Source organism: Carcharodon carcharias, chromosome 1 (assembly GCF_017639515.1).
Source record: "Carcharodon carcharias isolate sCarCar2 chromosome 1, sCarCar2.pri, whole genome shotgun sequence".
NCBI classification, from domain to species: domain Eukaryota; kingdom Metazoa; phylum Chordata; class Chondrichthyes; order Lamniformes; family Lamnidae; genus Carcharodon; species Carcharodon carcharias.
In genome coordinates, this window is record NC_054467.1 from 212924714 (window position 1) to 213055738 (window position 131025).

Genomic DNA, 131025 nt, shown 5'->3' on the forward strand with positions numbered 1-131025 from the left:
ACAATGTGGTAATACATGAGCGATTGACTTGAGTTGGGAACATTCCAGAGAATGGCACTGGTATTAATGTGCACTGTTGTGCTCTGTGCTACTGGGGCATATATTCTTTTAAATAAAATAGTTCTTGGAAACAGATTGCTTATCCAGCTTTGACGGTCATCTGAATACAGCTAGTATCATCCTGAGATCATCCTAGAGAGGATACAGAGGAGATTTATAAGGATGTTGCTAGGTCTACAGAATTTTAACCATGAGGAAAGATTCAGTAGGCTGGGGTTCTTTCTTTGGAACAGAGGAAGCTCAGGAGGGATTTAATTCAGATGTATAAAATCATGAGGGGGCTAGAAAGGGTGGCTGGTTAGCAGAAAAATCAATAACCGGGGGCATAGATTTAAAGTAATTAGTAGAGGAATTAGAGCATAGTTGAAGAGCAAGTTGGGGGCTTGGAACTCACTTTTTGAAAGGGCGGTAGAGGCATAAATTCTCATCACATTTAAAAAGTGCTTGGATATGCAACTGATGTGCCATAACCTACAAGGCTATAGATCAAATGTTGGAAAGTGGGCTTAGGCTGGATAGCTGTTTTTCGGCCAGCACAGACGTGATAGTCTGAATGACCTCCTTCTGGGCCACAAATTTCTATGATTCTAAGGTGCCATGTATATTTTTTTTACATAAATCTCTCTTTAAAGCTCTGTGGCTTTTCAACAGCAGCTGTGTGGCCACCCGATTAAAATAAGCCACTTAATTATGCTTATCAAATCAAATCTATCAATTGTACTACATTTTTACTTATTTTTCTTTAATTATTTTTACCAGCAAGCAAATAAGAGTCTGCAGAAATGACCCTGTTGAAAAAATTAGCTGAAAATATTATTGAAAGTAGACGGTGGAGTATAATGATGTACAGCGTGATCTGAACCATCTGCCTCTGGAAAATTGAAGCGTTCAATGGTTTAATCCAGATTACTGAAAGCAAACCATTTTCTCAAAAGCACTTGACTAGCTCCCTGCGTTTAAAGTAAAAGCCAGCAGGCTGACTGGTCCCCTGTTCATTTTTTCCATATATATATATAAATCTTCTATCTGTAGCTTTATATCTGATTAATTGTTATATTGATAAAAGTATGTCTTTTCTACTAAAATCGATGGTGAGTGGGCAGGTGAAGAATTTAGGACTTGGAGGTGGAGATGAAGAAAAGAAAGAAGAAGGAAGTGCTTCAGACCCTGCAGCTGCGGCAGGCATGACTAGAGAAGAATATGAAGAATACCAAAAGCAGGTGGTGGAAGAAAAGTAAGTTTAACAAAGACTATAAATCTGACTCAAATCATTATCATTTTGGTCACATCCAAGAAACACCAGCATAAATCCACACAAAATATTGACATGATCTTTGTAGCATAATATACAACTTAAAAGGCAATTTTACACCTAAAATTTAACACTCCCCTTTCTTAGATTGTGAATTCTAGATTATTACTTATTTAATAAGCATTATTTATGTCTGTATGTGGATGATAGAAAAAAAATAATAAAAATCTTTTCACATGCAGCTTCATGGATTTGTGCTAGCTGTTAGTTTTTTTAGACTATTTTGGAATAACCGCGTATTAATTGACTTTATTTAACTTCAGATAAAATTTCCAACAAAAGTATCCTAAATGGTTGAAAATGTACTCCAGTGCTCAAGGTTTTGTTTCTATGCTCATGATTACCTGCCCACCAGAAGCCTTTCTGTGTTTGACGTGCTTTTTTGTGTCACAAAATGACAATTGAACAGCACATTTTTTTGTAAAGGCATTGAATGTTTAGCATATAGAAATTCAAACATATTCGGTAAGAATAGTAATTAGGCACATTTATTTTCTTTATTTTATAGCTTTGAAAGTTTGGTGAAATACCTTTGTTATGCTGGTGGGGGAAAAGAAAAATAGCACCACAGCATTACACTCTGACAGCTTTGCAAAGCCTCTTTCTTAAGCAGTAAAAAAAACTGAAGTTATATTTGGTGGGATTGGACAAAGAAGGGCTATGAGGAATGCAAAGACAGCGTTAAAATGCCTGTGCATCAATGGAGAAAGTGTGGTGAATAGCGGTGTGAGAATATGATGTAGTGGCAATAACAGAAATGTGGCTTAGAAATGGTGAGGACTGGGTGCTTAATATCCTCTCCTTCAGTTCTCCACCTGAAAGCAGGTCCAATCCATAGCATCACAAGCTTCTCCATGGCTAGGGCAAGAAGTCAGCCCCCGAATCCACCCCAGCCAGAACTAAGATTGAACCCCCCTGTGCTTTTGGCACCATTCTGCTCCACACACACCAGCTGTCCAGCCAACTGATCCATCCACCCACAAGTACTCTGAGTTGTTGTGGCAACATGTACATTTACATGCATATTGTAGCCAGAAGCTATGGACAGGTCCCAATTCTTTTCCATCACGTGGCTGATCAGGAATCTCTCCCGCTCTTAATGCCTGCCATTGGCATATGTAGGAAGGGTTTATAAGTTGATATTCAACCTCTTTGGTCACATTATGAATATACCTTCCTTGACCATCAAGCCCTGAGGCAGAATTTAGCCCTTGTTGGGTGGGCTCGGCAGGGGCGGGCAGGGGTGGTTGAGAAGCTGACCGCCGCCCGCGATCGAGGCCGGAAGGCGATTTCATACTGACGGGCCAATTAAGACCCGCCCAGCACGAAACGCATGCGGCAGCGCTCAGCATTGCCTGTGCAGGCGGGGGTGGGGGGAGGGCGAGTGGGGCGAATGAGAACTTCATGCAAGCTCATTAGTGCGCACGTCAGAATCTCCCTGAGACACGGAGCTGCCTCAGGGAGATGAACACTTTTCAAAAGAAAAAATAAAGAATCAAAAAATATAATAAAACATATCCCCTCATGTGACTCTGTCACATGAGCAGGGACATGTTAATTAAATTTTAAAACTTTTATTTTATTTTTATTTGCTTTTGGAAACCTCATCTCGCTTGTGCATGAGGTTTCCAAAAAAATGCAAAGGCCGCTTGGCCTTTTCACCTGCCCGCCAGCCGTAAAGTCGGACAGTCAGTGAAAACTTTAACTTTATTGATTCTTTAATAGCCTTAACAGGCCTTTTAATTGTCGACGGGTGCACTGCCAACTCCGGCGCGCACCCGCCGGCCGAACTATCACGCGACTGCGCAATGACGGGACACTCGCTCAACATCAACATACGTCATTTCACCCTCGAGCAGGTCAGGCACGCCCCCGCCGAGCTAAACATTTTGTCTCTGGAGTGGGACTTGAATCCAGAGTGTCTGCTTCAGAGGGAGGGATGCTACCCACTGTGCCACATGAACACTCCACACATAAAATACAAGAATATAAAATGTTCAGAAAAGAAAGAGAAGGAAAAAAGTAGGTGAGCTGGCAACATTGATTAGGGAAAATATTGCAATGTTAGAAAGAAGGAATGTCCTTGAGGGGGCAAGGACTGAATCATTTGGTTAGAGTTAAGAAGCGAAAAAGGTAAGATCACGCTACTTGGAGAATTCCGTAGGCCTCTAAATAATGAGAAAGAGGTAGAGGAACAAATCGGCAGGAAAATCATAAAGCTGTGCAAGAACTATAGAGTGGTAATAATGGGGGACTTTAATTATCCATATATCGATTGGGATAATGTAAATGGTAGGAAGGGGAAGAAATTTCTCAAATGGATTCAAAAGAAATTCCTTGTTCAGTATTTTCTCAGTCCAACTAGAAAGAAGGCATTGCTGGATCTGGTGCTGGAAAATGAGGTGAACCAAGTGAACCAAATATCTGTGCATGAACACTTGGGAGTGATCATTGGATTATAAAGTTTAGATTAGTAATGGAGAAGAGCAAGGAATAATCTAACATGGAACTTCTAAATGGGATGAGGGCTAATTTCAATGTGATGAGAAGGGTTCTAGCTAGGGTAAAACAGGAAAAACTGTAATGGAATAATGGGTGATCTTTAAGGAAGAGATGCTTTAGCTACAAACTAGGTACATTCCAACTAGGGTGAAAGGCAAATGAGTGAGAAACAGGGCTCCTTGGATGATGGTGGAAATAGAGAGAGATTAAGGTGGAATAAAAAAGGAGGGCAAGTGATGCACGTTAGGTGAATTCTTCAAGTGAGAACCAGCTCAAATACAATTGGTTGAGGGGGGAGGTGAAGAGAAAAATAACACTGGCAAAGAAAGAGTGTGGGGATAGAATGGCAGTCAACATAAAGGGGTACCCAAAAACCTTCCACCTGCATGTAAATAGTAACCAGGTAGTAAGTGGTGGAGCAAGTCCTATTAGGGGAAAAGAGGGTGATATATGCTTATGCACAGGGCAAAATTAGAATACTTAATGAGTTCTTTGTATTGGTGTTTACTAAGGAAGAGGAATCTGACAAACTAACGGTAGATCAAGCAGAGATAGTGGAGGCAATGGATGGTATGAAAATTGAAAAGGAACTAGTACTGGAAAGCTTGGCTATACTTAGCATAGGTAAGTCATCTGGTCTGGATGGCTACCATTCAATGCTAAAGGAATTGGGGATGGAGAAATTGGAAAGGCTTGCCTTAATCTTCCAATCTTCCCTTGTTATGGGGGAATCTCATAGCATCTGGTCATACCACCATCCCTCAGCTGATGAATCAATGCTCTTCCATGTCGAACACCACATGGAGGATGCACTGAAGGTGGCAAGGGTGCAGAATGTACTCTGGGTGGGGAACTTCAATATCCATCACCAAGAGTGATAGCACAACTACTAACTGAGCTGGCCGAGTCCTAAATGACAGAGCTGCTAGACTGCGTTTACGGCAGGTGGTGAGAGAACCAACAAGAGGGAAAAGCATACTTGGCCTCATCCTCACCAACCTGCCTGCCGCAGATGCATCTGCCCTTGACAGAATCGGTAGTAGTGACCACCGCACAGTTGTTGTAGAGACAAAGTCCCGCCTTCACAGAGAGGATACTCTCCACTCTGTTGTGTGGCACTACCACTCTGCTAAATGGGATAGATTTCAAATAGATCTAGCAACTCAAGACTGGTCATTCATGAGGCACTGTGGGCCATCAGCCCAATTGTACTCGAACACAATCTGTAACCTCATGGCCCAGCATATCCCCCACTTTACCATTACCATCAAGACAGAGATCAACCCTGGTTCAATGAAGAGTGCAGGAGGGCATGCCAGGAGCAGCATCAGGTACACCTAAAAATGAGGTGTCAACCTGGTGAAGCTATAACACAGGACTACTTGAATGCCAAACAGCATAAGCAGCTAGTGAAAGACAGGGCTAAGTGATACCACAACCAATGGATCAGATCTAAGTTCTGCAGTCCTGCTACATCCAGTTGTGAATAGTGGTGGACAATTTAGCAACTCACTGGAGGAAGAGACTTCGCAAATATCCCAATCCTCAATGATGGGGGAGCCCGGCACATCAGTGCAAAAGATAAGGCTGAAGCATTTGCTACTATCTTCAGTCAGAACTGCCGAGCGAATGATTCATCTTGGCTTCTTCTGGAGGTCCCCAGCATCACAGATGCCAGTCTTCAGACATTTCACCAAGGCTTCTTATGCAGCACCTTCCAAGCCCACGACCACTACCATCTAGAAGAACAAGGACAACAGCTAGATGGGAACACCACCACCGGGAAGTTCCCCTCCAAGGCACTCACCATGCTGACTTGTTCCTTCACTGTCGCTGGGTTAATATCCTGGAACTCCTTTCCTAACAGCACTGTAGTTGTGCCTATACCTCATGGACTGCAGCGGTTCAAGAAGGCAGCTCACCACCACCTTCTTAAGGGCAACTAGGCATGGGCAATAAATGCTGGCCTAGCCAGCGAAGCCCACATACCTTGGATGAATAAAAAAACAGTTGAGTGGTGGGTAAGGTTTTGGAACATATGACCAGGGAAAAAATCAATAGGCATTTGAAGAGGTTTGAGATAATTTAAGAGAATTGACATGGATTTGTGAAAGGTAAATTGTGGTTGACTAATCTAACTGAATTTTTTTGGTGAAGTAACAGAGAAGGCTGAGGAGGGAACATGGTGGATGTTGGCTGTACAGATTTTAAGAAACTGTTTGATAAGGTACCACATAAAAAGCTGATTAACAAAATTGACGCTTATGGAATAGGAGGGTTATAGTCCAATTGGATAAAAAAAAAGTTAGCTTAAGGATAGACAACAACAAGTCATGGTAGCTGATTAGTTTTTGGACTGTCGGGTGGTAGACAGACGTGTTCCCCAAGGGTCACTGCTAGGACCACTGCTTGCTCTGCTATATATAAAGGAATAGAAGATTGACTAGCTAACAAGAAACATGCAGTAGGCATAAATGGGTCATTTCTGGTTCATAAGATGTCATGAGTGGTGTGCCACAAGGATCAGTGCTGGAGCCTATCTTTTTACAATTTATATGAATTATTTGGATAAAGGGACCAAAGGTAGGGTTGCTAAATTTGCTGGTAACAAAAAGATAGGTAGGAAAGTGAGTTGTGGAGAGTACATAAGGAGGCTACAAACAGATAAAGATAGGTTAAGTGAGTGGGCAAGATCTGGCAAATGGACTATAATGTGGGAAAGTGTGAAATTGTCCATTGTGGCAGGAAGAATAAAAAAGAAGCATATTATCTAAATGGTGAAGGTTGCAAAGATGCTGAGAGATCTGGGTCTCCCAATGCATGAATCATTCATATGCAGGTATGGCAAGTAATTAGGAAAGCTAATAGAATGTAATCGTTTATTGTGAGGTGAATTGAATACAAAAGTAGGGAGGTTATGCTTCATTTATACAGAGCATTGGTGAGACTACATCTAGAGTACTGTGTACAGTACTGGTCTCCTTATTTAAGGAAGGATGTAAATGCATTGGAAACAGTTCAGAGAAGGTTTACTTAACTAATACCTGGAATGGGCAGGTTGTCTTATGAGGAAGGGTTGTATCTGCTGGAGTTTGGAAGATAAGAGGTGACTTGATTGAACAATATAAGATCCTGAGGGGTCTTGACGGGATAATGTTGAAGGGATGTTTCTTCTTGTGGTAGAATCTAGAATTAGGGGTCGCTATTTAAAAATAAAGGGTCACCCACTTAAGACAAAAACGAGGAGAATTTTTTTCTGTCAGAGGGTCGTGAGTCTTTGGAACTCTCATCCTCAAAGGGTGGTGAAAGCAGAGTCTTTGAATATTTTTAAAGCAGAGATCGATAGATTCTTCATAAGCAAGGGGGTGAAAGGTTATCGGGGGAAGTCAGGAATATGGTGTTGAGGTTACAATCCAATCAGCCATTACCTTATTGAATGGCAGTGCAGGCTCGAGGGACCAAGTGGCCTACTCTTGCTCCTAATTTGCATGTTCGTATGACTTGGAACTTGGAATATGGAGTAAAATTTCAAAATTTGCCAAGGATACCAAACTTGGAAGAATGGCAAACAGTGAGGATGATACGAATTGCCTGCAGCTGGACACTGGTTAGCAGAATGGACAGATAAGTGGCAATAAGCTGGACATCATCCAGGACAAAGCAGTCTGACTGATTGTCACCCCATCCACAAACATTCACTCCCTCCACCACTGACACACAGTGGTAGCAGTGTGTACCACAGTGGCAGCAGTGTCGCCGCATTATAGGAAGGATGTGATTGCACTGGAGGGGGTGCAGAGGAGATTCACCAGGATGTTGCCAGGGATGAAACATTTAAGTTATGAAGAGAGGTTGGATAGACTTGAGCAGAGAAGACTGAGGGGTGACCTGATCGAGGTGTACAAGATTATGAGGGGCATGGACAGGGTGGATAGGGAGCAGCTGTTCCCCTTAGTTGAAGTGTTAGTCACAAAGGGGCAAAAGTTCAAGGTGAGGGGCAGAACTTTTTTACCCACAGGGTGGTAACGGTCAGGAATGCACTGCCTGGCAGGGTGGTGGAGGCGGGTTGCCTCACATCCTTTAAAAAGTACCTGGATGAGCACTTGGCACGTCATAACATTCAAGGCTATGGGTCAAGTGCTGGTAAATGGGATTAGGTAGATAGGTCAGGTGTTTCTTACGTGTCGGTGCAGACTCGATGGGCCAAAGGGTCTCTTCTGCACTGTGATTCTGTGATTCTTTGAATAAGCTGGACGTCATCCAGGACAAAGCAGTCTGACTGATTGTCACCCCATCCACAAACATTCACTCCCTCCATCACTGACAAACAGTAGCAGCAGCGTGTACCACCTACAAGATGTACTGTGGGAATTCACCAAAGCTCCTTAGAGAGCACCTTCGAAACCAATGACTGCTACAATCTAGAAGAACAAGGGCAGCAGATAGATGGGAAAACCACCACCTGGAAGTTCCCCTCCAAACCACTCACCATCCTGTCTTGGAACTATATCGCCGTTCCTTCACTGTCACTGGGTCAAAATCCTGGAACTCCCTCCCTAACAGCACTGTGTGTGTACCTAACCACAGGGACTGCAGCGGTTCAAGAAGACAGCTCATCACTGCCTACTCAAAGGCAATTCGTGTTGGCCAATAAATGCTGGCCTAGCCAGCGAGGGACACATCTCATGAAGGAATTTATAAAAAAGATGGAATTGAATATAGAGCAGTATGAGCTGATGCATTTTGCAGGAGGGATGGGGAGAAGCAATATAGACTTAATGACACATGAAGAATATGCAGGAACAGAGGGGGCCTGGCGGTGCATGTACATCAATCGTTGAAGATGATAGGAAATATTGAGAGTGGTTAGTAAAGCATATGGGAGCTAGGGTTACATTTGAAATAGCGGATAAGTAAGAGGTATGCAGCCTCAAGATAATATAAATATAAATACCACCCACCCCCATCACACATCTGCTAAAAGTTAAAGTGGGTGGGTGGATTAGGGTTAGGATTCATGTTTTTAACCACTTTAACCTTCCACCCCACCAAATCCTGCCTGTCTTTTGGGGCTGCTATTCCACACTTGTGTCCTTTTTCCTACCAAAAAATCAGAACCAGTGAGAAAACAAGGGTCAAAGGAGAGTGAGGAACTTACTGCAAATAATATTGGTACAGAAAAAGTGCTGAAAAAGTAATGAGACTCAAATCTGACAATTCCCCTAGACGTGATGGTTTATGCTCTCGGGTTTTAAATGAGGTGGCCACAAGGATAATGGATGCATTAGTTGTGATCTTCCAACAATTCCTAGATTCACAAATAGTTCCAGTGGATTGGAAGGAAATGTAATATCACTATTTAGGAAAGGAGAGAGAGGGAGGAAACAGGGACTAGAGGTCAGTTAGCCTGACATCAGTCATCAGGAAAATGTTGGAATCGATTAAAAAATTGGTAAAAGAGCACTTGGAAAATCATAATATGATTAGGCCAGATCATTCAGCTCCTGACCTCATTACAGCCTTTGTCCAAACATGGACAAAAGAGCTGAACTCAACAAGAGAGGCGAGAACGACTGCCTTGACATCAAAGCAGCATTTGACCGAGTGTGGCATCAAAGAGCCCTAGCAAAACAGGAGCCAAAGGGAATCCACTGATTGGAGACATATCAGCACAAAGGAAGATGGCTGTGTTCGTTGGAGGTCAATCATCTCAGTCTTACTGCAGGAGTTCCTCAGGTTAATGTCCTAGGCCCAACCATCTTCAGCTGCTTCATCAATTACCTTCCCTCCATCATAAGATCAGAAATAGAGATGTTTGCTGATGTTTGCACAATGTTCAGCACCACCCAGGACAAAGCAGCCTGTTTGATTGGCACCCCATCCACAACCCTCAACATTCACACCCTCCAACACCGTCGCACAGTGGCAGTAGTCGCTGGATCAGAATCCTGGAACAGCCTTCCTAACAGCACAGTGGATGTACCTACACCTCGTGGACTGCAGCAGTTCAAGAAGGCAGCTCACCACCACCTTCTCAAGTGCAATTTGCAACAGGCAATAAATGCTGGCCCAGCCAGCGATGCCCACACCCTATGTCTTTACTACAACCATTACCATTCTCTTTTCCTTTTATTCCATGACATCTTTGACATTTAATCTGTCCCACCGTCTACCCAATCCCAGAATTGTTCTCACCCCCCTACTCCTCTTTCAATAGTTTAAAAACCCATCTTATTTCTATCTTCCTTCAGTTCTGAAGATGTCACATTCAACTCGAAATGTTAACTCTGTTTCTCTCTCCATAGATGCTGCCACATTTGCTGAGTATTTCCAGCACTTTATATTTTAATTACAGAAAATTAACGTGCAGGTCCTTCAAGCTTTTAGGGAGGGAAACAATATGTTGGCCTTTATTGCAGGGAGTTTGGAGTACAACACTAAGGAAATCCTTCCACAATTGAAACCACCTAGAGCAATGTGAATCTGTACCTAAGGAAACTTGCCTTAGAGGAGGTGCAACAAAGGTTCAATAGATTGATTCTTGGCATGAGAGGGTACCCTCTGAGGAGAGATTGATTAGCTGAGGCCTGTATTCTCTGGAAATTAGAAGAATTCTAATCTTAATAAAACCTATAGGCCTGATTTTTCCCATCGGCTATTGGGGGCGGGGCCCGCTCGCTGACGGGAAAATGATGCGGGAAGATGTCGGGAGGAACCCCTGACGTCATCCCGATCCCTTTAAATTTTCAGGAAGGTGGGTGGACAGCGAAATCAGCTATCCGCCCGCCGACCTGTCAATGGCCAATTGAGGCCATTGACAGGGTACTTAAAGTAATTAAAGGACCTGCACGTCCAACCTTAAGGTTGGTGGGCAGGCCAGGAGCTCCAGCGGGCTTCTGATAATACAAGAAATCTCAACCGCTGGTGGGATGAGGTTTCATGTTCCTTCTTAAAAACTTTAATAAATGTAATGTTATATTTATTAACATGTCTCATCTCGTGTGACATTGTCACATGAGGGGGACATGTTAATTTTTTTATTTTTCTATTTTTAAAATTTTTTAGATTGTCACTAATCTCCCGGAGACAGCACTTAGTCTTAGCACTTCCTGTCGGGCAGGCCGCTGGGTGGGCCTTAATTGACCCGCCCACTCAAAATGGCGGTGGGCCCCATTTCAGCGGCCGGGGGCGGCTATCCGCCCACCGCCAAGCCGGTGGGGCCCACATGCCCACCAAGGGTAAAATTCTGCCCATAAGATTCTGAGGGGGTAGATGCTGAGCGGCTGTTGCCCCCCAGCTGGGGAGTCTAAAACTAAGACGCATGGTCACAGGATAAGGGGTTGGCTATTTAGGTCTGAGATGAGGATCATTTTTTTCAGTGGGTCATGAATCTTTGCCACAGGGGCCTGTGGATAGTCATCCATTGCGTATATTCACAACTGAGATTTATAGACTCTTCGAACCTAAAGGAACCAAGGGATATGGGAATTGGGCAGGAAAGTGGAGTTAAGGTTAAAGATCAGCCATGGTCTTCCTGAATATCAGAGGAGGCTTGAAGAGTCATTTGGCCTATTCCTGCTCCAATTCATATGTTGTTTTGTCCTTGTGAACTGTTATTGTTGTAATGTAGGAAAAAACAGCCCATTTGCACACAGCAATATCCCACAAACAACAATGTGATAATGACCAGATAAAGTTTTCTTTAAACTGACTTTAGTTGAGGGATAAATATTAAAGACAAATATTTCTGTTCTTCTTCAAAATAGGTCCATGTGAATTTTTACTTTAGGACAGATAGGGCTTCAGTTTAATTCCCAATCCGAAAGATAGCACTTTTGATGTGTAACACTTTCTCAGGTACCAGAGTGCCAGCCTAAATTTTGTGCTCAAGTTTCTGGATTGGGACTTAAGCCATTACTTTCTGACTCAGAGGCAGAGGTGTTGTCACTGAGCCAGATAAGGGAGATAATCCCTTCCAAGGAGTGGAATGCAACCACGCAAGACGTCACCGCTGATTCCTTAAAGTTCGTGCGGAAGGTTCCTTCATTTCAATACCAAAAGTGGGCACCTGCTCTACTAGGGGTGCACCTGGAGCACCCACCATAGATATCAGGCCTTTGTAAGGGGTCAACAATAAAAATATTTAAAGGAAAAAGAATTCTGCACCTCCTTTAGTATTAAGACAACAATTCCAGTCCGGATTCTCAGGTGGGCCCCACAGCCAAACAGGTCATTCTGGACATTTAAATCTATCGCTGCCTTCTGGCCACATTTACCACTGCTGCAGCAGACCCCAACAAAATTATGCTGCAAATGCGGCAGAACAACCATGGATTTTCTTGATTTATAATTGTTGTATAATTCAGTGATAAATCAACTATATGTGAATTAATTGAAATACTTGCATGTATGTAGCAGGAAAACTGAAAAAAAAATGCCTTAATTAAATATGATTTCCACTAAATGTGATCAGCCAAATGCTCTGGAATCCCTGTTTAATTTATCCCATTAGACTACCTAGAAATATTTTGCATTCTCTCCTCCTCTATCTAATATTATCCCTTAGAGATCAGTAACTGAACTGAGTGGTTTATTGAGTTAACATAACTTCAGTAATTACATTTGAATAATAGGTTAAAAGTTTTAAATGATTGTTAAGTTCATTGAGGTTTCAGCAGCATGAACCAAGTTTGTGATGAGCATGGGTCCACTGTTTAGAACCATAAGTAATTTAAAACAAATGAGTGTTTCACTCAGTAATGCAATAAAAATGAATATTGTAGGAAAAGAAACTGACAAAAAAGATCTTACTGTAATTGTAGTAATTTTGGTTTTATTTAGTGTGTAATGTACCTTTAAGAATAATACGTGTTAGGCAAGCTCACATGATCTGTAGTAACCAATAGGAGAGTAGCATGGGCTACCTCAGCAGTCAGTGTAGAGATAGAGTTGGAGTTGAAAGCACAAGTGTCCTTGCTGCTTGGTATATTCTAAATAAACTTAAGGTTTCCACCCAAGAAGTGTCTATTGATCAACTCTATCATTAATAGCACAACTCAGCCATCCTACAACAGTAATAGTGAGTGAATCTGCCAAGAATAAACCCAAATCAGTAACGTTTATCCAGGTGTCAGGTCTTAGCCTTTTCAGTTCTTGATAAAAGAATTTCTTTCATTGTTTTCTAGGCCACCGTGATTAAGCTTGTTTTTTTCTGTTCCCTATTTTTCCTCACTCAAAAAAGGTGAGGTTTGGATGCTTAATATTCCTGGGTACAAGGAAAAATAGGAAAGTTAAAATAGGAGACTAGCAGTTTTGATTAAAGAAAATATTTCAGTGTTAGAATGAATGATTGTCCTGGAGGAATCAAGCCAGGACCTATTGGTTGGAGACAAGAAAAAAATGAAGGAATGATAACCTACTTGGGTATTTTCCACTCGATATGTGCTCTGCTCAAAGGCAGGTCCTTGGCTTGTTGTTTGCTAATGCTTCATCCTGAGCTGTTTTCAGGGCAGTTTTTGTCAGTGCTGGCTTGCCATTGCCTTCCACTCTCAGGGCCAGAGGAGGCAGGTCTCAAGACTACCTCAGCTGGAATGGGAATCAAACCTGCACTGTTGCCGTTATCCTGAACCACATGCTAGCTAAAAAGAAGAGGGCAAGTTTCATTGGGTTGAATTTTATGACAGGAGGAGTCCTGTGTCCTTGCTGAAAAGTCAAGGGCAAGCCTGCATCCATTTGGCCCGGAAGCCCTAAGCCAATTTTACCGCCATCGGGTCAGTAATTGGCTCAGGGTGAGACTTCTACCCTCATCTGAGAGGAAATCCTGCCTCCTAGAGCTACCAGCCAGTAAGGTCTTCCACTGGGGTCAGCCTGACAGATCCCAGTGAGGGGATTGGAGGACTGGATTTTGGAAAGCGTTGAGGGGAACATGAGGTGGAATGGGGGGAAGTATCATGGGGAGGGCCTCCTGTGCCCAAACAGGAAGGAGTGCCAAGCCAGTGGCAACAAGGCTGCCAGGTTTCACATACTTGGAGACTTGCTGCTGCTGGTAAACTATCAGCAGCAGTGGGAAAAGATCCTTAAGTTGTGAGTAATTTGCCATTTCTGGGTCTCCATTGGCCTGAGGGTGGGTGCGCCATCGATGCCTCCCTTACTGCTGATAAAATAGCAAGTGGGTAGGTGATGGTCACAGTGCCTCTGCTGTGGAAGCTGATTTTATGGGCCCTTCGCCTGCCAGCCTGGTCCCAAGTGGGGGTGAGGTGGGGGTTGGGGGGTGGGGGGGTTGGTGTTGGTGGGGGTGGTGGTTGGCAAAAGTGGGGTGCGTAAAATTCTACCCATTGAATTGAGGAGGCTTCAGGCCCAGGTAAATTGGAGTCAAGAATTGGCAGATAAAAATGTAATGTAGTAATGGACAGCCTTTAAAGAGGAGCTGGTACAGTCTAGGCACATCCCCACAAGAAAGAAAGTTGAACACTGCTGGTGGGCAAGCTGTTAGAAACAATAATCCGAGAGAAAATTAAATAACACTTGGACAAGCATGGACTAACATAGGAGAACCAGCATGGATTTTGTAAAAGCAGAGTGCTTTGATGCATTAACAGAAGGTGCAGGGCAGTGCAGTTGATGATGTATATGTGAACTTTCAAAAGGCGTTTGATAAAGTACCACATAATAGGAAGATGGTTGTGGCTGTTGGAGGCCGATCATCTCAACCCCAGGATGTCATTGCAGGTCTTCCTCAGAACAGGACTTGCTCCAAAAATCATCAGTTGCTTTGTCAATTACCTTCCTTCCATCATAAGGTCAGAAGTGGGGATATTTGCTGATGAATTACAGCGTACAGTTTCATTTGCAACTCCTCAGATACGAAACCATTGTGCCCATTGACATGGACAACATTCCAGCCTGGGCTGATAGCAAGTAACATTCATGTGGCACAATTGCCAGGCAATGGCCATCTTCAAAAAGAGAATGTCCCATGACATTCAACAGCATTACCATCACTGAATTATAGAGGCATTTACAGTACAGAAGAAGTCCATTTGACCCTTCAACCAATACAGTCAGTCCCGCTCCCATGCTTGGTCCCCAGGGGCCCTGCACAATTATTTCCTTCAAGCGCCATGCCAACAAGCACCTATTGCTGTAGGCCTCCACAATGCTTGCTTCGCTGACCTCTTGGCCTTCTCCCACTGTCAGGGCTGCCCTGCTGGCTGGATGTTCAGAGGATACTGGTTGGACTGCAAGAGGCCTTGAAAGGATGCTGGCTGGAATGTAGGATGCTTTCAAATATGTTCCAATGTTGGTAACCCTTTAAAGATGGCACCAAGACATCCCTTGGCATCAGCTGGGCTGCAGCCACCATCTTATTACCCACATTTAACGACTGAATAGTTGGCTTGGTTGGTTGGCAGTTAATTGGCCAGCTGGCATGAGATTTTGATGCGATTGGGGATCAGGTTGGGAGTGTAAGTGTCATATGCCTTCCACTCTTTGACTATTTACATAAAATCCTGGCCAAGACCAGCAAGCACTTGGGAACACTACCACCTCCACATTCCTCTTCAAGTGACATACCCTGCTGACTTTGAAATATATTACCATTTCTTCACCCTTGGTGGGTCAAAATCCTGGAATTCCCTGCCTAAAACATCTTGTGAATGCCTTCATTAAAGGGTAATTAGGGATGAACAATAAATGCTGGTCTTGTCAGCAATGAATGAATTAAAGAAGTAAGATTGCATAAACATCAATATGATAATGACCACATAATCTATTTTTCAGCGATGTTGGTTGAGGGAAATATATTGACCAGGAACCAGGTTGAAATCCTCTAGTCTTCTTTGTGAGCCACAGGATCTTTTACATCTACCTGAGAGAGCAAACAGGGTCTCAGTTTAGACAATAGACACATCTCCAACAGTGCCATGCTGCCTTAGTGCAGCATTGGAGTGTGAGCCTTGATTTTGTGTTCAGGAACTTGAACCTACAGCCTTCTGACTCAGAGGAGAGAATGCCAACCATTGCCATGAGCAGCCGATAATCACATTTTCATATTCATGTGAGACTGGGTCAAGGAAATATTGGTGTCTCCATTATAATGTGATGACACATAAAATCAGGTGACATTTTATTATCCTTAAAATTAGGAAAATTGAAGATGAATTCTTCCATCAGTTCACCTGCTTGATGTCAAATTTGATTCCTGCCTGGTCTGGAAGTAAACTTGTACCTGTCCATTCCTACTGCCTTGATCTGCAAATCACATCTGTTGATGCCATTTGATAAATTAATCTTACCAAAAGGACACATTATTTCAAAAATCAGCCTTTATTTTTAAAGGAATATTGCAGCTTATTTCCAGTGGTCTTTCTCATGAATTTAGATGAATTGGGGCTCGTTCCTTTCCCCATGGCAGGTATCGCGATCAGAAATTCTGTAATTTGATTGGTTAGATGGATTTATAGCATGACATCACCACAGACAAAGGCAACTAACCATAAATAGAGAGACAAGAAATATATTAGCTAAAGAGATGATAAATAATGCATCTAAATTAATTTTTAAAAAAACAATGCATCTAATTAATTTTGAATAATCCAGAAATTCAGATCTTCTGCTTGTTGACTCAATTTTGCCATAAGGTCTCATATTAAACTTTAGCTCATTGGTTCAGATCAGCTTTACTTTGCATGGGTTTTGTCATGAACATTTTAATACTACTACACTGTGAGTCCTTATATAAGCTTATAATCCTGATACCGTATAAATGATAGAAATAAAAGCATGTTTCTGAGGAGAAGCTTACTTTCACTGTCCACTCCAAAAAGGTACAAATTAATCTTGGCAAAGAAAAAGTTGTTTGCAATAGGGATAGGATCCTACACAATCTGATGTGATATTACATGAACTTTTAATTGCAGTGATAAAGAGATAGTTTTGTTCAAAGTTGGAGGTCCTAAGTTCTCTAATAACCCCTATTTTAAAGGAATGAAAATATCCAATAGTAGTTTTCCAAGTGAAACAATGATTTCCTTGTACTTCATTCAATTTGATATGCTGTATTCACTGCTCACGATGTGGTCTTCCCTATATTTGAGACACCAAACGGAGGCTGGGTAACTGCTTTGTGGGACACCTCTGTTCAGTCCACAAGCATGACCCTGAGCTTCCTGCCTCTTCTCATTTTATCATCCACCTTGTTCCCATCCTGACATTTCTGTCCTTGGCTTGCTGCAGTGATCCAATGAAGCTCAGCGCAAGCCTGGGAAACAGCATCTCTGTGACTCAGCATTCTACAGCTGTCTCAACGTTGAGTTCAACAAGTTTAGATCATAGCCTCTGCCTTCATTTTATTTTGTGTTTTTTTTTGTTTGTTTATTTTCTTTCTGGTTTCTTTCTTTATTCTTTTATTTGACATTCGGGCCTTCCAGCTATTACACATCATCTAGACACATCTTTTGTTTCTTTAAGGTACTCATTACCACTCATTTGGCTTTTGTGCCATGAAACCTTTAGTCATTGAATCTCTCCTGCCCTCTACCCCATCCCTTTAGTTCCTTATTTTCTCCGCCCCTTTCCACTTGCTAAAAACCTATTACATTCCCATCTGTCCTCAGTTCTGATGAAGGATCATCAACCTGAAATGTAAACTGTGTTTCATTCCATAATTGCTGCCTGACCTGCTGAGTATTTCTAGTATTTCCTTTTTATTTATTCTGGTAGTAGGATCAATAAGAAATAACTGCTCTTCAGGCCTCATCAGCATAATCGGTGCAAGAAACAGATTTGTGGCCTCTCTGGAAGATAGCTTTGTAACACTTTGGCTCTGAACATGCAGAGAAGGAGGCCATTCTGCCCATCAATCACTGTAGAGCAATCCTATCAGCCTCATTTCTCTGCTCTATTCCCGAAGTCCTGCAATTTTATTTCCTTCAAATGCCCATCCACTTTTCTTTGAAATCATTAATGGTCTCTGCTTCCAACATCTTCACAGGTAGCGAGTTTTAGGTTATTACCACATATTTGAAACTCTGTAACCCCATTTTAGCTTTTGACACTTAACATTAGCAAAGATCCCATAATAATAAAATTCAGGTGCCAGTAAGCAGAACCGGTGTCCATAGGCAGACAGTGACTTGGAAGTTAGCAGTGCGATTTGGGGCTGCGGTGTAGTATAACGATGCTTTACAAGAAGTGATACAAATAATTAAGCAATGTAAGCAGCCAAAAATGTGAAAGGTGTGTGTGTCTGACTGTAACTCTTTCAGAATACTGCAGGTGGTCAGGGGGTACATCCCGATGCTCAAACTCAAGCTCAAGGTTTCTGAGCTTGAGGAGCAGCTAAGTCACTGCAGGGTATATGGGGGCTGAGAGTTTTCTGGAACAGGGGGTGATCATCCCTCAGCAACAGAGACCTCAGGAGGATAGTAAGTGGGCAGCCATCTGGTAAGAAGAGAACGGTGTTGCAGGCATCCTCTGAGAAAGTGGCATTCTTAAACTGGTTCCTTGTGGTGAATACCAGTGAGGTATCAGTCTACAGCAGTGCTTCCCAAACTACGGGTCATGAGCTCGATGATCATTTGGCATCGCAAACTCAGAGGCAGCAATGGTAACTGTTGAGCAGAGACTCTGGCGGTACAGCCCTAGGATCGGCACCAAGGCTCCGTTACACTAGCTCCAAGGCCCCATCAGAGTTTTCAAAATAGTGGCAGACAAAACCATTGGCCCCTTCTCCACAACCCCCCACTGATCTAAAACTCTCCCTCCACGCTGCTCAACAAGTCCCTCCCTGTACTGTCCACTCAACAACTCTCCCCCACCCCACCAACCTGCCCTCTCACCCTAGAGTTGCACCAATTTTTAAGTATTAAAATGGGGTCACAGTGGGAAAAATTTTGAGAAGCACTACTGAACTATTTTACACCAGTATTTTACTGTTGGCGTGATGAAGGATTATCAATTTTACATTGTTAGTGTAAGGATTAGGAGAAAGGCTAGGAAAACCTAACCTAATGTTAGAGTAGTGAAAGCTATGCCACTGGAGTTGAGACCATTGCATATTTTAAAAGATGATAAAAATTTGAAGCAGATAATGTACATAACTATAGGATGATAACATGGCAGTGGAACAAGGATATAATAAGAGCTTAACAAATATGAGCAGTAGACCATTCAGCCCTTCAGGCTTGCTCTGCCATTCAATGGCTGATTTTCCACCTCAACTTTACTTTCCTGCCCACATCTCTTAACCTTTGGTTCCTTGATAGCTCAAAGGTCTATCGATCTAAGTTTTTTTTAGACATTAGTGGGATGTGGGCTTTGCTGGCTGGGCTAGCATTTATTGTCCATCCCTAGTTGCCCTTGAGAAGTTGGTAGTGAGCTGCCTTCCTGAGCCGCTGCGGTCCATATGGTGTAGGTACACCCACAGTGCTGTTAGGAAAGAAGTACCAGGATTTTGACCCAGCGACAGTAAAAGAACGGAGATATATTTCCAAGTCAGGATGATGAGTGACTTGGAGGGGAACTTCCAGGTGATGGTGTTCCCATCTATTTGCTGCCCTTGTCCTTCCAGATGGTAGTGGTCGTGAGTTTGGAAGGTGCTCTCTAAGGAGCCTTGGTGAATTCCTGCAGTGCAGCTTGTAGCTGGTACACACTACTGCTATTGTGTGTCGGTCGTGGAGGGAGTGAATGTTTGTGGATATGATGGCAATCAAGCGGGCTGTTTGTCCTGAATGTTGTCAAGCTTCTTGAATGTAGCGGAAGCTGCACTCATCCAGGCAAGTGGGGAGTATTCCATAACACTACTGACTTATAGATGGTGGACAGGCTTTGGAGGGTCAGGAGGTGAGTTACTCATTGCACGATTCCTAGCATCTGACCTACTCTTGTAGCCACAGTATTTATATGGCTAGTCCAGTTCAGTTTCTGGTAACCCCCAGGATGTTGATAGTGGGGGGTTCAGTGATGGTGATGCTATTGAATGTCAAGGGGCGATGGTTAGATTATCACTTGTTGGAGATGGTCATTGTCTGGCAGTTTGGCATTGTGTGGTGTGAATGTTACTTCCACTTGTCAGTCCAAGCCTGGATATTGTCCAGGTCTTTCTGCATTTGGATTTGGACTGCTTCAGTATCTGAGGAGTTGTGAATGGTGCTGAACATTTTAAAAAATTTATTCATGGGATGTGAGGGTCGCTGGCTAGGCCAGCATTTATTGCCCATCCCTAATTGCCCTTGTTCAAAGAGCATTTTTAAGAGTCAACCATGCTGCATCTGGAGTTACATGTAGGCCAGACCAGGTAAGGACAGCAGATTTCAAAGAATCATAGAATCACACAGTGCATTAGAAGCCCTTCAGCCCATCGAGTCTGCACTGACACGTGAGAAACACCTGACCTATCTACTTAATCCCATTTACCAGCACTTGGCCCATAGCCTTGAATGTTATGACGTGCCAAATGCTCATCCAGGTAATTTTTAAAGGATGTGAGGCAACCTGCCTCCACCACCCTGCCAGGCATTGCATTCCAGACCGTCACCACCCTTTGAGTAAAAAAGTTTTTCCTCACATTCCCCCAAACCACCTGCCCCTCACCTTGAACTTATGTCCCCTTGTGACTGACCCTTCAATTAAGGGGAAGAGCTTATCCCTATCCACCCTGTCCATGCCCCTCATAATCTTGTACACCTCAATCAGGTTGCCCCTAAGTCTTCTCTGCTCCAACGAAAACAACCCAAGCCTATCCAACCTCCCTTCATAACTTAAATGTTTCATCCCAGGCAACATCCTGGTGAATCTCCTTTGCACCCCCTCCAGTGCAATCATATCCTTCCTATAATGTGGTGACCAGAACTGTACACAGTACTCCAGCTGTGGCCTCACCAAGGATATATAAGTTCTATATAGGTTTTATATAAGTTCTATACAACTCCAACATGAACTCCCTACTTTTGTAATCTATGCCTCGATTGATAAAGGCAAATGTCCCATATGCCTTTTTCACCACCCTACTAACATGCCCCTCCGCCTTCAGAAATCTATGGACACACACACGAAGGTTCCTTTGTTCCTCAGAACTTCCTAGTGTCATGCCATTCATTGAATTCTTCCTTGTCAAATTACTCCTTCCAAAGTGTATCACATCACACTTTTCAGAGTTAAATTCCATCTGCCACTTATCTGCCCATTTGACCATCCAGTCTATATCTTCCTGTAGCCCAAGACACTCACCCTCACTGTTAACTACCCAGCCAATCTTTGTGTCATCTGCAAACTTACTAATCCTACCCCCCACATAGTCATCTATGTCATTTATATAAATGACAAATAATAGGGGACCCAGCACAGTTCCCTGTGGTATGCCACTGGACACTGGCTTCCAGTCATTAAAGCATCCTTCTGTCATCACCCTCTGTCTCCTACAGCTAAGCCAATTTTGAATCCACCTTATCAAATTACCCTGTATCCCTTGTGCATTTGCCTTCTTTATAAGTCTCCCATTGGGACCTTGTCAAAGGCTTTGCTGAAATCCGTATAAACTACATCAACTGCACTACCCTCATCTACACACCTGGTCACCTCCTCAAAAAATTCAATCAAATTTGTTAGGCATGACTATCTGCTGACTATCCCTGATCAAACCTTGCCTCTCCAAGTGGAGATAGATACTTTCCTTCAGAATTTTCTCCAATGGTTTCCCTACCACTGACGTGAGACTCATTGGCCTGTAGTTCCCTGAATTATCTTTACAACCCTTCTTAAATAGCAGAACCACATTAGCTGTTCTCCAGTCCTCTGGCACCTCCCCCGTGGCCAGAAAGGAATTAAAGATTTGGGTCAGAGCCCCTGCGATCTCCTCCCTTGCCTCCCTCAGCAGTCTGGGACACAAATCATCCGGACCTGGAGATTTGTCCACTTTTAAGCCTGCCAACACCTCCAATAGCTTATCACTCCCTATATCAATTTGCTTAAGAACCTCACAGTCTCCCTCCCCGAGTTCGATACCTTCATCCTCATTCTCTTGGATGAAGACAGATGAGAAGTATTCATTCAACACTCTAGTGATGTCTTCTGGCTCCACCCATATATTGCCCACTTGGTCCTTTATGGGGCCTACTCTTTCCCTGGTTATCCTCTTCTCATTGATATACTTGCAGAATATCATAGGATTTTCCCTACTTTTACCAGCCAGAGCTTTCTCATATCCCCTCTTTGCTCTCTTGCTTTCTTAAGCTCCACCCTACACTTTCTGTACTCCACTAAAGCCTCTGCTGATTTGCTTCCCTTGTACCTGCTAAAAGCCTCTCATTTCCCTCTCTATAACCTCAATATCTCTGGTCATCCATGGTTCTCTGGGCTTGTTACTCCTTCCTATCACCCTAGAGGGAACACGTTGAGCCTGTGCCCTCCCCATTTGCTTTTTGAATGCTCCTGCTCCTCTGTAGATTTCCCCATAAGTAGCTGTGCCCAGTCTACCTTGGCCAGATCCTGCCTCATTTTCTAAAATCCACTGTCCCCCAATCTAAAACATTTTTTGCAACTTGTCTATTTCTTTGTCTAAAACAAACTTAAATTGTGCCATGTTATGGTTGCTATCACTAAAATGCTCCCCTACCACCACCTCAGCCATTTGTCCAGCTTCATTCCCCAGAATTAGGTCCAGCACTGCGCCATCCCTTGTTGGACCCTCTACATATTGACCTAAAACCTTCTCCTGTGCATATTTCAAGAAATCCACTCCATCCAAGCCCTCAAAACTATGTCTATCCCAATTAATGTTGGGAAACTTGAAATCACCTAATAAAATTACCCTAATTTTATTCCTTCCCTTGAGGGTACTAGTGAACCAGATGGGTTTTTAACAACAATGGTTTCATGATCATCATCTGACTTTTAATTCCAGGCTTTTTTATTGAATTTGAACCCAGGTCCCCAGAGCATTACCCTGAGTCTCAGGAACACCAGTCCAGTGACAATATCACTATGCCACCACCTCCCCTTGCGCAATCATCAGCGAGCATCCACACTTCTGACCTTATATTGGAAGGTCATTGTTGAAGCAGCTGAAGACAATTCACGGAATGGTTGGGCAGAGGACACTACCCTGAGGAACTCCTGCAGTCATGTCCTGGAACTGAGATGACTGACCTCCAATAAACACAACCATCTTCCTTTGTGCTAGGCATGATTCCAACCAGCAGAGAGTTTTCTTCCAAAGGGCAGTCAAGGGCAGTCACTCTCACATCTTGGATTTGCCCATATTCTAGATTCCGCAGCCAGAGGAAACAACCTCTCAGTGTCTACCCTGTCAATACCTACAGAATCTTGTATGTTTCAATTCTTCTAATACTCTAGCCTAGTACCACCACAGGCATGATGGTCTGAATAGCCTCCCTAGGATCTAACTCAGGCCAATACAAAAAAGAAAAGAAAAGCGATGATGCAAAATTGAGGTTGCAAAGTCCAACACAAGAACGAGAGAGATTTGGGTTCTAAATGTTACCTACAGCCTTAAACATTCTATTAAAAAAAAGGACAAGTAAAGTTGTCAGCAATATAGATTGGAAGTAAGGTGCAATGAAAGATTGCAAGAATAGGATGGTGGCTTGAAGCTAACAGGAATAATAAACTACCAACAAGTGATAGAATAAAGATGGATCAAAGGACAGTGGAAATGAGGAGACAGACAATCTTGGTGGGGGTGGGGAGCTGGTTGGAGATATTGTGAGAAGTGATTTCACAGTATCTTTACGGTGCAGAACAAGGCCATTCGGCCCATCGAGTTTGCAGTGGCTCTCTGAAAGAGCATTCCATCTATTCCCACTCCCCTGCCTTATCCCCTAACCTTGCATATTCTCTCTTTTCAGGTAGCAATCCAATTCCCTTTTGAATACCTCGATCAAACCTGCCTCCATCACCCCTTCAGGAAGTTTGTTCCAGACTCCAATCACCCTTTGGGTGAAAACATTTTATTCACAACACATTTATTCCTTTTGCCAATTATTTTTAATTTGTACCCTCTAGTTCTTGATGTTCTCTTGAGTGGGAAAAAATTCTCACTATTTACCCTGTCCATGCCCCTCAGGATCTTGAATACCTCTATCAAGTCTCCTCTCAGCCTTCTTTCCTCAAAGGAAAAGAGTCCCAACCTCTCCAATCTATCCTCATAGCTACAGTTATTCACCCTGTGAATCATTCTTGTGAATCTCCTCTGTACTCTCTCCAATGACTTCACATCCTTCCTCAAGTATGGCAGCCAGAACTGGAAGCAGTACTCCAGATGAAGCCTAACTAGTGTCTTATACAAGTTCAACATGACCTCCTTACTCTCGTACTCAATGCCCATATTAACAAAACCTAAAATACTATATGGTTTATAACTGCTCTCTCAACAGGCCCTGCCATCTTCAATGACCGATGAGGTCCTTCTGTTCTTGCATCTCCTTTAGAGGTTTTCCCTTTATTTTATCTCACCATATTTTTCCTGCCAAAATGAATCACCTCACACTTCTCTGCATTGAACTTCATCTGCCACTTGTCTGCCCAATCCACCAACATGTCTATGTTCTTTATATAAGGAATATAAAGAAAATTAAATGTTCCTTGTCAAAGGATTTTGATACTGAAGAGAACACAAATACTAAAGCTGGAGATGAAATTAATAATTACAGAGGTTAACTGGATTTTACATGTAGCGACAAAATAACAGCACTCACCACTGATCTTGAAGAAAGTTTCCCACAAAGATCTAATAAACTCTGTGGCACAGATTTCCTCTTTCCCAAAATTAGATTGAATCTAACACCAAATCAAGAGATTTCTTAGGCATCTAGCAATGATCAGGATAAGCAGCCAACCATGTTGAAGTATTCTCACAGACAGCAAACCAGCAAGTTAAAAGTGCTGATTACCCTTCACTTTTTAATATAAGTTTACAGAGAATGAAATAAAGATTGGGACATATAGAAGCAGAAATATTATTTTTAAAATCCTTTTAAAAAATATTATTTAAAGATATGTGGAAGACTTTTTAAATATGTAATAATGGAGACATTTGGCATTCCACAAATATAAAATTAGTTTTCCAGAGCCTGTGAACTGTTTGGAACTAATTATGGATTTAGTACACTGTTAAAATCCTAGTTACATCATTTAGAAAAATGTAATATTTTTCAAGGGTTTTTATAGTGAGACTAATAGTGCAAAGCAGCAAGTTCTCATCAATTCAGTGATTTCTAATTGTTTGCACACTGTGGGACTAAAACAGTGCACCCTATGGAGAAGCATAGAATCACTGACTGTAATTTTTGGATTTCTACATTTAACCGCGCATGTGTAAGTTCCAGAAGTTACTTTCACTTTCAGAATTATGGTGGTGAATGCTGATAGTTTTGCTGTCATTATTACAGCAAAATCTGGGCCAAATAATTAGTAAGCTGAAGGCAGTTTATGGATAGGTTCTGACAAACATTTTAAGAAATCAGAGATTGACAAGAACTAGGCTTAGTGGAGAAAAAGCTTTAAGCGGTTTACAAAAAAGGATTATGCGTCAAGGAAAGTAGATATCGGATTTTTAAGCTATATATGCAGCAAGGACTATCAGTTAGGGTAAATAAATATGAAAATGTCAGTCCACCTGACCAAGTCTACCAAAGAGCATAAATGCTAATCAGTTATTCAGAGCTTACTGAGACTAGCTTTCAATTCCAGATATGAACTGAATTCCATCAGCTGTTGTGGTGGGATTTGAATGTCAACCTTATTGTCAGATTACTTATCCAGTGACATTACCACTATGCCACTGTCTCTGTGATTGCACAGTGATCAGTACCATTTATGACTCCTCAGATACCGAAGCAGTCCATGTCCTTATATAGCAAGACATTCGAACAAAAAGTGCTGGAAGAACTCAGCAAGTCTGGAGTTAGGAATGCAAATGGATTATTGGTCTTTATTGCAAGGAGTATGATAGTGTCATATAAAGGGTTAATAGCTATTAACTGATAGTTATTAGCTGAAAGCTAATATACTCCATCAGTGACGTAGAACACGTATCACTGGAACGCAGATAGAGATGGTTTTGGAAGGAACCTTGTGCTTATCCGTTCCTGGACATACGACCATTCGAACATAGGAACATATGAATTAGGAGCAGGAGTGGGCCATTTGATACCTCAAGCCTGCTCCACCATTCAATAACATCATGGCTGATCTGATTATGTTCTCAACTCCAATTTCCCAACTACTCCCTAAACCCTTTGACTCTCTTATCAGTTAAGAATCTATCTAACTTGGCCTTAAAAATATTCAATGACCCTACCTTTACCATTCTCCAAGGAAGAGATTTCCAAAGACTCACGACCTTCTGAGAGAAAAAATTCTCCTCCGCTGTGTTTTAAATGGGGACAACATATTTTTAAGCTGAGTCTTCTAGTTCTAGTCTCTCCACAAGGGGAAACATCCTTTCAGCATCCACCTTGTCAAGTCACCTCAGGACCTTATATGTTTTAATAAGATTACTTCTCATTCTTCTAAACTCAGGCCCAGCCTGTTGAACCTTTCCTCATAAGATAACCCCCCCCACCCCCCCCAATCTCAGGTGTCAGTCATGTGAACCTTCTCTGAACTGCTTCTAATGCATTTATATCCTTTTTTAAATAAGGAGAACAATACTGTACACAGAACTCCAGGTGTGGTCTCAATAATACCCTGTACATCTTTAGCAAAACATCCTTACTTGTATAAAAATAAATATACCTGGAAAAACTCAGCAGGTCTGGCAGCATCTGCAGAGAGGAACACAGTTAACGTTTCGGGTCCATATGATTCTTCAACAGAACAAAGTAAAAATCGAAAAGAGGTGAAATATAAGCTGTTTTAAGGGGGGGTCGGCGGTGGGGTAGAACTGGATAGAGGGCCAGTGCGAGGTGGAGATAGCCAAAAGATGTCATAGACAAAAGGACAAAGAGGTGTTGAAGGTGGTGATATTATCTAAGGAATGTGCTAATTAAGGGTAGAAAGCAGGACAAGCAAGGTACAGATAGCCCTAGTGGAGGTGGGGCGGGGTGAAGGGAAGGGATCGAAATAGGCTAAAAGGTAGAGATAAAACAATGGATGGAAATACATTTAAAAATCATGGAAATAGGTGGGAAAAGAAAAATCTATATAAATTATTGGAAAAAAAATTGGTGGGGGGGGATCGAAAAGGGGGTGGGGGTAGAGGAAAGAGTTCATGATCTAAAATTGTTGAACTCAATATTCAGTCCGGAAGGCTGTAAAGTGCCTAGTCAGAAGATGAGGTGCTGTTCCTCCAGTTTGCGTTGAGCTTCACTGGAACATTGCAGCAGGCCAAGGACAGACATGTGGGCATGAGAACAGGGTGGAGTGTTAAAATGGCAAGCGACAGGGAGGTCTGGGGGGTCATGCTTGTGGACAGACCGAAGGAGTTCTGCAAAGCGGTCACCCAGTTTGCGTTTGGTCTCTCCAATGTAGAGGAGACCGCATTGGGCGCAATGAATGCAGTAAACTAAATTGAGGGAAGTGCAAGTGAAATGCTGCTTCACTTGAAAGGAGTATTTGGGCCCTTGGATGGTGAGAAGAGGGGAAGTAAAGGGGCAGGTGTTGCACCTTCTGCGGTTGCATGGGAAGGTGCTGTGGGAGGGGGTTGAGGAGTAGGGGGTGATGGAGGAGTGGACCAGGGTGTCATGGAGGGAATGATCCCTACGGAATGCCACCAGAGGGGGTGAAGGGAAGATGTGTTTGGTGGTGGCATCATGCTGGAGTTGGTGGAAATGGCGGAGGATGATTCTTCGATTGCGGAGGCTGGTGGGGTGATAAGTGAGGAGTAGGGGGACCCTATCATGTTTCTGGGAGGGAGGAGAAGGTGTGAGGGCAGATGCGCGGGAGATGGGCCGGACACGGTTGAGGCCCCTGTCAACCAACATGGGTGGAAAACCTTGGTTAAGGAAGAAGGAAGACATGTCAGCAGAACTGTTTTTGAAAGTGGCATCATCAGAACAGATGCGACGGAGGCGAAGGAACTGAGAGAATGGGATGGAGTCTTTACAGGAAGCGGGGTGTGAGGAGCTGTAGTCAAGGTAGCTGTGGGAGTCGGTAGGCTTGTAATGAATATTGATGGACAGTCTATCACCAGAAATTGAGACAGAGAGGTCAAGGAAGGGAAGGGAAGTGTCAGAGATGGACCACGTGGAAATGATGGAGGGGTGGAAATTGGAAGCAAAATTAATAAATTTTTCCAGATCCAGACAAGAGCATGAAGCAGCACCGAAGTAATCATCAATGTATCGGAGAAAGAGTTGTGGGAGGGGGGCCGGAGTAGGACTGGAACAACGAATGTTCCCCACATACCCCATAAAGAGGCAGGCCTAGCTGGGGCCCATGAGGGTACGCATTGCCACACCTTTTATTTGGAGGAAGTGAGAGGAGTTAAAGGAGAAATTGTTCAGTGTGAGAACAAGTTCAGCCAGACGGAGGAGAGTAGTGGTGGATGGGGATTGTTCGGGCCTCTGTTCGAGGAAGAAGCGGAGACCCCTCAGGACATCCCGGTGGGGGATGGAGGTGTAGAGGAATTGGACGTCCTTGGTGAAGAGGAGGCGGTTGGGGCCAGGGAACTGGAAATTGTTGATATGATGTAGGGTGTCAGAGGAATCACGGATGTAGGTGGAAAGAGACTGGACAAGGGGAGAGAGAATGGAGTCAAGACAGCAAGAAATGAGTTCCATGTGGCAGGAACAGGCTGACACGATCGGTCTGCTGGGACAGTCCTGTTTGTGGATTTTGGGTAGGAGGTAGAAGCAGGCCGTCCGAGTTTGGGAGACTATCAGGTTGGAAGCTGTGGAAGGAAGATCTCCAGAGGAAATGAGGTCAGTAACAGTCCTGGAAACAATGGCTTGATGTTCAGTGGTGGAGTCATGGTCCAGGGGGAGTTAGGAGGAAGTGTCTGCGAGTTGACGCTCAGCCTCTGTGAGGTAGAGGTCAGTGCGCCAGACAACAACAGCACCACCCTTGTCAGCAGGTTTGATGACAATGTCAGGGTTGGACCTGAGGGAACAGAATGCAGCAAGTTTAGAGAGAGACAGGTTAGAGTGGTGAGAGGAGCAGAGAAATTGAGATGACTAATGTCACGCCGACAGTTCTCAATGAAAAGATCAAGAGAAGGTAAGAATCCAGAGGGAGGGGTCCAGGTGGAGGGAGAATATTGGAGACGGGTAAAAGGATCCGTTGAATGGGGTGAGGACTCTTGCCCAAAGAACTGAGCATGGAGACGAAGTTCCTAGAGGCCTTGTTTCCAGTACTTTTTATTAAACACACCCTGGGACCATTTATGACAATACTTAAGATAGTAGGGAAGTCTTGTTAAAAATGTATAGGGCATTGCTGAGATCATACCTACGGTACTGTGCCGAATTCTGTTCTCTTTATTTAAGGAAGGATGTACTTGCACTGGAGGCAGTTCAGAGAATGTTCACTAGGTTGATTTCTGGGAAGAAGGGGTTGACTTGAAGAGGTTGGACCTATACACAATGGAGTTTAGAAGAATGAGAGGTGATCTTATTGAAACATTTAGGATTCTGAGGGGGCTTGACAGGATAGAAGCTGAGAGGATGTCTCCCCTCATGGAAGAATCTAGAACTTGGGGCAAAGTTTCAGAATAAGAGCTCTCCCATTTAAGACAGAGATGAGGAGAAACTTCTTTTCTCAGAAGCTCATTAATCTTTGGAATTTTCTACCCCAGAGAGCAGTGGATGCCTGGTCATTGAATATATTTAAGGCTGAGTTGGACAATTTTTTTCTGCACAGGATAGTCAAGGGTTATTGAAGGCAAGCACAAAAATGAAGTTGAGGCCAAGATCAAACCAGCCTGTCCGCAAGAAAGACCCAAACCTCCCTGTCGCTTGCCATTTTAACACTCCACCCTACTCTCTTGCCCACATGTCTGTCATTGGCTTGCTGCATTGTTCCAGTGAAGCCCAACGCAAACTGGAGGAACAGCACCTCATCTTCCGACTAGACACTTTACAGCCTTCTGGACTGAATATTGAATTCAACAACTTTAGATCTTGAACTTCCTCCTCCATCCCCACCCCCTTTCCGTTTCTTCCCCCTTCCTTTTGCTTTTTCCAATAATTTATATAGATTTTTCTTTTCCCACCTATTTCCATTATTTTTAAATCTTGTATGCCCTGCTAGTCTTTCCACCCCACCCCTACTAGAGCTGTACCTTGAGTACCCTGCCATCTATTCTTAATTAGCACATTTGTTTGGATAATATCACCACCTTCAACACCTCTTTGTTCCTTTGTCTGTGACACCTTTTGATTATCTGCTCCTATCACTGCTTGCTTGTCCCTACAACCACACCACCCCCCCTCCCACTTCTCTCCCCCCCCCCCACCCCCCACCTTAAATCAGCTTATATTTCACCCCTCTCCTAATACTCACTCAGTTCTGTTGAAGGGTCATGAGGACTCGAAACGTCAACTCTTTTCTTCTCCGCCGATGCTGCCAGACCTGCTGAGTTTTTCCAGGTAATTCTGTTTTTGTTTTGGATTTCCAGCATCCACAGTTTTTTGTTTTTATCAAACCAGCCACAATCTTATTGAATGGCAGCGCAGGCTCGTAGGGCAGAATGGCCAACTACTGCATGTATTTCTTATACTCTTCTGATTTTTACTGATTACTGTACTACAGCATGGCAGCTGCTAAAGGTTTCTGCACATCAGATGCAAGATACGAGTAATTTGAAAGCTATAAAACTATTTCAGGGTTAACACCTTTTATTTTGTTGTTTATTTTCTCCTTGTGTTTCAGTCCTTCCTACATCATGCCCTTGTCAACTCACATGCATTATACTGTAATTCCACACGAACTGAGTTGAACTATATTCATAAAAGACTAAAACAAAAACAGAATTACCTGGAAAAACTCAGCAGGTCTGGCAGCATCGGCGGAGAAGAAAAGAGTTGACGTTTCAAGTCCTCATGACCCTTTGACAGAACTTGAGTTCGAGTCCAAGGAAGAGTTGAAATATAAGCTGGTTTAAGGTGTGTGTGTAGGGGGCGGAGAGATAGAGAGAGAGAGAGAGGTGGTGGGGGGGGTGTGGTTGTAGGGACAAACAAGCAGTAATAGAAGCAGATCATCAAAAGATGTCAACGACATTTGATGCGGTTGTGGCATGAATATATGGTCGGAAACTCGTTTCAGAGTCAAAGTGGCCAAGGTTGGGAACAGACCGGTTTAATCCCAGACAGTTGCCAGAGAGATGTATGGAGTCTGTAATTAGGGAAAGGCATTTGGCCCATGGAGTGAAGACAATGGCTTCAGTCTTCCCAATATTTAATTGGAGGAAATTTCTGCACATCCAGTCGGATAAGTAACCTAACAATTCAGCAATATTGGAGGAATCGAGATAGGTGGTGGTGAGGTAGAGCTGGGTGTTGTCAGTGTACATGAGAAAACTGATGCTGTGCTTTTGGATGATGTTGCTGAGGGGCAGTGTGTAGATGAGAAATAAGGAGGGGACCAAGGATAAACCCCTGGGGGACACAGAGGTAATGGTGCGGGAGCAGGAAGAGAAGCCAATGAAAGTAATTCTTTGTCTACCATTAGATAGATAAGAATGGAACCAGGTGGACACCCAGCTGGACAACAATGGAGAGGTAAAAACAAAAAAACTTCTCCTCAAAAAACAGCCCTTGACTCCACTATCCTTGCAAACTACCATCCCATCTCCAAACTCCCTTTCCTTGCAAAAGCCTTTGAATATGTTGTCTTTTCCCTAATCCATGCCCACCTTTCCAGGAATCCCATGTCTGAGTCCCCCCAATCAAGTTTCTGCCCCTGACAGAGTATGGAATAAAGGTTTTTTTTTATCAAAATCACAAATTACGTCCTATTTGAACATGACGAAGGTAAACTTTTAATCTTCATCCTTCTTGAATTGTGTTTGCAACCTTTGATACAGTTGACCACACCATCTTTGTCCAACACCACAATGGAGAGGTGTTGGACAAAGATGGTGTGGTCAACTGTATCAAAGGTTGCAAACACAAGTCAAGAAGGATGAAGATTAAAAGTTTACCTTCATCGTGTTCAAATAGGACGTAATTTGTGATTTTGATAAAAAAAAACCTTTATTCCATACTCTGTCAGGGGCAGAAACTTGATTGGAGGGACTCAGACATGGAATTCCTGGAAAGATGGGCATGGATTAGGGAAAAGACAACATATTCAAAGGCTTTTGCAAGGAAAGGGAGTTTGGAGATGGGATGGTAGTTTGCAAGGATAGTGGAGTCAAGGGCTGTTTTTTGAGGAGAAGAGTGATAATGGAACATTTAAAGGCGAGAGAGAGACAACGCCTGAAGAGGGAGCACCAATTACAAAATCGGCTACCATCGAAACTAGCAGGGGCAACTGGGTCAAAATCCGAGAGCTCCCTTCCTAACAGCACTGTGGGTATACCTACACCATGTGGACTGCAGTGGTTCAAGAAGGCAGCTCACCACCACCTTCTCAAGCGCAACTAGCGATGGGCAATAAATGCTGGTGTAGCCAACGATGCCCACATCCCATGAATGAATAAAAAAAAAGGTTTTGTGGGAATAGGGTCAAGAGACCATGCAGTGTTTCTCATTGGCAAGATGAGTCCAGAGAGAGCTTGGAAATCAGGAAGAAACTATGATCATTCTCAGTCCAGGTCTAGGGCAGAGGAGATCTTTCATGGAAGTTTATCCCATGGTCTAACTGAAAGGAGGGATGTGGCAGAGGCAGCTGATCATACAATCTTGCTCTCAGTGACAAAGAAGTCCATGAGCTCCCAGTTGTCCACGATATATTTTCAAGTCTGCTTGGAATTAAGAGAATGGTTGAGGGCTGTACCAGGTTAACGACCAAGGTGAGAGAGAATAATTATTTTAGTGGGGACAAGGGCAACAAAGTGGAGGTGAGGGCACAGTTGAGAAAATCTGTAATTGCGGAAATGTTGTAGCAAATGTAGGGCCAAAGGCTAGATAATTGGAATTATGAAAAGGTTGTTAATTAGGAGATAGATTTTTCCAAGGACAGGTATTGAAGGAGGTACAGCTGGGATGTAGAATGGGGGTGAGAATGGAAAGTGATCGGTAGTGAGCAAATTTAGTAGAATCAATCCTGAGAGATAGGATTAACTGTCATGTGGAAAGGCATGGACTAGTCAGGGATGGTCAGCAAGGATTTGTAAAAGGAAGGTCTTGCCTCACAAATTTGATTGAACCCTTTCAGGAAGTGACAAGAAAGGTTGATGATGGTAGTGCAGTGGATGTTGTGTACATGAATTTTAGCAAGGCATTTGACAAGGCAGATTGGTCAGGAAAGTAAAAGCCCATGGGATTCAGGGTAGTGTAACAAACTGGATAAAAGGTTGGCTTTGTTACAGGAAACAAAGGGTAATGGTGAATGGAAAGTTGTCTCAAGTGGTGTTCCACAGGGCTCGGTGTTTGGACCCTTGCTGTTTGTGTTATATATTAACGATTTGGACGTGAATGTGGGAGGCGTGATTGGAAAATTTGCAGATGACACAAAGATTGGCCAAGTAGTGGATAATGTAGAGGATAGCCATAATCTCCAAAATGATATAGATGGGTTCGTGGAGTGGGCGGTGAAGTGACAGATGGATTTTAACATAGAGAATTGTGAGGTCACAAATTTAGGGAGGTCAAATAGTTACAGGAATTACACAATAAATGGGAATATACTAAGATGGGTAGATGAAGTGAGAGATCTTGGCATACAAATACACAGGTCCCTGAAGGCAGCAGTTCAAGTAGACAAGGTTGTAAAGAAGGCATATGGAATGCTCTCCTTCATTGGCAAAGGTATAGAATATAAAAGTAAGGATAAAATGTTGGAATTGTATAAAACACTGGTGAGGCCACAACTGGAGTATTGTGTGCAGTTCTGGTCACCACATTACAGGAAGGATGTAAAAGTTCTGGAGAGAGTACAGAGGAGGTTTACAAGAATGTTGCCAGGGTTAGAAAAGTGTAACTATGAGGAGAGATTGGATAGGTTGGGGTTATTTTCCTTAGAACAAAGAAGACTGAGAGGTGACTTGATTGAGGTGTACACAATTATGAGGGGAATAGATAGAGTGGACAGGATAAAATTGTTTCCCTTGGTGGAGAATTCTAGAACTAGGGGACATAGATTCAAGATAAGTGGCAGAAGGTGTAGGGGGGACATTACGCAGTGGGTGTCTGGAATTCGCTGCCCAAGTAGATGGTAGAGGCAGAAACTCTAAACTCTTTTAAAAAGTACCTGGATCTGCACCTTAAGTGCTGTAAGCTGCAGAGCTATGGGCTGGGTGCAGGAAGGTGGGATTAGAAAGGGCACTTGGGTGTCCTCGGGCTAGCATGGACAAGATGGGCTGAATGGCCTCCTTCTGTGTTATAACTTTTCTATGGTTCTATGATGCATAGAAGTGAGCAGAGATAGCCTTACCTAGTTGATACCAATGAAATAAATCATTGGCAAAATCAATGGGAAGGCTGAAAATGTAAAAAAAATCATGGGGCTATATATGGTTCCAGTGCTTGAGAAATGGATACACCAATGGCAAAAATGTCCTTTTTTCAGGATGATTACATGAATACACTAGAATCATAATGTGGTTATAGTACAGTAATAGACCATTCAGCCCATTGTGTCCATGCTAATTCTCTGCAAGAGAATCTTGTCTGACCCCATTCATGTGCCTTCTACCTGTAGCCCTGCAATTTTTTTCTATTTAGGTAATTTTGAAAGTGTGGATTGAATCTGCCTCCACCACACTCCCTATCCCTTCCTCCCATGAAGATGGTTGTGGTTGTTGGAAGCTAATCACCTCAACTCCAAGACATAGCTGCGGTAGTTCCTTAGGGTGTGCTAGGCCTAAACATCTTCAGTTGCTTCATCAATAACCTTCCCTCTATCATAAGGTCAGACATGGGGGTGTTTGCTGATGATTGCACATGGCCCCTCAAGCCTGCGCCACCATTCAATAAAATCGTGGCTGATCTGATTGTAACCCCAACCCCACATTCCTGCCTACCCTGAATAACCTTTTATGACCTTGTTAATCAAGAATCATATAGCTCTGCCTTAAAAATATTCAAGGACTCTGCTTCCGCCGCCTTTTGAGGAAGAGAGTTCCAAAGACTCACTACCCTCTGAGGGAAAAAAAAATTCTCATCTCTGTCTTAAATGAGAGACCCCTTATTTTTAAACAGTGACCCCTAGTTCTAGATTCTCCCACAAAAGAAAACATCCTCTCCACTTCCGTCCTGTCAAGACCCCTCAGGATCTTAAAGGTTTCAATCAAGTCACCTCTTTCTCTCCTAAATTCCAGTGGGTACAAGCCTAAACTGACCAACTTTTCCTCATAAGGCAACCCACCCATTGCAGGTATTAGTCTAGGAAGCCTTTTCTGAACTGCTTCTAATGTACATAATGCACACTTAAATAAGGAGACCAGTATAGTACACAATACTCCAGATGTAGTCTCACCAGTGCCCTGTACAACTGAAGCATAACCTCTCTACTTTTGTAATCATCTCCCTTCACAATAAGTCATAACATTCTATTAGATTTCCTAATTATTTGCTGTACTTTTTAGACTTTTGTGATTCATGCACTAGGACACCTAAACCCTCTGAATCTTAGAACTCTGAAATATCTCACCATTTAGATAATAAGCTCATTTTTTTATTCCTCCTGCCAAAATGAATAATTTCACATTTGCCCACATTATACTCCATTTGCCAGATCTTTGTCCAATCACTTAACCTATCTGTTCCTTATGTCCTCTTAATAATTTACTTTCCTACCTATCTTTGTGTTGTCAGCAAGTTTAGCAACCATTCCTTCAGTCCCTTCATCCAAGTCATTTACATAAATTGTAAAAAGTGGAGGCCCCAGCACTGATCCCTGTGGCACACTACTCATCACCCTGGCAACCACAAAAATACCCCTTTATGCCAACACTCTGCTCCCTGTTGGCTAGCCAATGTTCAACCCAAACCAGAATGTTACCCCCTACACCATGAGCTTTTTTTTCTGCAAATAACCTCTGATGTGGCATTTTATCAAATGCCTTCTGGAAATCTAAGTACAGTACATCCACTTTCTATATGACCAACACTCACTTTGTTAACTATTTTCTTATTTAAATTTCTATAGAAACTCTTACTATCTGCCTTTACATTACTAGCTAGCTTTCTCTCGTGCTCTAATTTTTCCCTCCTTATTAATCTTCTTCTCACTCTTTGCTGTTCTTTTTATTCCTTCCAATCTTCTGAGCTACCCCAATCTTTGTGCAATTATATGCTTTTTCTTTAAGTTTGATACCGTCTTTAACTTTTTTAGTTAATCACGGATGGTGGGCCCTCCCCTTTGAATTTTTCTTTCTCATTGGAATGTATATATTGTGTATCCTTAAATGTCCCTTTAAATGTTTGCATTGAACCTTTATTGACTTATCCCTTAACCTCATTTGCCAGTTCACTTTAGCTAGCTCTGCTTTCATGCCCTCATAATTGCACTTATTTAAGTTTAAAATGCTAGTCTTGGACACACTCATTTCTCCCTCAAAATGAACGTAAAATTCAATCATATTATGATCGCTACTACCTAGGGGTGACTACGCTAGGTGGTTATCAATTAATCCTATCTCGTTGTTCAATACCAGGTCTAGTATAGCCTGCTCTCTGGTTGACTCCAGAAAATGTTGTTCTAAGAAACTAGCCTGAAAACATTCTATGAACTTTTCATCTATGCTACCTTTGGCCTTCTGGTTTTTCCAGTCTATATTCAGATTAAAATACCCAATGGTTTTTATTGTACTCCGTGACAAGCTCCCAATTTTTTTTTCTCTGCCCTACTGTCTAGTTATAATTAGGGGGCTTATACACCACTCCACAAGTAGCTTCTTGTCTTTATCATTTCCCATCTCAACCCAAGCCACTTCTACATCCTGGTTTCCTGAATTTAGTTTATCCCTCTCTAATGTGCTAATATCATCATTAATTAACAGAACCACCCCTCCAACTTTTTCTGACTTCCTGTCCTTCCTAAATGTCGAGTACCCTTCAATATTCAGGTCCCAATCTCTGTCATCCTGTAACGGCTATCAGATTGTACTTATTTATTTCTAATTGCACTATCAGTTCAACTGTTTTGTTTCAAATGCTGCCTGGGTTTAAATACAGAGTTTTGTCCTTTTATTATTTTTGTAGCAACTAGCCTTGTCTGCTGATTTGCTCTTAGATTTGTGCTCTTTGTCCCTTCTTCAGTTTGCACTGGAGTGCTGCTTTGGGCTGCATTAGTGTTTCACTTGGAGTTTGGTGAGAAAAGGACTTTTAAGGGTTAATTTGTATCTAAAGTCTAACATTTCTTTAATTTAGTAACTAACTAAAAATTGCTCTTTGGGTTGGGGGACAGTAAATTTTAGTCCAGACAGTAAATTTTAGTCCAGCTTTAAAACAGGGTTTATACAGGCTCTGCTTGCAGCTGCAACTAGTTAATTAGTTAACTAGCTTAAACAGGTTTTCAGAAGCTAGATTCAGACAGCATAAAAGCAAGCCTTAGCTTGGCCTAAATGGCCAAGTGGTTATGGTACTGGGTTTGTAACCCCAAGATCAAGAAGTTCAAATCTCACAATGGCAAACTATGAAACAATGTAACTTCATCTGAAACAGATGGAAACGGATTTACTCAAAAGAGTATCAAGAAGTTCAAATCTCACAATGGCAAACTATGAAACAATGTAACTTCATCTGAAACAGATGGAAACAGGTTTACTCAAAAGAGTATCAAGAGTTCAAATCTCACAATGGTAAACTATGAAATAATGTAACTTCATCTGAAACAGATGGAAATGGGTTTGTACTCAAAAGAGTTACAGTGCTGGTTTTGTCTGCCATTGAGTGCTGCTTTGGGCTACATTAGATGCTTCAGTTGGAATTTGGTGAGAGAGGGAGTTCAGTGAAGAAGGAAGCAAGGATCCTTTCATTTTCTACCTTTCCTCAGTAAGAATTACAGAATCACTGAATTGTCTTGGTGCAGAAGGAGGCCATTCAGCCCATCATGTCTGCACCAGCTCTCTAAGCATTTTAACTTAGTGCCAATCTCCTGCCTTTTCCCTTTAACCCTACACAATGTTTCTATTTAGATAATCACCTAAAGCCCTCTTGAATGCCTCAATTGAACCTGCCTCCCCACACTTCTAGGGAGTGCATTCCAAACCCTAACTACTCGCTGTGTGAAAAAGTTTTTTCTCGCCTTGCATTTGCTTCTTTTGCAAATCACTTTAAAACTGTGTCCTTTGGTTCTCGCTCCATTTATGAGCCGGAATAGTTTCTTCTTATCTATGCTGTCCAGACCCCTTATGATTTTGAAAACTTCTATCAAGCCTCTTCTCAGCCTTCTCTCCAAGGAAAATGGTCCCAACTTCTCCAATCTATCCTCATAACTGAAGTGTCTCATCCCTGGAACCATTCTCATAAGCCTTTTTTGTCCTCTCTCCAATGTATTCACAGCCTTCTTATTGTATGGCGGCCAGAACTGTACACAATACTCCAGCTGAGGTCTAACCAGTGTCTTATATAAGTTCATCATAACGTTCCTTTTCTTGCACTCTATGCCCCTATTAGTGAAGCCCAGAATACTGTATGCTTTAGAAACAGCTCTCTCTACCTGTCCTGCCACCTTTAATGAGTTATATACATATGCACCTAGGTCTCTCTGCTCCTGCACACCCCTTAGAATAGTATCCTTTATTTTGTACTTTCTCTCCATTTTCTTTGTACCAAAGTGCATCACCTCACACTCACATTGAACTTCATCTGCCACCTATCTGCCCACTCCACCAATGTGCCAATGTCCTTTTGAAGTTCTACACTGTCCTCCTCACAGTTTACAATTCTCCCAAGTTTTGCATCATCTGCAACTTTGAAATTGTCCCCCACACACCAAGATCTAAATTATTTATATCAGGGAAAGCAAGGGCACCAATACCGACCCCGGGGAGCTCCACTACAAACTTTCTTCCAGCCTGAAAAATACCCATTAATCTCCGTTTCCCATCCCTCAGACAATTTTGTATCCACATTGCTACTGCCTGTTTAATTCCATGACCTATAACATTCCTCACAAGTCTGTTATGTGGCATTGTATCGAATGCCTTTTGGAAGTCCATATATGCTACATCCATGGCTTTGCCCTCATCAACCATCTCTATTACCTCTTCAAAAAACTCCAGCAAGTTAGTTATTCATGATTTTCCTTTAACAAGTCCATGCTGACTCTTCCGAATCAATCCACATTTTTTCTTGTGACTATTAATTCTATCCCAATTAATTGTTTCTAGAAGTTTCCCCACCACCTAAGTTAAACTGACTGGTCTATAATTGCAGGGCAGATCTTCACAGCCTTTTTTGAACAAGGGAATAATGTTTGCAATTCTCCAGTCCTCCGGCACCTCCCCCAAATCCAGGGAATGTTGAAAGATTATTGCCAGTGCCTCTGCAGTTTCCACTCTCACTTCCTTCAATATTCTTGAATGCATCTCATCCAGTCCCAGTGTCTTATCTTTAAATACCGACATCTTATCCAATACCTCCTCTTTATCAGTTTTATGCCCTTCTAGTGACTGAGTCTCTTCCTCTGTCACCATGGCCTGGGCAGCATCTATCTCGTAGGTAAAGACAGATGCAAAGTATTCATTTAACACCTCAGCCATACCTCTTGCCTCAATGTGTAAATCCCCTTTTTGGTTCCTAATCAGCCCTACTCCTCATTTTACCACCCTTCTACTATTGATGTGCTTATAGAATATTTTGGGATTTCCTTTTATATTAGCTGCCTATAATATAATGGATGGAGAAAGGGCAAAAAGATAGAGTTGAGGTGGAGATCAGCCATGATCTAATTAAATGCGAAGCAAGCCAAGGAGCTGAATAACCTTTTCCTGTTTCTAATGTTAGGTTACTAGAATGGCTTGCTCTTATATTTCACAATCCCTCTTTGCTTCCCATATTTGCTTTTTCACATCCCTTCTGAACCTTCTGTATACAGCGGCCTTGATGAGTAGGGACTGGTGAGTATTTTTTCTGTCCTTAATATTCTCTAAACTAGAGGAATTAAAAGCAAAGGGAGTAATTTAAGAACATGTCATGGCAGGGCAGCTTGGCCAAGTGGAATGCTCCTCCTATGTGATGTAGGAAGTCAGGGACACTTTGAATAACAAGGGTGCTACAGTCATCTTTAATGGTGGATTTAATCTACATAGACTGGGCAAAACAAATTAGCAATAACACTGTGGTGGATGAATTCCTGGAGTGTGTACATGATGGCTTTTTAGACCAGTAAGTCGAGAAACTGACTAGGGAACAGGCTATCCTAAATTGGGTATTGTGCAATGAGAAGGGGTTAATTAATAATCTTCTTATGCAAGTTCCTTTAGGGAACAGTGACCATAACATGATGGAATTCTTCATTAGGATGAAAAGTAATATGTTCCAATCTGAAACTAGGGTCAAAAATCTAAACAAAGGAAACTACAAAGGTATGAGGCGTGAGTTGGCTAAGATAAATTGGGGAATTTCATTAAAAGGCACGGTGGTGGATAGGCAATGGCTAATATTTAAGGGATGAATTATGCATTGCAACAGTTGTATATTTCTTTCTGGTGCAAAAACACAACAGGAAAAGCAACTCAGCCATAGTGAACAAAATAAATTAAGGATAGTATTAGATCCAAAAAGGAGTCATATAAAGTTGCTAGAAAAAGTGGTAAGCCTGAGGATTAGGAGCAGATTAGAATTCAGCAAAGGATCAAGAGATTGACTAAGAGGGGAAAAATAGAGTATGAGAGTAAATTTTAAGGAATATTAAAGTGGACTGCCAAAGAATATAAAAAGAAAAATATTAGGGAAGACAAATATAGGTCCATTACAGACTAAAATAGGAGAATTTATAATAGAGAACAAGGAAATGGCAGAGCAATTAAACAACCACTTTAGTTCTGTCTTCACAAAGGAAGAGGCAAATAACTTCCCAGAAATATTAGGCAACCAAGGGTCTAGTGAGAAGGAGGAATTGAAGGAAATTAGTATTGCTAAAACAATAGTGCTAGAAAAATTAATGGGCCTGAAAGCCAATAAATCCCCAAGGCCTGATAATCTATGTCCCTGGGTACTAAAGGTGGTGGCCATGGAAATAATGGATGCGTTAGTTGTCATCTTCCAAAATTCTGTAAATCCTGGAACAGTCTTGGTAGCTTGGAGGGCGGCAGATTTAACCCCACTATTTAAAAAAGGAGGGAGGGATAAAAGAGCGAATTACAGACTGGGTAGCCTAACATAAGTTGTAGGGGAAATGCTAGAATCTATGATAAAGGATGTGATAAAAGGACACTCAGAAAATATTAACGGGATTAGACAAAGTCAACATGGATTTATGAAAGGGAAACTATCAGGGGAGGTGGTGGCATAGTGATATTGTTGCTGGACTAGTAATCCAGAGACCCAGGGTAATGCCTTGGGGACCTGGGTTTGAATCCTGCAGATTGAATTTGAATTCAATAAAAATGGCCACATACCATGAAAAAAAAATCATGTTTGACAAACCTGCAGAATAGATAAGGAAAAACCAACGGATGTGGTGTACTTGGATTTTCAGAAAGCTTTTGATAAAGTTTTTTCTTATTCATTCATGTTATTTATTGCCCATCCCTAATTGCTTTTGTTCAGGGAGTATTTAAGAGTCAACCATATTGCTGTGGGTCTGTAGCCAAACCAGGTAAGGACAACAGTTTTCCTTCCCTAAAAGGCATTAGTGAACCAGATGGGTTTTTATGACAATTGGCAATGGTTTCATGGTCATCATCAGACTTTTAAATCCAGATTTTTATTGAATTCAAATTTCACCACTTGCCTGGATGAGTACAGCTCCAACAACACTCATAAGAACATAGGACTGATCTAGCTGTGCTCTCAACTCCACTTTCCTGCCCCACTACCCCTTGACTCCCTTGTCTATCTAAAATCTATTTAACTTAGTCTTGAATAAATTCAATGACTCATCCTCCACTGCTTTATGGGAAAGAGAATTCCACATACTAACTGCTTTCTGAGAGAAAAAAAACATTCTCCTCATCTCTGCCTTGAAAGGGAGACCTCTTATTCTTATACTGTGTCCTCTAGTTCTATTCCCTCCCATAACAGGAAACATCCTTTCAGCATCCACCTTGTCAAGTCCCCTCAGGATCTTATATGTTTCAAGATGATTCAAGACTCAAGAAGCTCAACACCATTCAGGACAAAGCAGCCTATTTGATCAGCACCCCAACCTTAAACATTCATTCCTTCCACCACCCAGTCACAGTGCTAGCAGTGTGCACCATCTACAAGATGCACTGCAGCAACTGGCCAAGCCTCCTTTAACAGAGCCTTTCAAGCTCATGATCTCTACTACACGGAAGGACAAGGGCCACAAATGCATGGAAATACCAACATGTGCAGGATTTCCCCTCCAAGTTTCAGACCATCATGACTGAGAAATATATCAGTGTTCCTTCACTATCACTGGGTTAAACCTCTGGAACTTCCTTCCCAGCAGCACTGTGGGTGTTCCTACACCATGTGCACTGCAACAGTTCAATAAGCACCACCACCATCACCATCACCCCCTCTTGAGCAATTATGGATGGGCAACAAATGTTGGCCTTGTCAGCAATGTTCATGTCCCATGAAAGAATAAAAAACTCAATGATTTTGAATGCCTTTATCAAATGTCCTCTCAAACATCTCTTGTCCAAGGAGAATAGCCCCAGATTCTCCAATTTATCCACATTCTCATTAATCTTTTCTGTACCCTATCTTATGTCTTCACTTTCTTCTTAAAGTGTGATGCCCAGAACTGGATGCAATATACCAGTAAAGTTGAAAAAGTTCTTTTTAATACAGGTTTATCATAAACCTCTTTGCTTTTATACTCAATGCCACTGTTTATAAAGCCCAGGATGCATATGCTTTATTTACCACTTTCTCAACCTGTCCTGCCATCCTCAATGGTTTGTGCACATATGCCCCCAAGTCTTTCTGCTCTTGGCACCCCCTTTAAAATTGTATCGTTGATTTTATATTGCCTCTTCTCAGTCTTCTGACCAAAATGAATCTCTTCGCCTTCTCTGCATTAAATTTCTTTTGCAATTTTTATGTCCATTCCACCAGTCTGTCTATGTCCTCTTGAAGTCATCATTATCCTCCTCACATTGACAATAGTAAACCTCCTCCAGTCTGTAAAACAACCACTCACTGTCACTCAACCAATTTCATATCCAAGCTGCTGTTGTCCCTTTTATACCATGGGATCTAATTTTGATGACAAGTCTCTTATGTGGCACTTTATCAAATACTGTTTGGAAGCCCATCAACCACATTACCCTCATCAACCCTCTCTATTACCTCATCAAAAAAATTCAAGCAAGTTAATTAAACATGATTCGTTCTTAACAAATCTGTGCTGGTTTCCTTAATTAATCCACATTTATCCAAGTGACTGTTAATTGTGTCTCGAATTGTCATTTCTAAAAGATCTCCCACCACCTATATTAAATTAACTGACCTGTAGTTGCTGGACTTATCCTTACACCCATTTTTGAACAAGAGTGTAACATTTACAATTCTCCAATCCTCTGGCACCACCCCTGTATGCAAGGAGGATTGGAAGATTATTGACAGTGCCTCTTGCTTCTCTCAGTAACCTTGGATGTATCACATCTGGTACTGGTGGCTTATTAACTTTAAGTAGAGCCAGCCTATGTAATACCTCCTTTTTAACAATTTTTAACCGATCCAGTGTCTCAACCTCTTGCACCATGGCTCTGGCATCATCTTCTTCCTCAGTAAAGACAGTTACAAAGCATTCATTTAGCACCTTAGCCATGCCCCCTGCCTCTATGCATAAACGCCCTTTTTTGATCAATAATCTACCCCACCCTTTCTTCTACAACCCTTAAACTATTTATATGCCTATAGAAGACTTTTGGATTCTCTTTTGTGTTAGCTGGCACCACCAATGTCTCTCATATTTTCTCTTTGCTTCTCTTTATTCTTTTCTTCATTTCCCCCTGAACTTTCCATAGTCTGCCTGGTTATCAATTGTTCTATCCGCCTGATATCTGTCATATGTCTTCTTTTTCTGCTTCATCTTACTCTCTATTATTTTCATCATGCAGGGAGCTGTGTTTCTGTTTGTCCTTCATTTTCTCCTCTTAGCAATGTACCTACCTCGACTTTACCCAAGAATTCTCCTCTTTGAAGGCAGTCCATTGATCCATTACTGTCTCATCTTCCAATCTTTGAGTCCAATTTACCTGAGCCAGATCTGTTCTCACGCTTTTGAAGTTGGCCCTCCCGAGTTGGTTATTCTGGATTGCTCCTTGACCTTTTCTATAGCAAACCTATATCCTATGATACTATGAATACTGTCCCCAAAATGTTCCCCTAATACCACTAAATCCAGTTGACCCAACTCCTTCCCAGAACCATTTCCAGCAGTGCCTCCTTCCTCATTGGACTGGATATTAATCTTGAAAATTCTCCTGAACACACAGCCTGCAGTAATCCCATAATGCTGCTATATTACTTGTTAATTGCCCCTGTCCATTTCATGAAGTCAAACCTGCAGAAGATGGCTATTGTAGATTGTTTCTAATATGCGGCTAATGCTTTTTGTTCTACTTAATTGGGTAAAAGTATAAGAAACTCAGTATGCTTAGAAGGTATTGCATTGGCTAACACTTGTAATACCAAGAATGCTGCTTTTTACATATGAAATATTGTAGCCTATCAAAATATTGTTTGTGAAGATGTCCTTTGCTGTCTCTTTAGTGACGAAACATGTTTGTTAACTCAGAGGACAGGCCAGCAGTTTTTCAAAATTGTGAAGATTAAACATGGCTTTAAAGTAATATAAATTCCTTAATGTTTTGGTAATGTGTTCAAGTGGTGCAGTGATTGTGGGTAAAACATTTCCTACTATTTTAGGAATCATGTGATTGTACTGATGAATCAGCCCTAAGTGCAGTTAAGCTTAGGGGCAGAGATTTCTAGTCGTGGACCTGGTTCAAGCATGTAACTTCTTCAAGAGCTTTGTAAATAAAGTTATCTGTTTCAAGTAAGAAACCTGTCCATTCACCAAATTTATTACAATTGGCGATGAGGGTAAATAGCTTCGATGCTGCAGCTCACCTTATGAATGTGAGTACATCAATTCTTAAGGAAAGAAAGAAAAGTATACTCACCAGTCATGCCACCCTTTGGCAGACTCAGCTCTTATGACTCATCCATGGAAGACTGGAGTCAGTACATAGTGCGCCTAGGTTTTTATTTTGCAGCAAATGAAATAACAGTGGAGGATAAGCAGAAAGCAATTCTTTTAAGTGTCTGTGGGAGCAAGACATATAACCTCATCTGTAGCCTAATGGCCCCGAACATGCCCAATTCTAAACCTTTTAACAAGCTGGTAGACCTCATGAAGATGCATTTTCAGCTGAAGCCAATGGTAATTATGCAGAGATTTAAGTTCAGCTCCAGAGTGAGGGCCCCAGGTGAGCCAATCGCAATTTATATCGTGAAGTTGAAACAGTTCACTGAGCACTGTGACTTCGGAGATCCATTCAATGACATATTGTGAAATCATTTGGTTTGTGGCACACACGACGATGCCATTCAGCGCCATTTACTTGCAGAAGCTAATATTGATCTGAAACATGCCATAGGGCTTAAAACCAGAGAGACAGCTGTGAAGAGGGAGACAGTCTCTACTGCTTGAAAACGATAAAGGTATATAGGAAGCATCTCACCAGCGATTCAGAAATTAATTTGTTACTGACGTGGGGTAACCATGTACCAGAAACCTGCGGATTTAAAGAGGCATAATGCCACTACTGTCACAAAAAACGCATGTAATAAAGCAATGCAAGCTGAAATCAAGACAGCCAATCAGACAGCAGACCAAGATGATTGAAATGCACAACATAACTGAACCAGAAGCTGCTGATACTGATATCCATTCCCTAAACAATGTCGAAGCAGTAAAACTTGAATCAATCACCATCATCCTTCAAGTAAATAGGAAGCCTTTAGTCATGGAGGTAGACACAGGAACATTGACCACAGTGGTGGGAGAACACACATTTAAATACCTAAATTAAGGCATCCAGCCACTGAATCTGGGGCAAACCATGGCTCAGCTGATGACATAAAAGGCATCGTCACTATACCTGTGTGCTTCCAGTGATTATTGTAACAGGTGAAGGACCATGATTGGTTACAAAAAATTAAGCTCAATTGGTCAGAAACTTTTCAAGTTAGAAAAGGAAAAGTTCCTGAGCTGTTAAGGACATACAACAGCGTATTTTGTGATGAATTGGGAAAGATAAATGGCCTACAAGCAAAAATATATTTAGACTCGGAGGCAACACCCCAGTTCTTTAAAGCCAGACCTGTGCCTAACGCACTAAAGACGAAAGTGAATGCAGAATTATGCTACTAGGAGAAGCTAGGCATATTCCAGCCAGTCCAATTTTTAGAATGGGCAGTGCCCATATTCTCTGTGATGAAACCAGATCAAACTATTTACATTTGCAGAGGCTACAAATTAACTGTGAGAAAGGCTGCCAAATTAGATAAATATCCTATCCCGAGATCTGTAGGCTAAGCTAGCTGGAGGAAAATCCTACACCAAACTGGACATGAGCCATGCACACCAACAGCTAGAGCTGGATAGCATGTCTAGAGGATATGTAACCATCAACATGCAGAAGGCCTGTACCAACATACATGCCTACCCTTTGGTGTATCATCTGCTTGTGCAATCTTCCAAAGGACCACGGAAAGCAAGGACTTCCCTGAGTAATAGTGCACCTGGATGCTGTCCTGGTCACAGGATCAACAGAAGTTGAACATTTAACCAACTTAGAAGAGGTTTTAAGAAGATTTTTAGAAGCTTATGATTGAAAAAAGAGAAGTACACTTTTCAAGCGACTGAATTCCCTTACTTGGGTCATTGAGTGGATGCTCAGGGAGTGTATCCAGTAGGGGAGAAAGTCAGGGCAATCAAGGAGGCACCCTCTCCTACCAGTGTCACTGAACTCAAGTCTTTTTTGGGCATGATAAGTTATTATGGTTGCTTTTTGCCAAGCTTGTCAACAGTGTTATCCCTTTTACACTTAACATCGAAAAAGGACAATCGATAGTTATGGAAGAGGCAACAAGAAAAAGCGTTCGTAAAAGTCAAGAAGCTATTACACTTATCATGTCAACTTGTACATTATGACCCATCAAAAGAATTAACATTATCCTGTGATGCATCTCCCTACGGTTTGGGAACTGTGTTGTCACACAGAATGGAAGATGGTTCTGAAAGGCCAGTAGGCTATGTCTCCAGAACCCAGTCTTCAGCTGAGAAGTGTTATTTACAACTTGAAAAAGGTTTACCAATAATATTTTGAGTAAAGAAATTCCACCAATATCTGCATGGTCAACATTTCACCATTGTGTCAGATGATAAATCACTCATGGATTTATTTAGTGAAGATGAAACAATTCTGCCCATAGCCTCTACCAGGATTCAACAATGGGCCTTGATTTTGGTGGCCCTTTATACACCAAACGGGGCTCACGTTGCTGCCACTGATAGTACTTACTGCACATGTGGTCATCTAGGCCAGCAGCAGTATCCATGACTTCCCACATATTACAAGACATGCATTCCACACAAACAAGCTGCCCTGCCATGTCTTAACTTCACTTCCATTGTGTTAACTTTAAGGTACTTTGGTTTACTTATATTACTTTATTTCACTTGCCCTGACTTAAATTTACTCCCCTATTCCAAGTGTCTTTACTTAAGTCCAAGCAGTTACTTCTTTAAAGATATGTTTTTCTAATTTATGGCTATTTAAAGACACTCCCTAACAGCAGTTTCTTAGCAACCAATGAACTTACAGTTTTCCTGTGATGTCACTCTTCGTTTTTTTACTTCAAACTCGGCATTCTAGAGGTGAAGCAGAAGCAGCTGTCTCCTGTGCTTTCTTCAAGCAGGTTCACTCTCTGCCTCTCTCTCAGGTAAATGTAGGCCCTGAGCCCTGGGCTCCCTTTATATCCTCGCCGTCTCTTGCGCTTCCTCCAACCAGGTTCGCTCTCAGCCTCTCTCCCTAGGTGTCATCCATGACTTAGTGGTGGCAATCTCTGAGTTATAAGATTGTAGGTTCAAACAATGATAAGAACAAAAGAACATAAGAAATAGGAACAGAAGTAGACCATTCAGCCCCTCACGCCTGCTTTGCCATTCAATAAGATCATGGCATTTTTCAATTTCCACGTTCCCATCTAACCCTGATAACCTTTGATTCCCTTGCCTAACAAGCATCTATCTACCTCTGCCTTAAAATTATGCAATGACCCTGCCTCCACCATCTTTTGAGGCAGAGAACTCCAAAGTTGCACAACCCTCAGTGAAAGAATTTCTCCTCATCTCTGTCCCAAAAAGGCGACCCCTAATTTTAAAACCGTGTCCCATAGTTCTGGACTCAACCCCAAGAGGAAACATCCTTTCAATGTCCACCTTATCAAGGCTGTTCAGGATCTTGTATACTTCAGTCAAATCACCCCTCATTATTCTAAACTCCAGTGGAAACAAGCCCAGTCTATCGAACCTTTCCTCATAAGACAACCCACTCATTCCAGGTATCAATCTAGTAAACCTCCTTTGAACCGCCTTCAATGCATTTATATCCTTCCTTAAGTAAGGAGGCCAAAACTGCACAGAGTATTTGAGGTGCAGTCATCATTCCCCACATCTAAGTCATTGAAGTAAATTGTAAAAACTTGAGGCCCCAGTACAGCCCCTGTGGGACACCACTCATCACATCCTGCCAATCAATAAAAATCCATTTGTGCATACTCGCTGATTTCTGCCAGCCAGCCAATCTTCTATCCATGCTAATATGTTATATACCATGTGCTTTTATTTTCCATAATAATCTTTGATGCAGCACCTTATCAAATACCTTCTGCAAATCCAAGTACAGTATGTCTACAGGTTTCCCTTTATCCATCATACATGTTACTCCTTCAAAAAACTCCAATAAATTGGTTAAACATGATTTTCCTTTCACAAAACCATTCTGACTCTTCCCTATTGCCTTGGATCCTTCTAAGTGCCCAGCTATAACCTCCTTAATGATCGATTCTAATAACTTCCCCACTACAGATGTCCAGCTAGCTGGCCTATAGTTTCCTGTTTTCTGCCTCCCTCCCTTCTTGAATAGAAGGGTTATATTTGCTATTTTCCAATCTGATGGAACCTTTCCAGGATCTAGCGAATGTTGGAAAATTAACACCAGCGCATCTTGGAAAATTAACACCAGCGCATCGACTACCTCATTAGCCAGCACTTTTTAGACTCTAGGATGTAGTGCATCCAGACCCTGAGACTTGCCAGCCTCCAGCTCCTTTAATTTATTCAGTACCATTTATCTACTGATTTCAATTTCACCAAGTTCCTGTCTCCCGTTCATCTCTTGATTTGCAGCTATTACTGGAATATTTTTTGTATCCTCTATAGTGAACACAGAAGCAAAATATTTCTTCATTTCCTCCGCCATTTCCTTATTATTTACTATTAACTCCTCACTGTCATTCTCTAGAGGACCTATGCTCATGTTTTATTACTCTTTACCTTTTTAAATATCTATAGAAATTTTTGCTATCTGCTTTTTACATTTCTAGCTAGCTTCCTCTCATACTCTAATTTATTTTTCCTGATTAACCTTTTAATCATTTTCTGCCATTCTTTATATTCTATCCAATCATCTGTCCTGCCACTCATCTTTGCAGAGGTGTATGCTTTTTCTTTAAGTTTGATGATTTCCTTAATATCTTTAATTAACCATAGATGGTGGGACCTCCCCTTAGAATTTTTCTTTATAGTAGGAATGTACTTATTCTGAATAATCTGAAATATCCCCTTAAATGTCTGCCACTGTTTTTCTATGAATCTATCCTCTAGCCTAGTTTCCCAGTTCACTTTAGGTAGCTCAGCTTTCAGCCCCACATAATTGCTTTTATATAAGTTTAACATACTTAGACCCGCTCTTCTCCCTTTCAAACTAGATGTAAAATTCAATCATATTGTGGTTGCTGCTACCTAGGGGTGCCTTTACTCTGAGGTCATTAATTAATCCTGTCAAATTACATAATACCAAGTCTAATATAACCTGCTCCCTGATTGGTTACAGAAGATGCTGCTCTAAGAAATTATCTCGAAAGCATTCTGAGAACTCCTCATCCAGGCTACTACTGCCAATCTGATTTTTCCAGTTTATGTTTGGATTAAAATCATCCATAATTATTGCCATCCCTTTATCACAAGCACACTATTTTCTCTTGAATACTTTGTCCTACATCATGGCTACTGTTAGGAGGCCTGTAGACCACTCCCACTAATGACTTATTTCCCATTCTATTCCTCATCTCCACCCAAACCGATTCTACATCCTGATCCCCTGAACCAAGGTCATCTCTAACGATTGCACCGATGGCCTCTTTGATTAAGCGTGCTAACCCTCCACCTTTACCTAGCTTCCTATTCTTCTTGAATGTCAGGTACCCTTCAATATTAAAGACCCAGTCTTTGTCATCCTCCAGCCACATCTCCATAATCAAGGCTGAGAGTTCCCTCCGTGCATTATCATTGAAAGTGCCATTCTTTCACAGGCAAATATAAAAGACCTTTTGGGTTATTTGAATAAAAGCAGAGAAGTTCTACTTACTGTCTTGCCCAAAAGTTGTCCCTCAACTAATGTCACTAAACAAATTATCTGGTTATACATCTCATTAGGATATTTGGGACCCTAGTCCCAAATAACTTCACAAATACTTCATTGGTTGTAGAGTACTTTGGGCCATCCCATGGCCATGAAAGGTGCAATATAAATACAAGTTCCTGGTTTTCTTTCCTGTCTTATCTTTGTACTCTTCTCATGTACTTTCTTTCAGACTTCCTGACGGATCCTCAAAGTCTCATCAAAAACATCATTGCTGCCTGTAATTCACTCCAAGCTTAGTGAATGCTGGGAGATTGGTTTCCTTAGCATGGTCTCATCATTAAATCAACTTTTCTTTGTTGCTACCACCCTCTCTGGCTGGATTATCAGACCTCAGAATTGATGTGAGTCATGTGGCTTCTGAAACATTAAAAAATCATGACTGACTTGATGAACTGCTACTTTTTCTTTACACCTAATAGAATCACATTTCTCGCAGTCACCTATGCTGGCATCTTGCTTTTTGATCTGACTGCTACCTTTCTACAAGGGCAGGATTTTCCGGTTGTTGGGCGGGCAGACCCAGGAGCAGCCAGGAAATGGTCTGCCACCTGCGATTGGCCCCAAACGCAATTTCACGCCGGCTGGTCAATTAACAGCCAGCCATTGTGAAACACATGCTGAGAACCTCAGCACTGCTGGAGGAGCGCGAGTGCTAAAGCCTGTGCATGCGCGGGGAGCGTGCTGTCACAACTCACTGGGTGCAGTGCGCTGCAATATCAAGTCCCACTGTTCCCCGAGCCGCAACAAATGTGAAAAGTTTGACCAAACTGCCAGTTCTACCTAACTGTTTAATTTTGGTTAACAAAATTGAGTCTGGGAAGAGCGTCCTGCAGTCAGCATCGCGGTGAAGCAGTCACTTCAAAAAGTGACAGCAGCACAAAGGTGAGAGCTGATTGGTGAGTGGTGGGTAAGTGTTTTTCTCCAGTTTTTTTCTCCAGTTTTTTCCCAGTTTAAAATAGAATAAGCTAGGGAAAGGTAAGTGTTCTAATTTTTATTTAAAGCACATTAATAATTTAACTTTATTTACTGTATTTAACTTAAAGTAAGGGTTTTTTTTCAACCAGAGGCATGGCAGGGCAGTGCAGTCCTGTGTTATGTACCGCCTGCAACATATGGGAAGTCCTAGATGCTCCTTGCGCTCTGACCGACCACGTGTGCAGGAAGTTCCACCAGCTGCAGCTACTTGAGCTCCGAGTTTGCATGAGGTGCAACCACAAGGCTGAGAGTTTTGTGGATAGCTTTATGGTCACTCCACAGCTTATGGAAGTGCAGACAGAGAGGGAATGGGTGACCAGCAGTCAGAAGAAAGGTGTCTGGCTAGGGTGCATCTCGCTTAAGAACTGTTTTTCTGTGTTGGAAAACGATGAGAGTGACTGATCGTCTGGTGCTCCTGGCACTGTTAGTGGCTCAGCAGCACATAGGGGAGGAAAAATAGGGGAAGAGCAATAGTGGTAGGAGACTCGATAGTACAGGGAACAGACAGGCATTTCTGTGGCTATGGACATGACTCCAGGATGGTATGTTGCCTCCCTGATGCCAGGGTCAAGGATGTCACTGAATGGCTGCAGGGCATTCTAAAGGGTGAGGGCAAACAGACAGAGATCTTGGTACAAAACAAAAACAAAAATACCTGGAAAACCTCAGCAGGTCTGGCAGCATCTGTGGAGAGGAGCACAGTTAACGTTTTGAGTCCGAATGACCCTTCAACAGAACTAAGTAAAAATAGAAGAGAGGTGAAATCAAAGCTGGTTTAAGGGGTGGGGGGGGTGTGGCTGGTGGGACAAGTAGAGCTGGATAAAGGGCCAGTGATAGGTGGAGATAAACAAAAGATGTCATAGACAAAAGGACAAAGCGGTGTTGAAGGTGGTGATATTGTCTAAGGAATGTGCTAATTAAGGGTAGAAAGCAGGACAAGCAAGGTACAGATAGCCCTAGTGGGGGTGGGGTGGGGTGAAGGAATTGAAAAAGGCTAAAAGGTAGAGATAAAACAATGGATGGAAATACATTTAAAAATAATGGAAATAGATGGGAAAAGAAAAATCTATATAAATTATTGGGAAAAAAAGGGCGAATCAGAAAGGGGGTGGGGATGGAGGAGAGAGTTCATGATCTAAAATTGAACTCAATATTCAGTCCGGAAGGCTGTAAAGTGCCTAGTCGGAAGATGAGCTGCTATTCCTCCAGTTTGCGTTGAGCTTCACTAGAACAATGCAGCAGGCCAAGGACGGACATGTGGGCATGAGAGCAGGGTAGAGTGTTGAAATGGCAAGCAACAGGGAGGTCTGGGTACTGCTAGCAGACAGACCGAAGGTGTTCTGCAAAGCCGTCACCCCGTCTGCATTTGGTCTCTCCAATGTAGAGGAAACCGTATTGGAAGCAATGAATGCAGTAGACTAAATTGAGGGAAGTGCAAGTGAAATGCTGCTTCACTTGAAAGGAGTGTTTGGGCCCTTGGAAGGTGAGGAGAGGGGAAGTAAAGGGGCAGGTGTTACACCTTCTGCATTTGCATGGGGAGGAGCCGTGGGAGGGCGTTGAGGTGTAGGGGGTGATGGAGGAGTGGACCAGGGTGTCCCGGAGGGAATGATCCCTGCGGAATGCCACCAGGGTGGGTGAAGGGAAGATGTGTTTGGTGGTGGTATCATACTGGAGTAGGCGGAAATGGTGGAGGATGATCCTTTGAATGCGGAGGCTGGTGGGGTGATAAGTGAGGACAAGGGGGACCCTATTATGTTTCTGGGAGGGAGAGGAAGGTGTGAGGGTGGATGCGCGGGAAATGGGCTGGACACGGTTGAGGGCCCTGTCAACCACCGTGGGTGGAAAACCGTGGAAAAGATCATGGTACATATTGGTACCAGCGACATAGGTAGAAAGAGGGATGAGATTCTGCAAGCAGAATTTAGGGAGCTAGGAAACAGATTAAAAAGCAGGACCTCAAAGGTAGTAATCTATGGATTACTTCCAGTGCCACGTGCTGGAGAGTATATATAAAAAGGTTAGACTAGATGAATGCGTGGCTGGAGAGATGGTACAGGAGATTTCTGGGACATTGAGACCGTTTCTGGGGGCAGTGGGACCTGTACAATGTGGACAGGTTGCACCTGAACCGGAATGGACCAACATCCTTGTGGGGAGGTTTGCTAGTGCTGTTGGGGATGGGATCCTGAGAGGAGGTTCAGCAAGGGGAGATGCACAGCCAAAATTAGAAGACAGAGCAAGTGAGTCTGGAAGGTAGAGAAATTATAGGCTAGTTAAGGCACAAGGGAGTTTGGCAAGGTTGGATGGTATTTATTTTAATGCAAGGAGTCTGACAAATAAGGCAGATGAGTTGAGGGGACAAATTAACACATGGAAGTATGATGTCATTGCTGTCACAGAGACATGGTTGAGAGAGGGGCAGGATTGGCAGCTCCATATTCCAGGATATAGGGTCTTCAGGCGAAACAGGGAAGGAGGTAAAAGAGGTGGGGATATCGCAATATTGATCAAGGAATCAATTACAGCAGTAAGGAGGGATGAAGTCTTAAAAGGCTCCTCAAATGAAGCCATATGGGTAGAATTGAAAAACAAAAAAGGAGCAATCACATTGCTGGGGGTGTGCTAAAAGCCCCCAAACAGTCAGAGAGAAATAGAAGAGCAGATATGTAGGCAAATTTCAGAGAAGTGTAAAAATAATAAGGTAGTAATAATGGGAGATTTCAACTTCCCCAACATTAACTGGGTTAGTCATAGTGTGATGGGTTTAGAGGGAGCGGAATTCTTAAAATGCATTCAGGAGAGGTTTTTAAGCCAGTACATAGAAGGTTCTACAAGAGAGGGAGCAGTCCTGGGTTTAATTTTAGGGAATGAAGCCCGGCTAGTGGTAGAGATATCAGTGGGAGAGCATTTTTGCAGATAATTATCATAATTCCGTTAGATTCAAGGTTGTTATGGAAAAGGACAAGGATGGGCCAGAAATCAGAGTTCTAAATTGGGAAAATTCTGATTTTAATAAGGTCAGATATGATTTGGCCAGAGTGGACTGGGGGCAGCTACTTTTAGGTAAATCTGCATAGAACAATGGGACGCATTCAAAAAGAAAATAGGGAGAGTACAGGGCCAACATATTCCAGTAAAGATAAAGGGTGGGACCAAAAAATCCAGGGAACCCTGGCTGTCAAGGGGTATACAGGATTGGATAAAGAGAAAAAGGGAGGCTAATGGAAGATACCGAGGGCTCAAAACAGCGGAAGCCCCAGAGGAGTATAGAACGTGTAGGGAGGAACTTAAAAAGGAAATTAGGAGAGTAAAAAGGGGGCATGAAAAAACATTGGCAGGTAAAATAAAGGAAAATCCAAAGTTATTTTACAAGTACATTAAAAGTAGGAGGATAACTAGGGAAAGAGTAGGGCCAATTAAGGACCATAGTGGTAATTAGTGTCTGGAGCCGGAAGACGTAGGTAGAGTTCTAAATGAATACTTTGTGTCGGTGTTCACAATTGAGAGGGACAACGTGGGTATAGAAATCAGGCAGAAGGACTGTGATTTAATTAAGAAACCAGCATAGAAAGGGAGGAGGTTCTAAGTAGTCTGGCAGGATTAAATGTAGATAAATCTCCAGGCCTGTATGAAATATATCCCACACTGTTGAGTGAGGCAAGGGAAGAGATAGCAGGGGCTCTGGCAATAATTTCAATACCTCTCTGGCTACAGGAGAGGTGCCAGAGGACTGGAGGACAACCAATGTGATACCGTTATTCAAGAAGGGAGGAAGGGATAAACCAGGGAACTACAGGTCAGTCAGTCTAACCTCAGTGGTGGGGAATCTATTAGAAGCAATTCTGAGCAACAGAATTAATCTACACTTGGAGGGCCAGGGATTAATCAAGGACAGTCAGCATGGTTTTGTTAAGGGGAGGTCATGTCTGACCAATTTGATTGAATTTTTCGAAGAGGTGACCAGGTGTGTAGATGAGGACAATGCATTTGACGTCATCTACTTGGACTTCAGCAAGGCTTTTGATAAGATCCTGCATGGGAGACTGATAACGAAGGTAAGAGCCCATGGGATCCAAGAGAATTTGGCAAATTGGATCCAGAATTGACTGAGTGGCAGGAAGCAGATGGTTGAGGGGTGTTTTTGTGACTGGATGCCTGTGTCCAGTGGGGCTCCACAGGGATTGATGTTGGGTCCCTTGCTGTTTGTAGTATATATAAATGATTTAGACTTGAATGTAGGAGGGTTGATCAGTAAGTTCGCAGATGACACAAAAATTGATGGGGTGGTAAATAGTGAGAAGAATAGCCTTAGATTACAGGAGGATATAGATGGGCTGATCAGTGGATTTTAATCTGGATAAATGCGAGGTGATGCACCTGGGCAGGACAAACAAGACACGGGAATACACAATGAATGGTAGGACCCTGGGAAGTACCGAGGATCAGAGGGACATTAGTATGCATGTCCACCAGTCCCTTAAGGTAGCTGGACAGGTAGATAAGGTGGTTAAGAAAGCCTATGGGATACTTGCCTTTATTAGTTGAGGCATGGAATATAAGAGCAGAGAGGTTATGCTGGAACTGTATAAAACACTTTTTAGGCCACAGCTTGAGTATTGCGTGCAGTCTGGAATCTCCATTATAGGAAAGATGTGATTGCACTAGAGAGAATGCAGAGGAGATTTACCTGGATGTTACCTGGGCTGGAGAGTTTTAGTTATGAGGAGAGACTAGATAGACTGGGGTTATTTTTCCTGGAGCAGAGGAGATTGAGGGGGGACATGATTGAAGTGCATAAAATTATGAGGGGCATACAAAGGGTAGACAGGAAGGAACTTTTCCCCTTGGTGGAGGGGTCAATAACCAGGGGGCGTAGATTTAAGGTAAGGGGAAGGAGGTTTAGAGGGGATGTGAGGAAGAATTTTTTCACCCAGAGGATTGTGGGCATCTGGAACTCAGTGCCTGAAAGGATGGTAGAGGCAGAAACCCTCATAACATTTAAGAAGTATTTGGACGTGCACTTGCGATGCCATGGCATACAAGGCTATGAGCCTAGTGCTGGAAAATGGGACTAGAATAGTTAGGTACTTGTTTGACCAGCGCAGACTCGTTGGGCCAAAGGGCCTTTTTCTGTGCCGCAGACCTCTATGACTCTATGAAATTGTCTTTAACTAGTGGCAAAAAAAAAAATGAACTGCTAACTTCTAATTCAATAACTTAAACTCTACCCCTTATTGAGCTCCTATACACACACACACAAAACATGGGTTTTAATGGTGAGGTAAAACAGTTCAATAGCAAAAATCTGGACTACGGGATTAAATGGGTTGATTTTGATTGATGTCTTCCAAATATCTTGCAGTTTGTTGTTGATGACACGAAGTGGTCTCCCAGCACTTTCAGTCTGTGGTTCACTAGTTGAAAAATTTGCTTTTCAATATCTCTACTGGTGATTTTTCCCCTTTTCAGAGAAAGCAGGGTACAGAGATGTGAGGGACAGCCAGCTAGCTATTATAGCAGAATTGCTAGAATCTTACAAACACAGGAGAGAGAGGTTTTGAGTCTTCCCTCTTTGTAGGCTAGGAACTGCTCTACCTGCACTGTTACCACACAAAACCCTGGTCACCTGGTCAGGAGCCAATTAAAATGCTGTTGTTGGGCAGTTACCATAGTCCAGAACTCCTTTCCAGAACCATCCTCTTCTCTTCTGGCACCCTATATTCCAGGATAGCAACATTGTAGACATTCTTCATCATGTTCTTGCGAACATGTCTTTCAATTGCAGCCATGGTATTTTTTAACGCCACAGTCCAAGAAAAATAAAAAATAGATTCTTTACAGTGCACTGAGAGCTGAAGATGCATAGAAACAGAAATAAAGATTTTAAAAATGAGACAAACATGTCCCCACATATGACTCAGTCACATGAACAGGGACATAACAAAAATATCTAGAAATTTTTACTTTTTAAAAAATCTGTTGGAAACCTCATACTGCCCGTGGTTGAGATTTCATAAAAAAATCCAAAGGTTGCTTACCTGATTTTCCCACCCTCCAACCATTAGGTTGGACAGGTAGCAAAAAAATTGCTTTTAATTAATTGATTAAGGGCCTTAATAGGCCTCTTAATTGGCACTGGGCATGCTGCTGACTCCCGTGTGCGCCTGCTGACCGAAATATCGCTCGAGTGCGCGCTAACATTGGGAGGCTCACCTGATGACATCATGCGCTATTTTACGCCCAATTGGGTTGGGTGTACGCCCATTGGACATAAAATGCTGCCCCAAATCTGGTAATGAACTGTGCAAAGAGACAGGGGGGAAATAAGATGTACAGTGACAATTAACCCAACATGAAAATAGTAATGGTTACTATTTAGCCTTTAAAATTGTGGTGTCTTTGATGAATGGACCACAGGAGACTCAGGTACAAGTTATGATTGTTTATTCAAGCAATTGCAAGGAGGCACCATCTCAATGCAGCTTGAGACAGTACTCTGCTAAAATACAAGTGTTCATCATATTTATACATTATTGGTCACGTACAAGAACAGTTTCCAGATTTCGATCTTGCCAACGTATAGGTTTACATTAAATAGACTCTGGTACAAAGGTACATGCATCATCTGACCCTACTTTCACCCAGGCAGAGACCTGCCTTCCTATCTAAACTGGGACCATCTGTCCTTCCCCTATCTGTTGAAGAGCACAATTAATCTATGTTATTGCCATCCTCTGACTCCAATCTAACTCCCAGGACCTTGCTGGTGATTGCAAACCCTGGTGGTGTACAAAGTTTGAGTGTGTTTCAGGTTCATCTGGTTTAACTGTTTAATTGTTGATTTACTGATTTGCGCTAGCCTGCCTATAGATTCTAATTTAAGTAATTCATTCCCTTATAATGAATTCTCCCTTACCATAAATTCTCATTTACTTTCTTCCCCCTAACGGTCCCCACATTTGGCCCTTGGCCTAGCCCAAGGTAGCCAACGATAGTAGTACTGTCCGTCCCTTTACGCACCACCGCCCATTGATGCTGGCCAGTCATCCAGCTTTGGGTGTAAAAGGCACCGTCAGACCATCTGTATCATCTGGCCATTCAATTCAGGCCTCAGGCTTATTAAGTTCCTTCTCCGCCTGTTAAAACTCCCCCAGCGCCACCTTTTTTGTGATTTCCGGGGTGCAATGAATCAAGTATGTTAGATATATAATCAATATCAATTGAAGTATAACTAGGGCATGGGAGATAATCTGAATCTAGGGGTGTATCTGTACATTCGAGCCCCAATTCCACAAATCCTCCCACCAGTGGAAGCATCTATTTATTCAATATCCATCTTTAAGGCTCTAACCTGTTGCTGCAATGTATACCTGCTGACCCTGTCTCCGTATCGTGGTTAGGTGCTCTGGTAATAGGAGAATTTCAGAGGAGAACTGGTTCAGATACTGTGTCAGGTTATCTTTAAGGCTTTCCTTGAACCGAATAGTAGTTGTTCCTCTCTTGTATATTTCAACCAGTTCCACTTTCCCTACCCTTGCTGACACCTGTGGGTGTAGGTACACTGAATGATTATGGATGGAGCATATCCCATTGTTTCCATACTGGATTCTTGCCTGCCAAGTGGTGATACAATATCTCCCACTCCCTGCATATGCAACATGTGTAGGTTCTTTTGCAGCCCATGTAGTTTCCATTGTACAGTTTACTGCTGCTTTAAATCCACTTAGCTTCATCTGTCTCATGTATCGGATGTGCACATACTACTGTGGAGGCCTCTATACTACACCTTCTAATGTGATGGTAACTATATTTCCTTCTATGTCTACTGCGTATGGTGGAATATCATGAGACCTAATTTAGTAATCCCCCTCTGTATAATCCCAATATTTTCTACTTTATATAATGTCCTGCTGGGTGTTGACATAGGTGTGACAGGTATTACTAATACAATGCCTATTAGCATATACTATTCACTATACATTCAACATTCAGTCTATATACGCGTGTTAAACCTCTGAGCTAGCAACTGGTCAAGTCATGATTCTTGTGTCGTGAAAGATTAAATAAATGCTCATTAGTTACCCATAAAGGAACTACCCCTTCATTAATCTGTCTTAAATTCTCTCAGGCTTGTTCCAGTGCCCAAGATCCATGGGTGCTGCAAACATAATTTCTACTCGCTTTGAAATATTTTCCCCTATTTCAATCAATTTGTTGATAGTCCCTGCATGACTTTCAAGCACGGTAGCCAGACTTTGAATTAATCATATCACGTCCTGGTCCAAATCTAATTGTGTATCCTGGATGCCCTGTCCCCGCCCTAAAATCTCCTTAAGCTTAAAGCTTAGGGTACAGACCTTCTGATCTATAGTTGCTAGGTCGATGGAATTAACTATTGATGTCCCTGCATTGAATAACATGGCTGCGTCATTTATCAGGCTGCACTTAACATGGTTCCCTCCCAAGCCTGGTTACATCTTACTGTTGAACTGAGATGCTTCAGTCATCAGCTGGCCCATTCGAGCCATATATAGTGCTGGAATATGGGTTGAGCACCACTGGGGCGAGGCACTTCCGGATATGTTCATGGGTACCAGCTCGTGGTGTACATTATCATACAAAACTTCTGATTAACCAGTACCAAACCATTCATTGGAACTGGATGCATAGTCAGACAAGGTGGGTCAGTCAGTGTGGTTTGAGGGGCTTCAATTATCTCTACTCAGACTGTGGAAGTAGATGTGGAAGGTGGCTGGATAGTGGCGGACCTCCCATGCTCGATCTGAAGCAAACCCTTACTACAATTTGAAAGCAGTTGTTCTCCTACTGTTACGTTTATCATTCCCCATTGCGTGTCGTATTCAGCACTGTCCGTGCTGTACCAAAGTTCCTCCTGCGGTGCGGGATGAGCAGTGATGATCCCCAACCTTGTTGCCAGTACTGATCCGCCCACAACCAGGATCGTAGATCTGTGGAGACATTAACATCGGCTCCCGTTCTCCGGGTTACCGCTTGGTCAATTGTCATGTATCTTTAACAGTGTGTAATGCCTCCATTTACTTCCTGTTCTCAAATCTACAAGTGTGCATGTATTACCAGTCATAAGTACCTCGTATGGTCCATGCCTGTTCGCTCCAAGCTCACCTTGACCATCACCTTATTCCCCACTTGGTCCATTGTTGCTCTTTGGACTTGACTGTTTCCATATCCTTAATCACCTGTCGGTCTCTGACTTCCTTCCTTAACTCATGCAATTGCTTACTTATTTCCCTTACATCGTCTCACATCCTTCCTTTTAGTTGTCCTATATCTCCCAATCCTTTGGGTAACTACATTGCTCTCCTTGTCATTATTTCAAATGGGGTGAACCAGGAGATCCTGCTTGGGGTAGCCCCAAGGCACATTAGAATATTGGGCTGTTCCCTGTCTCTTGAATTGCTTTTGTGATTGATGTTTTTTTTTATAGTTCAGTTCATCCTTTCCACCATTCCCGAGCTCTGTGGCTGGTAGAGAATGTGGAATTTCTGTTTATATTTAAATTTATACATTTCTTTAATGACTCTTCCTGTGAAATGAGTTCCCTGATCGGAATCCATCTGGGTAGGCACCCCCACTCCTTCCAGTTTACTCTCTCCTGCTGCTGTCTCATGTTAGACCTCAATTCCTTAAACAACTCTACAATGCACCTTCTTATCCTATCTTTCAATGGCTCAGTATCTTCACTTCCAGTGGCAGTTCTCTCTGGGAGCCACTTAACTCTGCCTGTCATCAAGGTGTTAACCCTGTGGTTTTACTCTTTGTAGCTCGCAGGACATTAATACAATCAGTAATACATCTATTTAGCCCTTTTCCAGCTTTCCCTTTACCTATATCCATCTTGTGGTAAATTGTTAAGTATTATTTCTCCTTACATTTCAATTCCTGAACTACAGATTCCACATAGTTTTACCTCTTAAGTTTTTTTCCCTAACCATGATCATCCTAAGATTCTCTTGATTTCAGTGTCTCTATTGTCTTGATTGTTTTTATAATATTTCCTTGCTCTTTAGGCCGTATTAACTATTCTGTGTCAACGAGGATCTCTGTCTCTAGATCCTTGCTGTCTCCCCCTGTGCATTTCCAATGTCTCAGTCGATGGCCAGATTATCAAATTCACTTCCCTTAAAACAGTTTGTACATTATGTCCTCTTTCCCTAACTCTTTCTCCTACTTTCCTCATACCATTTTACACATGCAACAGTTACCATCTTTTCTTGTACAGGTTGTCTGGAGAGACTTTACAGTCCAATAAAGTATTCCCATAACAGTTTTAAAACAAATCAAGCATTGGCAGGTATTGCTTCCTTATCTTCTTCTCAAACAACATCTTATTGTCCCACTAAATTATGTCTGACTTTTTTTTTGCATTATCCCAGATTCATTAACTCGGCCAAAAATTGGATTTCTGCCAAACTTTGTCAAGGTCTTGAGGTTAGCTTCATATTTTGGGAACAGGCTTTACAAATACAAAAGCTTGCAGCATTTGAATTAGTGCCAATTGTTGTCAAACCTTTTAAAATGAAAATTCCCTTTTGAGGAATTATCAGGAAGCAAATCTCAAATTTTAAACATTGTAAGAACTATAATTTACACTATCAAAATTAAAACCACCTCTTTCTTACGTGTATTGATTTGTATCCAAGTTATAATTCCCGTATGTTTATCGACACATTCTTTATCTCAGATAGCATCCTAGCAATTCAAAAGTAACCTTCTAAACTACACTTCACTTTACGCCTCAAGATTGTCCCAAATTCAAATTACAGTGCTGTTGGGATGCAAATTTCCTTTCATATTTAATTCATCTCATCAAAAGATTTTTATCCATTGAAACCACCTAGACCATGTGTTTATTCCTTTTGGTTTTCCTAGAACCCCTTGAACTTCAGATAATTTTTCCCCTCAGAATTTTAGAATACTAACTCGTATGAGTTAATGTAACTCATATGTATCAATCCCAATCAGCTTGGAAGCCGGTGATGCTAGTCTGCAAAGGGGGTGGTACAAAGGTTGATTCATCTAACCCTGTCTAGCTTCATGATACCTTCAAATTGCAACCCTTTTTGCCAGAAATCTCAACTCAAACCTTATACTCAAAACTTTGGAATGTATTAGTATACTTTTCCTTTAACCTAACATGGGGCTTTCAACCCTAAAGTGCTGAATTACACACACAAATGACAATTAAGGAAGAAAACACATTGAAACTCACAAATGCTTCCTTGCACACAAACAAACATATATTTAGAGGTATGTAGATATATTCATGTATCCTTAACTTAACGCCTTAAAATTCTCATATTCTATATGAAACTTCAAATAGCAGCGGGGGAAATAAAGGCACCTTGAAGGCTCCACCTTCTGGGACAATCAAATTGACGAAAGCTCACATTTCCCCTACTACTGCCTGTCAGTGCTTATTATCTCCCCTAGGGGTTTCGCCCCTTTTCTCTCTTTCTCTCTCTCTCTCTCTCTAGCAGAAGCAGCTCTTGTAACTTAGATCAATTCATTTTTATTAAGTTACAGAAAATTTCGGGTCCCAATCATCCTTCCACATTTTCAGGAAGATCTCATCATCCCACGCTGGACATCATACACCCCCAATTTGTTTCTCCCTCCCCCAAGGCTTCCTTGACTGCCCTCTCAAACTCTCTTTGCAGGGCTGTTGCCTTCTCCTGATGTGGGACGTGCCCAAGTTTCACCCAGTCTCCACTCCTAGACCGCAGGGGTAATCTTCCCCAGATATCCCCCTGGGCATTTAGCCTTCACCAGTATGTGATTATCAAGGGGATGCATTGCATGGAAATCTTGCATTTCCCACAGTTTGGTCCAAAAATCTGGGTTGCTATGCCGAGTTTTAAGTGTCATCAGTTCTTTAAGCAAAACCTGTTTCTCCCCTGGGCTGAATGGTATGTGCTTAACTTTCTCCGTAACCCTCTCAATCTCTTCATCTTCCCCCTATTCCTCAGCCCCCTTTCTCCCTTCGGGTTTCAATTCACCTTTCCTGACTCTACTTTTCCAAACGGTTATTGCCATAGGGGCATGGGATTCAATGGGCACAGTGGGGCGGTTGGTTCATATGAGGGCGGAACTGCCTCAGCTCCTTCATAGGTTTCTCCTTCGGAGCTTTGCCCCTCTTGATTAGTGTCACTGCAGGCTCTTGCCGCCACTGTTCTGATCTGTCCCGGATCTGACTTTGTTTCTCTCTCTCTCTAATCGACCGGAATTTAGTATTAACCCTTCTACACAACTGTAGGTACAGTGTAATAATAACCATCATTTCTTTCTTTTCCTTATCCTTTTTTTGTTCTAACCACCACTGTTTTTGTTCTCCAGGGGTTCCCTGTGGGTTCCACCCCTCCTTCTGCATTTTAGTGATTATTTTTGACTGTTGTTCCGCCACGAACCTCATACTGGAGTCCACGGTTCCCCAGTCGAGTTCCATAGCGCTATTTTGTTTCCCTGACGGCATTCTATTCCTATTTTCCATCTATCTCTGCGCGGTATATTTGCACGGTCCTAACAACTTAATTATCTGAGGTACGTATGTGTGGTTTCACTGGGGTCTGGCCTTCCTGCGCGGCTTTAGTTATGGTTATATTTCAAACCGTAACCCGCCAGCACGGCTCCACCCTCCTCTTAACTGGGTAATGGTTCCGGCCTTCCTGCGCGGCTTTGGCCCCGCTAGCCCACCTGCACGGCTCCGCCTATTACCCCTGGCGCCTCCTATCTCCTGTCCTGAGTCCTCCTCTTGATTCTTTGATACTTGCCGGGACCGTTCTCAGGTAGGCTTACTGCACTAACTACAGGTGGTAAATGAATATACTCACCCACTTTGCAGAGCCATCCAGAGGTTCCGATCCAAGTATTCTGCCGACTATGCCAAGTTGTTGTGGTGTCTTTGATGAACGGACCACAGGAGACTCAGGTACAGGTTACGATCGTTTATTCAAGCAATTGCAAGGAGGTACCATCTCAATGCAGCTTGAGACAGTACTCTGCTAAAATACAAGTGTTCATCATATTTATACATTATTGGTCACATACAAGGACAGTTTCCAGATTTTGATCTTGCTAACATATAGGTTTATATTAAACAGCCAAGTCTCTGGTACAAAGGTACATGCATCATCTGACCCTAACTTCACCCAGGCAGAGACCTGCCTTCCTATCTAAACTGGGATCATCTGTCCTTCCCCCTATCTGCTGAAGAGCACAATTAATCTATGTTATTGCCATCCTCTGACTCCAATCTAACTCCCAGGGCCTTGCTGGTGATTGCAAACCCTGAGGATGTACAAAGTTTGAGAGTGTATAAGGTTCATCTAGCTTAACTGTTTAATTGTTGATTTATGATTTGTGCTGGCCTGCCTACAGATTCTAATTTAAGTAATTCATTCCCTTATAATGAATTCTCCCTTACCATAAATTCTCATTTACTTTCTTCCCTCTAACAAAATGATTTCAGTGCCTGAAAATTGTACAACCAAATACAACAAACAACTTAGAATGAAGATCAGTTCTTTCCAGATGCAGTCAATTTATCTTTTAGGTCATTTTTTTGTTCTGCTTTTGAAAGTATATACTTCTTTCTGATTTCAGGATGGAACGAGATGGCATGTTTGCACAGAAGAAAGCTGAAAGAGCAACTCTCAGGGTTCATTTAAGAGAGAAATACAGACTCCCAAAGGTTAAAAAATATATTTTATAGATATTTGTTGTTAAAAGCAAAGGAATGATGATAGAATGGTGTTAAGCTTGCTTTACATATTTGATGAGAAGGATGTTGCACCAGTCAATCTTACAAAAAATGCCATTGCTGTGAATTTCCTTGGTTATTTTCATTTGCTGGAGGATCAGCAGAAACCCCATTAATGTGGCTCTCTGGAGATTTTCCTGATCATCTGCTGGTGTCACAGCAGTTAATGAGGAGAAACCCTGAGGAAACTTCCAGCACATATGAACAGCCAGGTGATGTTCTTTTTGATTTGGAATACAACTATTTGCTCAATATAACTTCTCAAGTGTTAAGATCAAATAAGTGGAACTGAGATCTATAAAATCTCAGTACTCTGTAGGCCAATTAAACTATACTGTAGTTTTGAATGACATAAAGCAGTTCCATCTTTGCATTGATACAAACTGCAGAGTGAGACAACATCCAAGAGGTGAAACTCCGTTGGCCAAACAACATGGTGCTGTTTGGTCCTCAAAGGGCGAATGAACTGCATTTTGCCAATTTCTCGATTTTCTAAAGTCAGGCTCGTATTGTTCCTAAGTCCTGTGTGATGTTGTCACATGAATGCTAGCACAAGGAGTCTAAATGTTCTGTGCTTACACACTCCCAGAATGGCTGGTAGCCTTGTTACTCGAGTGACACACAGCTTTCATTCTTTTTATTCCAACATATCTCCCAGGTGTATTTCATAACTTCTGACTATACCCCCAGTAGGACATTTTGGTGTGCTGTATGTTAGAAATGCTAAACTTAGCTCTTAATGAGTTAAATTCAGAAACTAATAAGGATGGAAGATGTGGATTAAGATTCAGCTGGGAAGTCCAAACTAATGTACTTCGGACAATGAAAGTTCGCTCAGATATTACAATATTTGTTGGCAAAGAATTGTATGTTTGGAGGCCATTTGGCCCACTGTACCTGTGCAGGCTCTTTGAAAGAGGTATCAGTTAATCGCTTTCACCAGAGCCCTGCATTTTTCTCTTCCCGTATCTTTTTCTATATGAAAAAAATCATTGATATAACATAAAACCTAGTTGAGATGATTTGATTCATTTGAACTCAGGAGAGATAAGTCCCCTGGGTATAGTGAGATTCTACCTGCCAGTCAGAAATCACAAGAATGAGAGAAAAATCCATGTTCAGAGTCAACCAGAAGCAAAGGAAATTGAGGGGAGGTTTAATAAAGTTGTACAATCTGTTATTATTATTGTGGATATTAGATGTGGTAGTTGAGGACCTGGACTTACAGATAACGCTGGAGGCAAAGCTGTTGGTAAACTCTACCTCTTATTTAACATCATACTATGTACAATACAGGTGCAGCATGAGGCTCTATATAGAACAATCTGTCTCCACGCTCTGTTGTCATGTGATCTTACATCAATTATGATGTAAGTTATGCATTTATTTTACTTAATTATTGATTCATATATATTCATATATTTTACACAAGGTTGACGCCTTACCCACCTACTGACAGGTCAGGGTGGGGCAGGAAAGCGGTGGCTAGCCACACGTTTTATTCTACGCGCCTTCCCTGTCTGCAAATACGCCTGTGGTGGGCCATAAAACTCCCCCCATGACTCTATGATGTCACCCATAATAATTGTTAAGCTAAAGACTGAAGATTTCTAGTTAAACTGAAGCAAAGTTATAAGTACTCAAAAAATCTAGAATTTTCCCATCCTGCCCGCGGCGGATTTCAGGGCAGTTAGGAGCGGAGAATCCAGCCGCAGGTAAAAAGTCACACATCATAACACTGGGTTGCAATTCTCCCGATGGTGGGTTTATGGCAGGTTGGTTATCCTGCCAACGAGTGGCGCGAGCGCCATTTGCATTCATTAACATGTCATGAACAGCTGCTCACCAGAATCTTGTCAGGCCTCCCAACCTTTTGTGTTATGCTAGCAGGAAATTATATCAGCCTCAAATCCATTTGAAAAGGAGTGGCTTGCACAAGTCATACCTCAGTTCATTGGTAATTTTGGGGTGAGTGAAACATACATAGCCTACCTGCCATAGCTCTGCGCCAGTCTTGTTGCAATGAACACCACTCTGCAGGGGCTGTAGGGCTGGTCTGCTACTGCTCTTTGCCTACATTGCCCCAAGGAATGCTACTGTGCCATGGTACTCATGCAGGCCTCCACTTTCAGAAACTGGCATTTCAACCAGGAGTGGGCTGTGAGGTGAAGGTGGGGCTGATGAACACGAGGGAAGAAGGCTGTGGAATGGCAGTGAGGGAGAAGGGCAAACACATGGTAGAGAATGGGGAAGGAAGGCTGTAGAATGGCAGTGAGGGGGAAGGGCAAACACGAGGTGGGGAATGGGGAGGGAAGGTGTAGAAAGGCAGTGAAAGGGAAGGGCAAACAGAAGGGGAACCTTTCTGGGGTCACCCTCTAACCTCTTGTTGCCGCAGGAGTCTGCTTAGAAAGAAAGGAGGAAGACCTCCTTGTGATGAAAGCCACTTAAAGCCAATGGCTTCATTAGCACTGTTAAAGGGCTACTCAGAACTCAATGGCTTCACATCACAGCTGCTGCATCTCAAGAGTAACACACAGGAATTTAGAATTTGGCAATGTAGGCAATAGTGAATGAGGTACAGCTGTATCATATGTGGCATTCCATCAATGAAGGCCTGTCACATGTTCACCAGAATTGACACTCCTAACAAGCCAAAGGGCATCCACTCATGAACCATGAGCAACTGATTGGTTATTAATATGTCACATCAGAGATTGGAGCACAGAGCTAGGTTGGGTCACTCATCTCAATTGAATTATAGCATCCCACGCAGGGTTGAAGATGTTATACATCTGTGATGTCATCTTGGTCATCTCGATGTGTGTGCCAGTGTCTCAGGGACAAGGTGGCATCAGCCACCATGCAAGTAGTGCAGGAAAAGCTATGGATCTTATATTTTCCAAACATGTCATTTCCTGAGCTTCACTTTCTTTCCCATTGAATGTCTTCAATGTTTCTTTTCAGAGAAAAGGCAAAGGCACATATGGATCCAGGGTTCAGTGCTGCCTTTGTCAGAGTCCTAATGCAATGGAGGAGGCAAAGGAGGGAGAGGTGACTCCATGCGCAGCTCCAGCAGGAGGGACATGGACATGGAGCCAGAGCATGAACAGGAGGGTCAGGAGACAACCAGGGTGACTTGCCAGACTTAAGGTTTATTGTAGAAGAGTACCCTATTTACAAATGAATGAGAGGCAATGCCATGCATGTTTGTGCTTGTCCCGAGCTCTGGTACATCGCATGTGCCATATGCTTCATGAAGACCTGATGCCATGTGGAGTTGGAGGGTATCCCCTGCCAGTGGCTTTGAAGGTGACCACAGCACTCAATTTCTTGGCCTCTGGTTCTTTCCAAGGATCAACAGGAGACCCTTGTGGTATCTCTCAGTCCGCAACACATCAAAAGCCCATCATTATGTTGGGTTTGCTCTGGACGAAGATAGCCAGGCTGTGAGATTCACCAGCTTCACCGCCATCTCAACCTTCCCAAGAGTGCAGGGTGCAATGGACTGAACCCATGTGCCTATATGGGCTCCACGGCAGCAGGCCTTAATGTTTATAAACCGCAAGGACCATCACTCAATCAACATACAACTGGTGTATGATCACCGGATGCACATACTGCACGCTTGTGCATGGTACTCTGGGAGTTGCCATGACTCCTACATCCCAGGTGCCTGAGATTTTCGAGGGGCCATTACGTCTGCAAGGATGGCTGTTTGGGGATAAGGGGTACCTACTGATACACTAGCTGATGACACTGGTGCACCATGAACAAAGAACAAAGAAAAGTACAGCACAGGAACAGCCCTTCGGCCCTCCAAGCCTGCGCCGATCATATTGCCCGTCAATTAAAACATTTTGCACTTCCGGGATCCGTATCCCTCTATTCCCATTCTATTTATGTATTTGTCAAGTTGCCTCTTAAATACCACTATCATACCTGTTCCACCACCTCCTCTGGCAGCGACTTCCAGACACTCACTACCCTCTGCGTAAAAAACTTGCCCCGCACATCACCTTTATACTTTTCTCCTCTCACCTTAAATCTATGTCCCCTAGTAATTGACTCTTCCACCCTGGGAAAAAGCTTCTGACTATCTACTCTGTCCATTCCACTCATAATTTTGTAAACTTCTATCAAGTCGCCCCTCAATCTCTGTCGCTTTAGTGAGAACAATCCAGGTTTCTCCTACCTCTCCTCATAGCTAGTAACCTCCAGACCAGGCAGCATCCTGGTAAATCTCCTCTGCACCCTCTCCAATGCCTCCATATCCTTCTGGTAATATGGTGACCAGAATTGCATGCAATATTCCAAGTGTGGCCTAACCAAGGTTCTAAACAGCTGCAGCATGACTTCCCAGCTTTTATACCAATACCCCTGCCAATGAAGGCAAGCATGCCATATGCCTTCCTGACTACCTTATCCACCTGCGTTGCCACTTTCAGTGACCTGTGGACCTGTACACCTAGATCCCTCTGCCCGTCGATGCACTTAAGGTTTCTGCCATTTACTGTGTAATTCCTGCCTGTATTAGACCATCCAAAATGCATTAACTCGCATTTTTCCGGATTAAACTCCATCTGTCACTTCTCAACCCAAGTCTTCAACCGATCTATATCCCGTTGTATCCTTTGACAATCCGCTTCACTATCTGCAACTCCTCCAACCTTAGTGTCATCTGCAAACTTACTAATTAGCCCAGTTACGTTTTCCTCCAAATCATTTATGTATACCACAAACAGCAAAGGTCCCAGCACTGATCCCTGCGGAACTCCACTAGTCACAGCTCTCCATTCAGAAAAGCACACTTCCACTGCTACCCTGTCTTTTATGACCAAGACAATTCTGTATCCATCTTGCCAGCTCACCTCTGATCCCATGTGACTTTACCTTCTGTACCAGTCGGCTATGAGGGACCTTGTCAAAGGCCTTACTGAAATCCATGTATAATAACATCCACTGCCCTTCCATCGTCGATCATCTTTGTCACTTCCTCGAAAAACCCGATCAAGTTAGAGAGACACGAACTTCCCATCATAAAACCATGCTGCCTCTCACTAATATGCCCATTTGCTTCCAAATAGTAGTAAATCCTGTCACGAAGAATCTTCTCCAATAATTTCCCTACCACCGACGTAAGGCTCACCGGCCTGTAATTTCCTGGATTATCCCTGCTACCCTTCTTAAACCATGGAACAACATTGGCCATTCTCCAGTCCTCTGGGACCTCACCCGTAACCAGTGAGGATACAAAGATTTCTGTTAAGGCCCCAGCAATCTCCTCCCTTGCCTCCCTCAGTAGCCTGGGATAGATCCCATCTGGCCCTGGGGACTTATCCACCTTAATATTCTTCAAGACGCCTAACACCTCCTCTTTTTTGATCTCAACATGATCCAGGCTATCTACACACTCTTCTCTAGACAAATCGACTGCTAAGTCCTTCTGTTTGGTAAATACTGATGAGAAGTATTCATTCAGTATCTCTCCCATTTCTTCTGGCTCCACACACAGATTCCCACCTCTGTCCCTGAGTGGACCCACCCTTTCCCTGGCTACCCTTTTGCCCTTTACATATGTATAAAAGCCTTGGGATTTTCCTTAATCCTGGTTGCCAGTGACTTTTCATGACCCTTTTAGCCCTCCTGACTCCTTGCTTAAGTTTCTCCCTACTTTCTTTGTATTCTCCACGGGCTTCATCTGTTCCCAGCCTTCTAGCCCTTATGAATGCTTCCCTTTTCTTTTTGACTAACCTCACAATATCCTTCGTTATCCAAGGTTCCTGAAACTTGCCATCCTTATCCTTCATCCTAGCAGGAACATGCCGGTCCTGAATTCTTATCAACTGAATTTTGAAAGCCCCCTGCATGTCAGTTGTTGATTTGCTCTCAAACATTCGCCCCCAGTCTAGATTCCTCAGTTCCTGCCTAAAATTGTTATAATTAGCCTTCCCCCAATTAAGCACCTTAACCCGAGGACTCCTGTTATCCTTATCCACCAGTACTTTGAAACTTATTGGATTATGATCACTTTTCCCGAAATGCTCTCCTACTGAAATTTCAACCACCTGGCTGGGTTCATTCCCTAATACCAGGAGCAGTATTGCCCCTTCCCTAGTTAGACTATCTACATATTGTCTCAGGAAGCCCTCCTGGATGCACCTTACAAATTCTGTACCATCCAAACCCCTAGCACTAAGTGATTCCCAGTCAATATAGGGAAAGTTAAAATCACCCACCACAACAACCCTATTGCTCTTACATCTTTCCAAAATCTGCCTACATAACTGTTCCTCAATATCCCACCGGCAATTGGGAGGCCTACAGTAAACCCCCAACATTGTGACTGCACCCTTCCTATTCCGGAGCTCTACCCATATTGCCTCACTGCGTGAGCCCAACGAGGTGTCTTCCTGTCGTACAGCTGTGATATTCCCCTTAACCAGCAGTGCAATTCCCCCACCTCTTCTACAAACCTCTCAATCCTGCCTGAAACATCTAAATCCTGGAACGTTTATCTGCCATTCCTGTCCATCCTTCAACCAAGTCTCTGTAATAGCAATAACATCATAGTCCCAAGTACTAATCCAAGCTCTAAACTCATCTGCCTTGCCTGTTATACTTCTCGCATTGAAACACATGCATTTCAGACCCCCAGTTCCACTGTGTTCAGTAATTTATCCCTGCCTGCCCTTCCTCTTAGTCCTACTGGCCATATTCACTGGCTCCCAGTCCTTTATTTCCCCTGCTGACCTATTGCTCTGGTTCCCACACCCCTGCCATACTAATTTAAACCCTCCCAAGTGACACTAGCAAACCTTGCAGCCAGGATATTGGTGCCCCTCCAGTTTAGATGCAACCCGTTCTTCTTGTACAGGTCCAACCTGCCCCGGAAGAGATCCCAATGATCCGGATATTGGAAACCCTCCCTCCTACACCATCTGTTCAGCCACGTGTTCAGCTACACTATCTTCCTATTTCTAGTCTCACTGGCACGTGGCACAGAGAGTAATCCTGAGATTACAACCCTAGAGGTCCTGTTTTTTAACTTTCTGCCTAACTCCCTGAACTCCTGCTGCAGGACCTTATCACTCTTCCTGCCTATGTTGTTAGTAACAATGTGTACCACGACTTCTGGCTGTTCTCCCTCCCCCTTCAGAATGTCCCATACCCGATCAGAGACATCCTGGACCCTGGCATCAGGGAAGCAATATACCATCCTGGTGTCTCTTTCACGACCACAGAAGCACCTACTGAGCCCCTGACTATACAGTCCCCTATGACAATTGCTCTTCTGTGCTTTGACCCCCTCTGCTGACCAACAGAGACAGCCGTGGTGCCACTATTCTGACTACTGCTGTTGATGCTTAAGAGTCCGTCCAAGGAGAGGAACAACACTGCTCACAGCTCCCCACGGTTCCTTATAGAGCAGACCATAGGGCTTCTGAAGATGTGCTTCAGATGCTTGGACCGCTCAGATGGCTTACTCCAGTACACTCCCGACAGGGTTTCCCACATCACCGCAGGGTGTTGTGCCCTTCACAATCTGGCAATTCAAAGAAGTGAACCCCTGCTAGAGAATGAACTGGAGGAGGATGAGAGCTCATTGGAGGATGAAGATATGGAGGCCCATGAACCTCACAATGCTGATCAGGCCATGGAGGAAGGAAGTTGTAAGAAGCATGTCCGTGATACAGTAATAGCTGACAGGTTCCAGGAACAGTAAAGTTAAGTGAGGGAACATGGCCACATCTCTCCTAGCCCTCAATGACATTTTCTTTTGACTCAGGGGATGACCACCCACTTGCAGCAAGAACAAGTCTTGTATTCTCACATGCGTGTTCTGGCCTCTTGAATGGCCAGGCCATGATCTTTGCTTTGGTCTATGGGGCCCTGTGACTGAGCTCACTCTGGGAACTGAGAGTCCACTTAGGAACAAGAGCGATGTGAGAGGAGAGGTGAAGCCTTTACCTAATGATGCAAACACTGCTGCGACTGAGATGTGGACATGCCTTGGGATCTCCTCCTTCTGTGCATGGCTTTTTTTCTGCCACTACCACTGAGGAGACACAAATGCTGCTAGAATATCAATGCTAATGAGCAGACCTCACTCAATGGCGTTCCTTGAGCGAGAAGGGTTAGAAATGTTTACATCACACACTTCAAATAAAGAATTAAACGCACCTCCCTGACATCACACAAGGGTGTGGAGACTATTTCAACTGAGGTTGACAACATAGGAATGTTAATCTCACAGTGAGACACTGTCACTAAGTAGGAGCAAGGCTAAACCTCGAAATAAGAGGATTCCAAAGTACAAAATCACAATGCCTTCAGTTGACATGAACATTCATGTAACTATAAAATGCATTAACAAAAGTGCAATTTAGTTACATGTCTTGCACACCCATGACCCAAAAGTGACGTCAATTTTTCTTAATTTTCTTAACTCTACCACTATGCCTGGATGCAGCCCAGACATCTGCAGCAGAGGCAGAGACAGCCTGCTGACTGCTATGTCCTGATGCCTGTGATGACCTTGGCAGAAGTCCTCTGGTGGCCTGAGGCCTGGAAGGCCCCAGCCTGATAAGGGTCACCTGCTTAAGGGCAGAAGTGCCCTCAGCTGTCAGCATAGCTGGAGTGGATGGGGTCACAAGGCAGAGGAGACTGTGAGTGGCTGTGCACCCTTGGAGGGACTTGAGAGGAAGCCCCAGGGCCCCAGGGTGTCCGACTGGTGCTCATTCTCCCTGAGGGCCTTGCTCTGACTCCTGCAGGGGGTTGTGCAACTAGAGGGAGGTCACGGTGCCTCATCCCCATGTTGCCCTCACCTTGATGGTGCCCACCAATGTCTGTGGCCATGGAGTGCCAGGCCGAGCGCAAATCCGGCAAGATCTGCTGGACAAGGTCTCCATGGTGGATGCCAGCCTTCCCATGGTGACCTCGAGGTGTTCGCATATCAGAGCCACGACATCAGACAGAACACGGATGGAATCCTGCATCATTCACTCTAGTCTGCTAAGTGACTGTCGAATCTCAGCCTGATGTTCCGCCGCCTCTCGTTGCATCTCCAGCATTGAGTTCGCAGCCGCTTCCAGGGGCTCAATCATCTGACTTGGACTGAGCGGGTCGCTGGTCGCCAGCAGCCCTCCTAGTACCAAAGACCTGGGCTGTCCCTGCCTCTGACTGCTGCGGAGACATGTCAGCAAGGAGATCTCCAGAAAGTGAGTCCGAGCCTAATCTACAGCTGTGCCCCACTGACGTGTGTGTCTCTGAGTTGGTGGAGGGTGTGTGCGAGCGCCATAACAGTTCTTCCAGAGCTTCCCCTTCAGATATGGTCTGTGGGCTCGCACTGGTGTCGAACTGCCTTGGGGGCCTCGATCTGCTGGTGCCTAGAAAATAGAAAATAAAGTTTCAGTTAATGGCATGAGCTAGATAAGACAACACATGACTCACTGTGAATATCAGGATTTGATGAGGTGATGGAGCTGTGATCCGTACTAGGTTTGAGGGAGAAGCTGATCTCTCCTTCCCCACTGGAGTGATCCCTGTCCTCCCCAGCCAGCTCAGCTGCAGCCTCCTCGAACTCAGTGAGAGCAATGATGTCAGCTGTCCTTCCCCCAGTCTGCAATCTCTCGTCCCTGTTCTGTGCCAGCTTGGCCTGTATGAAGGAGAAAGAAAGGCATGTGATGAGAAGGGATGGAGCAGAGGTTGGGTGAGATGCATGTCCCCTGTGTGAGGTGAGCCCTCCCCAGAAGGGCCAGAGGATGGAGTGTGAGCAACATGATAGGTGGGATGGTGGTGATGTGAAAGTCTCAGTGAGAGAATGAGTGTTAATATGTGTCCCCCGCTAATGGTTGTGTGAGATCCCTGAAGAGAGTAGCCGTTTGAGTGCATGATGCCATGATGAGAGTTGATAATGGAGGGAGTTGAAGGATGACTTATCCTGGCGGAGTGGATGAGATCATTCACTCTCTTCCTGCACTGGGTGACATTTCGGGCACGGTTGCCAGCCGCACTGACCTGCTCTGTGATGTCCTCCCAGGCCAGAGAGGTGAGGCTGCTGTACATCCTACAGCCATCCCTGGGATAGGGCACATGCCTTGTGTGCCTGCACCCCTCTGATCAAGGCCTGGAGGACCTGGTGTGTGAAGTGGGTGCTGCCTTGTTCTTCAGGCTCTCAGCCTTCCTCTTCTGGCTGCCAGACATCTCTGGTGGGCTGGAGAGAGTGAGATTGTGTGTTGGACTAGCTTTTAAAAATGGTACCCAGACGCGACAGCTGACAGCGGCCGCACGAATCAATTCCCGGCCTGCCAGGTCATTCGGATCAATATGCACCTTTGCATAATTAATGACCCTCCAAGTGCAGAATCGAGTGCGAGTTCCCGCCATTTCGGACAGCGGGGCGGGCGCTGCTGAATCTGCCCAACACCACTCTTAGGGCAGAATTTTGCGTTTGACGGGCGGACGGGCCCGACCAAGTCGGCAGCGGGCGGGCAGCCGATCCCCGCCGCTGAAATGGGCCGCGCCGCCATTTTGCACAGGTGGGCCAATTAAAGCCCACCCAGCGGGGTTCCGACTCCTGTGTTCATCGGGAGAATTAAATTGGCGGTGGGCGTGTTCAGACCGCTGGTTCCAATGGGGAACCGGCAGTCTGTATAAAGAGCGGCCAGGCAGCCTCCTTTAGGCTATTCACCATGGTCAGTCATCGAGCAGCACAAGAGGTGAGGGCAGAGGAGGAAGAGGGGGGCAGGCTGCAGGGTAGGCCAGTGGGGGGGGCCACTGTGCCCCTCGGTTCTCAGATCCTGCCTTGCTGTCCTCCTGGAAGAGATGTCCAACCATCGGGATGTCTTGTTTCCGGAGGATGGGAGGAGGAGGGCCCTCCATGTGACCAGGCAGGCGTGGCAGGAGGTGACGGAGGCTGTTGCCTCTCAAGGTGCTATGCGGCTCAGAGGAACACAGTGCCACTAGCGCTTCAATGATTTGTTGCGCTCTGGAAGGGAGAGTACCATGTCAGCTTTGGCCATTTTACCCAGCAGATAGCCTTAGCCTTTGAGGCACCCCCCCCCCCCCCCCACCCCACCAATCTTAGTGTCGTTACTGCATTGGGCATTTGGTGCAGGCTGGGTGAGCAAACAGATAGTGAGCATGCTTACATCAGCCTTAGTGGTTGAGGAGAAGATGGGTTCTCCCTGTCTGGGGGCAACCTGCAGGGGAGGCAGCTAAATATTTACTCAGAACTCCAACATATGTCTTATTGATGGTGATGAGATGGTGGAAGGGGACCCTCAAGGTGTCGTGGCCAAAAGCCATCTACTGGCCTCGGCGCTGCACCTAGTTGTGCCTCCTTGCCATGGGCGCTAAGACCCGTGTGTTATTCAAAGTGATGGATGCCGAATGTGTCCAAAGTGTCCATTTGGGGAGGGAGTGGGACCAGCCGTACTATCTTCTGGGGAGTGATCACCAGTAGTGTGGACAGGAGCCGCTGGAGGCCTCAGATGGGCCACTGTGGTTGGGGTGCAGCGTGCGCATGCAGAGTACATGAGCAATCAGCCCCAATAAATGCTCTTCTATGTTCTGACAGCAATATGCGGCAGCAGCGGACTGGTGGTGGGCACGCTGTGCTGCAGCACCTCCCCACGTATGAGGAGCAGGCCATGGAGCTGGGGAGGAGGCAAGCGGCCAGGTATTTGAGGACCACAGTCCTATCCACTCTGTCTCCCCACCATCCAAAGCACTGATGGCTGCTGCAATTGTTAATGCAGCAACACCGCTAATTCACAGACCGATACAGTCAGACGTGTGGGCCATACACAAAGGTCCTTCGGCCCCTTCAGGATGCGCGTCTCTAGCACCTTCCAAAGTCACCTTATCCCATTTCTAACCACTATCCCCAGGGCCTAACATGCCATGGCATTGCACTGCACATCCAAAGACTTATTGCATCTTAGGAGGGTTTGTACCTCCACCACCCTTTCAGCCAGTGCGTCCCACATTACTCTGTTCAAAAGGTCCTCAGCACCTCACCTGTCAGCCTCATGGCACTCAACTTAAATAAACGCCACCATGTTAGTCATCCCTGTACCAAGGGGAAATGTTGCCTTCTGTCCACCCGTTCTACGCCCCTCATAAGAGTATGAAGGTCAATAATGTGACCTGTCAATCTCCTGTGATCCACGGTAAATGTCGGAAGTGTTTGCAATGTTTCCTCATCACTGTAACTCTCCAGGCCAGCATACATCCAGGTCAGGAACCTCTGCACTCTCCCCACTCCAATGCCACACCTCCCATGAAGCACAGGTCACAACTGAACACAGAAGTGTAGATGTGGCCTCGACTGAGTTTTCTGCACTTGCAACATGACCTCCCTTTTCCTACATTCTATTCCTTGGTTAATAAAGGCAAGTCTGGCTTCGACCTTGTTAAACACCATATGTTCCTGTTCTACTACCTTAATGGGTCTGCCCAGCAAGGTCCCTGTAATCGTCGTGACTTCCCATGGTCCTACCATTACTCATGTATTCCCGTACCTTGCTTGTCTTGCCCAAGTGCTTAACCACATATTTATCCACATCACATTCCATGTGGCATTCCTTAGGCCATCTGACCAGCCTGCCTGTATGCACGTGTAATGTTTGGGCCTCCTCTTGACTATTTACCACCCCAACAATGTTCGTCTCCTTAGGTTCTTGAAGGGTGAGCGACTTGAGGCTGGGGGGTAAAGGGATGAAAGGTGTTAGTGACTGAATGCTAACTGTCCTTGTTGTTAATTTCAGTATCACCACCACATGGCTGCCACCAACACATCCAGAGCCCCCTCTCCACAACTGAGAGCTAAGACTTGCAACTTGCATCACATCCTTTCAGTGAGCCAGGCACCAGCGCAGTGACAAACACCTCGGTGGGGATTATGACGTTGGCTAGTGTCTCGGGCACAGTGGAGAGGATGCTTCATAATCGCTCGAGAGAGTACCGATGGCGCCAGCAGCCGGAGGACTGCAGGGGACCAGGCGCATGCTGAGTCCGGCAGTGATGATGTGCCTCTGGAGGTGTCAGCCATGCAGCAGCTGCAGGACAAGCGGCAGGATGCATGGGATCATCTGGCAGGGTTGCATGAAGGTGTGCTTCAGTTGGTCTCTGTGGTGGAAGAATCCAGGCAGAGTGTCAGTGATGGCATGAACCTCAGGAAAGAGCTTCAGGCTTCCTCCACTTGAGAGATTGGCGACTCTCATGGAGAGGGGCTTCAATCGGATTAAGAAACTTCTGATTGGGTTACGCTCTGACCTGCAAGCCCTCACAGTGCTACTGGCCACAGGTGGTCATTCCCAATGTGGGAGATGTTCTGGACTCCAAGTGTCACCGCTTGGTGTGCCCATCCATCTGCGGTGAGCAGGGAGGTCCAATGTGACCTCAAGTCAGTGCAGCAGCTGCCTGTCCTCGCTGCGAGCTCCTCTCAGGGTGCTCCGGATGAGGGCAGCATCTCCTCCACCCCTCTGCCAGTGACCGTTGCATCCGTTGAGGCTGCGACATCCGGGGAGGAGCCAGTTCTGAAACTGGCCACTACCTCCCAGGCGGGGCCATCACAGGCTCCACGGGTCAGAGGATGGCCGCCAAGGTCATCTAGGCCAACAGGACAGCACAGTCAGCAGGCTGTCTCACAAGACACTCCGAGCGATGGGGCGGCACAATGACGTAGCACCCACAAACATAAACATAAGGCACCTTAGGCACTCAACGGGTTTGTCACTGTTGATTTTGTGTTGGCCCTAGATTAGGGAATATATCATTATGTACGTTTGAGTGACGTTTGTGGTTTATTTTGGTGGGAATGAAGTCCACTTTTCTAACCATGGCTGAGGGTGTTTCCTTTGTGCTGCATTTGTATGTTTCACAGACATCTCATGAGTGTTTGAGTGGACATTGATGTTTCTGTACTGAGCCCTTAGTTGCAGCTGATGAGGTGGAAGATGTAGCACCTAAGTGCCATGTGTGAAAGCGCCAGGCAATGCTGGTCCTGCTGATCGATGTGTGTGGAGCTAGCTGAAGGTTCATTGGATTAAAATGTCTCAGGTGTCCCTGCCTCCTCGGTGTAATAGCGGGTTGGCGTGCTGCACCCCATCATCGCCCTGTGCTTCCTCATCCTCTGAGCCACTGCTGGATTCATCATGTGCAGCCTCATCCACTGCGTCAAGGTCTTCATCGTCAACTGCATCCCCCCTTTCCAGTGCAAGATTGTGCAGAGCACAGCATGCTACCACTATTAGAGAGACGCGACCTGGGGGTACTGGATTGTGTCCCCTGAGCAGTCCAGACAACGGAAGCGCATCTTGAGAAGACCGATGGCTCTCTCCACCACAGCCCTTGTGGTGCCGTGGTTCCTATTGTAGCGCTGCTCAGCTTCTGTTCTTGGATAGTGGAGAAGCATCATGAGCCACCTTCTGAGGAGATAGCCCTTATCACCCAGCAGCCAACCATCCAGCCGAGCCGGAACACTGAAGAGCACCAGCACCTGGGAGTGTCTGAGGATGTAGGCGTTGTGGGAGCTACCTGGGTACCTTGCACAGACTTGTAGAATCAGCATCCTGTGATTACACACTATCTACACGTTCATGGAGTAGAAGCCCTTCCTGCTGATGAAGGCACTGGGCTCATCTGCTGGCACCTTGATGGCCACATTGTGCAGTCTATTGCACCCTGGATGCGAGGGAAGACAGCAATGGCCACGAAGCCTCTGGCTCGCTGTATCTGACTTGCCTGGTTGCAACAGAAGTGGATGAAGGTCAATTCCCCTCTGAACAGAGCATTTGTAACCTGCTTGACACAATTGTGGACAGCTGATTGGGAGACACCGCAAAGATCACCCACTGAGCCCTGGAAGGAGCCAGATGCATAAAAGTGAAGGGTACCTGTGACCTTCAGAGCCGCTGGCATGGGGTGTCCACCCTCACAGTTAGGGGAGATCTCAGGGTCAATTATCTGACAGATCTAGTTCACTGTCTCCCTTGACAGACGGAACATCCTTCGGCACTGCACCTCAGTCATATTGAGGTAGCTGCTTCGCCACCTGTATACCCTGGCAGCAGGATAGTGGCATCTTCTGTGGCCCCTTCCACCTTGGACAATCTCTTGGCCCTGCGCCCCTCGTGCCTGCACCTGGCCTCCCAAAAGTGGCTCCCCTGGAGGCTGATTGTGCACTCCTGGCCTCCTCCTTATTCTATCCCCTCCCTTCCTCCTCAGAGGAGATGCCTCCAGTGGAGATGTCAGAACCCATGCCCAGGCTAAATGCTTCTGGAAAATGCCTCTGGATAAATACCTCTGGAAAACTGCAGGCCCAGTAAATATGCTGAGCTGAAGCTTCAAAGTACAGAGAAAACTATTGGAAATCGATCTGAACTGCTAACAATCACACAGGCAAGTTTAAAACAGTTTCTGCGTTAAAATGTCAGAGGACGGCCGCCAAGGTCATCTGGGCCAAAAGGACGGCAGAGTCAGCAGGCTGTCTCACAAGCCACTCCGAGCGATGGGGCGGCACCAAGATTTCAGAAAAAACACGAACAACCCCTCTCAGCCCATATATCCCACCCGTGGATGAGGTTTATTACAAAAATCAGTTACCCGCCTGCCCGTTGGATCGTATGGGCTCCTCAAAATCAGCTTCAATTGCAAGGCCTTCAATTAATGGCGGGCGCGCATCACGCTTCAAAGCGTGCCCACCCACCTAAACATCGCAATACAGCACGCTGACGTCGGGAAGCTCGCCTGACATTTTATGCGCTGACAAGTGGGCTCCGCCACCCGCACGTCAGCCATAAAATTCTGCCCTTAGTCTCATTAATGGAAAATTCCATCCCACATAATCACCATTCAAACCACTTGTAATTTAATTTTATTGTGCATCCAAATTTAAGTGTATTAAGATATCTGCCAATTTGAATAAGAGGTTTATTGGATGTAGCAGAATTGGAATCTGTGAAAAATCAAGCCTCAAGACAGGCCTAAATCTTCTCATGTAGATATTTCAGCTCCTGTTGCTGCTTTTACTGGTTTCAAGCCTGTTACCATTTTTTAAAAAAGCAGTGGAGGTTACCAGATGGCTTTAATTCCAACAACAACAGAAGAAAACTGCAGATGCTGAAAATTTGAAATAAAAACAGAAACATGCAGTGGGTCAGGCAAAATACTTGAAGAGAACAGGCAGGATGTTTTGGGTGTGGATCTTTCCTCAGAACTGGGAGATCTTACAGATGAATAGTATTTAAAAGAGAGCAGAAGAAGAGAAGTGGGAATGGGAAACAATACAAAAACATCCCTTCCACCATGTCCTGTTCCTTTTTAAATGCTATTTATCTGTAATATCTTGCAGTTGTGAAAAATGAGTCATGCCCAAAATATAAACGTGTTCACCCTCTCCATTGATGCTCATTGACCCGCGTGTTTGTCATGTTGTGTATTTTTTGTCTCAGATATCCAGTACCTGCAGATTTTTGAAAAGAATACCTTGCTTCAGTTTGTTTTATTTTAAAAAGTACAGAATCGTAAAAATAATAATGGAATCAGCAGTGAAAATGGATGAAATCATAACAGAATGAAATATCTGTCAAAAAGTACATTAGCCAGTTGGGTAATGTCCTTGACTGAAGCCTATGTAGCAAAGAGACAGAAGTCGCCACAGGAGTGAGATGAACTTGAAACTCGGACCAATGCATTCTACAGGAGAAAAAAAACACTGCTGACAGAAAAGCTTCTCAAAATGTAGAAAGACCAATTACAGAGAAACCAAAGTACCCAGCCAGCCCATGCTTGCAAAACTCAAAACACATTGTCCAACATTGGATGTGATTCTGTGATTGGACAACATTTGCTAAATAATCCTCAGTGTGCTAAGAATTACGCTGACAACCAATCTAAGATTGTCAGTTGGGCTCACAATGTGGTGCTTTTGCGTGCACTGGAAGCTACATATATCATGTGCAGGACCATGTTCTTTGCAGACAGGAAAAACATGTATACGCATTGCACCTGTTTCAGCTAAACAAAATAAGTGACAGTTATTTGCTAGTTCATTCCCCAGGGCAATGCCTTGACCAATCAGTGTCAAGCTGCTTGGTTTAAATTTCAATCAATGCTTGGCAGTTAACTGTCAGTCACCATCAACTGATGCATTTTCCATGGCATCACCTCTTTCAATCAGCGTTCACTTGCCAACAAATCAGCACTCTCTTCTCATACAGTATTGCTTCCCCTGACATTGGTATTTTCTTGTGAATTGTCATGATGAATGCAAGATGAAAAGCTTCAACAAAAATTTCTTTTTTTCAGCAATACCCAAATTATAATACAAATAACTTTTTTCCAACCAAGAAGTATCACAATTAATGTAATAGTTCCCTATATAATTCAAACTCAAAGCACAACTTCAACCAAAAAAAAGCATTTTGAACTCTTTAATTCTGCCTTCTGTGGCTCTAATTTTTCCCTCTTTCTTTCTTGGTGATACTACTATATTTTAAACTTTAATTTTATTTCCAATTAACTTAAAATCCTATTTTAATGACTTCTTCCCGAAAAATACAGATTAACAACTACTCACCTTATATCTTCACAATCCTGGGCATTTCATAGGCGGGTGCCAGTTTAAAAAAACTACCAATGAAAGCACATCTAGAAAAGTTGGCATGGTCACTTCATTTGCACAGGCTAATTGAGAAAGGAGCTGTCAACTGATTTTTGTTGGCCGCTCCCAAAACCCATCAGCACTTAGTGGTAAGCTTATCCATGGTGCTTAAAGAGTTTAAAACAATCAAGTTTCAATTTTCAAATTCATATATTTGTATTAAAAGCATATTATTTGCCCTTCGTGAGAACTAACAGCACTTTAAAAATGTTGTGTTCCTATATTTGTAATTGTTTAAGGCCTGGACATGAATTTATGTCTGTTGATTGAGTTTTATCTATTGCCATTACATCACTTAGGAGCAGGATCACTATGAAAAAATTGCCGTTATTTTTAATTAATTTGCAGACAAATAACAAAGTATTGTACACCTTGTCTAAGTAAATCAATGTGTCATTTCCAGCTGATGTTATTACATATGAACAAGGAGCAGAAGTAAGCCATTTGGCACTTCGAGCCTGCTCCACCATTTAATAAGATCATGGCTGATCTGATAGTAACCACAAATCTGCATCCCGCCTACCCCCAATAACCTATCACCCACTTGCTTACCAGGCCTCTGTCCACCTCTGCCTTAAAAATATTCAAAGACTCTGCTTCCACCGCCTTTTCAGGAATAGAGTTCCAAAGACTCACTACCCTCTCCATTTTAAATGGGTGACCCCTTATTTTTAAATAGTGACCCCTAGCTCTAGATTCTCCCACAAGAGGAAACATCATCTCCACATTCACCCTTTCAAGACTGCTCAGGATCTTATATGTTTTGATCAAGTCACCGCTTACTCTTTTAAACTCCAGCAGATGCAAGCCTAGTCTGTCCCCAAGTCATTTATATAAATTGTAAACAGATGAAGTCCCAGCACTGATCCCCACGGCACACCACACGTTACATCTTGCCAAGCTGAAAGAGAGCCATTTTCGCCTACTCTTTGCTTTCTGTTAGGCAGCCAATCTTCTATCCATGCCAATATGTTACCACCTTTAGCATGAGCTTTTAGTTTATTCAATAACCTCTGATGTGGCACTTTATCAAATGCCTTCTGGAAATCTAAGTACAGTACATCCACCAGTTCCTCTTTATCCAGAGCACGTTACTTCATCAAAGGACTCCAATAAGTTCATTAAACATTATTTCCCTTTCTCAAAATCATGTTGACTCTGCCTGATTACCTTGAATTTATCCAAGTGCCCTGCTATAACTTCTTTAATAATAGCTTCTAACATTATCCTACGACAGATTGTGTATTCAACTTTTTTCTTCCAGAACAAAAAAGTTGCTGAGTGTTTTCCATCAGGAGATAATCCTTTAATCTATTTATGGGATCTTGTTTTCATCCTTTAACTGTCTGACAGATGTTTTGATCTGGTATTTTCAATTTACATAAGTCACAAGTTTTAAAAAAGATTGTCTGATCGGCTAGTACAATCATACTATGCATATACCTTTATTGCAGATGATGAAGAGTGATGGTCATATTGCTGACCTTTTAAATGATAAAAAGGCTACCCTTTTCTATTTCAGCTCCCAGCAGATAGATGAGCATCCAATGCAAACAGTCTTTGAACAAAAAGCCAAGAATAACACACCTACAGTATCCCTTTACTCTCCTGCCCTTTCCTCTGCATGGGCTCCTGGTTTAGTAATTCTGTCATCAAATGAAAGTGTCATTCCTGCACGTTTCTCAAGTTATGTGTATAATATTTAGTACTGTTGATTTGCATGGGTGTCCTAGGATTCTGAAGTTTTTTGCAAAACTTATAATGCAAGGAGTCATTATGAGTTGATCACTGGTAAGAGAAAATCAAAAGGAATGCTATATGCATAGTTTCAAAAATGCGTACTATCATTTTACAATTCGTTATTAATTATACTGACAGACTTCTGCTTGTACAGAGTGAACAGGATGAGAATCAGATACAAATGGCCGGAGACGATGTTGAGCTGCCAGAAGAGCTGAAGAAAATGGTTAATGAGGACCAGGAAGAAGAAGTTGAAAAAGAGTCTTTCATTGGACAAATGTATAACCTCCAAAACATGGATGCAGACCAAATAAAAGAGAAAGTTCAGGCAACATTTAGTGAAATAAAACAGGCTGCTGAACAGAAGTGCTTCCTAATGTGAGCCAGTGTTGATAGCTTTACTTTCAATTCTAGTAAAACTTCCAATAAACATTGTAGTCATGCACTTCACACAGGATGTATGTGTCCAATATGCATTCTTGACACAAACAGTGTAAAGTTGTTAGCATCACATCTGGGGCACAATTTTTCACGGAACACTACATTAATTATTGCCAGAAGACAAGTATACTTATTTGATATAACAAAAAGTATTTTTCATAGAAAAGTTGTCAAAAGTTAGACATACTTTTTAAAACTATTTCTCCCCAAAAGCGCCTCTGTCAAGGTTGTGAGAAGAGTGAATATACAAGTTTTAACTTATATTTTATATAGTGGGAATTAAATGAAATTATTTTATTCTATGGCTTAATGCATTATGTTGGAATGTGTGATCAAATAAATGATTTGTTCACCTTTGATGGCTCAATCTTAAATGACTAGATTATGAATATTCTCTTTAATTAGTATGAACAATTTCACCAAAAGTGTCTGTACAAGTAACTGCTATTAGAAAATATTGGTGCAAAAAAAATGACACTCTAAATTTAAAACGTTGGCACAACTTAGAAAGCTACAGAAAAAGTTTAAAACTCTCATTAATTTGTAATGTAGTTGAGCATAGATCTGAGGATTATTATGGTGGGCAGTTCTTTGCACTGCCATCCTTTATCTTGATAAAGACAATACCCAAAGTGGGAAAGAAAACCACTACAAGCTTTAACACAGCCCATAGGAACATTACACATTTTAAAAGTTGTTTGAGCATGAAAATACAATCACTTTTGTCAAGTTTAGAACAAACCAAGCTTTATAATTGCCATGCCATTACTGGTTTCTTGTTGATGTGACAGCTTAAACCTAATATTATAAAACTAGAGCATTCGGCTCTGAATTGAAATACTTATTTGTTCCAAACAGTGAAGGATTGAACTTATTCCCGAATTGAGCAGGATAATCCCTGGACCCAAATTAGAAAAGACAAAAGCAATGTGCTTGACAGATTAATTAGGAATAACTTTTTACAGTGAGTTACCAAGCCATTACAATCCAGTGAAAGAGCATGATGTTCACTGGAGAAGCTTTCACCTTTAGACAGGTTATGTCATTTCATCCAAAGTGACTGTGTCGTTAATTTTCAAGCCAAAATTGTTAGCTGTGTGGGTCCAACTGCGAATAGATCCACTAGGTCTAGATCATTAAAACAAATGTTTACTGATCACCTATGTAAAATCCACTTTTTATCCAATTACAGACCTCTGTCAAGGACCTCAGTGCTCAATTGAATAAAAAATAGCTTAAGGATAGAAAGCAGTGAGTCATGGTAGATGATTGTTTGGTGGACTGGAAGATAGTTGACAGTGGTAATTCCCAAAGGCTAGTGCTAGGACCACTGCTTTTTTTAAACTATATATTCATAAAAATGACTTGGGTCTTGGAATACATAGTAAAATTTCAAAATTTGCCAACAATACACAATTTGGAGGAATGGCAGACAGTAAGGATGATACAAATTTCAAAGATAAGGTTGGAAAGGCTGGGATTGTGCTCCTTGGAGCAAAAGAGATTGAGGGGAGATTTGATAGAGGTTTACAAGATTATGACAGGATTAGATACAGTAGACAAGGAAAAGTTATTTCTATTGGCTGATTGTACAAGGACTAGAGGTAAGATGCAGGAGGAACATGAGGAAGAACTTTTATAGTCAGCAAATGGTAATGACATGGAACTCGTTGCCCATGAATGTGATGAATGCAGAAACAACAAATGATTTCAAAAGGAAATTGGATGGGCACTTGAAGGAAGTAAACTTTCAGGGCTATGGGGGACTGAGTGGGAAAGTGGGACTAATTCGAAAGCTTGGTAACACCTAATCACTGATTTCCCAATTTACCTAATAGTTTTTGGCTTTTTAACTTGGTGGTGTCCTGCATTTGGCCCTTCAACTTGACTTCCCAATAAAAATATAAAAGTTGCAAAATTCAACAACACTCAAAAACAGATGTGAGGATCACTATGTGTAATCAACCCAAACGATTAACAGAAACTTCATGCTGCCTGCTTCTTTAAATGATTATCTCATGCAACTTTCATGCAACAAACATGCTGTTGAGAAATGCATGCTTGAGCAGGGGTTACCAAAACATGAGAGGATAACATGAGTGAAAGCTAACCTGCACCACTTAAAGGGGATAAAAGCAAAATACTGCAGATGCAGGAAATCTGAAACAAAAACAGAAAATGCTGGAAAAACTCAGCAGGTCTAAGAGCATCTGTGTTGAAAAAAAAACAGGGTTAACATTTCGAGTCCATATAACTCCTCTTCAGAGCTAAAGAAAAATAAAAATCTGATGAAATTTATACTGCTTAAGGGGGGTGGAGCAGGTGAAGCTGGACAGAAGGTCAGCGATATGTGGAGGCAAAGGAGGGATTGACAAAAATGTCATGAACAAAAGGGGTGTTAATGATAGTGGTACTTGCTAAAGGAGGTACTGATGGTGGCATTAAGGGAACAAAGCAGAATGTGATAATAGCAGGATAATGGTAAGCAGTCTGGAAAGAATAGCACGAACATATGACAGATGGCCTTTGTGGGGGTGGATTGGGGGGAGGCGATGGTGGTGGGTAAGAAGATCAAAAACATGATGTTCATGGACACAGTCATCTTCACAGGTACTGGGAACGCTGTCTTCATCATGTTCTGAGGCTGTAGCTGTGCTTGCAGTGGCAGCAGGTTTCAGTGAGGACATCCTTAGTGAAGCATAGACTTCCAGCACTGTTACTTGCTGCACCTCAACAAATAAGAACATAAGGAATAAGAACAGAAGTAGACCATTCTGCCCCTTGAGCCTGCTCAGCTATTTAATAAGATCATGGCTGATCTTCTTGTCTTTCCACATTCCCATCTAACCCCACTAACCTTTGATTCCCTAGTCTGAGAAGAATCTGTCTACCTCTGCCTTAAAAATAATCAATGACCCCGCCTCCACCACCTTCTGAGGCAGAGAATTCCTAAGTCGCACAACCCTCTAAGAGAAACATTTTCTCCCCATCTCTGTCCTAAAAGGGCAACACCTAATTTTAAAACAGCAACCCTAATTCTGGACTCACCCACAAGAGGAAACATCCTTTTGACGTCCACCTTGTCAAGACCATTCAGGATCTTGTATACTTCAATCAAATCACCCCTCACTCTTCTAAACTCCAGTGGAAACAAACCCAGTCTGTCCAACCTTTCCTCATAAGACAACCCACTCAGTCCAGGTATCGATCTACTAAACCTCCTTTGAACCGCCTCCAATGCATTTACATCCTCCCTTAGATAAGGAGATCAAAACTGCACACAGTATTCGTGCAATTTCACATTGCACTATATAACTGAAGCATAACACCCTTACTTTTATGTTCAATCCTTCTCGTAATAAAGGATAGCATTCCATTAGCCTTCTTAATTACTTACTTTACCTGCGTACTAACTTTTTGTGACTCATATACCAAAATACCTAGATCCTGCTGCACCTCAGGATTATGCAGCCGTTTTCCATTTAAGTAGTACTCTGCTTTTTCTGTTCTTCCTGCCAAAGTGAACAACTTCACATTTTTCCTCCTTAAACTCCATTTGCCAGATCTTTTCCCATTCACTCAATCTATCTATATCCATCTGCAACCTCTTCATGTCCTCTTCAGAACGTACTTTCCTACCTATCTTTGTGTCATCTGCAAATTTAGCTACCATGCCTTCACTCCCCTCATTTAAGTCATTGATGTAAATCATAAAAACTTGAGGCCCCAGTACAGACCCCTGTGGGATGCCACTCATCACATCCTGCCAATCAGAAAAAGACCCGCTTATGCTTACTCTTTGTTTTCTGCCTGCCTGCTAATCTTCTATTCATGTTAATGTTACCCACTACACCATGCGCTTTTACTTTCCATAATAATCTTTGATGTGGCACCTTGCCAGCAATGCCCACATTCCAAGAAAAATTTTTTTAAAAGTTCAGGTAGGAGAATTACTCCCTTAACACCCTGGTGAATATACAAGAGAACTTCACTCCCTCCTCCTCCTGGAGCTTGTCTTGCTCTGTGTTGTCGCTACTTATTCTACCTTTCATGCTGTAGTCTAAGGGGATGCAAACTACGACACCCATATCTAGGAGCATGTGGTTCATGTAGAAGGGGGAGGCGATATTGTCAATGGACTAGTATTCAAGAGAAGCAAAGCAATGCTCTGGGGACCTGGGTTTGAATCCCACCATGGCAGATGGTGGAATTTGAATTTAATAAAAATCTGGAATTAAAATTCTAATGATGACCATAAAGCGGTTGTTGTAAAAATTCACCTGATTCACTAATGTCCTTTAGGGAGGAAATCAGCTGTCTTCACCAGGTCTGGCCTACATGTGACTCCAGACCCACAGCAATGTGGTTGACTCTTAAATGCCCTCTGTACAAGGGCAATATATGCTGGCTTAGCCAGTGATGCTCATACCCCATGAATAAATAAATTTTTAAAAATCACTGAAGTCAAGACAAAGCAATGTGCCACACCACTTTTTGAAGACTTTAGCAACTTTAAACAACTCCGGAAACAACCAAATATTTCTACAATCACGATCAGAGCCAGTAGAAATCTATCAGCGACCAACCTGAAAACAGTTGATGATCCCTTTAACTTGCACTGGCAGGGGAGGTGGAATCCTTCCTGCTGCTGAACATGCATTCAGTACTATGAGGTTACCAGAAGGTATTAGCTGAAGCACTGAGCTCTAATGGTGTCAAATCAGTGTTACACAATGACCTATGTCACAATCTGTCTACTCTGCATACTTCCAGTAGATATTCTGTGTCACAGTAATGCCCTCAACAAAACTGACACAGCCAGCACCAGAAATGTGCATACATGCCATGATCACCGTTTTTGAAGCAAAACACTATTAATGAAACTTTAAAAATGGACAATACTGAACCAAATTTCACAGCTGAAAAATATAACATACACTTATATAACTACTAGCAAAATTGTTGCATACAAATAGAACATTTATTAGACTTAGAATAAAATACATTTTCATCTTGGGAATCCAACTTCAAGTTTGCCCCAAACTGATGAGATGAGAGTTTCTTCTCTCAGTTGGATGATAAGTTACCTTGGGTCATCTCAACTTTCTTCCGTCACCCAATTGAAAAAAAACGAAGGCCTTGAGTTGAGTTGTCTAAAGGACTGGGTCAAGTTGATGAATCCAGAAATCAGCCAGGATATAGGAGGGCTTTGCCCTAGATGATAATGGCATTATACATTACATCTCTTCACACATAAGAAGATACATGAGCACCTGCTTACTGGTATTCTGTGCAATAGATCATGTTATTGTTTCTTTAATCATGGATGAATTAAAATTTTGAATCCAATGTCTTTTAGGCTGATTATTCCATAATCTTCAATTCTGGACCAAAATTTGAACTTTATGGGTGAACTGGAAACTTGTACCAGCCACTTCCAATGTGACATCTTGAAGCCCTGTGAAAGGCTATTAGATTTTTTAAATGTTCAGCTGTTCATAATGCATTGTAAGAAATACATTTTAAAAGAGTATCTTCAACCTTTCTAAACTGATTGTGATTTTATTGTTTTTATGTAATTGTGCTGCTTCAGTATTTTGCTGTGTCTGACTGTTTGTCTATTTAAGCTGTAAATAAAACTGATTCACAGTTTTTATCCTGTACACATTGATCTGCTGTGGTGTTCTATGCCTGTCAGAAGAAGGACAGAAGAAACTGGTGACCATGCCACATGATCTCTAATGTGCTATGTTATGTGATTGTCATTCCTGGGCCTCCTGTCTAATTTAAGGCTTACATGCATACGCACATACAAATTAGGAGGAGTAGGCCATTCGGCCCCTTGAGCCTGCTCCGCCATTCAATAAGATCATCAGCTCCACAACCTGCCTACCACTGATAACCTTTGACTCCATTGTTAGTCAAGAAGAATCTATCTACCTCTGTCTTAAAAATATTCATTGACCTGCCTCCGCCACTTTCTTGGGAAGAGAGTTCCAAAGATTCATGACCCTCAGAGAAACCATTTGTCCTCATCTCTCTTATTTTTAAACTGTGTCCTTTAGTTCTAGTCTCTCCCACAAGGAGAAAATGTGCTTTCACTGATCCCTATTCCAATCCACTCATCATATCTTGCCAACACAAAAAATGATTCGTTTATCCCTACTCTCTATTTCCTGTTTGCTAACCAATCTCGATCCATGTAAGGCACACTTTTCCAGATTTCCAGTCATGGGAGATTCAGCCTGCTTCTGGAAATAATATGTTACATTTAGACGGATCAGTTAATGTAGTGAAACATCCCCAGCCACTTCAGAGGAGCTTTATCATCAACATTTGGCATCAAATCACATAATTTATCCACGTGTCGTTGGCTGGGCCAGCATTTATTGCCCATCCCTAAGTGCTCTTGAGAAGGTGGTGGTGAACCGCTGCAGTCCATGTGGTGTGGGTACACCCACAGTGCTGTTAGGGAGGGAGTTTCAGGACTTTGATCCAGCGACAGTGAAAGAACGGCGATATATTTCCAAGTCAGAATGGAGAGTTACTTGGATGGGAACTTCCAGGTGGTGGTGTTCCTATCTATCTGCGGCCCCTTGTCCTCCTAGATGGTAGTGGTCGTGGGTTTAGAAGGTGGTGTCTAAGGAACCTTGGCGTGTTTCTGCAGTGCATCTTGTAAATGGTACACACTGCTGCCACTGTGTGTCAGTGGTGGACAGAGAGAATGTTTGTGGATGTGGTGCCAATCAAGCGAGCTGCTTTGTCCAGGACGGTGTCAAGCTTCTTGAGTGTTGTTGCAGCTGCAGCAACAACTCATCCAGACAAGTGGAGAGTATTCCATCACACTCCTGACCTGTGCCTTGTAGATTGTGGACAGGCTTTGGCAAGTCAGTAGGTGAGTTACTCGCCACAGGATTCCTAGCCTCTGACCTGCTCTTGTGACCACAGTGTTTTTATGGCTAGTCCAGTTCAGTTTCTGGTCAATGGTAACCCCCAGGATGTTGATAGTGGGGGATTCAGTGATGATAATGCCATTGAATGTCAAGGGGCAATGGTTAGATTCTCTCTTGTTGGGATGGTAATTTCCTGACACTTGTGTGGTGCAAATGTTACTTGCCACTTGTCAGCCCAAGCCTGAGTGCTGTCCAGGTTTTGTTGCATTTGGGTATACCTGAGGAGTTGTGAAAGGTGCTGAACATTGTATAATCATCAGCGAATATCCACCCTTATGATGGAAGGAAGGTCATTGATGAAGCAACTGAAGATGGCTGGGCCGAGGACACTACGCTGAGGAGCTCCAGCCGTGATGTCCTGGAGTAGAGATGATTGACCTCCAACAACCACAACCACCTTCCTTTGTGCTAGAGATGACTCCAACCAGCAGAGCGTTTTCCCTCAATTCCCATTGAATCCAGTTTCTCCATATGGAGATTTTAAAAGAGGGGGGAAATATTTGAGAAAAGAGACAGGTTTTAAGGAGCACCATAAAGGAAGAGAAAGATGTGGAGGAGTTTCAGGAGGATATTCTAGAGTTGTGGGTCTAGGTAGTTGAAGACACGACCACCAATGATGGAATGAAGAAAATCAGGGATGGAGAAGAAATCAGAATTAGTGGAGCAAAGTGATTTTGGATTGTTTTAAGTTAGAGGAGGTTATAGCGGGAGGGAGGGATGGGGTCAAGATGCATTTTGAAAACAAGAATGCAAATGTTTAAATTGGTGCCAGTCATCGGTCAGCACAAGTGTGGTGGGTGATTGGAATTTGGTGCAAACTTTGGATGAACTCAAGTTTATGAGAGTGCAAGGAGTACTCAAGTCAGAAGAATGTCTTGGCTTTGCCTGCTTCGGACCCCCTTCTCCTTGCTGAAACCCTCTGTCCTGTTTGCTGGTGAGCCTTCCTCTTCTGTAAGTGACCTCTGGCCATTTAAAATATCCACTCCTGCAACTGACTTCCTATTGCCTGCCACATTTTGGGCTGGCAGCTAACTGGTGTCATACAGACTAGATTCAGGAGTTAAAATGCTGAGTCTGAAATTGAAATCAGAATGTATGTTTTATTATCACTCTGCCCACTTAAAACTCACTAGGACTTGAAATTCGCCTGATATGCTTCCAGTGGAATCTGTATGTCAAAGTTTCTTTTATAAAGCTCACACTTTGCACTGTTTATACAAATGCAGCATTCAGGAATTGTTGGACAGGATCTTTTTGCTTCTGTAATTATACATATATGGAAAAACAGACAATTAGGAATTAGGTCATTTAGATCTTTGCATGGAGAACTATGTTTGAAACCCTTGTCATATCAATTCATAGTGCCCTGCACATGTATAACAACATCTGACATCAATCTAGTTGCAGAAGCATTATTGTACAAATGTAAGCAGTTTCAATTAAACTGTCAATTTTTTGGATCACCATAGCCTGTGTGTGTGTGTATGTGTGTCTGTGTTTGAGAGTGTGAATAGTTAATACATTGTCTTGGTTGGAAGCAATTGGTGTGCTAATCAGAAGCCATGAGTTTAAGTGTAGCATGTGCTGTTGCTTCAGGATGTTTGCCAAGCTTCCTGGGTGATAAAGAATCATGCTGGGCCATCTGTGTACAAAGGATAGAATCAGGCAAATATTAACCACTGAAGACTGAAAATTACAGTTCGTCCTCAAACCTCTAGGATCATTTTACAGAAGAAAATGCTTTGAGCAGAATCTTGTCCCCTCTCTGTGATGAGTTTGGTTGTGGGGCATTTACTGAGGAAGGAAGTGGGCAGGTGGCTGTACCACCACTTTCCCGTCTCTGGCCCGATTATGCCCAAGGCAGAAAGGAGGAAGGCTATGCAGGGTTGCAAACACATCTGGGGTTCATTGTGGGTTCTCTGGGATGGGGGCCTCATTCAAAGGAACTCAGTGCCTGAAGAACTCAGAAACAGGAAAGGGGAGGCCTGAAGGGAGCCATCCCCTTGCCCTTGCCCCGTGACATCACCATCCCACCCCCACTATATGTTGCAACCACAAAATGTGGGAGTTTCTAGCCACCTGGGTGATCCAGGGCAAACACAACTGCAGTAAGTTTCTGTGGCTTGAGGGAGCTTCAGCTCAGAGTCATTGAGCTGGAGGCTGAACAGTAGACAACATGATGCATCAGGGAGGGGGAAGTTACCTGGACATTTTGTACCAGGAGGCAGTCACACCCTTTAGAATAGGGTCTTTTGATTTGGTCAGTATTCAGGGACAGGAGGATGTGACTATGAATGAGGCAGATATGGGGAGCCAAATGGTAGAAGTGGAGGAGCCTCGGCCTTTGCAATTGTCCAAGAGGTTCAAGGTTCTTGCAGCCTTGTGGTGACTGCAGGTTGGATTAACAAATTGACCATGGCACCATGGCACAGGAAGCCATTCAAGCAGGGGAAGCTAATAGGCGAGTAGTGACAGTATAATCAGAGGGCTAGACATTATTCTCAGCAGCCAAGATCGGGAGTCCAGGTGGCTGTGTTCAGGAATCTGCTCTGGGCTGGAGGCAAACTTGCAATGGGGGGGAGGGGGTGGGGGGGTGGGTAGGATCTAGTGGTCATGACCCATATAGGCACCAACAACATAGGTAGAACTAGGAAAGATGTTCTGCTGAGGGATTATGAGCAGGTAGGGGCTAAACTAAAAAGCAGATTATTACCTCAAAGAAAATAATCTCTGGATTACTATCTGATCCATGAGCAAATTGATGTAGGATTAATCAGATTATAGAGTTAAATGTGTGGCTCAAAGATTGGATGGGAGAAATGGGTTCCGATTCATGGGGCGTTGGCACCAGCACTGGGGAAAGTGGGAGCTATACCGTTATACCTTTGGTCTTTACCTGAATCGTGCTGCGACAACTGTTCTGAGGAGTTGTATAACTAGGGCGGTAGAGAGGACTTTAAACTAAATAGTGGGGGTGAGGGATCAAGTTTGGGAAGATGTGATAAATTAACTAGAGAAAACAAGGCAAAAGAGCAAGGTACAAATAAGGGAAATGATGATTAGAGCATAGCAGGAAAGGATAGGGTGTAAAAAGCTAAGATTGCACCAGCAGATAAACCCAGAGGTTACAAAAATAGTCAAAAGGCAAAACTAAAGGCTCTGTATCTGAATGCATGTAGCATGCATAACAGAAGAGATGAATTAACACAAATAGAAATAAATATTCATGCTCTGATAGCCAGTACAGAGACATGGCTGCAGGATGACAAAGACTGGGACCTGAATGTTCAAGGGTACATGACATTTAGGAAGAACAGGAAGGTAAGAAAAGGTGGAGGGGTAGCTCTGCTAATTAATGATGACATTGGTGTAATACAGAGAGATGACCTTGGTTCTGGAGATAAACATATAACTTGGGTAGAGATGAGAAATAGTAAAGGTAAGAAGTCACTTGTGGGAGTGGTTTATAGGCCCCCTAATAGTAACTACACTGTAGGATGGGGTATACAGGAAAAAATAATGGGAACTTGTGAGCAGGGTGATGATAGCCATGGGTGATATCAATCTTTATGTCGACTGGACAAATCAGATTGGCAGAGTTAGCCTGGGTGCTGAATTCAGAGTGTTTTCAGGATAGTTTCTTAGAGCAGCATGTTTTAGCACCAACCAAAGAGCAGGCTATGCTAGGTCTGGTAATGTGCAATAAGACAGGATTAATTAATGGCCACATACTGAAGGTGCCCCTAGGTAACAGTGATCACAATATGATTGAATTTCACATTCAATTGGAAGAAAAGAGGAGTGGATCTAAGGCAAATGTTTTAAAATTAAATAAGGGACATTGTGAGGGCGGGAAGACAGGGCTGGCTAAAGTGGACTGGGAAATTAGGTTAAAGGATAGGTCAGTAGAATTGCAGTGGCAGACATTTAAGGAGATACTTCAAAATACTCAGAAAAGATACATTACAGTGAGAAAGAAAAAGAGGAAGGATATGCCACCTGTGGCTAACTAAAAAAGTTAAAGATAGTATCAAATTGAAAGAAAAAGTGTATAATGTAGATGAGAATCAGGTCAGAAGGTTGGATACAGTATAAAGAATAGTAAAGAATGACTAAAAGATTAATAAAGATGGAGAAATTAGAATATGAGAGAAAGCTAGCTAGAAATATAAAAACAGATAGTAAGTAGTTGAACAGATAACTGACCTCACTTCCCATGGTCACACAAGAAGAATGGCTCCTGAGGTATGATTTTGAAGGATGCCTGATGTCCATGAAACTATAGACTTAGCTGGGTTATTCCCTTCAGGAGAGCAGAAAAAACAAAGGGCATTCAAACTCCATGTTGTGATGCAGGAATAGTGTGCTTTAAGTGACTCCAATCCTAATGTATAAGGCAAATAATTACACAAATATTTACCCTTGTGTTCAAAATAGCCCTGGTGTCACTGTTTATAACTTTATTCAGATTAGGCTGAATCAGAGTTTCATTTGATCCTCAGGAGAACTGAATTCCGGCTCCCAGACTCTGCAAAAAAATCTTGAGATGAATCCAGAGCAATGTGGAAAAAGTAGAATGGTAGGCATTATATTTTACCAAAATACAATTTTACCAAAACAAATTGCTACAATACTCCGCAAGGCAAAAATATCAATACATACCTGAGGTAACAAACTCAACATTGTTAATGGATTGAAGTAAGTGTACATCTTATTCCATGGGATGGTAATGGGTGTCAATGTGTTGGTCGTTATTGCATATACCCCTGCTGCCCCTTTTCCTTTCATTGCAGAATGATTGGATAGTGTACTTTACAGAAGGTACTATGAAGGAATTGGTGACAGGTTAAATATCTCGTTGCCCCTTAGAAGCATTGTGGACTCTGGTCTCTAATGATAAATTACTTTGATCCAAATTTTCACCACCTTATTTTGAGCCATCTCAACTGAAAGACAATGATGAGACTTGATTGTGCATCAAATCATTAGCTTAGCAGAAACTATCATCAGGCACCTTAGCTATTTCACACAAGAACATATCTCTGATTAATACAACTCTAGAGAAAGCATAAAAAGCATTCAACTTCACAAATTAAATTTCAACTTAAGTATTGGCAGAAAGATTATGTATTCTACAAAACTTGACAGACTACAACATCCAATTCTGTACCCTGTTGACAATTTTACCCTTTCTGACCACTACCCTGCATTGAAGCAGACTGTTAGAAACCTATTCAACCCCAAGCTGAGTTTCTAATCCCATATTGTCAGCATCACAGAGATCACTTCCATTCCACAGCTACCAGTGGTGTGATTTGAGCCCATGTCCTTGGAGCATTAGCTGGGTCTCTGGATTACTAGTCCAGCAACATTGCCATCATGTCACTGCCTCTCATAATTCATGCACATAAATTTGCAAAATTAAATAATGTATTACTTCAGAACATCATGGATTGCCCAAATGTATTAACTGAGCAAACCCTAAGGGAATAAAGGGCAATCAACTAAAACAAATTCCAAAACAGAAAGCTATTTGCAGATCAACCATTTCCATTGCAATTATAATGGTCCAGTTGGCATAATTATTGGTCAATGTCAGATCATTGCTAATCCTGGCATTCAATAGAAATCAGTCAATGAAGTGTCATCAGTGAAGATAACCAGACTAAATAAACATAATTTTAGATTAACAAATAAATAACTAGATATTCATGCTCTGAAATCAAATAAAATCTACATTTTATTTATTTCTCACAAAGGATTACAAATTTTCTTTTTTAGAAAAGTAATTAGGTCAGCTTAAGAAAAGAGATATGAATCCAGAAATAGATTTTCTTCTGTTTACAGCATTTGCATTGTTTCCATTCCAGCGCAGATTTCCAATGAGGTTGAAATGACACTTTAGTGTTCACAGTTTGGAAAAGTTCACTACATTCTCAACCTAATAAAAGATATGAGCAGGAAATTCCTGGATTCATCATCTCTATGAGCTAATCTTGTTGATTGAGAAGCAATGCTGCAAGACAATGTGCAAGACTGGCATTACTCTTTGCAAACCTGAGAATGAAGGCAATTGTTTTGTTGTGGTGCGTACTCTTAGGCTGCTTATCACAGTCAATGGAACTCAGAGCGCAAGGTGGGAGAAGAAAAAGAGGAAAAAGATCAAATATAGTGGTGAAAGAAGAGAAACAATGAATGAGGGAAGGCATAACCAAAAAGAAAACAATTAGAATAGAAACAGTAGTAAAGAGTCAAGATTTAATGAAAAAGTAACATGTGTGCATCAAGTTAAAAATATAACAACCTATCCTTTTGCATTCAGTAAAAAGTGAGATAATACAAAGAAAAGTTTGAAAAACATTATCTTGATTTGGAAGAAAGCTTCAAATGTAAAACGGTCATTGAGTCCACTAGGGTCATTCCTTCCACTGGCCACACACAATCTTTTCCATCCTGAACTCTATCCATCTTATTTAATCTCCCTGGTATTCAGAATTATTCAAGTGAAACAACATTTGCTCCAAGTGTCACCAAGCTAAGAAAGGGGATATAATTAGCAGGGTCCCACTCCTGCTAGCTATTCAGTGACCCCTGCTGGATAAGACTCATGCACAGGTAACAAATAAGAAGGGGATCGAGCTTCCATTCATTCAGGCCAGTAATCTACAGGTGATAGAATAGCTCAAATCTACTCTACATTGAATAGGAATAAAATCAAGAAAGTAAAGATGAAAGAAAAGCAAGATTCCTTTGAACTATTTCTTAGATATGAATTTAAAATTACGGATGATCCAATCAAGCTAAACATCTGGCATGCAATATTAAGTAATTTATACTAAATTAGGGTAATGAGAAAACAAGAAAGACCACATTAATATATATTGCTTGATGAAATAATTCAATTTCAGACTCAAGGGATATCAAATAATTTTATTGTCTATTCTTCAGAAGAATGAGGCCCAAGGTTAAATCATTTTAAAATTCCAAATAATATTCAATTCCAATCACAATTCTTCTGGTAATGAAGCAGCCTGTGCAAACCAACATCCAGACCTGGATAACATCCAGATTTGAGCTGTCAAGTGTCAGGCATCATTTTCACCAACTAAGTGCCAGGCAATTACCATCTTAAATAAGAGAAAGATAAGTAATCTCTTCTGATTTTCAACTGCACCACCACTGATCACTCAGTCTCACACCTTTTAGCATCTTAAAAGGATGGAGCTACTACCAGCCCCAGAAGCTTAACTGGACCAATCATATAAACAACATGGTTACAAAAGTACAGCAGATGTTGAAGACCTCACCTCCTAAACCTTCAATAGCTCATCCACCATCTGCAAGGCTCAACTCAGGAGTATGACAAAATACTTAACTGGATGGGTGCAATTGTAACAGCACTCAAGATGATGGACACCTAGGACAGATCAGTTTGCTTGATCAGCACCTTATTTTCTACCCTACAAAATACCAATCCTTCTTGACGACAGTATGTTTCATTTACAAATTGCATTAAAGGAACTAATAAGGGTACTTTGACAGTAACTCCCCCACCCCCACCCCCTCATCCCCTCCAGCCCTGCACCACCACCCCCAAGTCCACAACCAACAAGAAGGACAATAGCAGCACTGTTTTGTGAACACCATTTCCAAGTTTTCCCCCCAAATTAAAAATCATCCTGACTTGGACCCATATTCCTGTCTCTTCATCATTCCTTGTTTAATATCTGAGAATTCCCTATCACTGTGGAAGCACCATCCAAACAAGGATTATAGTGGTTTAAGGAAAAGGTACAACATCACCTTTGCACAGCCACAACTGATGTGAAATAAATGAACCTTGCCAGCATCCATTCTTAAACTTTTCACTTTCATACTGATATATTTTGATTTCTTTTACATACTTCCTTTGGGTAGACGTTTGGTCCTTTTCAAGGTGAGGATTGTCAGCACTGGGAAATGCATGGAGAAAGAATCTACCTACCTCCACTTGATATTCAGAAGCATTACTTTAGATGCATTCCCACCATCAAAATCCTGGGCATCATCATTGACCAGAAACTTAACTGGACGAACCACATAAATATTGTGGCTACTAGAGCAATCAGAGGTTGGGAATTCTGCAGAATGCAACTCATCTTAAGGGATGTGGTGATGTAGTGGTAAAGTCACTGAAATAGAAATCCAGAGGCCCAGGCTAATGCTCTGAGGACCTGGGTTCAAATCCCACCACAGCAGCTGGTGGAATTTAAATTCAATTAATAAATCTGGAATTAAAAGCTAGAGTCATTAATTATGACTATTGTCAATTGTTGGAAGACACAAATAACTTCCCAGAAATGCAAAGGTACCAAGAGTCTGGTGGGAAGGAGGATTTAAAGGAAATTTGTATTAGTAAAACAATAATGCTGGGGAAATTAATGGGACTGAAAGCAAATAAAATCCCAGGATACTAAAGGAGGTGGCCATGGAAATAGTGGATGTGTTGTTTGTCAACTTCCAAAATTCTGGAACATTCCCTGCAGATTGGAGGGTGGCAAATGTAACCCCACCATTTAAAAAAGGAGGGAGGGAGAAAACAGTGAATTACGGACCAGTTAGCCTAACATCAATTGTAGGGAACATGCTAGAGCCTAAAGGATGTGATAACAGGACACTTAGAAAATATAATTGGGATTACATAAAGTCAACATGGATTTATAAAATGGAATCATGTTTGACAAATCGACTGAAGTTTTTTGAGGATGTAACTAGCAGAATAAATAAGGGAGAACCAGTGGATATGTATTTGGATTTTCAGAAAGCTTTTGATAAGTCCCACATAAGAGGTTAGTGTGCAAATTAAAGCAAATGGGGTTGGGGGTAACATATTGGCTTGAATCGAGAATTGGTTAGCAAACAGGAAACAAAGAATAGGAATTTTTTTTTTTTACAGTGGCAGGCGGTGACTAGTGGGGTACTGCAGGGATCAGTGCTTGGGCCCCACCTATTCACAATATAAATCAATGATTTGGATGAGGAAACCAAATGTAACATTTCTAAGCTTGCTGACTGCATGAAACTTGGAGGGAATGTGAGCATTGAGCAGGGTGTTAAAAGGCTTCAAGGTGACTTAGACAAGTTGAGTGAGTGGGCAAATACATGGCAGATGCACTATGAAATGGATATGTGTGAAGTTATCCACTTTGGTAGGTAAAACAGAATGTCAGAGTATTATTTAAATATTGATAGATTAAGAAATATTGATATACAAAGGGACCTGGATGTCCTTGTACACCAATCATTGAAAATAAGTATGCAGGTGCAGCAAGCAGTTAAGAGGCAAATGGTATGTTGGCCTTCATTGCAAGAGGACTTGAGTACAGGAGCAAGGATGTCTTACTGCATCAATACAGGGCCTTGGTGAGACCACACCTGGAGTATTGTGTGCAGTTTTGGTCTCCTTACCCAAGAAAGGATAAACTTGGCATAGAGGGAATGCAGGGAAGGTTCACCAGACTGATTCCGGGATGGCAGGATTGTCGTATGAGGAGAGATTGGGCCGAAAGCAGGAGTATGGCACTGAGATAAAGGATCAGCCATGATCACATTGAATGGCGGAGCAGGCTTGAAGGGCAGGTTGACCTACTCCTATTTTCTATGTTTCTATGCATCTGGTTCACTAATAGCCTTTAGGGAAGGAAATCTGCAATCCTTACTGGTTTTGATCCAGGTAAAACCAACAGAAATGTGGTTGACTCTTAAATGCGCTCTGAAATGGCTTATCAAGCCATTCAGTTGAACTAAACTACTAGGAAGCCTAAAACGAATGAAACTGGGTGGACAACCTGGCATCAACCTAGGCACTGAAAATGACAATGGCAAACCCAGCCCTGTTAACTCTGCAAATTCCTCCTTAATAACATTTGGATAGCTGTCCAACAGGCCATTCAAGCAACCGTCTAATATAATCATACTTACAGAAACATACCTTATAATATCCCAGACACCACCATCACCATCCCTGGGTATGTCCTGTCCAACTGGCTGGGCAGACGTAGTAGAGGTGTTGGCACGGTGGTGTACAGTGGCAAGGGAGTTGCCCTGGGAGTCCTCAACATCGACTTCAGATCCCATGAAAGTTTCATGGCATCAGGTGAAAGATGGGCAAGGAACCCCCCTGCCAGTTACCATCGACTGCTGCCATCCACTATGCACTCTCCCACCCCCCACACTGATGAATCTTATGTTAAACACCAACTGGAAGAAGCATTGTGGGTGGAAAGGGCACAGAACGTATTCTGGGTGGGGAACTTCAATATCCAGCACCAAGATTGCCTCAGTAGCACCACAACTGACATAGCTGTCTGAGTCATAAATGACATAGCTGCTAGACTGGGTCTGCAGCAGGTGGTGAGAAAACCAACAAGAGGGAAAAACCTACTTGACCTCATCCTCACCAACCTGCCTGTTGCAGATGCATCCGTCCATTACAGTGTTGGTAGGAGTGACCACCGCACAGTCTTGTGATGATGAAGTCCTGTCTTCACATTGAGGACACCCTCCATCGTGTCCTGTGACATTATCACCATGTCAAATGGGAAAGATTTAAAACATATCTAGCAACTCAAAACTAGGCACCATGAGGCACGTGGGATATTAGCAGCAACAGAATTGTATACAACCACAATCTGTAACCTCATGGCCCGGCATATTCCCCCATTCTACCATTACCTTCAAATCAGGTGATCAACCGTGGTTTAATGAGTGCAGGAGGGCATGTCGGAGCAGCACCAGGCATACCAAAAAATGAGGTGTCAACTTAGTGAAGCTACAACACAGGAATACTTGCATGGTAAACAGCAGAAGCAGCATACTGTTATGACTGGTCCCTGGGTGAGGTCCCCACAGTGGGACCCCAATTTTGTTATGCTCCCAGGTAAGGAGGAATGAGCTGGCTCCCTCTCTTTTTTCAACTTCCTCGGTTGGGTGCAACAAAGTTAGTTTAAAAGGATCCCTGTCTCCATGGATACCTTTTCCCAGTATGTTTATTAGTTACTAAAACCCAAAATAAATAATAAAAGTGCAACACACATACACACAGATCAGAAATGAGAAGTTAAGAATTCAAATAAAGGTTTAAAAAAAATATGAATCAGTCTTTGGCTTGTCCATGAGGCATAGATGGCCGTAAGTTGTGATTAAGTTGGGTGATTCTGGTATCGCTGACTTTGGGGGGTGGGGGTTGGGGAGAAAGAGAGACACAAATTGATAACATTAGTCTGCTGTCATAACAATACAATAGACAGAGCCAAGCTATCCCACAACCAATGGATCAGATCTAAGCTCTGGAGTCCTGCCATGCATCAGGAATGGTGCTGGACAATTAAACAACTAGCAGAAGGAGAAGGCTCCATAAATATCCCCATGCCCACTGATGGGGGAGCCCAGCATATCATTGCAAAAGGCAAGGCTGAAATATTTGCAATCATCTTCAGTCAGAAGTGTTGGGTGGACAACCCATCTTAGCTTCCTCAGGGAGTCCCCCGCATCACAGGTGCCCTCTTCAGCCAGTTCGGTTCACTCCACATGATATCAAGAAACAATTGAAGGCACTAGATACTGCAAAGGCTATGGACCTTGAAAACATTCCAGCAACAATACTAAAAACTTGTGCTCCAGAACTAGCCACACCACCAGCCAAGCTAATGCAGTACAGCTGCAACACTGGCATCTACCCAGCAAGTGAAAAATTGCCCAGGTATATCCTGTTCACAAAAAAAAAGACAGAATCACAGAAGCTTAACAGCACAGAAGGAGGCCATTATGACCTAGTGCCATTGCCCTGCTTTTTTTCCTGTACCCTTGCACATTGTTTCTATTCAAATAATCATCTAATGTCCTCTTGAATGCCTCAATTGAACCTGCCTCCACCACACTTCCAGATAGAGCATTCCTGACCAAACCACTCGAGTGAAAAAGTTTTTTGTCACATCACACTTGCTTCTTTTGCAAATCACTTTAATTCTGTGCCCTCTTGTTCTTGATTCTTTTATGAGCAGGAACAGCTTCTCCCTATCTATTCTGTCCAGCCCCCTCATGATGTTGAACATCTCTATCAAATCTCCACTCAGCCTTCTTCTCTCCAAGGAGAACAATCCCAACCTCTCCAATCTATCCTCATAGCTGAAGTTTCTCGTCCCTGGAACCATTCTTGTAAACCTCTTCTGTACTCTCTCCAATGTGTTTGCATCCCAGAACTGGACACAATATTGCAGCTGAGGTCTAACGAGTGTCTTATAAAAATTCAACATAACTTCCTTGCTCTTGTACTCTATGCCCCTATTAATAAAGCCCAGGATACTATATGCTTTATTAACTGCTTGCTCCACCTGTCCTGCCATCTTCAATGATCTATGCACATATATGCCCAAGTCTTCCTGCTCCTGCATCCCCTTCAAAATATCACCCCTTATTTTATGTTGTCTGTGATCTTCCTCATGGATCATGCATCACCCCACACTTTTCTGCATTAAACTTCATTTGCCAGCAATCTGCCCACTCCACCAACTTGTCTATGCCCTTTTGAAGTTCTACACTGTCCTCATCACAGTTCACAACACTCCCAAGCTTTGTATCATCCACAAACTTTGAAATTGTCCCCTGTGCACCAAGATCTAGATTTAAGATTAAGTTTACAAAATTATGAGGGGTATAGACAGAGTAAATGCGAGTAGGCTCTTTCCACTTAGATTAAGAGAAATAAACATGAGAGGACATGGTTTTAGGGTGAAAGGGGAAAAGTTTAGGGGGAACCTCTTCACTCAGAGAGTGGTGAGAGTGTGGAACGAGCTACCATCTGACATGGTAAATGCGGGCTCACTCTTAAGTTTTAAGAATAAATTAGATAGATACGTGGATGGGAGAGGTCTGGAGGGTTATGGACTAGGTGCAGGTCAATGGAACTAGCGGAATAATATTTTGGCACAGACTAGAAGGGCTGAATGGCCTGTTTTCTGTGCTGTAGTGTTCTATGGTTCTATGGTTCTAGATTATTAATTTATCAGGAAAAGCAAGGGCCCCATACCGACCCCTGGGGAACTCCACTACAAACCTTCCCCCAGCCTGAAAAATATCCATTGACCATTACTCTCTGCTTCTTATTTTTCAGCCAATTTTGTATCCATGTTGCTAATGTCCCTTTTATTCCATGAGCAATAATGTTTCTCACAAGTCAGTTGTGTGGCACAGTGTCAAATGCCTTTTCAAAGTCCATGTACACCATATCAACAGCATTATCCTCACCGACCTTTTCTGTTCCTCTTCAGAAAACTCCAGCAAGCAATTAAACATGATTTCCCTGTAGAATCCATGCTGGCTCTTCCTTACCAACCCATATTTTCCCATATGAATTCTCTACCAAATAATTGTTTCTAGAATCTTGCCCACTACTGAAGTTAAACTGACTGGTCTGTAATTTCTGGGCTTATCCTTACAACCTTTTTTGAACAAGAGTGTAATGTTTGCAATTGTCCAGTCCTCTGGTACTTCTCCTGAATCTAGGAGAAGACTGAAAGATTATGGCCAGTGCTCCTGCAATTTCTACTTTCACTTCCTTCAATATCCTTGGATGCATCTCATCCAGTCCCAGTGTCTTGTCAACTTTAAGTATTCAACATTTCCTCCTTATCAGTTTTGAACCCTTTTAGTGACAGTTTCCTTGTCTCACACCATGGCCTGGGTAGCATCTAGCTCCTTGGTAAAGATGGATGCAAAATATTCATTTAATACAAATATTCATGTTCCCTTTGTTCATGTGTAAATTCCCTTTTTAGGTCCCTAAGTGGCCCTACTCTGCCTTTTACCATCCTTTTACTATTTATGTGCCTATAGAAGACTTTTGGGATTCCCCTTTATGTTGGCTGCCAGTCTTTTCTCATAATCCCTCTTCGTTTCTCCAATACGCTTTTTTATCTCCCCTCTGAATCTTCTGTATTCCTCTTGGTTCTCAATTGTACTTTTTACCTGGCACCTGTCATAAGTGCACTTTTTCTTCATTTCAATCTCCTTTTTCATCCAGAGAGATCTGGATTTGTTTGCCCTACCTTTTTCTTTCAATGGAATATACCTTGACTGTGCCCAAAGCAATTCTTTTTTGAAGGTAGCCATTGTCCATTCATAGATTTTCCTGTTAGTCTTTTGTTTCAGTCTATCTGGCCAAGCTCTGTTCTTGCTCCATCAAAGTTGGCTTTTGCCCAGTTAATTATTTTTACTCTGGATTGCTTGTTGTCCTTTTCTATCAGCAATACAATGATCACTGTCTCCAAATGTTCCCCCACTACAAGATGCACTGCAGCATCTCAGCAAGACTCCTTCATCAGCACTTTCCAAACCTGTGGCCTCTACCACCTAGAAGGACAAGAGCAGCAGCTACATACGAACAACAATACCTGCACATTCCCCTCCAAACCACAAACCATCCTGCCTTGGAACTATATCGCTATTCCTTCACTGTCACTGGATGAAAATACTGGAACTCTGTTACTAACAGCAATGTGGATGTACCTACACCACGTGGTCAGCTCATGGAGGTGATTCACCACCAACTTCTCAAAGGAATTAGGGAAGGACAACAAATGCTGACCTTGATAACGATGCTCACGTCCCATTGCAATTGGGGCCACCCAGTGCCAGTCTTCAGCACTCATAAAAGGAAGAGCCGCCTTCACTCTAACAATGTACCTTAACCCCAGCTTCAAAAGATCTGTACCCTCCTACCCAAGTGCCAATTTCTTTCAGTCAAAAACAAGAGTGACATCCCATCAGTCTGGGCTGGGTTTGGATGGACATCCTAACTGGAACAAAAACTATGCGTCATAATAACACCTCTCCCAGTCCCCAGAGTTAAGGTAGTTATTTTCCTACAGTAGTGAAAGTATGCAGAAATTAATTTAAGGCAAGCTCTAATTTTTATTGAATTGCTGTTTTCTCAAACCCTGCCTTGGTTTTAAAAAACTTGAGTATTGATAGCTAGTCCTAGGTAGTGAGGAATAGGGGAAAAAAATCTATACGCAATTCTCCCCTCAAGATGTATAGAATAAGTAATTATATTCCGAATGGAGAATAGGCAAATTTCAATTTCATACCAGTTCATCATCATGGCTTTCAACACAAGTTAGGGCAAAACAAGCGCTTGAATAAAATTGTCTTTTCACCTTTGTTTACTGCCTCCGGGACCTAAACAAAAGAAAATCCAATGAAATCCATATGACCACCCTGATTGTTAACGAACTGATTCCAGGTTAGCCGAACGATTCACCCAGCTAACGACACAGAGAAGCTGACACTTAATTAGCCCTAATTTGCAGTGTTCCTGAAAGAATCTCCAAACAATAAAGTACATTCTTCAAATAGTATTTAATCAGCGGGTTATGTACAAACACCTTAATAGTCTGAAGAGCTGGGAGGTTACAAACATGCTCCTTCCCTCTTATGAAAGGAATTAGTTGCAAATATATATCAGGCCTATCCTCAACTTAAAAGAGTGGTTAATGTTTTGGGAAGAGTCTTCTTCTATCAAGCCCTTTAGCCCCATCAGGAAAATATTCGCCCTTGTATTTTCCTGCGCACCAATTCCGATTTTAGACAAATCAGCTAAATGTAAAGAGAAAGCAGGCTTTGTATCTATTAACAGATTTGGAATTAGGCTAAAGACGAGCAAAAGATTGCAACTTTGTGCTAATTCAACTCAAATTACAAGTAGGTCTGAATGGGAAGTATTAGAACGCGGGAAAGCAACGCAAATAGCAAGCGAAATGTAAACTGAATTATGACAATACGCCCAAACTGAGGACTGTGTCGACTCTCCACCAACCCACCCAACATTATTGACTTACTTTTTAATCGTTCTCAATAGCCATTCTAGACCTTTTATGCCTGTCTTCACCCTGTTACCCTGACAACCTGTCATTGACAGGTAAATTGTATACAGAGAAACCCCAGTTCTGGCATCATTGTAAATAAAGGATAACATCGCCTCGTCATTAGAAACGCTCAGCCGTTCTAAACTGGCTTACATTGGAAAATGCCTTAAGCCCCTTAGCAGCGTGTGGGGATTGCATTTAAGGTGCAGCCACTCAGTTCAGCTCTAATGGCAGTGATCACTTTAACTTTTGTTTGCTTTATTTACATGATGGGGCACACGCTATAATTTAAACCTGTGCAGATGGTAATTCTTTCCAACTGATGCGCTGTTTTATGAATGCAGAAAAGTTCAAATAATTAATAATTTAATAAACAGGTTAGAATGAATATGTCGGTTCCTTTTCTTTGTCCTAGTGAAACAGATCATGCTGTGCTGCGTTCATTATCTCAGTCCAAGTAAATACGCCACACTTTCAATTTGCACCCAGTATAATTCGTGACCAGCTTAGATGGCGAAACGATTTACATTGTGCAAGTGGCTACTGAAACTCGGCGCACTGGCTCTTTCTTTTGGCTCCCACAAGAGAGACATTTAAAACTAAGAGCTCCGCAGGAGGAATGGGATTTTGTTCTAAAATATCATCCCTACATTGGCATCTGATTAATAAATAAGCTTTTACTTTCCGAAAGTAAAGTGGCATACATGCCGTGTGAAAGGACACATTTATTATGCTTGAAACACAGTGGTAGTGCGAAGATATTTAATTACTATCTGTAAATCTCTCCATCCATCAACGTGTCTTTTAACGAGAAAGCTTTTCAGCAACAAGAAAGAACGAAAGAAACTGAAAGGTGAAGGAAGAATTGGATGCATAAACTAATTGGAAAATGCAACTTGACGCGAGGGTTTCTTCTCATGGATAAACTAATTAACGATAAATCCTATTAAATCATTAATTAATGTATAGACGTTTCAATAGACTCAAATAAACGACCTAACAGGCACTCGTTGGCACACATGTCTCACTTGAAGGAGATTACTAGAAGCGTCTCCTTGAGACAAGGTTCCCAGTAATTGCTTTACAAGGGCATCTCCTCGTTTTACAATGCGTTCCCAAACTGTCCCTTAGCAGAATCGTCGATTATAACGAGCAACAAGCGCTGACGGGAATTGAAAGAAATTATAGGATAGCACCATCCCCTCTACTGTATCTGACAGAAGTTTTTTGATAAGATGAGGGACGGACAAGAGGGACACAAAAAGCTAAATAATTGAATAATTGTGACGCAAGTAATTCTTATTGGATAATTAACATTTACGAGCATCGTGCCGTCAATGAACTGTAACCTTTATTTCCTTTTAATCATGGCATTGTTAAAGTTTAATACATTTGTCTTTTTCATTGTATTTTAAAGGACATACATAACTCCCCAGGCTGTTTCACTCTGCTGATGTACAGGGCGAATGTGGATGTGTAAGAATGGAATTGTTGACTCTATCCCACACGATTCTATTTGCGACTTGCTGACTGTAGTTATAAACTCATCTCCACTTAATATTAACTTTAAGCGTTTCAATTGGCTACCTAGACTGTAACAACGTATTTATTTCGCTTTACCTTATATTGGAAAGGGCAGGGCGTATTTCGTTGTACTATGAAGAGACGCTGAGTATAAAAAAAAGGATTGAGTTATTATTTCTGTTCTAAATAAATCATACATTGGTAATCTGTATTTATGAAGGATGTCCGATCTTGTTCTGTCTGAATAAACTCTGCTCTAATCCCCATCCGTCCCTCCCCCAGTCTTTTATCGATGCGACAGCTGGGAAAGGCAAAGATTGGGCCAAGATTTATAAGCAACAGTTTCGGCAGAGGCACCACAGAAGTGCAAGAAAGAGGTTTGGAGCTGCCACTCTGAGCAGCAAGTAACCAGGTGCTTGAAGACCTGAGCCTATTGGAAATCTATGGACAGCTCGGTGGGAGGCTCTCGGCTCCTCAGGAGGCGCTGGGAACCAGTGTTATCACCTCAACTCTCAGGTTGTGATCGCTAGCGGGGGCGGGGGTGAAAGGTATTCACCCTCCAAACGGCGCTGACCTGCACCGCACAACTCTCCCATTTGCAGTGTTTTCTACTAGATCTCCCCTTGACCAGTTCTTGATCCATTACATTCTGAGAGAAACAAACAAAGCGGGGAACTCCCTCCAAAAGGAGTCAGTGACAGAATCGGCCCTTACAGCAAAACCCGGAAGCTGAAAGAATACTAAGCAAGAAATAAGTGATATTTTGAACGATAGAGCGAGCAAAAACAAAATCTCCCCCCACCCCGAGGGGCAGTAAGTCACTAATTATTATTTAGTAAGTGATAATTGATGCGGTTCCTCAGCTCAGCCAACAACGTGATGGACGAAAGTTTGTCACCGTTTGGGAGCTTGGCGAGAAACACGGGGAACGCGTCTTCCAGGGTCCACAGCATAGACGCAATTTTGGGATTTACCAAGGAAGACTCGGTTCTCCATTCCACCTTCACTTCCAATAGAAATTCCAGGAATGTAGAAGAAGCGGGAAAGAGCAATGGCCGGGATTGTTTCAATCGAATGTCAAACTTGAAGCACGAACAGGAGAACTCAGAAAGTTTTGACGGTAAGTGCGTGTTCCTCTTTATTTGTCTGTATGGACCATATCCTTTTAGTCAGAGCAAGAGAGGAAGATCAATGTAAATGCAAATGTAACAATGAAGTTTATATTTGGTTCAGATTTCGTCAATTTATGTAACTAGGTGGCGACAATGAAATGCTAAAGTTTTAGTTAAAGAAATATTATCTATTAATAATGAAATGTTGAAGTTTTATTCTGCAGTGAAGATTTGCCTTGCCTCCATTTAAAAATGGTTGTAATCATTGCAATTATAAACGTTGAAATTTTTAATGACTATTTCTAATGTACTTTTAAAATATTATTATAAAGTAACAAAATGTTGTTACCTTATAATAAATAGATTTAAGAAAAAAACGGACGAAAATAATATGCCTTCTTCTGCTTGGGTCAGATCACTTCTGCACAAACAACAGTGGGGAAGGTCTCCGGTCGGACATAGTGAAGACCAAGCCACATGAGAATAATCTAATAAACGAGGACCAACCCAAGAAGAAACACAGGAGAAACCGAACAACATTCACCACATACCAACTCCACGAGCTTGAGAGAGCTTTTGAGAAATCTCACTATCCAGATGTCTACAGCAGAGAGGAGCTAGCCATGAAAGTCAACCTCCCTGAGGTTAGGGTGCAGGTGAGATATCGATGCTTTCTCTTTCTGTTTGTGACCTAGTATTTGCACAGTCGTGCTCCGCACTGCAGCCATCCGCCCTCGTCTAAGTTTCTCAATTTAAAGAAAGTGCTAGGCTCATTTCCTCAGTGGAATTCGGTATAAAATCACGGTCCGGGGAGATGCGGTGGCTTTAGTGAAAATTGAATGCCCTTCAGAATTCACCTGCCAATTGTTTCCTTTCAGAGAACTCCTGATGCTGGCGTTCAGTGCCCTGAAAGTTAAACTGCGGTAATGTGAAGGGTCACCCAATAATTCAGTTGTAACATTACCCGACCATAGTGTGTAGCTCTAAGTCAGTTAGTTGCTGTGTCTAGGTGTGATAACAACAGCAGCGGTTCGGTTCTTTCGAAGTAATTTAAGATCACAGTCCCTTTCAGCACTTTCTATCCCTGTAATTTGGCGAGGCCAATGTTCACTAGATTGGTCCCTGGGATGAGAGGGTCGCCCTGTGGTGAGAGACTGAGTAAACTGGGCCTATACCCTCTGGAGTTTAGAAGAATGAGAGGTGAAACCTCTTATTGAAACCTACAATATTATGAAGGGGCTTGACGTGGTAGACACTGGGAGGTTGTTCCCCCTGCCTGGGGAATCTGGAACAGCCTCAAAATAAGGGGCTGATCATTTAGGCCTGAGATAAGGAGACATTTCTTCACTCAAAGCGTCATGAACATTTACAGTTTGCTACCCCAGAGGGTTGTGGTTGATCCATTAGTGATTAGGTTTATGGTTGGGACAGAGATTTTTGGGGTGTCAGGGAATGGAGGGGGATGTGGGTAGCCGGCCTGAAAGCGAGATCTCACTGACAGTGAGCGCTCCAGGGGCTATATGGTCTTCTCATGCTGTTATTTCCAATGTTCAAATTGAATTTCAAAGCACATGGTAAGAACTCCTTTAGTGGGATAATTTCAAATGTTATTAAGTCATTCTTCCAGGTTCCCAAAAACGTCGAATAATTCTTTATAAAAACAGCCTCAAGCAAATTCCGAATGCATTCTGCAGATCTGTTAAACTTTATCAAGTCTATATTTACAGTGGTGTAAAAGTCTCAGTTGGAATGGCACAGTTTCTTTGATTGAAACAAGACTGAAGGTGATGTCAAATATGTTTGCAGGAAAAAAAGTACCTTTATGCTTTGTTACATGTTACATGTGGTCCTTACTGAAGTGTGTCCAAAGTAATGCAGGATAGCATTCCGTGATAGTAAGCAGTAATGTTGTACATTAAGCAGATCAGCAAAGTTAACTAGAATATGCACATGCACAGTAGATTAGCCAGTATCTGCAAGCGGAAGATGGATGCCAACTGTACTGTTTTGCATTCACATGCTATGGTTTTAATTCACATTTACAGTAATCGCTATTTTCTCCATGTCCCCAGTTTATTCGCCAAGGAAGTATGCGCAAAATATATCATTTTAAAACAAACTATGGCTTCATTTCAGATGGGATTATCGAGTTTTCAGCCTTAAAGAACCTATTTTTTCTTGACAAAAGACACAACTCTTGCTTGGCATGTTTGGTTAGGTAAATAAAAACGTGCGTCGAGTTTGAGAAGTTTTTTTTAACCACAAGCGGTGCTAGGGAGAAACGTTTCAATGTCGTTCATGGTTATTGATTATCCTAGTAGTTAAAAATCAGTGATTCAGAAGTATAGAAAATATTATGAAGGCAACTTTCATGGCGCAAAATGAAAACTGCTTATCTTGCGCAAGGGGCTACATTTTGTTTATTATATAAGACTTCATTCAATACATGTTTACACCAATCATAACCCAATACACCACATTCTCTCTTAAAATATGATGCAATGCTACAGTCCGCCCAGACTTCACAGAGTCAGTAAATAATTGAATCCTGTTCACGGCTGCTACGCCAGAAGATAGGTCAGCAAGTAATCAATGGGTTAAAGCTCCTACATTGAAGATGCAAACTGTGTAGTGCAGAGCGAAGAGCGTCACATGAAATTAGATGTATTGGTATTGCCATAAACAATGTTGAACAAATTGGGCGAGTTATTGCTGAAGGACTTATTTGCAAATCATTCTTAGCTGTGTAAAATGCGGGTGCTTAATCCCGTAGATCTGAGGTTTAGATTTTTAAAAAAAGATTAGGTAGAGTTATATTGTACTACATCCCTTTCCTCCCTCAAACGAATCTTGAATTAAAAATCAATTGTCAACAATCTTGGAGGGTTTTAAATTTGTTTTCTTCCAAACAGCTCGTCATATAAACACTTTCAACCAAGCAACACAATTTTAACACGGGGAAAGCGTATTTTGACAAAATAACTACCGTTATTTTCTATCATAAAACTATCGTTCTAGACTACATGTTTCCAAAGTAAATTTTGACACAGACATGCAACAACCGAGAAACAGATTCAAGTAAAACTCAAAGTAGAAATAGGATTCACTAATGAAGATAACATGGTGAAGAAATAGAACTCCGGTTGTGAAATCCACGCCCGTGCGTCTCTGAGGCCAAACACACCTCGCTATTCCTTCTTACAGTTTTGTTATAAGTATTTGGAATTAAACGAAACAAAAACTATGTCTGAGACTCTAAACAAATACTTCCACAGCTCCCTTGCTTGCAGGAATTAAAATGCAATAACGGCAGTTTGACTTTGTTGAACTCGGCCGCTAACTAGTTTCTAAAGTTTAAAAGCTTTTGCGAAAGTTGAGCTGTTGACCAATTATAAACCAGTAACGGTGATAATTTTATTAAACATTTCAATCATATTAGACGCTGGTTGTGTAAATGTGTAAGGAGTAGCAACTAAGACGGGTACAATAGCTGTAATTAAACCAACCTTTTAAAGGAGAGGATCTCCAAGCAGCGTTTGCCCTATCCCAGCTATCTGGTTATAGTTTCAGGTCAACTTCCTAAATTCAGTGCTCGTTCAAGTTTCGCAATTCAACTGATCCATGTACCTGAAACCAGCAATGCTTTCTTTCTCTGTACCTGGGTTGACTTGAGGATGAGTGAGGTGCTAAACTGGGGCAGTATGAATTGGGGGCCAGGGGGACGGGACTCCTTTTCTCAAATTGTCAGCATTTTTCATTGGAACGTGTAAAGTGTGTGGCACACACATAAGGCACACAATAATTCGCTGCCAAAATAAGTGTAAATTGATGTGAAAATAACCCAACCATTTGTAACGGGGAAGAGATATCCCGGGAGTTCCCAATCAGCACAATTTGCTGGACAATTTGCTTCGCTCTCCCATTAGCCTCTAGAAACATAACTGCCAAATTCTCTCAGTTCCAAGAAATTGCTACGTCTGCGCTGTGAATGAAACTCACAGCATAAAGTTTTGTGATCTTCTTTATTCATTTTTCTTTTCCTTTCTGCATCTTATCTCTCTCTCTCTTAATCCAATCTTTGTACCCCTCTTTTTTATATTTCTTTCTCTGTACCTGGGTTAACTCTAATTCACTCTCTCTCTCTTTCTCTGGAGTTCGTTTGTTTCTTTTATATATCCTCAAATCTCATCGGTTCAAGAGACAGACTGCTGGTCCCATCATTCACCAAGACCCCAGATGTTCCACCATCAGCTCACACTCAGCAATTTGCTGCGCAGAAGATTTTCAAGTTGGAACAAAATAACAAGCGGAGAACACCGTGAGATACTCCGTTCAAAAAAAAACCCTAGGAAAGTAGCAGTGGTATCTCATGCTTTCCTTTTGGAAAAGAAATAGAAACACTCGTTCAGCATCATGGTTTTTTTACCTGACAGTTCTCATTTCTGCAATTTGCGTTGCATGCTTTCTTTAAAATCTAAGTTACTTGACCGAATAATATCACTTTGATGTGGAGATCATGGACCATTTGCTAACTCTAACCTGTTAAAATCTCCACCTATTCATTTCCATATGGAACTGATTTGCACCTGAGTTTTAACTATACACACAATGACCTACACTTTTAGCAAGATCCCCACTGGCAGGTTGAAAGAATTAAATGAAGGAAGTCACCTTGTGTAATAATAGTTTCTTGTAGAATTGTAGAATGCTATCACAAGATCACAATGAAAGTGGACATGAGGGAGATCATTTGGCCAATAAAAACAGAAAATGCTGGAAAAACTCAACAGGTCTGCCATCACCTGTGGAGAGAGAAACAGATTAACGTTTCGAGTTTTTAGGACACTTCTTCAGAGCTAAAGAGAAGTAGTTTCTACTTCTTGTAGAAGTAGTTTCTACATCTTTTCCGTTCTGAAGAAGGGTCATACCGACTCAAAACGTTAACTCTGTTTCTTTTTTCACATATGCTGTCAGACCTGTTGAGTTTTTCCAGCATTTTCTGTTTTTACTTCAGATTTCCAGCATCCACAGTATTTTGCTTTTATTTTTGCTTAGATCATTTGGCCATCTTGGCTCAACCATCCACAATAAATAAAAACTTGCATTCCTTCTGTTATACCATGGAATTATCTTTTGGCTGCACCTAAGGTCTTGGCTTCCACTAACCTACCCAAATGACCATTCCAATTCTTCATTTTCCTTGCATGAAACAGCTTTCTGTGATATTTGTTAATAATGCTCCTTTCACTAGTTTTACCCATGTCCCTGGTACTGGGACATTCCGGGAAACCTTGAAGTGGCAATAATTTATTCAATAATATTTTATATTATCATATCTGTGTACGTTCTTTTCAAGACTAAAGAAGTTCATGTTGTCCAGTTCCCTTATAACTCGATCATTTACTGAACTCAGTAGCTCTTCTCTGTAAAGCTTCTGTGCCTTAAATGTATCCTTTATTACTTAGTTACGGTCAGTTTGATTATGTTTTAGCCTGATGTCTTCTGATTTACACTAAACTGAGCTATCAAGGTAATTAAGCATTCTATATGTTTATTGTTGTCACGATGATTTGATTGTTAAGCACCAAGTTTACTAACAGCCCCCAGATCTCCTTGTGCTTCACCATTAGCTATTTCTACACAATCCATGGTATACTCATGACACCCATTTTCCTCCCAATATACAGTTTCCAACAAGTGCCTGCACTGAATTTCATCTTCTGCTAATTTGTCCATATGCAGATTTTATCCGGGTTCTTTTGCTTTGCTCAATTTGAGTGCCCCCACTGTGTGTTTTTCTTTTTCGTCAAACAGTTAGGGAAATCATTTGGCAAGATTTCCCCTTTTATTGGTCATGTTGGTTTTATGTTGGGATAAGGACAGAAGACACATGGGAACACTACCACCTGGAAGTTCCCCTCCAAGTCACTCACCATCATGACTTGGAAACATATCGCTGTTCCTCCACTGTCGCTGGGTCAAAATCCTGGAACTCCTTCCCTAACAGCACTGTGGGTGTACCTGCACCACATGGACTGCAGCGGTTCAAGAAGGCAGCTCACCACCACCTCCTCAAGGGCAATTACAGATGGGAAATAAATGTTGGCCTAGCCAACGATATTCACATCGCATGAAAGAATATATTTATTTTAAAAATTACTGAATCATTTTTCTGCGAGTTTGTTCCTGATGCTTGATTTCATTATTTGATCAGAAATTGATATTAGACTGATGGGTTTATGGTTTTCCAGATAGGATTTGTTAAAAATTATACAAATTTCATGGACAAATAAAATCTAATTTAACTGTGTATGCATGTTTAACTGCTCTTTGAGTGTTTTTATACAGCTAACTGTAATTCAAAATTGACCATATAAGTCAAGGGTCATTTCCTGACCTGACTTAGGAAGGGAGCCATGTGAGACCACCTGAAGAAGGCAATCTTACACTCATCCAGTTTACCACAACATGGAGCATAACTCCAGTGGAGTGCAAAATTAGATTATAAAGGAATTCAGGTGATCCCTTGGAACTTCTGGACAATTTCCAAACTTGCCCAGAGTTTATTTAAATCTGTGAAGATTGCCAACACCCCTGTCTGCAGTTTCTAAACATTCCTGTGTTCATATTTCAGCATACCTGCACATACCTCTCTTCTGATTGTGAGAGTTTAAATCGGAGCTAAGCAGTATAATGAAAGATTGCTTTTCAGCTTCACAAAAATTCTCTCTTCAAGAAACAACAAATGTAATTTCTGGCATGAATGCAAAAAAAAAATTCTCTACAAGAAGCAACAAATAGTGTGAATGAAAATTAAGTGACATTTTTTGCACTCTAAATTAACAGCAAGATGATGCAAGAGAAAGCTGAGACAGCCAAAACCAATTAGAGGCCCACTTTGGGAAGGGCTGCATTAGTGAACCCCCACATATGGGCCTGACATCAGGGTCCCAATGCCTGCCAGAAAATCCTGTCCATGGATTGAGTCATAGACAGCTTCCATCTGATTTCCATTTTGCCTTGTAGCATTGAATGCTGAGAGCACCTTTGGATGCATATTTCTCTCCAGTGGAAGCCACAGGAGCTATTTTCATTAAATCTGCGTTCCCCATTGTCTGTTCTGAATTAGCTGATCTTGGCCATCAGCCCTGGGAAACACATCCTCCAACAGTCAACAACTTCTTGGGGAAGTAAAAGGAGCAGAATATGTGGAATCTATTGTATCACAAATTTCATTTATATCTTAAAATAAAAATGCTCTTTTGTTTCAGGTATGGTTTCAAAACAGAAGAGCCAAGTGGAGGCGGCAAGAAAAACTGGAAGCTAGTGCAATGAAGCGTCAAGATTCACCCATGCTTTCCTTCAACAGGTCTTCACAGTCTTCTACCATGGGCACTCTGAACAGTAACTTGGCACTGGACCCTTGGCTCACTTCACCAATATCCAGCTCCTCTGCATTACAAAGCCTTCCAGGTTTCATGTCAACAACACAGGGCCTGCAGAGTAGTTATACTCCGCCACCTTTCCTGAATTCCCCAGCATTGAGCCACAACCTGCAGCCTATGGGTGCCATCACTCCCTCAACCTTCCAGTGTGGGACAGCTTATGTGGACAAATTTCCTCTGGAAGATGCAGAACAGAGAAACTCCAGTATAGCTTCCTTAAGAATGAAAGCCAAAGAACACATCCAATTCATTGGGAAAAGCTGGCAGACGATCTGAGGGAGGTGGGGGAGAACATAAGCAGATAATTCTATTAATAATCCTTATAATTGTTTAAATACTGATTACAGGTTTTAAATTGCGACTAGAAGGGTCACTTTAAATGTCAAAGCATCAGAAACTTTGAGAACTATTCCTAAGAACCTACCTTTAATAATTTCCTTTTTTTATTTTTGTACATTTGTTAACAGTGTATTTGTTGTAGGTGCAATTGTTTTGTGTTGCATAGAGTCTGTAGCTTCTTAAATGAATATTAAATAAGCAACAACTTAGTGTTTTAAACAGTTTAATATCTTTAAGCTTTTAAGGTAATAGCTTGTTTAAAAAAAATGTTTGCATTTGATCAGCGAGATGATTCACAAACAACAAAGCACATCTGCCCTGAATACAAAATTGTTTTCATAACTCTGCCTATGAATGGAAGCTTTATAAATAGAAAAACTTTTAAGTCTATGAAAAAAACATAGATGTGCTATATACCTTCAATTTTATTGTTAGATCTGGGATTTCTTCACTTCTGATGATCTGGGATAAAGGTTAGCCATGCTCTTCCAATGACTTGTTCAAATCAGGATCATTCAATGGAACAGTTCACGTTAAAGAAAGCAGCATAATAGAATTAACTACAATTGAAGCATTTTTAATATTTAGGCAGCACATTTTCTTCTTAACATATACATTTGTGTTTTTTCAGTTCTTCCCCTTGCTCTCTTGATGGGGCCAATTCTTGCTGAGCTTTGAATCTACAGGTGTAAAAACCTTCTAATACCCTGACCAATTGGTCAATCATTATGTATAATTCCAGGCAGTGTGTGTCATGAGCATCACAAATAAGCCTCACCTTAGCTTTTTCCTGACATTAGCACATACACTTTCCAGTGAAGCTCATTGCATTGCAATCAGACTGAGATCCTTGTCTGTTTTTTTTCTAGCACCATATACCAGGAGTGTTATGTCCAATTATATAGCCCTGACTGCTACCTCAGCTAATAGTTAATGCAACATAGATCAGGGAACAAGCATGGAATATTACTGGTCGGTGTGGCTCACTGCTATCCATCATAATGCATTTATCCTCTAAGGCATAAATAATGAAGGGCCTTTAAGCAGTCAGAGCATAATGCTGTTATGTGGTGATTTACTTTCAGGCCACAAGATGCAATAGGATTTACAGGAACTCTTTTTAGAATTACATACTTTTGTAATCAGGCCATTGTTTCTCCCCAAAAATGTGGAAGAAAACTAAAACAGAGAGATTTAAAAAATTTATTCTTTCATTATTACGGGATGCGGACATCGCTGGCCAGGCCAGCATTTGTTGCCCATCCCTAATTGTCCTTGAACTGAGTGGCTTGGTCAGCCATTTCAGAGGGCCCTTAAGGGTCAACCACATTGCTGTGGATCTGGAATCACATGTAGGCCAGACCAGGTAAGGATGGCAGATTTCCTTCCCTTAAGGACTTTAGGGAACCAAAAGGGTTTTTACCACAATTGATGATAGTTGTCATGGTTACCATTACTGAGACTAGCTTTCAATTCCAGATTTTTTTATCAACTTAATTCAAATTCCACCAGCTGCTGTGGTGGAATTTAATCCCATGTCCCCACAGCATTAGCCTGGGCTTCTGGATTACTAGTCCAGTGACATTACCACCATCACACCTCCATAAAAGAAGGGAATTTTATGTTATTTGAGCTTAAATTTAAATTAATCTTGCCTACAGCTCTGTTTAATTCCCCAAGAAAACAACATGATATATATTTAGTTTGATTTAATAAGTTTGGGAATCATGGGGAGTGAAATTCAGGACCGCCATGGGGATGCAAAATGGCCAGTAGTAAATTGGCCAGCTATGATATCATTACTTAATCAATAGGTGCATATAACCTGTGGCCAATTCATTTTTGGCCATTTTGGCCCACTGCTGCATTTGAATTTCAACCCCATTAAATGTGATTATACCTTCATATTGATAATATCTAATGTACATAAATTTTAATTTGTCACATGTAAGTAAAATGTAAATATGTCTGCATTTTTAAAGATAATTTGTTTTTGATATTATAGAAAATCTAAAATTGTAGTTTTGCTTTAGCTTTGATTACTCCATGCAGCTCAAATTCAATTATTTTATTAAATATTTCTTTTTTGGAAAAACCCATTGTCCAAAGGCACAACCAAATTGGTACAAATTGTACACACATGGCTATATATCTGTGTGTGTGTACCAATGACAGTGACCAGGAATTATGTGTGCTCATTTATCTGTCATTTGTGTTCCATTAAAAAATAAAAAATTGTATTTCTATAGTGCCTTTTATGATCTCAGGATGTCCCATAGTGTGTTATAGCCAAGGAAATACTTTTGAAGTGTAGTCACTGTTGTAATGCAGGAAACCTGGCAGCCAGCTTGCACGCGGCAAAATTCCAAAAGTGGAATAAAATAAGTGCCAGATCATCTATTTTTAGGTCTTGGTTGAAATAAATGGTGGCCAGGACAAGGGAAGACTCGTGGTGAGATGGGTCTCCAGTTAACATCTGAAATATGGCACCTCAGACAGTGACACTCAGTGCTGTACTGAAGAATCAACCTAGATTGTGTGCTGAAGTCTCTGAAGTGAGTTATTGAACATTTGGACTAGAAGGTGAGAATTCTACCAGTGAGCCAAGGCTGGCTGTAAAGTGAATGAGCAAAAATATTGCAGGCTATAGAGTGCGATCAAAAAGCCCGGCCAATGCATTCATGAATCACTGACATTGTCCTTTCATTATGCCAACGACATGTGAAATGCCTTCTGCAAACCTATTATTACTGAGGGCAAAACCTAGCTCCATGTTGGCTAAAATCATGGGCAGAATTTTGCCGTCGGTGAGCAGGGGGCAGGGCCCGCTCGCTGACACATAAAATGACACGGGAAGACGTTGGGTGGAACTCCTGACGTCACCTCACCCCATTTAAATTTTCAGGAAGGCAGGGGCACAGCAAAATCAGCTGTGTGTCTGCCGACCTGTCAATGGCCAATTGAGGCCATTGACAGGATCATTTAAACAATTAAAGGACCTGCTCATCCAACCTTAACGTTGGCGGGCAGGCCAGGAGCCCCGGCGGGAATTAGATAAAACATGAAACCTCATCCACCGGCGGGATGAGGTTTCATGCAGGATTCTAAAAAGTTTAATAAAGTTTTACCGTAATTTATGAACATGTCCCATCTCATCTTAGAGAATATTTGTTTTCTATTTTTAATCTTTTTAAAAGTGTAAGCGAACTCCCTGAGGCAGCATTTAGCCTCAGGGAGATGTGCGCTCTTTCATGCGTATGCGCGAAAGTAGGCATTCCTGCTTTTGGAGAATCCCCCCCACCCCCACCCGCACAGGGTTTCCCACTGGATGTCACGCTGGGCGGGCCTTAATTGGCCCGCCCACGTAAAATGGTGGTGCGGCCCGCTTCTCTGGTCAGGATCGGCTCCCTGCCCGCCAGAGATTGGGTCTGGCCTGCCCGCCCGACAGGCAGAAAATTCTGCCCCATGTGTGTGACTGCACATTGTTTTTATTTGTCCTTATAAGCTGAGAGCAAGTTTCCATTCATGACCGACTGAAACACACATGTTTAAGTGGTTGGTAAATATAATGTTTTGTCTAACCATGCACTGGCCAAACAGTTGCTTATTTGCCAGGAAGAATGGGCTATATATTGGAACAGAAACATAGAAAGATTTACAGTGCAGAATGTGGTCATTCAGCCCATTATCTAGACATTGGCCAGAATTTTCGGCTCGGCAAGCAGAGGCGGGGCCCACTCACCAAGGCGTAAAATGATGCAAGGTGATATCGGGCGTGCGTCCCGACGTCACTGCGCGTCATTAAGATTTTCAGTTTGGCAGGCACACAGCCGAGTCGGCCGAACTGTCAAAGACCTATTAAGGCCAGTTAAATATCAATTAAAGTAATAAACTCGGCTGCCCGTCCAACCTTAATGTTGGCGGACAGGCAAGGAGCCCTGGTGGCCTTTGCATTTTTCATGGAACCTCATCCACAGATGGGATGAGGTTTCATGAAGGGTTCATAAATTAAATACATGTTTTCATTAATGTTCCTTGACATGGCCCAGCTCATGTGACACTGTCACAAGAGGGGACATGTCTCAAAATATTTTCTTTTCTTTATTTAAATTTTTAAGCCTTAAACTAATCTCCCTGAGGCACCTCTATGCCTCAGGGAGATTCCTGCGCTCTTTTGTGCACATACGTGTAAAAGAGTGCATGCCACAATTCAGGAAACCACCCCCCCCCCCACCCCCCACCCCGCCACCGCCCTGCACAGGGAGCGCACCAGCGCTTCTGGGCACATGTCACGCTGGGCTGGCCTGCCCACGTAAAATGGCGGTGCAGATCTGATCAGGGGCGCAGATAGGGTTCGTGCTCTCTCTGGCCTACCCCCACACAACCCCCGCCAATGAGGGGAAAGTTCTCCCCATGGTGGATTGTCATGGTGTAGGATGATTGAAGGGGCGGGAAAGGTGTTAGGCAAGTAGGGTAGTGCCTGACCAATAGGAGAAAAGCCAAAGATATATATATGCTGTAGTGAGGCAACCATTGCCACCATGCAAATGGCAAAAACAATATTGAATCATGGATCCTATTTGCTGAGTCCAGAACAAGGGAGCATTGTTCTGTCGAAGGGTCATGAGGACTCGAAACGTCAACTCTTTTCTTCTCCGTCGATGCTGCCAGACCTGCTGAGTTTTTCCAGGTAATTCTGTTTTTGTCCAGGGAACATTGTCTCATATTAAGCGACAGGCTATTCAAGACTGAGATGAGGAGGAATTTCTTCACTCATGGGTTTGTGAATCTTTGAAATTCTCTATCCTAGAGGGGTGTGGAAGCTCAATCATTGAGCGTGCTCAAGACAGAAATCGATATCTTTGTGAACACTAATGACATTAAGGTGTATGGTGATAATGGGGGCAAAATGGCATAGAGGTAGATAATCAGCCATGATCTGTTTGAATGGTGGAGCAGGCTCAGTAGGCCAAATGGCCGACTCCTACTCCTATGTTCCTTTGTACCAATGTTATTTTGGTACTATCGATCTTGCTTTGATTTTGATTAACCTGAAAATTTTACTTAGTGCCTGGACTGTCAGAACCAACTGCTCCAGAGATGGTGAATGAAGAGTTTTGTGGGGTAAACTGAAGGAGCCAACTTACGTAAGCAGCTAGAAATGGAGGTAAAACTGCCTGGTGGTGTGAAGAATGAAGGACTGTCCCAACATGAAACATGAGTGGGCAAGGAGTAAAGCTGACGACTATGACTAATTCACCAAGCAACTGATAGATATTTATAATCCCTTATCGGTGCTACTAATGATGAATTGGCAGATTTCTTTTTTGAGGGAAATATGGGTGAGTGTGTGTGAGATTTTTGTGGCTATCTGGGTAAAAGATACTGGGGAATAGACCATTTCTTTCACTTTATCCTTTTGGCATCAACATTCTGAGAACATGAAAAACACAGCCAGATGCAAAATGAGGCCCCTTTCTATTCTACTTCCAAAAATATCATAATGGGCAATATTAAACAGGACAGATAGTCATACAAATGTCTAATCTAGAAAATATGGTCTTCGGTATCTATGCCCTCATCCTGGGGGAACATATTGACCTCCTGGGCCTGATCAAAAGCTGGCTTTTTGAGATTGCCCACATTAGCTCTTCCATTCCCAAACCACATAGTTACTATGTAGCTTTCATTCAAAGGACAAACTTGTCTACTCATCAATTTCTTCTCTACATTTCAGGAATTCACCTATCACCAACTTTCACTTCTAGTTTAGTATCCTTTCATGTCTTCCTCAACATTCCCTCTCCAGAGCATCATGTGCCTCCTTTATCAAAATCTGCTCTCTATTGCCCTAATTTAGTCTTTATCCTGAATAACTCTGCATCCTTGGTGTTTCTATGAACTCCTATGTCTTTTCTTTCTCCACTTCTGACTTCCCTGTCCTGGCCTCACTCCATCTTACCCTGGAGTGTAATCAGCTTAATGTGTACATAAAAATATGTTTCACACAGTTATGTAGTATAAGCATATTAAACATTCATGTGCAAACCTCAATTATCAGAGTTTCTGTTACATGTTACATAAATTGAGAATTTCAAGAAATAATTGAACTAATGATTGCATGTTATGCCTCTAACACCCTGACTCTTCTAAATATCAGACAAAATGTTTCTGAATATTGCTTTGTAAACATTTAGGTAAGTGGAGGTGTTAATGACTGAATTTGTAATCATCAAGACTTCACTGTTATATTAAGTCAGATGAGAAAACCCTACTTTACAATTCCTTCATAGATGGGCTATTTCTAATTACCTACTGACTTTGTGCAATGAAGATGTAAAAATATTTTGCACCTACTTTAAATAAAACTGCTTATAGCTTAATGAACAAAATTTAGCTTGTTCTATTTATGATCAAAATATTGAATAAACTTAATGGGCTGGACTCTATGCTGAGCACAAATGTCAGGGGTGAACCCACCTCCCCTTAGCTGGCTCACCCTGCTTTGATTTTTCAGGCGACAACCCTTTAATTTAAATAAGGCAGGACTTCCATTTACCTCAAGGGGGAAGCCTTGCCTCATAGGGCTGCCAACCAATCAGAAGCCAGCAGCTCTGCACACTGGCAGGACCAGCAGGAACAGTGGCCACTGCTGGCACTGTAGATAGGCTAAGGGGGTGGTTTTCAGTTATGGACCCAGACAATCAAGAATGTCTGGAATCTTGTTGGGGCTAGGCTGACAGGCCCCAGCAAGGGTTGGGGTGGGGACCATGTTGGACAGAGCAAGTGGGAGTGCGGATATGGGTAGGCAAAACTGTGGGAAGAGGCCTCTGATTGGCACTGGAGGACTGGCAAGAGGCACCCCGTGCCCCTTTAACTGGATAGCAGACTGCAGGGCTAAACCTACCTAGCTGCAAGTTCAGTGCCAGCCTCTCCTGCCACCCATTAACTCACAGTGGCGGTAGGATGAGGCCCTTAATTGGACATTAATTGGCCATTTAAGGGCCTCTTTTGGGCCAAGGATGGGCAGCCCAGCAGTAACCCCCCCCCCGCCGCCATTCAAAAAATTGCAATGCGGTATGTGGACCGGCTGCAGCCATGCTACAGATGGTATGGCGCTCTAAGTTATGGTTGCACCCACCTGCTTTCATGCCAATAGGTGGCCCGTAAAATTCAGCCCAATGTTTTCCTAATCATCCCAAAATATTTTCCATTGCACTTTGTCTATTTATGGTTCCTCGTAATGGGTTACTTGTGAAATAAAAGACCAGACATAAATCCACAAATTACAATCTTAACATTTGCGGTTAAATGATCAGCAGTGTTTTTTTGGATACGATTATTGCTGGATTTAAAATTAGCAGCTATGTCTTATCTACCTACTAGAATTCTTTGAAGATCTAACCACACAAATGGATGGAAAGTAATATAACTTACTAGGAAATTTGGAAGGTATTTTAAAATTTTCTATATGACCCATGTAAAGAAGGCAAAGGGCTATGGGATTATTGGGAAATTAGCTAAATAGTTTGAAAATTTTTCTTGGCAATACCACACAGAGAATGGTGATAAATAGAAAAAGATTTGTGACAATAGCAACTCACTGATTTTTATAGAGCTTTATTTTTATATAAAGTTTGGCTCTCTACTGTTCACACTCTTCACAAATGACTTGTGAGCCAGTACTTGTATGAACATAAAATCTGCTGAACATGTAAAGCTATACTCATAACAAGATATGTGAACTAGCAAGAAACAGAAAGACAAGATTTCAAAAGCTTCTATAGGTATGTAAAAAGGAAGGGATTAGCAAAATGAAACATAACTTCTTTACAGGCAGAGTTAGGAGAAGTTATAATGGGGGAATAAGGAAATGGTTGGGATACTAAATAAATACTTTGATATCATTGCTCATGGTAGAAGACAAAAACAAATCTGGAAATATTGGGGATCTAAGGGTCTAATAGTAACTTAAAACTTAAAGAAATTAGTATTAGTAGATAAATAGTATTGGAGAAATTAAGAGGAAAGTTGATGAACTCCCAGGATCTGGTGGCGTGCAACCATGGGTTATAAAAGAGGTGGCAGCAGAGATAGGGGATGCTCTGGTCTTGATCTTCCGAAATTCCCTAGATTTTAGAATGTTCCCCACAGATTGGAAGATAGCAAATATAAACCTGCTTTCAAGAAGGAAGGAAGAGAAAACAGGGAACTATAGGCCAGTCAGCCTGACATCAGTAGTTGGGAAGATACTAGAATCTATAACAGTGATATGGTAACAGTACGCTTAGAAAATCAGAAATCAAAAATAGTTGGACAGAATCATCATGGATTTATGAAGTAGAACTCATATTTGGCAGATGTATTAGAGTTGTTTGAGGATGTAATCAGTAGCCAGATAAGGGTGTACCAGAGGAAGTAGTGTATTTGAATTTTGAAATAATATTTGGTAACGTAGCAAACAAGAGATTACAAAATTAAGGGTCACAGTTTTGGGGGTAATATGATTTAAGGCTTGGTTAATAGACAGAAAGAAGATTAGGAATAAATAGGTTATTTTCAGGTTGGCAGGTGGTAACTACCACAAGGATCAGTTCCCGGACCTCAGCTATTTACAAGCTATATCAATGACTTAGATAAGGGGACCAAGAGCATTGTAATCCAAGTTTGCTGATGATACAAAGCGAGTTGGGAAAGTAAGCTGTGAGGAGGATGTAAACTAATAAATGCAGGTTAAGTGATTGGACAAGAATGTGGCAGATAGAATTAGATATAATGTGGAGAAGTGTAAAGTTATCCACCTTGGTAGGAAAATAGAAAAGCAGAATGTTTTTTAAAAGATGAAACTCAGAAACATTGTTATTCACAGGGGCCTGGGTGTCCTTATGGATCACAGGAAATTAGCATATAGGTAGAGAAAGCAGTTAAGAAAGCCTTTATTACAAATAGATTGAAGAATGAGCAAAAATGATGCAATTGATGAGACCACACTTAGGGTATTATGTACAGTTTTGGTCTCCTTAGGAAGAAAGAAAAATTTGCATTGCTTTTCATGATCACCAGGCATCTCAAAGCACTTTACAGCCAATGAAGCACCGTTGTAGTCTAGTCACTGTTGTAATGTAGAAAACACAGCAGCCAATTTGCACACAGCAAACCCCCACAAACAGCAATGTGATAATGACTGATAATCTGTTTTGTGATGTTAGTTTAGGGATAAATATTGGCAGGAGATTGGGGATAACTCCCCTGGTGTTCTTTGAAATAGTGATATGGGATCTTTTATATCCACCTGAGCAGACAGATAGGGCATCAATCTAGCATCCCATCTGAAAGGCGGCACCATCAACAGTGCAGCACTCTCTCAGCACTGCACTTGAGTGTGAGGCTTAATTGCTTTGCTCAAGCCTTGAGGTGCAACTTGAACACAGATCCTTGTGATTCAGAGGTGAGAATGCTAACAAGTGAGCTATGGCTGACATTCCTAAGGGAGAATATACTTGCCTTAAGGGCAGTGCAATAAAGGTTCACTGTCTGATTCCTGTGTTGAGGGAATTGTCCTATGAGGAAGGATTGAGTAGACTAGGTATATATTCCTTAGGTGATCTCTGAAACATATCAAATTTCTAAGAGGCTTGACAGGATAGATGCTGGAACGATGTTTCCTATTGGTTAGGAGTTTAGAACTAGGGCTGATAGTCTCAGGATAAGGGGCTGGCCATGTAGAACTGAGCCAAGGATAAATTTCTTTCATCAAATGGTTGTGAATCTTAAAATTCTTTATCCAGAGGGATGCAGATGCTTTCATTGAATATATTCAAGACAGAGGTCAATACATTTTTGGATACTAAGGGAACCAAGGGATATGGGAATAATGTGAGAAAGAGGAGTTGAGGTAGAAGGTCAGCCACGATCCTGTTGAACGGCCAGCAGGCTTGAAGGTCTAAATAGCAAAATCCTACATCTGTTCCTTCTGTGCTATGTAGCTAGTTCACCAAAATAATGGAAATACAACAGTTTTCAAAAGGATCTAGGCCAATTAAGTAATTAGGTTAAGGAATGGCAGCCAGTAACTGTACAACTGTACCCTAGCAGGGACCAGTTTCACAAATTCATGCTGCTGTTGAACAGTTAGTAAGTTGGCAGTACATATTGGGAAATTGCAGGCACGCCGAACAGGACTTTCTTTCCACCTGTTTTATGGATGGAAAATCATGGGCAGTGTAGCCACAGTGTGGGGAAGTGATTGAGGTCCCCTGCTAACATTGACCATAACTATCTTCAGATCAAGCAGTGGCAGGGGCGGGGTTGGGGGGGGGGGGAGCAGAAATAGTAAACAGATTTATTTAAGTGCATAAGTGTTAGAGCTGACTGATTTCTTATACAATAGCAAAATTTATATTTTTAAAATCAACTCAGTTACCAATTTTCATAGAACTGAGAATTTTGAAAGGTGACTTTTTTATATGAACTGGATGCTATTAACAATCTGGAATGGTCGTGATTCATTATTGTGGGAAGTAAGTGGGACTGATAAGTAATTCATTGTGTATCACAGGCAGTTCAATGAACACAAATCTCTGCTTTCAACATTTTCCATGTGTTATGTAGAAACAAAGAAAGATGCTTAATTATATTTTTATAATTTGCCTGTGTCTTGGGGTTGCTGTCAAGCATAAACATGTCACAACCATTCATGAGCACCATGGCGGGGGCAGGGTGTGCCTTTTTCTGAAGCATACAGAAGGATTTACAACCTGTACTTGGAAGATCTACAAATATATAGCAGTGTCCATTCTGTGGTTAATGCATTTTATGTAGATGATAAAAACTTACTTGACAAAATCTCCAATCTTCTATTGTTTAAATTATTGCTGAAACCTCAACATTTGGTAGAAAAATCAAAAAACTGTAATGTTAATTTGGTGATGTTTATAATGGTGCAAATGAGTGAATGGATGGTCTTGTAGATTGAGCTCACTCTTTGGTCGTTATCAATATTCCACAATATTGAACAGGTTTACAACAAGGATGGAAAATTTAAGTGAAGTGCTTTCTGTTCAAATGATAATAACTTGCTCCATGTGAATTACTTAAAAAACTTAGGCTTAAAGCCTATGTGTAGAACAACATGGGGCAGTTTTTTGCGATATCAAAGTGGCAATGCATGCAGCCTTCATTGTTACTATTTATCAAGGAGGCCCCATAACTTTCTGGGGTACGCACCCTAGTGTGCTAATCCAAAAGTTGCAGTGGTCCTATTATAAGAAAATATGTATTTTTTAGTTGGGTCTGCATGTTTTTGGGGTGGAAGCCGAGGAGTACAATTCACTGCATACCCCGGGTTCCGGCATGGGCACAAAGAACGGAAGGGGGATGGACTGCGCATGCTCAGTTCCGGATTTCCTATGACGGGACCTGGAGAGATGGCGTGAAAAGAATTATCAGGTGACCGGGGTGTGCGTGGCATTAAGAGAGAGCCCACAAGAATAGTCCGGCTGGAGAAGCAGCAGTGTGAAACTTGGAGCAGCTTCAGGGGCAGTGGGAGCTCGAGGCTGAAGTGCAGCATTGGCTCAGCACAGCTGCAAATTGGGGATGAGAGCAGTGCAGCCTGGCAAATACTATGGGCCGCAGTCTCGGACAAAGTGATTGAGCAGCTGGGAGGTGAGCAGCCATTGGGGCAGCCTGAGTTGGAGTCCGTTTCCCCCACAACTCATTGCTGGAAGAAGAGGGTTTCCAGGTTGAGTTGGAGCTCCTGTTGAGGGAAATCAGAGGCTATATTCTCAAAAGAGCAAAACTGAAATCCCTTGTGGGGAAGATAGAGCTGGAAGGGCAGTGTGACTCACAGTGATCACTGATGTTGGGATGGGTTGCTAGAAATTTGAGAGACCTGTCTTGGTTGTGCTTGATATTTGGTGTCCATTTTGTGGCTTGTGTTTGACCATAGCTTGCCTGTTGTTTCACGTTTACCTCATGTAAATTCTGGATGTTAGCGTATAAAATAAATAGTAGCAACTGTTTGCTATGTTGACTCATTTATAGTAAACTTCCTTCTCTTTGTTTGAAACTGTGCAAATTGTAGGTAACTGTGATTTAAAATTTTGTCTACCTTAAAAAGTTAATGGTTGCTAACTGGAATGTAACACAATTAGCACTATTTCCGAGGGTTTACTACTTCAAATGGCAAATATGGAACAGTGCTAATTTGGGTTAATTTTTTCTTTTTTCTTTCACAGAACATATGAACAAAGAGCAGGGGTAGGGCATTTGCCCCCTCACACCTGTTCTGTCATTTAATAAGATCATGGCTGATGTGATATTAAC

General features: G+C 42.4%; 2 protein-coding genes across 2 annotated transcripts; both read left to right on the plus strand.

Annotated features, from left to right (window-relative positions):
* The first annotated feature begins 1127 nt into the window (after positions 1 to 1127).
* Positions 1128 to 85367, plus strand: cplx4a (complexin 4a). Its single transcript, XM_041198200.1, has 3 exons — positions 1128 to 1294; positions 65421 to 65508; positions 85140 to 85367. Exons 1-3 carry the CDS (start codon positions 1128 to 1130, stop codon positions 85365 to 85367), a joined length of 483 nt encoding a protein of 160 aa, XP_041054134.1.
* Positions 85368 to 110654: 25287 nt separating this feature from the next.
* On the plus strand, positions 110655 to 118638 carry rx3 (retinal homeobox gene 3). The gene is made up of 3 exons (XM_041197304.1): positions 110655 to 110925; positions 111332 to 111573; positions 118189 to 118638. Exons 1-3 carry the CDS (start codon positions 110655 to 110657, stop codon positions 118636 to 118638), a joined length of 963 nt encoding a protein of 320 aa, XP_041053238.1.
* Positions 118639 to 131025: the final 12387 nt, after the last annotated feature.

Excerpts from the sequence above, each read along its gene's own strand:
- cplx4a (XM_041198200.1), top strand. The coding sequence starts at position 1,128 with ATGTCTTTTCTACTAAAATCGATGGTGAGTGGGCAGGTGAAGAATTTA. Across the intron at positions 1,295-65,420 it reads AAGCAGGTGGTGGAAGAAAA|GATGGAACGAGATGGCATGT; the intron begins GTAAGTTTAACA and ends TTCTGATTTCAG. Across the intron at positions 65,509-85,139 it reads AGAAATACAGACTCCCAAAG|AGTGAACAGGATGAGAATCA; the intron begins GTTAAAAAATAT and ends CTGCTTGTACAG.
- rx3 (XM_041197304.1), top strand. The coding sequence starts at position 110,655 with ATGCGGTTCCTCAGCTCAGCCAACAACGTGATGGACGAAAGTTTGTCA. Across the intron at positions 110,926-111,331 it reads GAACTCAGAAAGTTTTGACG|ATCACTTCTGCACAAACAAC; the intron begins GTAAGTGCGTGT and ends TGCTTGGGTCAG. Across the intron at positions 111,574-118,188 it reads TCCCTGAGGTTAGGGTGCAG|GTATGGTTTCAAAACAGAAG; the intron begins GTGAGATATCGA and ends CTTTTGTTTCAG.